Raw genomic sequence first — 144,179 nt, forward strand, 5'->3', positions numbered from 1 at the left:
AGGGAGATATAAAAAGCAGGGTGCTCTTTCAAGGGAAAGAGAGAGTCCCTGCAAGACAGAGACAAAGTGAACTTTTACAGTTAGGAGAGACCAGTCCATGTTTATTAGCCAATGGGAAAGGACAGATAAGGACTGAATAGATCCAAGATATAAGGGAGAGAAGGCTCTTGAAATTATAAATGCATCAAGGCAGAGAGAATGGGAAGTCCGGAGCACAGTAAGGGGAAGAACTTGATCAAGAGGTCAAGTACTTCTTCCTCTGAGGCAGTACTGAGAGCATCCCTGCTTGAGAGTCAAGTCGGATGTTTTAGGGTAGTACTGAACACTTGGACAGGGTGATGAGGGGGTGGAAGAAGAAGCTGTGTAATGGAAGAGGACTACTGACACAGACTGCAGACTCAGCTGAAACTGGGAGCCCTGAAGCAGCAGTGACATTAATCTGCACTGGTTTATGAATTCCTAAAGCAACCTTCCCTATGAAAGCAAGGAAAGCAGGAATTTGGACTATTCCATGTTAAAGGAAATCCCTCTGTATAGGAACTCTGAAACCAGGACATCTTGCAGTTACATAAAGAAACATAGTGAGCTCTCACTATACATTATTAGAGGACATAGGTTCATGGGGTACAAGTGCATAACTGAAAAGGAGATACCGATGTAGTGTTTAGAATGCCTGTACCCTGTGTAAGTCTTCTTAACCAAATTTATGTTTTAAAAAAATGGTAGAGAGAGATACCATGTTCCCAAAACGAACCACTAAATAACTTTAACATAAGGTCTAGCTTTCTTATTTCATTGCACTTGTTAAAGTAAACAGATCACTTTAAGGATGGGTTAGACAGCCAAGGAAGTGGTCAACTGTTGTCTCAATTATTCTGAGGAATTAGGATTTTGGAAAACTGATGATTCATTCTTGGTTTTGTAAATCAGCAAACTTGGGAACCTGGCTGTAGTCTGGGGGCATTAATATGTCTCTGTGTGCATGCATATGCATGTAAAACAGCCAGCAAGCTGAGTTTCTCTGAGGCAGGTCCCTTTTATCAGCTTAAGAGATTTTTCAGGAATCAATAAAACACTGTATGTTTTTCACCAGAGATAAAAACCAGGCAAGTTATACTTTCTAGGTTTGTTTTTTTTAAGAGAGAAGAAGGGAGATAGTAAAACAGACTCCCACAGATGCCACGACCAGAATCTACCGAACAATCCCATTGGGCCGATGCTCAGATCAATCAAGCTATCCTCAGTGCCTGAGGCTGATGCTTGAACCAATCGAGCTACTAACTGTGAGAGGGGAAAAGAGACAGAAAGGGTAGAGGAAGGGAAAGAGAGGCAGATGGTTGTTACTCTTGTGTGCCCTGTTCAGGGATTAAACCTGGACATCTATGTACCTGGCTGATGTTCTATCCACTGAGCCAGCTGGCCAGGGCCTCTAGGTTTCTTTAAGAAAAAAAATCCACAACTAGGAGTCTTTTGCTAGACTTTTCTTTTGAAGTAAACACCCTCTATATTGGGTAGCCAACACGACCCTAGAAAGCCTGAAGAAGTTACTAGAATGAATACTCTCAAGGAATGTAAGGCCAGCTCAAAGGTCAGTGGCAGCTATTATTTTTCTCTTGAGAACCATTTCATATAGAATTCTGAAAATATGGCCTATGACTAGGTTTCTTTAGGTTGTATTAAAGTTTTACATATTTTCTGCTTATTCATAGTTACATACTTTCTCGTTAGATTCTCTCATTGTCTATCTTAAAATCAGAGAACATCACATTCTACAGCATTTAAACTTGAGAAATTAAATAATTTTTATGCTGTTTCAGACTTATAGTCATAAAACTAAGAGTGAAGGGAACTTTGACATCTAATGGTTCTCCATCATAATGACAAGACTCATTTTGAGTCATGACTGAAAAAGCAAGCCAAGAATTCATTAAAAAAAGATAAACATAGTTAAATATAAATAAATTTTAAATGGTGCAAAAGAAACCATAAACACAGTTAAAATACAAACCATAAACTGAGAAAAATATTTTCAACACATATGGTAGAGCACTTATGCCTATAATACACAAAGAACTCTTACAAACAACCTAAAAGTGTGTAAATAATAATGAATACACTTTTTACAAAGAGAAAATTCAAAGGCCAATAAACATATGAAAAGATGTTCAACTTCATTGAAGGTCAGAAAAATGAAAATTAAAATAACTATAAAATATAATTTCTCACCTACCAAACTGTCAAATATAAAGAAAGTGAAAACCCATTCTTTTCTGGAATGTGGAGAAAGCAGTTCATTCATACATTGCTGGTGGATAAGAGAACAATTTTAAAATGCTTGTTAAGAGAAAAAGCACATTCTTTATTTGACCCAATAATCTCAACCTTGGGAATCTTGTCCATAGTAACTAAAGTAGATATTAAAAATATTAGCACAAAGAGATTAACTGCAGCATGCTTGGCAGTGACAGAAACTGCAAGGGAGAGCTCAAAAACAGTAAGTAAATAATTGGGGGGATATTCATATCATTGGACATTTTCAAGACATTAAACTTAATGTTTGAGATTAATACCAGTTGAGTTGGCAGTTTTTCATGCATTAAGTGGGGAAAAAAAGGAAAAAGCCAGGAAGTGTGCATAATACAATCTCATTTTGAAAAATAAAAAGAAAATAATTATTTATACATGCATATACAAATGTATGTGCTTTTGCATATGATTACATGGACATGGAGATAGAATTATAAAAGAGTATATATTAGTTGATAACACCGATTACACTCAGGTGGAATGGAAAGAAGTAAAAAAGAAACCCTACAAATATTAATATTGATAATAGTAAAACCACTTCTTGTAATGATTAGTTTATTTAAAACTATATGTGAGGGACATATGTGTTGGGTTATATTTGAAAAGGAGGACACTGAATGCTGATGGGATGTAAGTGAGGTTGCAGATCATTTTACTTCCTTATAGTTTTAAATATTGTCTATATTTTATTTTATTTTTATAAATACCATGGGAAAAATGAGTATTCCTGGGCCCCACACCAGCCAAATGAGGCAGAGTCTCTGAAGGTGATTCAAACTTTCCAATGGATTCTCACACACTTTAAAATAGTTTAGTAGCCAATGAGCCAACACAAACTCTCAACCACTATAGGAGAATCCCTGAATGGCTCCCCTGCCAGATGTTTTCCAGCCTTCTGCTTGAATGCTTTCATAGGCAAGATACTCACCACTCATAAATGTAGCCTTTCCCCCTCTGGATCTGTTGATAGAACTTTGTTCATGATAATGACCTGGAATCTGTTGGTTATGGTCCTCTGAGGTAATATACAGTTGTCAGGTGTTTTGAACAGATATCATGGGTGTTCTGCATGTCTTCCACTAGTGATAACCTTATCCAGGACATAGGACTTGAGGGTCTAGGGAAAAAAACAATGTGGTCAGGAGAGTGACCATATTACTTCTAACCTAGGCTGGGGTACATCTAAGACTAAAAGAGGGCTCTGGTTGCATGGGACAACAGATATAAAGTGTGACTGACCCAGACAAATTGCATTTGCTCTGTGTGAAATATGCAAGTCTTTGCTGATCATGTGTCTAGCATGTTCCCTGTTCCTAGAAGCTGCATGTGGCTGCATGCAAAAAGCCATCCCACTACAGAGCACAATCAAAGTATAAATTATCCAGTGGCAGACTTTGAATGTTAAGTAAATTCAGTTGCAATAAGTGTCCTACTTGGTGACTTTTACAGTTGTTATTAGTGTCTAAGATACCACTGCTTTGAAAAATATTTCTGTTATTGTCATTTTTTTAATGTTTGTACAACTTTCTATTTAAATGTCAAGGATTATTTTTATCTTCTTTCTAATGACATATGAGAATCAGCCACAACCCCAAGCTTCTATAAGGTAGGCTGCACTGCCAGTATCATAAATACAGAGCAGGGAATGTGGGAAGTAGCCTACAGGTTTAAGGGCTTTAAGCTTTAGAAGTACATTGTTGGCTCTGAAGGATGTCTGTGAGGTGGAATACAGAGTAAGGATTTTTAATGTAAAGACTCCACCAAAGTGTGGGCCCATATAGCACAGTTAAGACTTGAGACACACACATATAAAATATTTAATCTATTCTTCATCAGTGAGGGTGCAAATGCCTTTGAACTCTATCCCGCTTGTTTTTTCAGGAACCAAGTTATCCTCCATTATACACAGAGAGCCAGGTGATAGGTGAAAATAAGTTAGAAAAGATGTTTAGACTTCATGGGGACATTGACATCACTGTTTGATTGTTTCCATTATAAAACTTGGTCAGATTCTGAAAAATAGCCAGTCACCAGCAATAATCAAGCTTTTTGTTATACTTGCAAGAAGGCTCTGAGCAGTGCTGTGCCACTTGCATTCTCTGGCTGTTTGTGTTATGGTATAAATTAATGGTTTTCTTGGTTTTAACTGAGAGTGATAAATTCCTCTTCATAGGGTCACTTTTCCATAGCGAGACAATCATCTTGAACAATCTTCAGTCCTAGGCTGGCAAAGCACATAAAACCTCAGAAGCTTAAAGAAGAATCTCCTTCAGAGCATTGGCCCCTCTATTCATGGTGAGGAGATGTGATCAATATGGCTAGTGTGAAACTAGGTCCACTCTGGTAGACATGATTCTTTGAAAGTAATTCATGCTGGGGTGAGTATGACAGCGTAGGGTTTCAGCTTGTCAGGCGCTCTTTTTCCTTTTCTTGTCTCTGGAGTCTCTTTAGTATGTTTTACTGTGATAACTCATCTCACATTTCATGGAATAATCCTCAAAGTCAGTAACTGAACAGTCACATTCCAAAATGGTGGTCCCTTTCATTTTATTTCAGCTGCATCCACTCGCATCATATCTTCCCAACACTAGCCTCATCCTACTACAACACCTGGCCTTGGAACTCCGGGATCCCTCTCCTTCCAAAATGGCATTTTGAACTGAAACATCCTAGAAGAATTTTACATCAGATACAACCAGTTCTGCTGTATCATGCAAACAGCCACAATGCTGGACCAAATTTCTACTCATTCCCCTTTCTTTGGTCTTTTGTGGTCATCTTCAGGCATCTTTTCCCCATTCATGTGATGGATCTAGAAGGGATCTGAATATGTTTTTTTTTATGCATCAGTCCTCTCTTTCACTCCTACCACATATCACTTCCTTAATTTTAGTTACAACTTTTAAAAGTTATTTTCTCTTATGACTAAGGAATCTAAACTCTGACTTGTTTCAGCTAAAATGTTTGATAACAATTTGCTACAAAGAATTGGGTTATAAAAGAAAAAATACACTGAATTATTTGAACTTACTTGGAATTATTTAACTAAGGACATTAGTTTGGAATCCTACAATATATACAATATATATTTTAAAAGTTATGTCCACTTGAAGCTTGTCTTCTTGACACCCAATATATTTTCAGCAGGTGAGGAATACAGGCTAATTGTAACATATAAGAAAATCAATAGAAAAATCAGTAATGAATTCTAAATCAAAATAAAAGCGATTTTATTAAAATAATAAGTTATCTATTGAAATATTTGCACCATTCATCATTTCTGTTGCTTAAAAACCCAGAATTGACTCTGCTTGGCAATTCTTTAGCCACTCTAATAAATATTTTTACCCTGTTTAACCAGAAACCAAATGAACGGGACTAAACATAAGCAGCTGTAACTCTGGGACATTTAGCATCATGGTTAGTATGTCTAACACGTGTTTAGCCTGGACAGAAATCTTTCTTTGCAAAGTCTGCATTGGAAACCTCTGTCTTAAATTCTTAGAGGTATTTCTTTTTAACCCTCTATTTACCTATTATTTTTAGCAATACTTGGCCAAATTTTCAGTTATCCTAAGTAAAAGATTCTGAGACTTTGTTAAAAAGGAGACAAAATAAAACTATATATCTAGTCATTCATTTTTTTTTCATTCAAGATAAATTTATTGATGAAAAGAAATAAGTTTATTGAGCAGTTATCATGTTTCAGAATGTTAGGTGTCCCAGTCACAGAAATACAAGACATTGTCCTTGCCCTGAAAATGCTCACCATCATTCACAATTTGCTGCATATATTCAAATTCTTTCTTATGAACCCAAACAAGGGAAGTCCCACTTCTTTAGACAGTTCTTTTTTCCTTTTTATTAAGAGGAGACTCTAGCTTTAAATCTTGTCCAAAAAAGTCAGTATGAAAGAATTACAAATATGGTAATAGGCCAAGTTTAAAAGTAAACCTCATCTGCTTTATGAATCTATTGCTTCTTGGACCTCTTCCTCTTTTCCTTTATACACGGGAATTTCAACCTTCTTTACCCTGATAGAGCTCCTTTAATATGTTACCCAAACTAAAACCACCAAGGTCTGCTTCAGACTCCTTCTCTGTTGGTTGGATGGGGCTATCCTTTGTCTTGGGCAAGGCCATTTACTCCCCCTGAATGCTATCAATAACTACTCTTGTGTCTCATACATCCAACTGTCCTTCTCAACTGGATTATTTATATTATCGTAAAACATGATCAAAGTTTTCCTATCCTAATTAGCTAATTAATTAACCCTCCCTTATCTATAATTGTAGGTTACATTTCTTTACATTTCAGTCACTCCACAGCTTATTCTAACCTAGCTTTATCTCCAACACTGGTGAAATGGCTCTTGCTGAGAACACCTATGACTTCCATATTCCTAATTTCAAAAAAGATATAATTGTTTCAGTTCATTTATTTGCATTTTTTCTCAAAGCAGTTCCTGAATCTACTTTAAATGTCAAGTTGTACTATAAAGGACCATCTATTCTTTTAGAATCTGTAAGGCATGGGTTCAATGCTTTCTACTTCGTTTTGTGACCACTGACAAGTCTGATTTTATTTTGATCTCTGTTTTTATCTTCTTCCTTTCTCCCTGTCCCTGGAAGGTTTAATTACTTCTCTTAGTCTCTGTGTTTTGAACTTTCCCAAAGCTCTGAGTGTGGTTTTGTTTTTAAGCCTTATGTTGAGCACATGCTTGTTTTCTAAATTTAGAAATTTATATTTGGTTTCCAAGAATTTTTCTTATATTATTTCTTTGACAATTTTCTTCCTCTTTCTTTCTTTTCTTTCTTTCTTTCTTTCTTTCTTTCTTTCTTTCTTTCTTTCTTTCTTTCTTTCTTCTTTCTTTCTTCTTTCTTTCTTTCTTCTCCTTCCTTCCTTCCTTCCTTCCTTCATCTATGTTACCTCCTTCTCTCCCTCTTTTTCTTTCTTTCTTTTTTCTTTTCTTTCTTTCTTTTTCTTTCTTTCTTTCTTTTCCTTCCTTCCTTCCTTCCTTCCTTCCTTCCTTCCTTCCTTCCTTCCTTCCTTCCTTCCTTCCTTCCTTCCTTCCTTCCTTCTCTATGTTACCTCCTTCTCTCCCTCTCTTTTTCTTTTTTCTTTCTTTTTCTTTCTTTCTTTCTTTCTTTTCCTTCCTTCCTTCCTTCCTTCCTTCCTTCCTTCCTTCCTTCCTTCCTTCCTTCCTTCCTTCCTTCCTTCCTTCCTTCCTTCCTACCATCCTTCCTTCTCTTCCCTCCCTCCCTTTCTTTCTTTTCTTTCATTGTTTATTTTCTTTCTTTCTTTTTTTCTTTCTTTCTTTCTTCCCATTCTTTCTATCTTTTCTTCCTTCCTCCCTCCCTCCCTCCCTCCCTCCCTCCCTCCCTCCCTCCATCCCTCCCTCCCTTCTTTCTTCCCTTCCTCCCTCCTTCTCTTTCTTTCTTTCTTTCTTTCTTTCTTTCTTTCTTTGTTTCTTTTTCTTTCTTTTAGCAAGTGAAGGGCAGATAGAAAGACAGACCCACACATGTGCCCTGACTGAGATCCACCTGGAAACCTCCATCTGGAGCCAGTGCTCCAACTGAGCTATTTTTAGCATGGAGGTAGAGGCTCTACAGAGCCATTTTCAGTTCCTGGGGCATTGTGTTTGAATCAATCAAGCCATAGTTGCAGAAGGGAATGTGAGAGAAAGAGAGATAGAAGAAGGAAGAGGAGGGGAGGAGAAACAGATGGTCTCTTCTGTATGCCCTGACTGGAAATCAAACTTATTCTCTATTTTTTCTAGGTTACCTTCTTTTATTCAGATGATATAACCATGACTTATGTATTAATCCAGAGAAACAGAACAAATAGGACAATAGGATGTATGGACACACACACACACACACACACTTGTGTGCACATGCACAAACACCAACAATAAGGAGTTGGCTTAAGTGATTTCTTTTTTAAAGAAATTGCTTTCAAGCCCTGGAGAGTTGGCTCAGTGGTAGAGCATCAACTTGGCATGTAGAAGTCTCAGGTTCTATTCCCATTCAGGGCTCATAGAAGAAGTGATCATCTGCTTCACCCACTCTCCCTCCCTTTTCTCTTTCTCTTTCTCCATTTCTCTTCCTCTCTTGTAGCTGTGGCTTAAATGCTTTAAGCAAGTTGGCCCCAGGTGCTGAGGATAGCTACATGGCTTCACCTCAGATGCTAAAATAGCTCAGATGCTGAGCAATGAACCAGCAGCCTCAGGTGGGCAGAGCATTGCCTGGTAAGGAGCTTGTTGGGTGAATCACGGTAAGGGGGCCATGTATCTCGGCCTACCTCCCTCTCACTTAATTAAAAAAAAGTTTTTAAAGAAATGGTTCTATGGAAGTACAAATAAGTAAATAAGTTGAAATCTAAAAGAATAATAAAATTTAAATATATGGCAAAGTATATGGAGTATATTTATATGTATGTGGAAATAACTTTCCAGAAAAAAGGAAGGGTATGTAAGAATTTCTTAAGTGGAAAAAAAATCTAAGAAACTGAATTTTTATATATGGCTACAGATCAACAGAGTCATAGACAGAGGTATTAAAATGTTCTGGAGAAGCATTTTAAGGCATTAAAGGGAGAAATACTAAGGATTTGTAACAGGGAAATAAGATGATCATATTTGCACTGACAAATCACTCTGCCTGCAACGTGAAGGGTCAATGGGATAGCCAGCAGTCATAGGGGTCCAGGTGTTAGGAAATGATGGCTTGGAATAGGGTACTGGCAGTGAGGACAGAGAAAAATTATATAAATCTTTATATGATATAAGGAAGCAAATGAGTAGAAAATAATAAACATCATATAAGATATAGGAACTATGAAAGCAACTTCTTTTTAGCCTTTTAAAACATTTTTTAAAACCTCATTCTAGACGATGTTGTGTTTTTTGTACTTATAGGACCATATTCTTTCTCTGAAACATTTATTTTGATATATTGTTCTGAATTCAATAATGTGCTTAATTTTTCCCCAGGATGTATAAGCCTCTTGAAGATAGCAATCATGTTTATTTTAACTGCAATTCTATTCACACACTCAATAAATAAATAGATCCTTCATAGATTCTCTAAGTTGCTTACTCAATATCTATTGTCTCATTTGTTAGTAACAGAAACTTGATTTTGTATGGGTAGGTAATGTGTCAGATAGATGACAACTTCCCAGCATCTATTGTAGGGTGCCAATGTAACACAGGTTTGACTAATAAGATATAAGCTAAACTCTGATACAGGGTCATAGGAAAGTTTCTTTTTTTAAAATTTTTATTTAGATGATTAGATTTAACAGGGTGACATTGGTCAACTAGAGTACATAGATTTGGGGCAAATATCTCCATATCATTTGGGCAGGTCAATTATGTTGTATACCCATCACCCAAAGTCAAATCATCCTCCATCACCTTATATTTGTCCTTTCTTATGTCTTTCCCCTTCCCACCATCCCTCTCCCATTACCTCCCTCCCCCTCCCCCTACTAACTACTACACTCCTATTTATGTCCATGAGTCTCAATTTTGTGTCCCACTGATGAATGGAATCATACAGTTCTTAGCTTTTTCTGATTTACTTATTTCACTCAGTATAAACTTATCTAGGTCCATCCATGTTGTCGTAAATAATACTATGTCATCATTTCTTAAGGCTGAGTAGTATTCCATAGTATATATGTACCACATCTTCTTTATCCAGTCTTCTGTTGAGGGACACTTTGGTTGTTTCCATGTCTCGGCCACAGTGAACAACGCTGCAATGAACATGGGGGTGCATGTGTCTTTATGTACCCATGTTTTTGAGTTTTGGGGATATATACCAGTAGAGAAATTGCTGGGTCATATGGTAGTTCTATTCTTAATATTTTTCGGAACCACCATACTTTCTTCCATAGTGGTTGTACTAATTTACATTTTCACCAACAGTAAATGAGGGTTCCTTTTTCTCCATAGCCTCTCCGACACTTGTTATTACCTATCTTCTTTTTTTTAAATTTTTTAAAATTTAATTTATTGTTTACATAGATTCTAGTGTCTCCCCTAATGCATCCCCTTTCCCCTGTATTCCCCTCAACATGTCCCTTGCCCCTCTCCCAACAGCTCCCTCCCCCCTCCCTTCAGGTTTAATTCTGTTCCTCAGTTCACATTGTTCCTTGGATTCCTCAAATGAATGAGGTCATATGATATTTTTCTTTCTCTGCCTGGCTTATTTCACTTAACATAATAGTTTCCAGGTCCATCCATGTTGTTGTAAAAGGTAATATTTCCTTCTTTTTATGGCCTCATCGCATTCGATTGTATATATGTACCAATGCTTTTTAATCCGCTCGTCCACTGATGGACACTTGGGCTGTTTCCAGATCTTTGCTATTGTGAACAATGCTTCCATAAACATGGGGGTGCATTTTTTCTTTTAAATCAGTGCTATGGTGTTCTTAGGATATATTCCTAAAGTGGGATGGCTGGGTCAAAAGGAAGTTCGCTTTTTAATTTTTTGAGGAATCTCCATAATGTTTTCCACAGTGGCTGCACCAGTCTGCATTCCCACCAGCAGTGCAGGAGGGTTCCCCTTTCTCCACATCCTCGCCAGCACTTATTCTGTGTTGTTTTGTTAATGAGCACCATTCTGACTGGTGTGAGATGGTATCTCATTGTGGTTATAATTTTTATGTTGAACATTTTTTCATCTATCTATTGGCCATCTGTTAATTAAGTGAGAAGAGGGGAGGCAGAGAGACAGACTCCTGCATGTACCATGACCAGGATGCACTCACCAAACCCTCCAGGGAGAGATGCTATGCCAATCTGGGGCCACTGCTTTGTTGCTTCACAAGCTATTTTAGCACCTGAGGTGAGGTCATGGAGTCATCCTCAGTGCCTGGGCCAACTTTGCTTGAACCAATCGAGCCATGGCTGTGAAAAGAGAGAAAGAGAGAGAGAGAGAGAGAGAGAGAGAGAGAGAGAGAGAGAAGAAAAAGGGGTGGAGAAGCAGATGGTTACTTCAAATCCAGGACTTTCACATGCCAGGCTCTACCACTGAGTGAACCAGCCAGGGCAGTTTCTGTTTTCTTAAAAAAGGTAACTCATTCATTTTTTGTTTTTTTCTCATTTTTTATGGAGTTTAGATTTAAAGCTGGATATAAAGTAGTTATGCAGACATGTGACAACACACATAAGGATACACTTACATGCTAAGAATGAGGTAGCAGAGTGACAGAAAAGCTGGAAACCCTGATAACATCACAGAACCGCAGTACTAGCTTTGGAAGACCAGCCCCCAATATGACAGGAAAATAACATTTATTTTGTCAACCCAATCTTATTAAGTTTCTGAGCCACAGAGCTGAGCCCAGGCTCTAGCTGAGAAAATATCAGTTTATTATATGTTATACTAGTATTTAAGTTCATTTGTGTAGCTTCCTCTATATACAGTGGTACCTTGACACACAAGCACTTTAAATCACTAGCAATTTGAGAGATGAGCAGTCACTCATGGGATTTTTTTCTTTAAGTAATGAGAGGACACTTGAATCACTAGCTTCCACCACCCTCCACTAGATAGCCTGTTGAACATTCTGAAAAAGAGGAAGAAACAAACTTTCTTTTTTTTATAAATAAATTTTTATTCATTTTAATGGGGTGACATCAATAAATCAGGGTACATATATTCAAAGAAAACATGTCCAGGTTATCTTGTCATTCAATTATGTTGCATACCCATCACCCAAAGTCAGATTGTCCTCCATCACCTTCTATCTAGTTTTGTTTGTGCTCCTCCCCTCCCCCTTCCCTTGCCCCTCTCCCCCTCCCCCGTAACCACCACACTCTTGTCCATGTCTCTTAGTCTCATTTTAATGTCCCACCTATGTATGGAATCATGCAGTTTTTGGTTTTTTTCTGATTTACTTATTTCACTTCGTATAATGTTATCAAGATCCCACCATTTTGTTGTAAATGATCCGATGTCATCATTTCTTATGGCTGAGTAATATTCCATAGTGTATATGTGCCACATCTTCTTTATCCAGTCTTCTATTGAAGGGCTTTTTGGTTGTTTCCATGTCTTGGACACTGTGAACAATGCTGCAATGAACATGGGGTATATACCTAGTAGAGGGATTGCTGGGTCATAAGATAGTTCTATTTTCAGTTTTTTGAGGAACCACCATACTTTCTTCCATAATGGTAGTACTACTTTACATTCCCACCATCAGTAAATGAGGATTCCTGTTTCTCCACAGCCTCTCCAACATTTGCTATTACCTGTCTTGTCAATAATAGCTAATCTAACAGGTGTGAGGTGGTATCTCATTGCAGTTTTGATTCGCATTTCTCTAATAACTAAAGAAGATGAGCATCTTTTCATATATCTGTTGTCCATATGTACTTCTTCCTGGGAGAAGTGTCTGTTCATGTCCTCTTCCCATTTTTTTATTGGATTGTTTGTTTGTTGTTGAGTTTTATGAGTTCTTTGTATATTTTGGATATTAGGCCCTTATCTGAGCTGTTGTTTGAGAATATCATTTCCCATTTAGTTGGCTTTCTGTTTATTTTGTTATCAGTTTCTCTTACTGAGCAAAAACTTCTTAGTTTGATGTAGTCCCATTATTTATCTTTGCCTTCACTTCTCTTGCCTTTGGAGTCAAATTCATAACATGCTCTTTAAAACCCAGGTCCATGAGTTTAGAACCTATGTCTTCTTTTATGTACTTTATTGTTTCAGGTCTTATATTTAGGTCTTTGATCCATTTTGAATTAATTTTAGTACAGGGGGACAAGCTGTAGTTGAGTTTCATTCTTTTGCATGTGACTTTTCAGTTTTTCCAGCACCATTTGTTGAAGAAGCTTTCTTTGCTCCATTGTGTGTTGTTGGCCCCTTTATCAAAAATTATTTAACCATATATATGTGGTTTTATTTCTGGACTTTCTATTCTGTTCCATTGGTCTGAGTGTCTATTTTTCTGCCAATACCATGCTGTTTTGATTGTCGTGGCCCTATAATATAGTTTGAAGTCAGGTATTGTAATGTCCCCCGCTTCATTCTTTTTCTTTAGGATTGCTTTGGCTATTCGGGGTTTTTTATAATTTCATATAAATCTGAGGACTTTTTCTTCCATTTGTTTAAAAAATGTCATCGGAATTTTGATGGGAATTGCATTAAATTTATAAATTGCTTTAGGTAATATGGCCATTTTGATTATATTTATTCTTCTCATTGTATCTTTTTCGATTTCCCTTAACAATGATTTCTAGTTTTCATTATATACGTTCTTTACATTCTTTGTTATGTTTATTTCTAGGTATTTTATTTTATTTTTTGCTGCAATCATGAAGGGGATTATTTTTTTGAGTTCGTTTTCTAATGTTTCATTGTTGGCATATAGAAAGGCTACGGACTTTTGTATATAATTTTGTATCCTGTGACCTTACTCTATTGGTTTACTGTTTTTAGTATTATTTTTGTGCAGTCTTTGGGATTTTCGATGTATAGGATCATGTCATCTGCAAAAAGTAGTATCTTTACTTCTTCTTTTCCGATATGGATGCCTTTTATTTCTTTCTCTTGTCTGATTGCTCTGGCCAGAACTTCTAGGACCACATTAAATAAGAGTGCAGAGAGTGGACAACCCTGTCTTGTTCCTGACTTAAGGGGCAAAGTCTCAGTTTTATGCCATTTAATATGATGTTGGCTGATGGTTTAATTATATGGCCTTTATCATGTTGAGATATTTTCCTTCTATACCCATTTTGTTGAGTGGCTTAAACATAAAGTTGTGTTATATTTTATTGAATGTCTTTTCTGCATCTATTGATAAGATCATGTAGTTTTTGTTCTTGTGTTGTTGATATGGTGTATTACGTTAACTGTTTTACGTATGTTGAACCATCCTTGAGATTCTGAGATAAATCCCACTTGACCATGATATATATTTTTTAATATGTTGTTGTATTTGATTTGCTAGTATTTTGAAGAAACAAACTTTCATAGAAAGGATTTGTTAAAATGGCCTCAAAGTGAAAGCTAGGAAAGTGTGGAGAAAAAGCCAAAAGTCAGTGAAGAAAATGATGATGATTAAGCAAAGTAAAAAATAGCAATTAAGTTTATTGATAAAGTTACATATCATATGTAGTGCGTAAATTAAATTTTGCTATTAAATGTAGAGAGTAAGTTATGCTAAAGCGATAGCACACAAAATGGAAACCTCCTCCGCTTTCTCCTCCCTCTCAGCCAGCATCTTTACCTGACCTTGAAGGTCAACACACTTCACAAACCAGTTTACTTCTTTACATTCTCTCTAATTTTATATATATATATATATATATATATATATATATATATATATATATATATATATATATATATATATATATAAATTTTAATTGGGTGACATTGATAAATTAGAGTACATATATACAGAGAAAACATCTGCAGGTTATTTTGACACTTCATTATACTGCATTCCCATCACCAAAAGTCCAATTGTATTCTGTCACCTTCTAACTGGTTTTCTTTGTGCCCCTACCCTCCCCCAAAACCTTCCCTCTCCTCCTTCCCCACTCGTAACTCCCACACTCTTGTCCATGTCTCTGAGTCTCATTTTATTGTATAGAATCATAAAGTTCTTAGTTTCTTCTGATTTGCTTATTTCTCTCAGTATAATGTTATTGAGCTCCACCCATGTTGTTGTAAATGATCCAATGTCATCATTTCTTATGGTTGAGTATTATTTCGTAGTATATATGTACCAAAGCTTTTTAATCCTCTCATCCACTGACGGACACTTGGGCTGTTTCCAGATCTTTGCTATAGTGAACAATGCTGCCATAAACATGGGGATACATTTTGTCTTTTGAAACAGTGCTATGGTGTTCTTGGAGTATATTCCTAAAAGTAAGATAGCTGGGTCAAAGGGCAGTTTCATTTCTAATTTTTTTGAGGAATCTCCATAACGTTTTACACAGTGGCTGCACCAGTCTGCATTCCCACCAGCAGTGCAGGAGGGTTACCTTTTCTCCACATCCTCGCCAGCACTTATTCTGTGTTTTGTTGATGAGCACCATTCTGACTGTTGTGAGATATTATCTCATTGTGGTTTTAATTTGCATTTCTCTAATGATTAGTGATGTTGAGCATTTTTTCATATGCCCATTGGCCATCTATATGTCCTCTTTAGAGAAGTGTCTATTTATTTTTTCGCCCATTTTTTTTTTTTTTTTGTATTTTTCTGGAGCTGGAAACTGGGAGGGACAGTCCGACAGACTCCCGCATGCACCCGACCGGGATTCACCCGGCACGCCCACCAGGAGGCGACGCTCTGCCCACCAGGGGGCGATGCTCTGCCCCTCTGGGGTGTCACTCTGTTGCGACCAGAGCCACTCCAGCGCCAGGGGCAGAGGCCAAGGAGCCATCCCTAGCGCCCGGGCCATCTTTGCTCCAATGGAGCCTTGGCTGCGGGAGGGGAACAGAAAGACAGAGAGGAAGGAGAGGGGGAGGGGTGGAGAAGCAGATGGGCGCCTCTCCTGTGTGCCCTGGCCGGGAAGCGAACCCGGGACTTCTGCACGCCAGGCCGACACTCTACCACTGAGCCAACCGGCCAGGGCCAACTTTGGTATTTTAATTATGATGTGTCTTGGTGCACAGTGTGTCTGTACAGTCATGGTGCACATTTGACTTGTCACAGGAAAGCTACAAAAGGCAATAGAAATGTGAAATCTGCACCAAATAAAAGGAAAACTCTCCCAGTTTCATACCTATTCTGTGCAGTTTGATTTCTGCTCATGCACAGATTTTTTAGGGCTCCTTAGGTAGCTATCCCATGTAGCCTCTATAGACTCGTCACTGATTGATGACCTACCAGAATGGGGTTTCTCCACCAAACTGCCAGTTTCCTTCAACTGCTTATCCCACCAAGTAATGTTATTCCTATGTGGTGGCACTTCGTTATAAACGTGCTGATATTCATATTGCACTTTGGTCATGGATTCTAATTTAGTGAGCTACAGAACACATTGAGCTTTCCTCTGTACAATCCACATCTCGACTGGCATGGCCATGGTCTGCTCCACTGTATATACGGTGTTACGTCATCATCTGTGCATGTGCACTTTCTGCCACGTTATCCTACAGAAACTGGGAGGGTTTTCCTTTTATTTGGTGCTGATTTTACATTTCTGTCATCTTTTGTTGCTTTCTTGTGACTAGTCAAAATTGCACCATAACTTTACAGGCACACTGTAGATTTCTTTGGGTTTCTCTTTAATGGAGTTCTCTGTGCTTCTTGAACTTGTGAGATGTTTTCCTGACTTAATGTAGGAAAGTTTTCAGCAATGATATGTTTGAACAAAATCTTTATCCCTTTTTCTTTTTCTTCTTCTTCAGGAACCCCTATAATGCAGATGTTAATTCTCTTCTTGTTGTCACAGAGCTCTCTTAGAGTTTGTTCAGACTTTTTTTTTTTTTTTGTATTTTTCTGAAGCTGGAAATGGGGAGAGACAGTCAGACAGACTCCCGCATGCAATCGACCGGGATCCACCCGGCACACCCACCAGGGGGCAACACTCTGCCCACCAGGGGGCGATGCTCTGCCCCTCTGGGGCATCGCTCTGTCCTGACCAGAGCCACTCTAGCGCCTGGGGCAGAGGCCAAGGAACCATCCCCAGTGCCTGGGTCATCTTTGCTCCAATGGAGCCTCGCTGCGGGAGGGGAAGAGAGAGACAGAGAGGAAGGAGAGGGGGAGGGGTGGAGAAGCAGATGAGCGCCTCTCCTGTGTGCCCTGGCCGGGAATTGAACCCGGGACCCCTTGCATGCCAGGCCGACGCTCTACCACTGAGCTAACTGGCCAGGGCCAGACATTTTGAATCTCTTTTCTTTTTTCTGCTCTGCTTCTGTGCCTTCATTTATCTTGTCCTCTAATTTGCTGATTTGATTCTCAGCTTCATCTATCCTGCTTTTAATTCCTTCCATTGTGTTCTTCATTTCTTATATTGTATTTGTCATTTCTGACTGATTCTTTTTTATTATTTTAATGTCCTTTTTTATACTTGCTATCTCTTTATTTAGGTGTTCATAATGACCATCTATTGTTGTTTTCAGATCTTTAAGCATCCTAACAATCGTTATTTAAACTGTGCATCTGGTAATTTGGTTATATCTGACTTATTCAGGTCCTTTTCTAGGGATTTCTCTTGATTCATTTGTGTTGCATTTCTCTGCCTTCTCATTTTGTTTGTGTATGGGAAGATTTTGGCCACTGGAGTCTACTGGGTGTGGCCTTGTGTTCCCTAAGTGTGGGCTGTCTGTAGGCCGGCCACCCCTTGTGCTGCTGCTGCCTAGGTCATTGTAGTATGGGTGTGCCAGACCCGGCCCACTGGGCTGTTGCTGTGGTTTCCGCTTGGCCTTCAGGGGAGTGGCTGTGATCATGTGCTCAGGTGTGCAAGCCTTGGTGGCCTCAGCCATCACCCTGCCCCCGCAGATGGTGTTATGCTTGGCCCTGAGGGTAGGGGTGAGCACCTTTGCTCAGTTGCGGGTCTCCACCTGATTCTGGACTTTCACCCCACCCTTGTAGGAAGAGCCTGCTTGTGGGACAGCTGCAGGCCTTGGCTCCAAGGGCCTGGCAGGACTGCATGCCCATGCTAAGTCACGGGACTCTGCCTATTCTGGGCTTTTGTTCCACCCCCACGGGAGGAGCTGGCTCCCGCCTCAGGCCACACCCTCAGTTCTGTGGGTAGGGCAAGGCTGGGCTTCTGAGCCCTTCCTAAAAGGTGGGTCTCCACCCCTTCCAGGGCTCCTGCCCTCCTCCCACAGGCTAGATTGCAGGTGGCCTTCAGCTGGGCTTGACCACTTTCTTGCGTCCCTCCTCCCCAGCCGGGCAAGACCGAGCTCGCACCTGGGCCTCAGTTGTGGCCAGCCAGCTTCCACCCTTGCTGACAGAACCGTGGTTCCACGTCCCACTGCCACCCACCCTAGGGCGAGCTTTCAGCCATGTGGATGGGGGTGCTGCGGCTCAGACCCTAAGATTCACTGCTGTAGTCCCAAAAGCTCTTCCTTCTAAGTGACTCTGCTCTGAGTGCCATGGGAGAGCTTGTGTTGCTGGTGTCCTGCTTCCTTTTGCTGGTATTGCTGTTTCCAGGGGAAATATTCACTTCAGATTTGGGGAGTGACTCATCCCAGAGGTTAGGGTGGCTGTCTCTCAAAGAGTTTCTCCCTGTGCCTCCTAGATTACACTCTCTTCTTGCTGCTCCAGTCCTCTCCTCTCTCCTCATCCCCTTGGAGACCCGGGTGAGTGGTTGTGAGAGAGGTTTTCTGCGCGGTCCCTTTAAGAAGAATCCTGGGTCTGAGAAATCAGTCTCTTTCTCACAAACAGTATCCTGACTTGTTTCCAGCTAAATACTGTCCATACGCCTCTTTTAGGCTCTGAGGCTGCAGGCTGGGGCTTTGTTCCTGGGGTTCAAGACCCTCCCCTCTCTGCTAAACTCACTTCCCGCCTTGCAAGTCTCGGCTGCCATTCACTCTGAAAAGCTGGGAAGCCTTCTTCACATTTCTGCTTTTCTTACCAGTCTCAGTGTGTCTTCTTCAGTGTTCCCTGGTTGAAGAGTCCTCTTAGTTTAGTCCAAAGTTGTTTTTTCCAGGTGATGGTTCTTAAAATTAGGTTGTAATATACTTTGGTTCTGGAAGGTGGAAGTTTGTACATCTGCCCACTCCATCGTCATCTTGTCTCTCCGATAAATATTCTTATCTAAAAGCACGTAAAACAAAAATTTCGTGTGGTTTTGGGGGGCTGGAACAGATCGATTTCATTTCCATTAATTTAAAAGAGGAAATTTGATTTGACACATGAGCAAATTGAATCACAAGCTTGGCCATGAAATAAATTAAACTCATGTGTCAAGGTACCGCTGTAAATCACTTTGTACTACTTCGAAAATTATTGGAGAATGAAGACTGAATTGAATAAAGACTATGTGAATGTTAGTGGAAGGGGGTGGCTCAGTTTCAAGGTCATCACTAGTCCTGCTGGTAGATGGCCTTTGTTGATGACAATAGTTGTATCTATTGGTTTGGAGTAATCTTGTTGAGCATTTGAGTCAGTGGTAGTCAACCTGGTCCCTACTGCCCACTAGTGGGCATTCCAGCTTTTATGATTGGTGGTAGTGGAGCATCCAAAGTATAAATGAAAAGATAGATTTAACTATAGTAAATTGTTTTATAAAGATTTATTCTGCCAAACTTAGAAAAAATCCAACTTAAAGTACTTAGTAAGTAATTATTATTATATGCTTTAACTTGCTGTAACTCTGCTTTATAAAGTTTATAGAGTAAAGTTACTTCCCTACTTTATAAATCACCATTACTGTGGAACTGGTGGGTGGTTAGAAAATTTTACTACTAACAGAGATACAAAATTGGTGGTAAGTACAAAAAGGTTGACTACCTGTGATTGAATTTTCATCCCTGTTCATTGGCATCATTAGTTCATCAAAGTCTTTGTTCAGATAATCACCTATACTGCTTCCCTCAGGAATGTTTATTGGGCATTAGCTTTGAGACAGATACCCTGTTAGAGACAATAGTTGTGACAGTGAGGATCATATCTCTGCTCAGATTCTTTGCAGCCATTTTTCATCTTCAATGATAAAATCAGTAATACTTTCATTAAATAAAATCTGGGTGGTTTTTTTTTGCAGAGAATTTTAATAAAAAATATGGTACCCAAAGGTAAGCTAAGTTCCTCATATTAGTCAAAATATAACTGCTTTAATAAATGAACAACTTCAAATATTAACATTTAGCCCAATAAAAGTTTTAGTTTTGCTCACATCATAGTCTAATTGTATGCCCCAAAATAGCCCTTCTTTATGGTCATTCAGTCTGTAGTGGTTTTCATTTCAAGGTTCCATGATCTTAGGGGCACACAGAATCTTCATCTAGGTACTCTGCACTTGACTAGTTAATGGTAAGGAAAATAAGAACATGGATAATCATATGAAAGGTCCTATGATGAGACTTGGAAGTGTTGTGCAGTACTTTTACTAGTTTTCCTTTGACCAAAACTCTGTTTGTTCCACTTCGATATAAGAAGGGCTGAAGAATAAAATCTACCTGTTAGATCAGGAAGAAAGAAAAGAGTTGGCAAACATGTAAAGAAGACCTAGCTATGCAGCTTATTGATCCATAATCAAATTATCAGCATCATTATATTACAAGTATTTATGATGTTTATTGACAGTATAGCTCACTTCAATGTATGTTTTTGAGGATATATTATACATAATACTATGGGTAATACTATGAGGGTATAAAAATGAATAAGTGTTTTTCAAAGTTCTTTCTCACTTTCTACTCTTTCTACTTCTTATTTTTTTAGTCAAAGGCATTTTATTAAGTCTCTGTTATGCCTATAAACTGTGCTAGCTTCTGGGGATATAAAAATAAATGGCATAGCTTGCTCTTAAGGAAATCAGAGTCCTGGTTGGAAGGCAGTGGCTTTATCAATTACTTAAGAAGAGAGTAAGATAAGCTCAAAGACAGAGCACAGAGAAAGGTGTCACAAGAGCAGAAAGGCAATGCTGGGCAGGAGAAGGAGAGGCAATAGGAAAGAACTCTTTGCAAGAAATATTCACTGATCTGTCATGGTTGGGTGGATGGCTTCTCAATTCATCTGCTGGGGTTTGAAGTATAACTTCACAATTTACTAACCATATGATCTTAAGCAAATTAATTAATTTATCTGTATTAAACTTTTTTCAATAAAATCAGAATAATCATAATTGTTTTATTTTTTAAGAATAATAATTTTAACTCACTTCTCTGAAGTGCTATCAAAACACCTGTAATTCATTCTCTTGATATACATGTTTAAAAAAATAAATAAGATATATATATATAAAACACTGATTTCCACTCAGTAAGAATTCATTAAATTTAGTCCTTTTTTTTCTCCTCCTCCTCTTCCTTCTCCTCCCCTTCTTCTTCTTTTTCTTCTTCTTTCTCTTCTTGTTATCATGATCATCATCATCATCATCATTTTTGGTTATTGAATAGAACCTAGGGGAAATAGTAGAAAAAGCCATTCCAGCTTTAATAAAAAGCAGGAACATATGAGAACACTAAAGAAATTGGAAGTGTGAGGATTTGGAATGTGTGATGAGGTTGAGTGAATGGCAAATTAGGACAAGACTGCATGAAAAAAAGGCATTTAGCAGCCTCTGTTGTAGTAAGGGTATGATGTGATCAGATTTCTATTTAGAAAGGTTGTTTTGTTGGAAATATGAGGATGGATTGAGGAGTGAGAGCAAAGGCAGGGAGAACAATTTGGAAGATTGTTGTAAACATATAAATGTCTAGTAATGAGGTATTAATATTAGGAAATGAGGTTAAGTGTTGTTACAGAAATAGAATCAAGAAGTCCTGAGACTCATAGGCTGTGGGAATAAAAAACAGGCTTAGGTCAAAAGGTCATAAGGGTGAAGGTCACCACTGACTGGTGGTAAGAAACATAACTGGGTTTTTGTTTGTGTATAAAGGTTTTCTTCAAATATTGCTTATTTAGGGTATTTGAGTTGAGAAACAATAATGTCAGTTTTGGCTATATTAAATTTTAGTATTCTCATCTAACATTTATTTAAAGATACCATATAGGAAGATGAACCTATAAGGAGAGAGAGAGGGAGAGAAAGAGAAAGAGGGAGACTATAGGAGAGAAAAAGAGAGAGAGAAAGAGAGAGAGATTTAAGTTGAAAAGAATGATTGAAGAGATATGAGTGGTTAGGTAGGAGTAGAAGGGGGTTACTCGCAAGAGGATGGTAAACCAAGGTCACCAGCATCACAACCAACTGTAGCACTTGTTTAAAAACTTGGTCCTAGGCAAATCTCCAAAACTATGTGGGTGTATTTACTGTTTTCAAATATACAATTGATTGCATGTATAATGTTTAGGTCTAGATCTGTCCAATAAGAGTTTAAGGGAGATGTGGGGAATCTGCATGCTTTACAAGTACCCAGGTGATTCTGAAGTGCACACATGATTGAGGTCCCTTAAGAAGGAGATTCAAATCCACAGAGGAGGTCAGGAAAGGGTGTTTAGAAGGAGCAGGGGATGCAACCAAGGCTAAGAATGAGAACCTTTTCTAAGATTCAGCAAGAGAGAGATTTACAGTGACTGGCAATGCAGATTCAGCTTAATAGAGGGGGTTAGGGTGTGAAAGCAGAGAAAGCATTTCAGGTTATGAACATTTCAATATGCATGACTGAAAAAAGGGAAAAAAAACATATGAAAGCAAAAACAGTTAAAGGGAATGGAAGGGTTGTGGAAATAAATTTGTTGTTCTTCAATGAAAGGAGGTGAAAAATAAAGAATTTGAGCAATGTGCCTCCCAGATGTTAAGCTTTAGAATGATGAGCATAGTGATGAAGTACTAAGTTGCATGGAAGAGCAGTTCTTTTATAAAACATGGAAGGTAAAAAAAATTACTGTGTGCAAGATGGTGGGGAGGGGTCAATAAAAGGCTCAATTTCTCTCTAGTCTTTTTCTGAAACTTTTGCAGGAAGGGTTTGCTGTCACAAACTTGAAAGAGTAAAGAAAAAAAACTAGAGTTGTGCAGCAATTATCACTGATTGTTGCTATTTAAAGACAGCTCTTTGTTGCTCAGACATCAGAGCTAGAAGACCTGTATAGTATCTGTGGAGAAAAGAAAAAGGTTGCATTTGAACTGTTTCTACAGTCAGGTCTGTTTTATTGAAAAGTCTCTGTTTTCATTAGTGATTCTGTCATCCTGAGTAAAAAGAGAAATGGCAGAGTATTGTATTAAAAGGCTGCATTGGTGGTAACCACTGGAATGCCATGATACTAGCTAATTTTTTCATTCATTTCTGAACCCTAAAGTGGCTAACAGAGCTTCCAAAAGTGGCCTGCATTTAACTTAGGAATAGCTTTTACTCTAGAAGACTTTGACACAAAACTAAGTTCATGAACCATGTTGATTTTTATACCACTTCAAATGGAGCCTAAATCAGCTGTTAGATATTTGCAGACAATTTTTCCTCACTACACAAAACTCTCTGTAATTATTATACTTGGGCAATGCTTGTATTTATTTGCACATAAGCATGTCAAGGTAGAGGAGAAGTCTCCCTGAGCTGTGCCAGACATATGTCAAGGCATTCCAGTATTACTTAAGGTTGGATGGGATGAAGTATTGGGTTCTTCCCTAGAGCTTGTCATCGCTCTTGCTCAGATTCCTCAGCTTACCATTTCCCTTCACAGACATTGCTTTACATAGCCCATACAGAATTCTGCTTATGCTATTTAAAAACCTTCATGAAGTCTTATGACTTACTGGTGTTGCATTCTTCAAGGGACCCTGGACATTTCTGTGTTCAGGTGATAGAAATGCCAAATTAGACAAACCAAAAAAGACATGTCCAGTGCAAACATAGGTGACCAAAAACACCAAATAGATAACTAAAAGCCATAGAGAGAGAATAGATTCTTTAGTGGGTTGTGTTTGTCCATCATAAGGTCTTGATAGATAAGTTAAATAAAAAGAAAAGATGAAAATGTTTGCAACGGCTCATCTTTTATTTTGTGAATTGTGAAATAGGCTAGAAAAAGAGAGGGTGTGTTTACCAATACATTTTGGTTTGAATTCATGTCTTTCAAGAGCAAAATTAATACATTTGAAGGTAATTTTAGTACAGGATGCAAGAACATTATGTAGTAGGAAAAAATTCCCACTTTAAAGCTAGACAGATAAAGGGTTAAAATTTTGACTTTGCCACACACTAGCTACATGACTTTGAACAAGTTTTTTTAACCTTTAGATCTCAGCCTCTTTGTTATCAGAGTTTAACATACTCAACTCACAGACAATTGTAAGATTATGAGAAAATATAAATATAACAATGAACTAGTACTGTGGTTGGCTTAATAGAGTCACCTCAATAAGTGACATAAGTTACATACATTATAGTGGGTAAGAGTGTAGTCTCTGGGCTCACTCAGCCTGTTTCTAATGACCAGTATGTGCATCTTTCTAATCTTTATAATGGGATAAGCAATAGTGCTCTCATAAGGATTTAATGAGGTGATGCTCAAAAAATTCTTAGTACAGTATCTGACACATGGTTACTGTCTGATAAGTGGAAGCTATTATTATTACTGTAAGGTGCCACCCTTTATTATTTTTCTTTACATCTTGGTTGTCAGCAATTCCTTCCATCTCACTAGCCCTTGGCATATAAGTGCCTACCACACTGAGATTAATGTGTCCTTAATAATATCTTGTTAAATATTGAATTAATAAGTATATAAAGTGCTTTTCACTTAGGAGATAGTAACATAATTGCTTTTTCATTTCTGACATCAGCTTCTCTTTCACTGATTTGAATGGCAGAAAATTTCATCTCAACTTGTCATAGTGTATATTTTTGGAAAAAGAAAAAATGAACTACTTCTATGAACAGCAGAAAAGTTTAGTGAGAGCAAATTTAAAACTAATAATGTGGTCAATTCTGAGTGTATAAATGAAAGTGGACTTAATCCAGGATATTGGCAAGATAACTATCAGACTCTGGCAGTTTAATTTTTTTATTTTTTATAAGGTTGGGGCATACAATTTTAACCCAACACATCAGAAATTTAAGAAAAGAAGCCATGATAACAATAAAGTAATTCTAAATAGTTAACCTTGGATTGGGACTTAAGAAAAAAAACAATCACTGTCGGCTACCCCTAAGCCTTATACTGCTAATAGATGTGAGCGCTTATACAGACTTGGGCCCAGTTTAGATCAGAGTGAGAGTCAATCCCTCCCTGTCAAAAGAGGCTCTCATTAGTAGACCAGACATTAGCGCATATGAGAATTTCAGGTTAACATCTTATTTGTTCGTTTTCAATTGAACTTAAGTTTTCGAGTGACTGAATTTGCTTCTGGAAATACACATGTTCATGTGTTCACTAAAAGAGTAACTCTAGCCTTCTGGTCTATGGAGATCAAAATAAGGATTTTTCAAAGTCCTCTAGAAAAGGGCTCTAAAGATTTTTTGGATATCAAATAGCTCCTTCAAGGCAATACTTTGATAAGTTAAGTGTAAATGAATCAGAAACATATGGATTAAGTTTCCCTTTAAATACCCAGGGGCTTAAAAATCAAAGAAGACACAGAGCCAGGCCCAGGGTCTTGCAGGTTGTGCCAAACCCAACACATTTGAGAAGCAGCTCCAGATATTTGAGGGATCCAAAGATGGGGCTAGCCTGACCCATGCCTGTTTCTACCATATTGAAATAGAGAACATAAGTCATATCATTCATATTGGGTTATTACTAAAAATTCCTCATTCTTTGTGGTTTGAAAATTAAGTAAACCTAGACTTACAAAAGAAAATCCCATAAATGGTGTCTGCAGCACAGAAAACTCTCCAAGGGCTAGAATAGCAAGTTCAAAATGTCCTCAGAAAGTGTAGCTGCTATTGTCTGACAATGTAATGAAAGCTGGACATCAGCATAGCACCAAAGACTTTCAAATAATGATGTAGCTTTAGGTTTACACTTCTGATGTTTTCCACAATATTGCCAAAAAGGATACATTGGAATAAAGATTAATAATTTTTGAAATTAAGTCATACATTAATCAGCATTTCCATTCACTCCTCTTATTTTTTATAGATAGTGAATTTTTTAAAATTCTGAATAATTAATCAGTAAATTGCCAATGTGGGAAACTTACATTTTAATCTCATCATAGGATGCCTGACTGGTAGTAGTAGAGAGAATTAAGCATCGACCTGGAATGCTGAGGTCACAGTTTAAAACCTGAAGTTGCTAGGTCTGAGTGCAGGCTCCTCAGCGGGGGAACTGGCCACATGATCCCACAGCTTGCTGGCTTGAGCCCAAAAATCATTGGCATGCAAAGCTCAAGGTTGCTGACTAGAGCAAGGAGACACTGGCATGGCCATGGTCAAGTCAAAGCATGTATGAGAAGCTCAGTGTACAACTAAAGTGAAAGCAACTATAAATTGATGCTTCTCACTCTCTCAGAAATAAAAAGAAAAAATAATAATAAAAAGAATCTCATCACAGGAGACACATGTTAAACATAAATGTTAAGTCTAATTTTAATTATCTTGTTTTTATCACTTGTGTCAAATAATAAAGTCATAATCTACTTTGAATATTTACTAATCTAATGTTGACCAACCACATAACTAAATCGAAAAGTCAGCAAGGTGTTATAGATTTATAAAACTACTTGGAAAATAGAAACACAATTCTATATAATTTTTAAAAATTATAAGTAAAATGTGTTCAAAGAAATTTTAGAAAATGTAGAGAAGGTAAAATGTTGGAAAATGAATCAGCAGTAATCTTTTCATTAGAAAATAACCTTTAACTTATGATACCTTTATACCTAGGTAAACAAAATATAAATATTCTAAATATAGTGTTGTGTTCCAAGTTCTTCAGTTAATATATTGCAAACACGTTTCCAAGCCATCAAACATATTGCTATTACATCACTAATTATAGCATGCAATTCCATTGTATCAATCTACTCTGATTTATTGATTTGTTTATTTTTGTAATTTTTAAAAAATTTTTCCTCCATATTTTACATTCTAATTTTATTTAGAAAACTGAATTTATTGGATTGCTTGTTTGTTGTTTAGTTTTGTGAGTTCTTTATATATTTTGGATATTAACCCCTTACCAGAGCTGTTGGCTGCAAATAGCATCTCCCATTTAGTTGGATGTCTGTTTTGTTGTCAGTTTCTTTTGCTGTGCAGAAGCTTCTTAGTTTGATATAGTCTCATTCATTTATCTTTGCCATTACTTTTCTTGCCTTTGGGGTCAGATTCATAAAATGTTCTCTACAGCAAAGATCCTTCAGATTAGTACCTGTGTTTTCTTCCATGTAATTTATTGTTTCAGGTCTTATATTTAGGTCTTTGATCCATTTTGAATTAATGTTTGTACAAGGAGAAAAACTGTAGTCTAGTTTCACTCTTTTCCATGTGGCTTTCCAGTTTTCTCAGCACCATTTATTAAAGAGGCTTTCTTTTCTCCATTGTGTGTTTTTTGGTTCCTTTATCAAAGATGATTTGCCCACATATATATGATTTTATTTCAGGGCTCTCTGTTTTGTTCCATTGGTTTGTGTGTCTATTTTTCTGCTAATACTACCCTGTATAGATTATCATGGCTCTGTAGTATAATTTGAAGTCAGGTATTGTAATACCTCCAGCTTCATTTATTTTTCTCAGGATTACTTTGGTTATTTAGGGTTTTTTATGAATCCATACAAATCTGATGATTTTTTGTTTCATTTCTTTTAAAAATGACATTGGAATTTTGATGGGAATTGCATTAAATTTATATTTTGCTTTGAGTAATAAGGTCATTTGACACTTCTCCCAAGAAGAAATACAAATGGCCAATAGATTTATAAAAAGATGCTCTTCTTTGCTAGCTAATAGAAAAATGCAAATCAAAACTACAATGAGATATCACCTCACACCTGTTAGATTAGCTATTATCAACAAGACAAGTAATAACAAGTGTTGGAGAGGCTGTGGAGAAAAAGGAACCCTCATTCACTGTTGGTGGGAATGTAAATTAGTAAAACCACTATGGAAGAAAGTATGGTGGTTCTTAAAAAAATTAAGAATAGAACTACCATATGACCCAGCAATCCCACTACTGGTTATATACCCCCAAACCTAAAAAACACAGGTATATAAAGACACGTGTATCCCCATGTTCATCACAACATTATTCACGGCGGTAAAGACATGAAAACAACCAAAGTACCCTTCAATAGAGGATTGGATAAAGAAGATGTGGTACATATATACAATGAAATACTACTCAGCAATAAGAACCAATGACATAGTATCATTTACAACAATGGGAATGGACCTTGATAACATACTGGGTGAAATAAGTAAATCAGAAAAAACTAAGAACTATATGATTCCATACATAGAAGAGACACAAAAAATGAGACTCATGGACATGGACAAGAGTGTGGTGGTTATGGGGGTTAGGGGAAAGACAGAGGTGGGGGACAGACAGGGGCACAAAGAAAACCAAATAGAAGGTGGCAGAGGACAATTTGACTTTGGGTGATGGGTATACAACAAAATCAAATGTCAAAATGACCTGGAGATGTTTTCTCTAAATCTATGTACCCTAATTAATCAATGTCACCCCATTAAAATTTATTGTCTAAATTTTAAAAATGTAAAAAAATATTTTTAAATTTTTATTTATTGATTTTAGAGAGAGAAAGGAAGGCAGAGAGAGTTAAATAAATTGAGAGAGAGAAACAGAGAGATAGAGACAAAGAAACATTAATTTGTTGTTTCACTTATTTATGAATTTGTTGGTGGACACGTGCTCTGACTGGGGATTGACCTGGTAAACCTGGCATATCAGTGTAACATTCTAAACAACTGAGCTACCCAATCAAGACTTATTTATTAATTCTTTAATATTTCTATGAACTCATAGTTTTTTAAAAAAATTTGTTTAAGGGGTTATATTATTTCTACTACAATTTATTTTAATGCTCAAAGTACACCCTCTCCTAATTTGATGATGGAAATTCTGGCACAGTAAAATGTTCCAGACTTATCTTGTATTTTCCTTTCTCCCATCCTGACTTTAGTCATGTTTCCAAGGAATGGTATTTAGAAACTGAGATCTGAATGTTTGATGTGCTCATTACTGTTGCATATTGCTACTCCCAAATTTTCTTATTGGAGAGACTTAGGAAATAGGTGTACATACACATACATGCACATGTCCACATATTTCTATTCTGTTGTATCAAATGATGACAAAAAGATTTTAATAAAATTTCTTTGATGGGGATGAGGAAAGAGGAAAGCCAAATGGGGATGAGGGAAGAGGAAAGCCAAAACTTTATTTTCTCATAGTATGAAGCATAATTTAGAAAAGAGCTAGGTAGATTTGGAGAAAAAGTTTTCTGGGAAGTTTAAGACTTTATTAAGTGAATCAATTTGTAAACCCCTTGGGGTATCCTTGGAATTGTAAGACATAACCAGTGATTTGGAAGCACAAAGGAAAAGAACAATAACACGGGGGAACAATCCTTTTTTCATTTCTGTTGCATGAGGTTTTTAGAACTGTTTCTATATATTTCTCCATCACTAATTCCAAATCTGAAATCTGTTTTCTGGTGCATGCTTTAGTTTTTAATGCAATTTTAATTTTATTTTGTTACAGTTAATGGTATGCATTGGTTTTTAAATTGGAGTTAAAGGGCAATAACTCTTGGATTGAACATAACCACAAGGCAATTAATGTTTTACAAACATCACTTTTACATAATTGTAGTTGTTTTTAAATGTAAAAAATCATTATCTGATAAAAAAATTATTATCCGATAAAAATACCCTCTTCTTTTGTTTTAAGATCGAATCATGGCTTCTTCAAGTAGGCATAAATGTATGAATAGTCCTGACATTTTCTGTTATATATATGGCTGTTACACACTTCAACATCAAAGGTGCAATATTCCATCATTTTTTTTTTATTTTTCTGAAGTTGGAAATGGGGAGGCAGTCAGATAGACTCACACATGCGCCTGACCGGGATCTACCCAGCATGCCCACCAGGGGGCGATGGTCTGCCCATCTGGAGGGTTGCTTTGTTGCAACCAGAGCCATTCTGGCACCTGAGGCAGAGGCCATGGAGCCATCCTCAGCGCCCAGGCCAACTTTGCTCCAATGGAGCCTCGGCTGTGGGAGGGGAAGAGAGAGACAGAGAGGAAGGAGAGGGGGAGGGGTGGAGAAGCAGATGGGCACTTCTCCTGTGTTCCCTGGCCAGGAATTGAACCCCGGAATCCTGCACGCCAGGCCGACGCTCTACCCCTGAGCCAACTGGCCAGAGCCCATCATTTTTGACACGTGCATATATTGCCTTTTTCAGTGGTTCTAATTGGTTATTCAACTCATCTGTGAGAAGATTATAATGACATAAATATTGTTCTTGACTTTCTGAAGTATGAGGAGTATAACTGGATCATTTGTGTGGATCTTAAAATGGTAAATTTCCTGCTAGAACAACAGAGAGGTTTCACAAAGTATCCTGGCTTTCTGTGTTTGTTTGAGACAGCTGAGCTTGGGAGAAACACTGGACATAGAAGGAGTGGCCAAAACATGAAGCTCTGGAAGTAGGGATGCAAAATATTGTGAACGAACCTGTACTTAATTGAGACAGGATCATTTTTCCTCCACTTTACATCAAAGTTGGCTTAATGAAGCCGTTTGTTCAGGCTTTGAGTAGAGAAAGTGAATGCTTTAAACATATTATTTCTGCTTTTCCTGCCTTGTCTTTCAAGAAGATAAAAGCAGGTGTATCCAATGAACCTCAAATTCAAACCCTCATACATGATGAAGAATTTGCTAGGAAGATGAATAAGGAGGAGAAAGCAGCATAGTAGTCTTTTTTTTTTTTTTTTTTCATTTTTCTGAAGCTGGAAACAGGGAGAGACAGTCAGACAGACTCCCGCATGCACCCGACTGGGATCCACCCGGCACGCCCACCATGGGGCGACACTCTGCCCACCAGGGGGCGATGTTCTGCCCATCCTGGGCATCGCCATGTTGCGGCCAGAGCCACTTTAGCACCTGAGGCAGAGGCCACAGAGCCATCCCCAGCGCCCGGGCCATCTTTGCTCCAATGGAGCCTTGGCTGCGGGAGGGGAAGAGAGAGACAGAGAGGAAAGCGCGGCAGAGGGGTGGAGAAGCAAATAGGCGCTTCTCCTGTGTGCCCTGGCCGGGATTCGAACCCGGGTCCTCCGCATGCTAGGCTGATGCTCTACCGCTGAGCCAACCAGCCAGGGCCTTAGCATGGTAGTCTTTTGTGGCAGTTACAAAGAACTTCCTTGACAACAAAAAAGCAGAAATCCATGAACTTCTGGTTCAAAAGATGCTGTTGGCTTTCTGCAACAATGGATGTAACATGAGCATTAAGATTCACTTCCTGAACAATCACATTGATAAGTTTCCTGAAAATCTTGGAGCTGTAAGTGATGAGCAGACTACTGCTGGAGCATCAAACAAGATTGTCCTCAACAAGTACACAAACGCAAGAGCTAAAAATGCAAATTTTTTCCTGAATAGAATTTAAATAATTTTGCACAAATTTTATGATTAAAATAAGTGTTTTAATATGTTCTATTTCAAAATTGTAGATAAATTCTGATGCAATCATATTTTTAGTGTATTAGTGTTTTTACTGCATTATCTAAATTATTATATTTTCACTAAGATGATGCCCAAGAAGACATTCTACTTCATTATGTTAAACTAAATGTTGAAAAATTTACAATAAGATAAAATCCTAAAATCTTGAATTGCACAAAAACTGTAGCTTACAGAGAAAAACTAATGTCAGATTTGCAATCAGCACACTCAAATTAGGTAAGAACAAATGTTTTTGCCCTGGCCGTTTGCCTCAGTGGTAGAACGTCAGCCTGGCGTGCAGGAGTCCTGGGTTCGATTCCTGGCCAGGGCACACAGGAAAAGCGCCCATCTGCTTCTCCACCCCTCCCCCTCTTCTTCCTCTCTATTTCTCTCTTCTCCTCCCACAGCCAAGGCTCCATTGGAGCAAAGTTGGCCCGGGTGCTGAGGATAGCTCTGTGGCTTCTGCCTCAGGTGCTAGAATGGCTCTGGTTGCAACAGAGCAACACCCCAGATGGGCGGAGCATCACCCCCTGGTGGGCATGCTGGATGGATCTGAGTCGGGCGCATGCGGGAGTCTGTCTGACTGCCTCCCTGTTTCCAACTTCGGAAAAATACAAAAAAAGTTTTGTTCCCCAGTGTAATCAGAGAAAAAATGATTGTTTAAAAATATATACAACTGAGCTAGAATGGGGGTGAAAGGCCATAAGAAATAAAACAAATAATACAGAGGAACGTAAAAACAATTATCTTGTCTTAGGAGAACAACCTAAATTTGGATACTTAAAGAATCTAGTGATTATCACTCAAAGAGTAAACACAGCCCAATACCTAGAAATCTAAGTAAAAATTTCCAACTAATATTAGTACTACTAGCTACATACACATATATGTGTAAATATACAAGTCAGTACTTGATCTTAATATTAGATTTTGGTCATTAAGATAAGAAGTGTTCCAGGGGTCCATAGCCTCCTCTACTGGTTTTTGAAGAGGCACATTGTTTCCTTGGCTTTCTGGCAATATGTTTCATATCAGCCCTATTATCCTTTCAAAATTTAATCCCATCTGTAAAATGTCTAGTAGAAATTTTTAATATTTTCCAGCATTAAAGAGGTGTCCTTAACTAACTTGCAACATTGAGACAAGTTTTATGATGACAGTAATATAGATTTTACTTTTCCCTCACTGGGAATGTTCTTTGGGAAATTATTTGTTTTGTAATTGGGAAGGAAAGGGTTAAATTTTCCTCTCAAAGTTAATATTCCTTAACTTTGCTCAATATTTCCTTTTAAGTCCTCTGATATTATAAAGAAAATATCACAGCCAAGACAACCAACAGTAGATTAATTCTAAGTTGGTTCTTCCTGTGCTTTTTCACACCAGATTGGCACTGATTACTGCCCATTTGTAAAAAATTACTCTATGATGACAAGTGATCACTGACTATTTGGTTTAAGTCTCACCAAAATGAGCCCTGAACAATTACTGGGTCTGCAGATAAAAATCCCTTGTTTTCCTCTGATCCATTTAAAATGAGAGGTTTCAAATATTCCCAAGGTGTCAGTGGCAGTTTCACTTTACATAATGTTCTGTCTTTCTTTTAAAAACTCTGTAAAGTTTTACTTTGTTTTGTTTTAGTGACAGAATTGTAGTTGATAGAACATTGTTAGGAATGAAAATTAGGACTTGATTTTAAGGCAAGAAGCTGAAATGCTAATAGCAAAAATTTACCAGAATACAACATCTCTTAAAGATAGTAATGCATTCTTATGAAAATACCAATTTCAAAAAGGTCCAAAAATATCTGACTTTCAGAAGAGGGAATGTACTCTGAAGAACTTATTTTTTATGCAAAAATATTAAACTGTAATTTAAAAAGAGGTATATGGAAAAAAGTCTTAGACTTTTCAGCTATTACTATAAGATTAACTAGATAAGATTATATGGTTATAAAAAACTTTCTATACGAAAAAGCCAAAATTTAGTTTTGGCCATATATTCATAAATTATCAAGTATGTGAAATTTTACAAAATATATAATATTTTATGCCTGTTTATTTATTTGAGCTCTGAAATTATTTTATCTGTCCTGCTTCACTTCTCACAGCATAGCTTTGAGAATCAGACATCCTAATGTAAATTAAGATTCTTTGTAAATTTTTAAAAAGCACTACATAAATAAATGGTCTTACTTTGCTTCTGTTATTACAGTAGTATTTTCCTAAAGTTTATGCTGTGATTTATAGCAAACATAAATTTGTGGGCCTAGGATTCAATTCTGCAAATTTTTGGAATGACAGTTTACCCCAAAGTATTAGCCTCAATCTCAGAAACAGAAAATTATATTGTAAAGGAACATTCTAAAGTCAATTAGGGGAGACTTCAGACTATTGCTGACCTATCCCTGGGCCTGGTGCTGGTAAAAGACAGCCTTGGTGCACATGCTGGTCCTTCTTGTGTGCACCTGGACCCATCAGAGGCAGACACAAACTGTGGATCACTTGTAGCTCCAAATAGGTTGCTGAGGGCCAGTCACAGGCAGTATCTGACATTGGCTTGCACTAGAGTCCCTCCCAAGAAGTCAAGAACCTGTATACCTAGTAGACAGCTACAGACAACACCAGAGCAGGATCTAGTTAACTTTACAAGCAGCATATCCGAAGGGAGATCTGAACAGGCTCCAAACCCAGCTGAAGTTAATTCCTCTTTCTGTGGTCACTATATGCATAACAGCTTCCATGCTTTGGACAAAGTAGAGCCTCATAGTCAGCCATCCTGAGTGTCGATCCCGTGCACAATGGGCTAATAGCAATCAAGACTCAATTACTTGAGGAGGGTCCACATAACCCACTCAATAAACATTCCTGGAGCACCCAAATTAGGTGCTCAAGAATACTGTTCCACTGGATTCTACAGGACACCTACCAAATAAAGTCACCTCATGAAGACTGGGGGTCATAGCAGATCTATGAAATACATAGGAACAAACACAAAGAAGGCAGCCAAATGGGAGACAAAGAAACAGACCCCAAATGACAGAACAGAAGAAGCAAGCTCCATAAAGAGTTAAATGAAATGGAGGCAAGCAACGTATCAGATATAGAGCTCTAAGTAATGGTTATAAGGGAGCCCAAGGAACTTAGTGAGAGCTACAACAACATGAAAAAGAACATAAAAATCATTAAAAAACCAATCAGAAATGAAGAATACAATATCTGATATCAAAAATACACTGGAGGAAATACAAAGTTTGGATGAAATAGAGGATCAAATAAGTGATTTAAAAGACAAGGTAGAATTTTATGAGGCCAACATATGAAAACTTGGCATGGACAACACAATAAAGAAAACTACAGACCAATATTTCTACTTAATATAGATGCAAAAATCCTCAATAAAACACTAGCAAATGAATATAACAACGCATTAGAAAAATACATCACAACCAAGTGGGAATCACTCCAGGAGCACAAGGATAGTTCAACATACAGAAATTGATAAATGGAATACACCACATCAATAAAACAAAGAACAAAAATTATATGATCCTGTCAATAGATGCAGAAATAGCATCCCTTTGTGTTTAAAACATTCAATAAAATCAGAATAGAAGAGTACCTTAACATAATAAAGGCCATATAAGACAAACCATCAGCTAATATCATACTAAACAATAAAAAAATAAAGGCTCTACCTCTAAAATCAGGAACAAGACAAGGCTGGCCACTTTCTCCACTCTTATTCAAGGTAGAACTGGAAGTTTTAGCCACAAGAATAAGATAAGATGAAGAAATAAAAAAAAAAAAACATCCAAATTAGAAAGGAAAACATAAAACTGCCATTATTTGCAGATGACATGATACTGTATACAGAGAACCCTAAAGATTCCACCCAAAAAAAAAAGTAGAAATGATAAATGAATTCAGTAAATTAGTAGGATGCAAACTATATATCCATAAATCAGTTGCATTTTTATACATCAGTATTGAACTATCAGAAAGGAAAACAAATCCATTTCACAATTGCTTCAAAAAGAATAAAATACTTAGGAACAAATTTAGCCAAGAATGTAAAAGACTGTACTTGCAAAATTATAAGGCACTGAGGAAGAATTTAAGAAAATAAAAATAAGTGGAGGCATATACTGTGTTCATAGATAGGAAGAATTAACATCATACTGTGGCTGGTGATTTAGTGGATAGAGTACCACCTTGGTGCTCTGAGGTTATCTGTTCAAGTCCAGGGCCGCTGGATCAAACCCTGGTCAAGGCTCAGTTTTGAGGGCACCTACTCAATCCTGAGGGTGTCAGTATGACTGTTGAGGTTACAGATTTGAGCCCAGTCAGGGCACATATGAGAAGCAATCAATAATACAACTAATGGGAGCAGCAAGTTGATGCTTCTCTCTCTCTCTCTTTCTCAAAAGAAAAGAAAAGATCAACATCATTAAATTGTCCATACTACCCAAAGGAATGTACAGATTCAATGCAATTCCTATCAAGATATTAATGGTGTATTTCACAGAACTAGAAAAAATTTCAAAAATTTATATGGAACCAAAAAAGTCCACTATAAAATCAGCAATCTTGAGAAAAAAGGAACAAAGTTGGAGGAGTCATGGTACCAGATATCCAACTACAATACAAGGCCATACTAATCAAAACAGCATGATCATGGTATGGAAACAGACATTAAATAAATGCAATGAAATAGAGAACTTGGCCCTGGCCAGTTGGCTCAGCGGTAGAACGTTGGCCTGGTGTGCGGGGGACCTGGGTTCGATTCCCGGCCAGGGCACATAGGAGAAGCGCCCATTTGTTTCTCCACCCCCCCTCCTTCCTCTCTGTCTCTCTCTTCCCCTCCCGCAGCCAAGGTTCCATTGGAGCAAAGATGGCCCAGGCGCTGGGGATGTCTCCTTGGCCTCTGCCCCAGGTGCTAGAGTGGCTCTGGTCACGGCAGAGTGATGCCCCGGAGGGGCAGAGCATCGCCCCTGGTGGGCGTGCCGGGTGGATCCCGGTCGGGCGCATATGGTAGTCTGTCTTACTGTCTCTCCCTGTTTCCAGCTTCAGAAAAATACAAAAAAAAAAAAAAAAAAAGTAGAGAACTTGGAAATCAACCCACATCTCTATGGTTAATTAATATTTGGCAAAGAAGGCAAAAACATGCAATGGGATAAACAGTCTATTCAATAAACGGTGTTGGTAAAATTGGACAGATACATTCAAAAAATAAATAATTAAAACTAGACTACTTTCTTACACCACACACAAGAATAAACTAAAAATGATTTAAATACTTAAGTATTAGACTTGAAACTATAAAAATCCTAGAAGAAAAGATAGGCAGTAAAATCTTGGACATTCCTCATAGCAATGTTTTTTTCTGGTATATCTCCTTGGGCAAGAGAACATAAAAGAAAATTAAACTAGCAGAACAACATTAAACTAAAAAGCTTTTGTACAGCAAAGGAAACCATCAACACATGAAAAGACAACCCACTGAGTGGGAGAATACATTCTCTGATACATCTGATAAGGGCTTAAAATCCAAAATTTGTAAGGAACTTATAAAACTCAACACCAAAAAAAAAAAAAAAAAAAAAAAAAAATCCAGTTAATAAGTGGGCAAAGAGCCTGAATAGACACTTTACCGAAGAGGACATACATATGGCAAAAAGACATATTAAAAGGTGCTCAACCTTACTAATCATCAGAGTAATACAAATTAAAACTACAATGAGATATCACCTCAGAACCACTATCATCATTACAAAAAAATCAAATGTTGGCAAGAGCTTAAAGTAAAGGGGACCCTCTTGCAATATCTGTGGGAAAAAAGATTGGTGCACCCACTGTAGAAAGCTGTGTGGAGTTATTTCAAAAAATAAAAAGTGGAACTCCCTTATGCCCCAGTGATTTTACTTCTGGGAACTTACCCATAGAAACCCAAAACACTAATTCAAAAGAATATATGCACCCCTATTTTCATTGTAACATTATTTACAATAGCTAATATTTGGAAGCAACCCAAGAGTCCATTAGTGGATAAGTGGATAAAAAGATATAATACATTTACATAATGGAATACTACTCGGCCATAAACAGTGAACTCTTACCTTTTGGGACAGCATGGATGGACCAGAGAGCATTATGCTAAGTAAAATAAGCCAGTCAGAAAAAGGCAAGTACCATATAATTTCACTCATATATGGAATGTAATGAACAAAATAAAAAAAAAAACACAAGAAAAAAATAGAGACAGACTTGTAGATAGAGAGCAGGCTGACAGCTGTCAGGAATTGCTGCATGAAAGGGGTGGAGGCATTGAGCAAAAAAATAAAAATGAAGAAAAACTCATGAATATGGACAACAGTGTGGTGATTGCAGTGAAGTTGGGCTTCAGGAAATGTGGAGCAGTGCAAGGGAGGATAAATGGTGATGGAAGGAGACTTGACTTGGGTGGTGAACACACAATACAGTGTCAGATGAGGTGCTTTAGAATTGTACACTTGAAACATGTATAATTTTTTTAACCAGTATCACTCCAATAAATTCAATAAAAAGGAAGAAAAAAGAATGATGATATTAACATTGGTCATGTAACACAATATCAAATAAATCTAATAATTGAATAGATTTGGGAAGTGATTTAGTCCAGTGGTCTAAACATTTGAGCTGTGTGAAAGTTCCTACAAATGAAATTCACTCAGAGGCCGCTGCACAAAAGAGGCTGCATCAGTGGCTCTGATGAAGCAACAGGCCCATAACAGCCCTCCTTGATTTCTTTAACATCTGTGAGAACATTCAGTTTGAAACCACTTATCTTCACAATGCTTTGGTTAACCATGGGATCTTTGTTCAGTATGCCTTCCAAAGGAGCATAATATCAACAATATATAAAGGAGTCATTGCTCTGCAGAAACGGGAGTTCTAAAATACATCTGACCTGTTTGTCCCAGGTTTTAGTAGCTCTGAGTGGAATGGTTCTGTGGAGCACAATATGTAAACTTTTCATCTGGTGTACTCTTTCACTTGTTCTCAGAATTACTTTTATAGCATCTTTGACTATCCATCATTTATTGTCTAATGTTTCCTCTTACTCCTTAAAGAGACAGTATGCTCTGATGTTCAACGGTCTGATTGTTTGAAAATGAATTCCTAGATGGGGCTTAACACTCAGTTCCTATGGTGCAGACCTGCTGTTTTAGTTCTGTCACCAGGAGAACCTCAGATGCAGGCTTCCATCTCTTTCCATGGTTGCTTCCCCCATATGTGGACAGTCACGGCCCCTCTGCACCCTCTCTCGCATGCAAAAATTTCTAGTTTCCACAATTTGTTTTTAACCTCCTCATTATCCCAGCTACCTTTCATAGAATTAACAGTTATTTGTCACTATATTTCTTGAAATTTGGGACTCAGCCCTGAACCCAACATTCCAGATTTGATCTTCTTGGCATTTATTCAGTAGAATTGCTATTCACAAAGTGGATCTTATATATCATTTACTGAGGGAACTTACTATAGTTGAGAGTCAGTTTCTAACTGAAAGTGATTCAATAAACTATGCACTGGGCAATTATTTGTTACTAAGTGTGAGGAACCTAATATTATTTAGAGCATGTTACCAAAGAATGAAGTTATATTATTTCTTACTTGTTCATTTTGCTTTTTTCCCCTCTGGGTTTTATTTATCCTTTTTACTTTTTCTTTTTTAGCTTCTCCTAAACTGTCTATTTCTTCTTCTCATAATTATCAAGGTGGCCTATTTTTCACCTTGGGTAATCCGATTAGGGCATTTTTCATGTTGAGGGATCCTATTGGGACATATTTCACCCTGGTTAATCAGATAAGGACAATATTTTCTCACTAGATTTTTCACTGATCAATGGGGTTTGCCTGAGCCCAAATACTTGTTCATCAAGCTAGCACTGTGGAAAAGCCTAGAAGCTGTTGAAAGACATTTTCTCATTTTCTGAGTTATGAGCTACATGAAAAATAAATTTAAAAATATAAAAATTTAGAATTTTCAAAGTAGGCTCCTTTTTTGCCTTTTAAATTATAACCATTTCATGCATTTTTAGCACCCTAGATGAAAATATTTTGAACTAATCAAACATTGGAATTACATTAATTAGTTTTAAAAATCTATAAGTACAGTATCTGCTGAAAGGGTATTATTGCTTTCTTGAAACAGTCCACATATATAAAAATATTTACATTCATTTTAAGAATTCTTTCTTGAGGCCCTGGCTTACTAACTCAGTCAGTTAAGAATATCATCCCAAACTAACAAGATTGAGGATTTAATCCCCAGTTAGGACACACAAGAAGCAACCAAAACAAAAAAAAATACACAACTGAGTGGAACAACAAATGCTTTCCTTCCTTTTCTCTTCTCTCTCCCTTCCTCTGTTTCTCTAAAGATCAATAAAGATTAAGCGCTGGCCAGATAGCTTGGTAGGTTAGAGCATTGTCCTGCAGGGCACCTCCAGGAGCAGCTTGATGTACTTGCCTCTCTATCTTCCTGACTTTCAAAAGAATAAAGAATTATTTCTTCAATTTCTGTAAAATTTGTGAGCTTTGAGAAACAATGGAAGGAAAAGAGAAGTAAACAGTTTGTACAGCATGTCAAAAGATGACTATTCTGGAACTACTTTCTCTTCTACGGTGACAACTGAAGTCTTTTACTGAGAGCATGTAGCAGCTTGAATAGCATTTAAACCATCTCGTGTTTGCAATTGTCTCTTACTTTCTGGATTGACCATGGGTAATTCTAAAACCTGTGAATGGAAATTGCTGCCATAATTTGAGGTCATTCTGTAATCATTCTAAATCATGAGTAGCACCTTCAGCTTCTGATATTTTCACAATTTTAAATCAACAATCATACATGAGTGGCACACCTAGAAGTGACAACCCCAAATAATAAAATGCAAGAGGAGATGCTTGTTCACAAACTTGGCTAATATCACAGTCTTCTTGTTGTTGATCCAGACATCAATCAGGCATTTCCCTAAATACTCTCAGTCCAGAAACCATCCTATTGAAGCAGAAACTACCTTGTGTCAAAGGGACACAACATTATATCTATAATGAATAGTATAGTGTGAACATTTAGAGTGCATATGCAGTTTTTAGTATATCAAGTCTACAACTTTCGCCATAGGATTCCAATAAAAGAAGAAACAAAATCAGCAAAAAAGAAATTTTAGGGGTAAATTATTGAAAATGTTTCTGAAGATATGTTTAAACATTGTTACTTTGCTGGTTATCAAGAGATGGCTGCAAATATATATTATGTATCTCATTTTAAGGAGGAAGATGGCAGCAGAGTATGCAGATGCACAGACTCCCAGATCACACCCCAAAATGGATTACAAATTAATTTAGGAACAATCAGTGTGAAAAACCAGTTCTGGACTACAAGACCAGCTCTCAAAAACCAAGGAACAAAGAAGAAGCCACACTGAGTCTGGTAAGGAGCGCTGAGGAGTGGTGAGTCTCCCCTGCTTACAGAAACAAAGGGGGTATAAGGCTGAGAGGACAGAGGGCTCTAATTTTAAGAAAAAGAGTAATTAATATTGCTCACAGCCAATTGCCTGGGACCTGGGAATGAGGTGTGTTGAAAAAGCTGGCTTATCTTCCAAAAGGAAAGGAGGAAGAGAGAGACAGATGGTGATTGGCAGAGGAATGCATGGGAGGACCTGAGAACTTGATTCCTCCAGTGCTGGAGGTGGCCATAGCTGGGGGAGGGGTTGATCCTTCCACATAGCACAAGTCTAAAGTGCTTTTGGATCATACATCTCCAAACATCTCTCCAGCTCCAAGTAGTGCAACAATACACAGCTGAAAACAAGAAGTGGAGGAGGAGCAGTAACTCAGGTCTCCATGGAGATCTGAGATACACCTACCCCTATTAAAGCAGAAAAATCATCCCACCCCCAGAGAGAGTAACTGGCAGACCAGGACTTCAGAGACTCAGGTTACACCCACCACATTCCTGGATATAGTTTTAAATAAGCCCCTTGCTAAGATCAATAACAAGACTACAAGTGAGAAGAAAACAAACAAATCAAGACTTCAAAGAAGCCCAAATCCAAAAGTGTATTACAAATAACAGTTGATGCCAATCCAAGAAGACCTAGAAATAACACAACTGAATATTGGAGGCAGACCACATCAAACCTAGACTTAACCAGCCCTACAAACAACACACTCAAACCCACAGACAGATTGAGAAGACAGAGAAGTGAAATCCAAATGAAACCACAAGTGAAATCTCCAGAAAAGGAACTGAGTAATATAGAAATAACCAAACTGCTGAATGCAGAGTTTAGAATAATGATTGTTAGGATGCTTAGGGATCTTGGAACAGCAATGGATGGTCATTACAAACACTTAAATAAAGAAATAGCAAGTATAAAAAAGAACATTGAAATATTAAAAAAAATTAGTCAGAGGTGACAAAAACAATATAAGAAATGAAGACCAGCCTGACCTGTGGTGGTGCAGTGGATAAAGCATTGACCTGGAAATGCTGAGGTCACTGGTTCGAAACCCTGGGCTTGCCTGGTCAAGGCACATATGGGAGTTGATCCTTCCAGCTCCTCCCCCTGTCTCTCTCTCTCTCTCTCTCTCTCTCTCTCTCTCCCTCTCTCTCTCCTCTCTAAAAATGAATAAATAAAATAAAATTAAAATTAAAAAAAAAGAAATGAAGATCACAATGAAAGGAATTAAAAGCAGGATGGATCAAGCTGAGGATCTAATCAGCAAGTTGGAGAACAAGATGAACAAAGGCACAAAAACAGAGCAGAAGAAAGAAAAGAGACTCAAAAAGTCTGAGGGAACTCTGAGAGAGCTCTGTAACAACATGAAGAAAAATAATATCCACATCATAGGGGTTCCTGAAGAAGAAGAGAAAAAACAACGGATAGAAACTTTATTCAATCAAATCATAGCTGAAAACTTCCCTAAATTGATGCAAAGAAGGGTCTCACAAGTTCAAGAAGCACAGAGAACTCCATTAAAGAGAAAACCAAAAAGACCTACACCAAGACACATCATAATTGAAATACCAAAGCTAAGTGATAAAGAGAAAATAGTAAAAGCTGCTAGAGAAAAAAAGGCTATCACCTACAAAGGGGCCCCCATAAGGATGACATCCAACTTCTCAACAGAAACACCTAGGACAAGAAGGGAATGGCAAGAAATATTCAAAGCAATGCAGAGCAAGAGCCTACAACCAAGACTACTTTATCCAGCAACGCTATCATTTAAAATAGAAGGAGAAATAGAAAGCTTCCCAGACAAAAAAAAAAAAAAAGAAAAAACCTCAAGGAATTCATTACAACCAAACCAATGCTGCAGGAAATGTTAAGTGGCCTGTTGTAAACAGATCAAAGTGGAAAAAGAATATACCAAAAGAGGAATACAGCTTTAAAGAATAAAATGGCAATAAACAACTACATAAAATAGTAACCTTAAATGTCAATGGATTAAATTATCTAATCAAAAGACATAGGGTAGCTGCTTGGAAAAGAAAATAGGACCCGTACATATGCTGTCTACAAGAGACACACCTTAAAACAAAAGATGCACATAGACTGAAGGTAAAAGGATGGAAAAAAATATTTCATGAAATGGAAATTTAAAAAAAAGCTGGGGTAGCCATACTTATATAAGACAGAATTGGCTTTAAAACAAAGACTATAGTAAGAGATAAAGAAGGTCACTACATAATGATAAAGGAAGCAATCCAAGAGGAAGATATAACCATCATAAATATATACGCACCTAATATAGGTGCACCTAAATATATAAAGCAGACATTGATGGATTTAAACAGCAATACTATAATAGTAGGGGATTTAAATACCCCACTAACATCACTAGATAAATCCTCAAGAAAAAAAATTAACAAAGAAACAGCAGACTTAAAGAACACACTAGATCAACTTGATTTAATAGATATCTTTAGAATCTTTCACCATAAGGCGGCAGAATATACATTCTTTTCAAGTACTCATGGAACATTCTCTAAGATAGACCACATGTTAGAACACAAAAGTAGTCTCAACAAATTTAAGAAGATTGAAATTATATCAAGCATTTTCTCTGATTATAATGGCATGAAACTAGAAATCAACCACAACAGAAAAACTGAAAAATAGCCAAACAATGGAAACTAAATAGCATGTTATTAAATAACAAATGAGTTAACAATGAAATCAAAAAAGAAATTAAAAAATTCCTAGAAACAAATGATAATGAGCAAACAACAACTCAAAATTTATGGGACACAGCAAAAGCCATCCTGAGAGGGAAGTTCATAGCATTACAGGCATTTCTGAAGAAGCTTGAAAAAGTTCAAATAAACAATCTAACTCTTCATCTAAAAGAACTAGAAAAAGAACAGCAAGTAAGGCCCAAAGGTAGTAGAAGGAAGAAAATAATAAAGATCATAGCGAAAATAAATAACATAGAAGCAAAAGAAACAATACAGAGGATCAATAAAACCAAGAGCTGGTTCTTTGAAAGGGTAAACAAGATAGAGGAACCTTTAACAAGACTTACCAAGAAAAGAAGAGAGAGGATTCAAATAAATAAAATTAGAAATAAGAGTGGAGAAATAACAACCGACACAACAGAAATACAAAATATTGTAAGAAAATACTATGAAGAACAGTATGCCAAAAAATTAAACAACCTAGGTGAAATGGACAAATTCCTTGAAACATATAATCTTCCAAATATCAATTTGGAAGAATCAAAAAACCTAATCAGACAGATTACAACGAAAGATATTGAAACAGTTATCAAAAAGCTCCCAAGAAACAAAACTCCTGGGCCCGATGGCTTCATTGGTGAATTCTACCAAACATTCAAAGAAGAATTAACACCTGTCCTTCTCAAGCAATTTCAAAAAATTCAGGAGGTAGGAATACTTCCAAGTTCCTTTTATGAGGCGAGCATAATTCTGATTCCAAAGCCAGGCAAGACAACACAAAGAAAGAAAATTATAGGCCAATATCCCTGATGAATTTAGATGCTAAAATTCTCAACAAAATATTAGCAAACCGGATCCAGCAATACATGAAAAAAAGCATACATCATGATCAAGTGGGATTTATTCTGGGGAGGCAAGGATGGTACAACATTTGTAAATCAATTAATGTGATTCACCACATAAACAAAAGAAAGGAGAAAAACCACATGATAATTTCAATAGATGCAGGAAAAGTATTAGATAAAATCCAGCACCCATTTATGATAAAAACACTTAGGAAAGTGGGAATACAAGGAACATACCTCAACATGATAAAGGCCATCTATGACAAACCCACAGCCAATATTATAATTAATGGATAAAAATTAAAAGCAATTCCTCTAAAATCAGGAACAAAGCAGGGGTGCCCTCTTTCACCACTCTTATTCAACATAGTTCTGGAAGTCCTTGCTACAGCAATCATACAAGTTGAAAAACTAAAAGGCATCCAAATTGGAAAAGAAGAAGTAAAACTATCATTATTTTCAGATGATATGATACTGTATATAGAAAACCCTAAAATCTCAGTCAAAATACTACTGGAGCCCTGGCCGGTTGGCTCAGTGGTAGAGTGTCAGCCTGGCGTGCGGAAGTCCCGGGTTTGATTCCCGGCCAGGGCACACAGGAGAAGCGCCCATCTGCTTCTCCACCCCTCCCCCTCTCCTTCCTCTCTGTCTCTCTCTTCCCCTCCCACAGCCGAGACTCCATTGGAGCAAAGATGGCCCGGGCGCTGGGGATGGCTCCTTGGCCTCTGCCCCAGGTACTAGAGTGGCTCTGGTCACGACAGAGCGACACCACAGAGGGGCAGAGCATTGCCCCCTGGTGGGCAGAACATTGCCCCTGGTGGGCGTGCCGGGTGGATCCCAGTTGGGTGCATGCGGGAGTCTGTCTGACTGTCTCTCCCCGTTTCCAGCTTCAGAAAAAAAAATACTACTAGACCTAATAAACAAATTCATCAAGGTGGCAGGATATAAAATTAATACTCAGAAATCAGAGGCATTTTTGTATACAAACAATGAACTGTCAGAAAGAGACTTTAAGGAAACAATCCCCTTCACTATAGCAACAAAAAATAATAAAGTACCTAGGAGTAAATTTAACCAAGGAGGTTAAAGACTTGTACTTAGAAAATTATAAAACATTAATAAAAGAAATCAAGGAAGACAAAAACAAGTGGAGGCATATACTGTGCTCATGGTTAGGAAGAATAAACATAATTAAAATGTCTATATTACCCAAAGCAATTTATTAATTCAATGCAATACCAGTTAAAATACCAATGACATACTTCAAAGATATAGAACACATATTCCAAAAATGTATATGGAACCAAAAAAGAACACAAATAGCTTCAGCAATCTTGAAAAAGAAGAATAAAGTGGAGGTATCACACTTTCCAATATCAAGTTATACTACAAGGCCATTGTACTCAAAACAGCTTGGTATTGGCATAAGAACAGACATATAGATCAATGGAACAGAACAGAGAGCCCAGACATAAACCCACATCTTTATGGACAACTGATAACTTTATGGACAACTCCTTTGATAAAGGAGGTAACAGCATACAGTGGAGTAAAGACAGTCTCTTTAACAAATGGTGTTGGAAAAATTGGACAGCTATCTGTAAAAAAATGAAACTAGACCACCAACTTACACCACGCACAAAAAAAACCTCAAAATGAATAAAGGCCTTAAATGTAAATCGTGAAAGCATAAGTATCCTAGAAGAAAACTTAGACATTAAGCTCACTGACATCTATCACAGCAATATATTTGCTGAATTATCTCCACAGGCAAATGAAATAAATGACAGGATAAACAAATGGGACTATATCAAACTAAAAAGTTTTTGCACAGCTAAAGACAATATGAACAGAATAAAAAGACAAACCATACAATGGGAGAACATATTCGACAATACATCTGATAAAGGATTAATACCCAAAATTTATAAAGAATTTGTAAAAACACCAGGAAGACAAACAATCCAATCAAAAAATGGACACAAAAAAATGAATAGACACTTCTCCAAAGAGGACATACAGATGGCCAATAGACAAATGTTCAACATCACTAATCATTAGGGAAATGCAAATTGAAACCACAATGAGATAACACCTCACACCAGTCAGAATGTTGCCTATTGACAAAACAATACATGATAGGTGCTGGAGAGGATGTGGAGAAGGGGGAACCCTCCTGCACTACTGGTGGGAATGCAGACTGGTGTAGCCACTGTAGAAAACAGTATGGAGATTCCTCAAAAAATTAGAAATAAAACTGCCCTTTGACCCAGCCATTCCACTTATAGGAACATATCCCAAGGACACTATATCACTGACTGAAAAAAAGAAATGCGGGGATGACGTCAGAGTAATGGCGGGGTAGGAAGCGATACCGATAAATCTCCCCCAAAACTCAACAAGATCTTCAACCAGAAACAGAAAAACCCATACTTGGAGCTTCCAGATGCTTCACAATACACCCAAAGGTATGATTGAGTGAAAAATTGGCTAAATATATAACCAAACCCCGAAGGAAATAGGAAGTAAGAAATGCTCCGCCTTCCTCACTAACCTAAACAGGGCGGCTTTCTCTGGTAACTGTGAATATAGAAACTGAGGCGGGCAAAGGGGGTGAATACATTCAGGCCGCGACACAAACGGCCGAACCAGGCTGTGGCACGGAGATCCAAGCCGAGGAAAATCTGATCCTGTGGCAACATATAAAGGAAGGCCCATTAGATTATCATCAGATTTCTCAGCAGAAACTCTACAAGCTAGAAGAGAGTGGACCCCAATATTTAAAGTCCTGAAAGAGAGGAACTTTCAGCCACGAATACTATACCCATCAAAGCTATCCTTCAAATATGAAGGAGAAATAAAAACATTCACAGATACAGAAAAGATGAGGGAATTTATCATCAGAAAACCCCCACTCCAGGAATTACTAAAGGGGGTTCTCCAATCAGATACAAAGAACAAAAAAAAACAGAGCCACAAGTAAAAGCTCCAAGAAGAACACAATAAAACCAAATTTAAACTGTGACAACAACAAAAATAAAGAGGGGGAGAAGATGGAGATTAACAGTAGCAAAGGATGATGGAGTGCAAAAGTACTCACAAAATAGTTCGCTACAATGAACAAGGTAGGGACCCTTTTCATTACTCAAAGGTAACCACCATTGAAAAAACCACCACAGAAGCACATGAGATAAAAAAGATAGCAACAGAGGAAAGATGTATGGAATACAACCAAATAAAAACAAAAGATAGAAAAACAAAAGAGAAGGATCAAACAAGACACAAAACTAACAGAAAGCAAGATATAAAATGGCAATAGGGAACTCACAAGTATCAATAATTACACTAAATGTAAACGGATTAAACTCACCAATAAAAAGGCACAGAGTAGCAGAATGGATTAAAAAAGAAAATCCAACTGTATGCTGCCTACAGGAAACTCATCTAAGTAACAAGGATAAAAACAAATTCAAAGTGAAAGGCTGGAAAACAATACTCCAAGCAAATAACATCCAAAAAAAAGCAGGTGTAGCAATACTCATATCGGATAATGCTGACTACAAGGAAAAGTACTCAGAGACAAAAATGGCCATTTCATAATGGCTAAGGGGACACTGAATCAAGAAGACATAACAATTCTTAATATATATGCACCAAACCAAGGAGCACCAAAATATATAAGACAGCTACTTATTGATCTTAAAACAAAAACTGACAAAAATACAATCATACTTGGAGACCTCAATACACCGCTGACGGCTCTAGATCGGTCATCCAAACAGAGAATCAACAAAGACATAGTGGCCTTAAACAAAACACTAGAGCACCTGGATATGATAGACATCTACAGGACATTTCATCCCAAAGTGACTGAGTATACATTTTTCTCCAGTGTACATGGATCATTCTCAAGAATTGACCATATGTTGGGCCACAAAAACAACATCAGCAAATTCAGAAAAATTGAAGTTGTACCAAGCATATTTTCTGATCATAAAGCCTTGAGACTAGAATTCAACTGCAAAAAAGAGGAAAAAAATCCCACAAAAATGTGGAAACTAAACAACATACTTTTAAAAAATGAATGGATCAAAGAAGAAATAAGTGCAGAGATCAAAAGATATATACAGACTAATGAAAATGACAATACAACATATCAGAATCTATGGGATGCAGCAAAAGCAGTGATAAGAGGGAAGTTCATATCACTTCAGGCATATATGAACAAACAAGAGAGAGCCCAAGTGAACCACTTAACTTCCCACCTTAAGGAACTAGAAAAAGAAGAACAAAGACAACCCAAAACCAGCCGAAGAAAGGAGATAATAAAAATCAGAGCAGAAATAAATGAATTAGAGAACAGAAAAACTATAGAAAAAATTAATAGAACAAGGAGCTGGTTCTTTGAAAAGATCAACAAAATTGACAAACCCTTGGCAAGACTTACCAAGGAAAAAAGAGAAAGAACTCATATAAACAAAATCCAAAATGAAAGAGGAGAAATCACCACGGACACCGTAGATATACAAAGAATTATTGTAGAATACTATGAAAAACTTTATGCCACTAAATTCAACAACCTAGAAGAAATGGATAAATTCCTAGAACAATACAACCTTCCTAGACTGAGTCAAGAAGAAGCAGAAAGCCTAAACAGACCTATCAGTAGAGAAGAAATAGAAAAAAACATTAAAAACCTCCCCAAAAATAAAAGTCCAGGCCCTGACGGCTATACCAGCGAATTTTATCAAACATTCAAAGAAGACTTGGTTCCTAATCTACTCAAAGTCTTCCAAAAAATTGAAGAAGAAGCAATACTTCCAAACACATTTTATGAGGCCAACATAACCCTCATACCAAAACCAGGCAAGGATGGCACAAAAAAAGAAAACTACAGACCAATATCTCTAATGAATACAGATGCTAAAATACTAAACAAAATACTAGCAAATCGAATACAACAACATATTAAAAAAATAATACATCATGATCAAGTGGGATTCATCCCAGAATCTCAAGGATGGTTCAACATACGTAAAACGGTATATATCAACAAAACAAAGAACAAAAACCACATGATCTTATCAATAGATGCAGAAAAGGCTTTCGATAAAATACAACACAATTTTATGTTTACGACTCTCAACAAAATGGGTATAGAAGGAAAATATCTCAACATGATAAAGGCCATATATGATAAACCATCAGCTAACATCATATTAAATGGCACTAAACTGAAGGCTTTCCCCCTTAAATCAGGAACAAGACAGGGTTGTCCACTCTCTCCACTGTTATTTAATGTGGTACTAGAGGTTCTAGCCAGAGCAATCAGACAAGACAAAGAAATAAAAGGCATCCATATCGGAAAAGAAGAAGTAAAGGTATCACTTTTTGCAGATGATATGATCCTATACATCGAAAACCCCAAAGAATCCACAAAAAGACTACTAGAAACAATAAGCCAATACAGTAAGGTCGCAGGATACAAAATTAACATACAGAAGTCAATAGCCTTTCTATATGCCAACAATAAAACAACTGAGAAGGAACTCAAAAGAATAATCCCCTTCACGATTGCAACAAAACAAATAAAATACTTAGGAATAAACATAACAAAGAATGTAAAGGACTTATATAATGAAAACTATAAACCATTGTTAAGGGAAATCGAAAAAGATATAATGAGATGGAAGAATATACCTTGTTCTTGGCTAGGAAGAATAAATATAATCAAGATGGCTATATTACCCAAAGCAATATACAAATTTAATGCAATTCCCATCAAACTTCCAATGACATTTTTTAAAGAAATAGAGCAAAAAATCATCAGATTTATATGGAACTATAAAAAACCCCGAATAGCCAAAGCAATCCTAAAGAAAAAGAAGGAAGCTGGGGGCATTTCAATACCTGACTTCAAACTCTATTATAGGGCCACGACAATCAAAACAGCATGGTATTGGCAGAAAAATAGACACTCAGACCAATGGAACAGAATAGAAAGTCCAGAAATAAAACCACATATATATAGTCAAATAATTTTTGATAAAGGGGCCAACAACACACAATGGAGAAAAGAAAGCCTCTTCAATAAATGGTGCTGGGAAAACTGGAAAGCCACATGCAAAAGAATGAAACTGGACTACAGTCTCTCCCCCTGTACAAAAATTAACTCAAAATGGATCAAAGATCTAAACATAAGACCTGAAACAATTAAGTACATAGAAGAAGACATAGGTACTCAACTCAGGGACCTGGGTTTTAAAGAGCATTTTATGAATTTGACTCCAATGGCAAGAGAAGTGAAGGCAAAAATTAATGAATGGGACTACATCAGACTAAGAAGTTTTTGCTCAGCAAGAGAAACTGATAACAAAATAAACAGAAAGCCAACTAAATGGGAAATGATTTTTTCAAACAACAGCTCAGATAAGGGCCTAATATCCAAAATATACAAAGAACTCATAAAACTCAACAACAAACAAACAAACAATCCAATAAAAAAATGGGAAGAGGATATGAATAGACACTTCTCCCAGGAAGAAATACAAATGGCCAACAGATATATGAAAAGATGCTCATCTTCTTTAGCTATTAGAGAAATGCAAATCAAAACGGCAATGAGATACCACCTCACACCTGTTCGATTAGCTGTTATTAGCAAATCAGGTAATAACAAATGTTGGAGAGGCTGTGGAGAAAAAGGAACCCTCATCCACTGTTGGTGGGAATGTAAAGTAGTACAACCATTATGGAAGAAAGTATGGTGGTTCCTCAAAAAACTGAAAATAGAACTACCTTATGACCCAGCAATCCCTCTACTGGGTATATATCCCAAAAACTCAGAAACATTGATACGTAAAGACACATGCAGCCCCATGTTTATTGCAGCATTGTTCACAGTGGCCAGGACATGGAAACAACCAAAAAGCCCATCAATAGATGACTGGATAAAGAAGATGTGGCACATATACACTATGGAATACTACTCAGCCATAAGAAATGATGACATCGGATCATTTACAGCAAAATGGTGGGATCTTGATAACATTATACGAAGTGAAATAAGTAAATCAGAAAAAACCAGGAACTGCATTATTCCATACGTAGGTGGGACATAATAGTGAAACTAAGAGACATTGATATGAGTGTGGTGGTTACGGGGGGGAGGGGGGAGAGGGAGAGGGGGGTGGGGAGGGGCACAAAGAAAACAAGATAGGTGACAGAGGACAATCTGACTTTGGGTGGTGGGTATGCAACATAATTGAATGACAAGATAACCTGGACTTGTTATCTTTGAATATATGTATCCTGATTTATTGATGTCACCCCATTAAAAAAATAAAATTATTAAAAAAAAAAAAAAAAAAAAGAAATGCACCCCCATGTTTATGGCAGCATTGTTCACAATAATGAAGATCTGGAAACAGCCCAAATGTCCGTCAGTAGACTAGTGGATTAAAAAGCTTTGGTACATATATACAATGGAATAGTATGGGGCTATGAAAAAGAAGGAAATATTACCTTTTGTAACAATATGGAGGGACCTGGAAACTATTATGTTGAGTGAAATAAGCCAGGCAGAGAAAGAATAATATCGTATGACCTCACTCATTTGAGGAATCCAGGTAGTAATGAGAACTGAGGAATGGAACTGAGACAGAGGAGGGATCAAAAGGACCAGAGGAAAAAAGAACAGAGGGAAAGGGGATGATAGAATGGGATAAACCTGAAGGGAAGGGGGGAGGGCATTGTAGGGAGGGGGGCAAGGGAGATGTTGAAGGGAATTGCGGGGAGGCATTCGGGGTGACCCTAGAATCTATGTAAACACAATTAATTAAATTAAAAAAAGAGGGATGGCTGCATGTGTTGTGTAACAGTCAAAGCCAAACTGCGCTGGTATAACCTCACTATTTTCCAGGTTGTATTCAGCATAGATTACCCTGATTTCTGCTCTCTGTTTTTGCTTTTCATAAAATCATTTCTTTCATCTCATCCTCAGACTTCTGTCTTTGGGAACTAAAGCAGGTGGAGGGAAAAAAACAATAATGCTTTGGTAAAAAGTCTTTTTAAGTGTTAAGTCTCAGGGACACTTTCCATATGAAACACTTGAACTGCTAAGTGCAAAGGGAGTATAGAGAGGAAGATATCACCTTATCTTCATTGATCCCTGTGGCTCATTTAACCTGACTTTTCCTGAACAATCCTGGAGCAGGGTAGCTCACCACCCTGATTCTAGGAGATATATGAGAACCACATCACTTTCAGAACTCAGTATGAGCTACTAGGTTAAATAAATATGTATAACACTGGCATTGGTTAAATGATGATTGTGTTGTAGGCTCTGGTTTAAGTTGTACATACAATAGCTTTTCTAATGCTCACCACAACTCCATGTAGTTATTACTGAAAGACAGCATGGCATAGTAAATATGCCCACAGTTACAGAGAAGGAATGACACTATCAAGCTGTGTGACCTTGGGGCACTAATTCACCCCTCAATGATACAGATTCCTCCTTTGTGGAAGTGTCAGCTCCCACTTTTTATTGCCAGTTGACAGACAAGGCAACAGAGGTGAAGACCTCACTCACAGTAACATGATAAGGAGGTGCCAAGACTGGGGCCCATGCAACCAGAATCCGCTTACTTGACCTACTCTCTTCTGCCTCTGGCAGCTACATTTATAAAATGTTGTTTTCTCCTTCTTAATTTTCTCTTCATGAAGTGGTATCCATAGTTGTGTATCTACCACGAGGGTATAATTAGATAGTTCAAGCAGAAAGCAGCAGTTTTCTACACATTTAGGTCAGTGTAGATTTTAGACCCCCTCCCAGAATAGATCCCTGACATAGACTCACTGGGTGTGAAATATGTGAAAGGCATATTGATCAGACCTGGGATGTTGTGTTGTCAGCCAATGCAGCATAATAAATGAGCCTAAAAATTAATGATGGAACAATAATAAGTTTTATTACCTTGTATGACATCTGGCCATCAGAAATCTAGGAAGAGTTTAGCTAGGTGGTTCTGGTTCAGGGTTTTTATGAAGTTGTACCCAGGATGTTGGTTGGGACTGTACTCATCTGAAAACTTTGCTGGGGTTAGAGGATTTGTTTCCAAGAGGGCTCACTGATGTGACTATTGACAGGATGCCTCAAATCGCTGCCAAGTGGACTTCTTTATACAGCTATGTGACTGTTTTCAAGACATAGCAGCTGGTTTCTCCCAGAACAAGTGATGAAAAAACAAGAGACAGAGAGAGGGAAAAAAAGCAATTATATCACATACTATTACATCTGCTATATTCTACTGGTCCTACAAACCAATACTGATATAATGAGGTGGTAGAGGAACTGCATCAGGCACTGTATAAGAGCTAGGAATTTCCAGGAGCCATCTTGGGAGCTGACAGCCACAGCCACTATTCTGTTTTTGAGAAACCGATCATTCTACTGCAGGTGACAGAAAATTAGCTTTCACAACTGTGTATTTTCTAAAACTTATTTTGATACTTCAGAGTATGTATTCTTGGTCAGTTTCATACCCATTAGTGACAGTATGTAATGTAGACAGGTATCTTCTCTTCACTCTATCTCATAAACCCCCTTATCAGATTGAAAAGGTCAAGAAAGAAGATAACCTGAACTAAGTCTCAGTAACATTTTTAAAAAGTCAGGCAAAGGAGATGGAGGAGAACATTAAGAAGAGAGATTAGTGCATACAACTTAAGGAGAAAGAAAGAACGACATGCTTGGAGGAGCTCCTTATTACAGAAGATAGTGTATAAGATACAGAATGGGGAAAAAAATAGGAAAAATGTAATCCAGGGCCCAATCATTGAGGATTTTGTATGCCACACTTTAGGATTTTTGTCATGTAGGCAATAAGAGGCTGGAGGATGCCAAGTAAGTTAGTGACACTACAATATTTATGTTGTAAAGATACCCCTCCAGCCATAGTGGAGGATGACTTGAAGAAGGCAAGATCGAAGTCTCAGACCAGTTAGAAGGTCATTGCAACCATGTAGGCAGATACAGAGCTCCTAACACAGGTAGAGCAGCAGTGAGAGAGAGAGCATTAGATAGATTTACAAATTTATTAGGAGAAAGAACCAACAGAATTTGGTAGTTGGATAGGTCAGTAATATAGAAGTGATTATTAAAAGTGATCCTATTTAGACTCAAAAATATTCTTGTTTGGGCAATAAATTATATGATCACTGTATTCATAAGGGCATTTGTCCTATCAGCTTTAAAACCTTAATAAAGAGGTTTCTTTTGCCATAAAACATGAGAAGGTTGAGTAAAAAAGAGAGAAGTAAATATGTATTGTGAAATTTGTGAACAAAATGAGGAAAATGTATATATAAATTTTTAGTTAAAAAATCGTATGTAATGCCTCAGGTAAAATTCTTATCTGTACATGCTTTGGGGTTAATATCATTTCCATTTTTCTAATGAGGAAGTGAATGTTTAGATAAATTAACTTGCTCAAGAACATCTACAGCCAGTTTTACCCTTCTTCTTTAGTGTGCTACTTTTTCCTTTTGTGTCTCTTATTTCTGTTGTCCCTCCAACTCCTGGAGATAATGTTGGAGGTATTCCATTTTTTCCCTTACTTTCTGTAACCTGTGGTACTACATAAATACCACATGTATAATATACACATACATACAGTACTGAGTTCTGTCTGCCTGCAGAGATCTAGAGAAGTTTCTCAGGGAAATCATAGTTGAAAACAAGTTTAATGCCCACTCTGCAGCAGCCACTTTGCTGTGCATAACCAAGGGACATCTATAAAGGGAGTTCTAAAATCAAGACCCACTGTGATCTCAACTACGGTAATATCCAACAGAAGTGGTGAAGGACCTATAATAGGTGAGATACTATGCTGTTTAGTGGGAGAGTAATGTAAGTCATTTTAAATTCCTCATCTGGTAGCCAGGAATAAAAGCTATAATGTACGCATTGTGCCCAACAATGTCTGGAAAATAAGAAGGGTTCATTAAATATGATCATGCCTCTACTTCCACCTGCTTTGAGAAATTTAAGTGAAAAAGAAAGAAATAAGAATTGTGAAGTTCGTGAATCGAGTTAGAAAAACTGTATATATAGTTTTTTAGTTAAAAAAAATTAGCCCTTGGCCTCATGCAGCAAATATGTGCCCCCAAATCAGTAAGTATTTGGTCCGTTCAGTCTTGGAAAGATCATATCTACTCAAGTATGAAGACAGCTTTCTTGTGGAATACAGCAAGGTGGTCCCCTGGATAGTTATTCCAATCAGATAAGGTCTAAGAGCCTAATGCAGTGCAAGTGGGCTATTTTGTTTTCTGTCATAACAGCCAATGACCATGATCTAGGTTAGGCAGGGTAACCTGGTCTTATGGAAACATAATTTCCACTCAACCTATTAAGGAAATGTAGCATGAAGCTAGCCTGCCTAGATCAGGTGAGAAGCCATCTCCTTTTCTCAAGGTTGCACAGAGGCTCAGGAGAAAGTGTGCATTCTCCTGGATTGAATCACCTCATCCAAGAGCCACCAGGAGTGGGCAGTGTAGGTGGTAGAGCAGAAGCAATAACCAGAACCTGAGTAGAAGTCTGCAGCATAAGGCTGGCAACCACAGACAGGTGAAAGGAGGCATTCATCCTTCAATGCCCTCCCCAGTCCCATCAGCTCTCTGGTCAGGTGGTCTCTGCAGTGCCTCCTGGAATTTGCAAACTATAGTGAAACCTTAGAGATGGAGAAAATTCTGTTTGCCAGTATTCCTCTAGGGAGGCCTTATATCCTCCTAAGAGAAAATTCTTTAATGAGAGTTTGTGGTAGAAGTTTGGATTTGGCCTGGCCTGTGGTGGCACAGTGGATAAAATGTCGACCTGGAACACTGAGGTTGCTGGTTCATAACCCCGGGCTTGCCATGTGAAGGTACATATGGGAATTGATGCTTCCTCTTCCTGCTCCTCCCCCTTCTCTCTCTCTCTCTTCTCTAAAATGAGTAAATAACATATTAAAAAGAATTTAAAAAATTAAAAGAAGATTGGATCGCGGGCCTGGATATGTATCTTGTATGTGTTACAGATACTTTTGGGAGTGCCTAAAGTAGTGCTGGGCACCACCGTGCATGCTCTGTAAGGGCTTTCTGTTTATTGTTGCTGTGGTTCTGCGTCCAGTTTTCCAAGTTTCCTCTTCCAGCTTTTCTAATGCTAGTATGGAAATGCTTTCTTCTCCTGTTTTTCTTCTCCTCTGTTTTCTCCTTTTCTTTCTTTCTTTCTTTCTTTCTTTCTTTCTTTCTTTCTTTCTTTCTTTCTTTCTTTCTTTCTTTCTTTCTTTCTTTCTTTCTTCCTTCCTTCCTTCCTTTCTTTCTTTCTTTCTTTCTTTCTCTCTCTCTCTCTCTCTCTCTCTCTCTCTCTCTCTCTCTCTCTCCCTTCCTTCCTTCCTTCCTTCCTGCCTGCCTGCCTTCTTTCTTTTTCTCTTTCTTTCTTTTTCTTTCTTTCTCTTTTCTTTCTTTTCCTTTCTTTCTTTCTTTCTTTCTTTCTTTCTTTCTTTCTTTCTTTCTTTCTTTCTTTCTTTCTTTCTTTCGTCTTTTTTCCTGTTTTATTGAGATATACTTATATAATTCAGATATAACATTGTATAAGTTTAAGGTATATAAATGTGATGATTACTGCAATAAGGTTAATTAATGACCCATCACCTCACACAGTTAATTTTTTTGTGTACATGTGGTAAGAACATTCAAGATGTACTCTCTTGGCAACTTTCAAGTAATAAGACAGTATTGTTCATTATAATTACCATGCTGTGTATTGAATCCCCATAAGTTATTCATCTTATAATTGGAAGTTTGTGCCCTTTGACCAACGTCTCCTCATTTCCTTCACTTCCCAGCTCCCAATACCAGCATTCTACTCTCTGTTTCCATGAGTTTGACTTCTTTAGATTCTATAAGTGAAATTATACAGTCTTTGGCTTTCTTTATATGACTTACTTAATTCATTTAATGTTTTTGTTTAAAATTAATCTAAATTATGCAGAGTTTATGAACAATAATGTATAATTACCCCAGTATTGTATTTTTCCTTACTTTACAGAAACAACCATGATTTTCAACTTGTATATATATGTCCATAAAATATGCTTAGAATACTCCTATGAACTCTCTTATATACATACAATTTTAGGAAATGTGTAGTATATACTTCTATATATTAATGTATTTTTATAAGTTTATTTAAGCTAAACTGAAGACATGCTGGGGAACAAGATTTAAATGCTTCAAAGAATAAGTTTTGCATCCTCTTCTATGGATTTGAATTAAGGAGGGGAGCTAAGAAGACTGGAGAAAGCAAAGTGGGGGTTGGATTACAAGATAGCAAGATTACATGCTCTCTTCAGGGTTAATGCTCCCTTGGAGGTATTACTTCTGGTATTTCAAAGGTGTGTTAAATAAGTTGTATAACTGACAGGGTTGGCTGAACACCTTTCACTAAAGAAGTTACATGACTGGGCATGACTACCCTCTGGCATGAGCAGAGGAAGAAAGGCTGGTTTCGAGAGCTGTGAGTAAGAGCAGTAGTACCCCTAGCCAAGTCCACAGGATGAGTCTTCTTTCACTGGCTGGAATGGCAACAAGTCCCTGAGTGCCCTGGATAGATGAGTAAGGCCACTGGACCAGGAGTGAGGTAGATATGTATAGAAAAGTCCTTGCCTTCCAGATGCCCATAGGGAGAGTGGCAAGCAGAGGACACTCAAAGGGCACCAGGCTTGCTGCATGGGTGAAAGGAGACAGGCCGGAATGGCTTCTGCCAACAGAGTAGCTCAAAATGGGATCCATATAGACATCATTGGAGATCTTAAACAGAAACTTACCACTCCTGGGTTTGTTGGTGACACAGAATGTAAAGTGGATTTTTTTTTATTTCTTATAAAACATTTGTCAGCTAATTTGTGGCTGGCATGCTTCTAGTTGGGAAGCTAGAACAAGCCAACTAGGCTAATAAAAAGAATTTTACCCAGGTTTCTGGTTAGGTAATTGTCTTATAAAAAGCGACTTTTAGAAGTGAGCTGATCAATAGATAATATTCACCACTGTATCTGTGACACAGTGAAGAAAAATTTACTATGTATATTTGCAACTCAGCTTTAATACTATGAGAGTAAAATGTATAAACTACAAAGAGATTAGCCATTTACACTGGTATCCAAAATCCAAAGCAAGAGCTGTCTCCTGCTCACAATTTGACTTGTTCAGTGCCATTATTTCTTGTCACTATAAGTTCCTGAGTGAGAGGGACAAAAGGACAATTAGTGCCAAGTCACTGAGCCCATCTCTTAGCTCTTTTTTTTTGTTGTTGTTAGCTGGGATCATCTCAGACAAGGTCAATTTTCTTTTTCTTTTTCTTACTTTCTTTTTTTTAATTTATTGGGTTGACATGGTTTGCCAAACCATTCAAGTTTCAAATGTATAACTCAACATAACACCATCTACACCCTGCATCATGCTCCTCTTCCCCCAAGCCAAGTCTCTTTTCACCCCCATTTCACTCCCCTTTTGCCCTCCTCCCATACCTTCACCCCCTTTCCCTCTGGCTATTGCAACTCTGTAGCTATGTGTTATTTATATATGCTCTTTTTTAAAAAAACTTTTTTAATTTATGATTTTAATACTTGTTTACATTTACTTGTCCCACTGAATATCTCTCCCCACCCCTTAATTCCCCCTCGGCCTACCCCTTATGCTACCTCCCCCTAATGCCTTCCCACCTTCTCTCCAGGATTTGCTCTCCTGTTCTCTATAATGCTCTGTTATGTATATATAATGTCATTAATCTCTTTTCCTTCTCTGATCCTATCTTCTCTTCCACTTTCCCTCTGATCGCTTTCCCTCTGGTCCTTTTGATTCCGCCTCTGTATCTGTTCCGTTGTGCAGTTCACATTGCTCGTTGGATTCCTCAAATGAGTGAGGTCATATGGTATTTTTCTTTCTCTGCCTGGCTTATTTCACTTAGCATGATAGTTTCCAGGTTCATCCATGTTGTCAAAAAAAGGTAAGATTTTCTTCTTTTTCATGGTCCCATAGTATTCCATTGTATATTCGTACTACTGCTTTTTAATCCATTTGTCCATTGACGGACACTTGGGCTGTTTCCAGACCTTCGCTATTGTGAACAATGCTGCCATAAACATGGGGGTGCATTTCTTCTTTTGAATCAGTGATTTGGTATTCTTAGGATATACTCTTAATATTGGGAAAGCTAGGTCTAAGGGCAGTTCCATTTTTAATTTTTTGAGGAATCTCCATACTGTTTTCCACAGTGATTGCATCTGTCTGCATTCCCACCAGCAATGTAGAAGGGTTCCCTTTTCTCCACACCCTCTCCAACAGTTATTATGTGTTGTTTTGTTAATAAGCACCATTCTGACAGGTCTGAGGTGGAATCTCATTGTGGTTTTAATTTGCATTTCTCTAATGATTAGTGATGTTGAACATTTTTTCATATGCCTATTGGCCATCGGTATGTCCTCTTTGGAAAAGTATCTATTAATTTCTCTTGCCTATTTTTGATTGGATTATCTTCCTGGTGTTGAGTTTTACAAGTTCTTTATAAATTTTGGTTACTAACCCCTTATCAGACGTATTGTCTAATATGTTCTCCCATTGTGGGGTTTGTCTTTTTATTTTGTTAATGGTGTCTTTTGCTGTGTAAAAGCTTTTTAGTTTCTTATAGTCCCATTTGTTCATCCTGTCCTTTATTTCACTTGCTTGTGGAGATAAATCAGCAAAAATATTGTTATGAGAGATATTGGAAACTTTACTGCCTATGTTTTCTTCCAAAATGTTTATGGTTTCACAACTTACATTTAAGTCTTTTATCCATTTTGAGTTTACTCTTGTGAATGGTGTAAATTGCTGATCCAGTTTAATTATTTTTGAAAGTACTTGTCCAATTTTCTTAACATCATTTGTTGAAGAGACTGTCTTTAATCCACTGTATGCTCTTACCTCCTTTGTCAAATATCACTTGTCCATATAGGCGTGGGTTTATTTCTGGGTTCTCTGTTCTGTTCCCTTGATCTATATGCCAGTTCTTATGCCAGTACCAAGCTGTTCTGAGTACAATGGCCTTGTAGCTTGATATAAAGAAGTGTGATACCACCTCCATTTTATTTTTATTTTTCAGGATTGCTGAGGCTATTTGTGTTCTTTTTGGTTCCATATAAATTTTTGGAATATGTGTTCTATATCTTTGAAGTATGTCATTGGTATTTTAATTGGTATTGCACTGAATTTATAAATTGCTTTGGGTAATATAGAAATTTTAATGATGTTTATTCTTTCTATCCATGAACATGGTATATGCTTCCATTTGTTTGTATCTTCCTTGATTTTTTTTAACAATGTTTTATAATTTTCTGAGTACAAGTCTTTAACCTTTTTGGTTAAATTTACTCCTAGATACTTTTTTGTTATTGTTGCAATAGTGAAGGAGATTTTTTTTTCTTTTTTTTTTTTAATAAACAAATTTTTATTTAAATGGGGTGACATCAATAAATCAGGGTACATATATTCAAAGAAAACATTTCCAGCTTATTTTGTCATTTAGTTCTGTTGCATACCCATCACCCAAAGAGAGATTGTCCTCCGTCACCCTCTATCCAGTTTTCTTTGTACCCCTCCCTCTCCCCCCCTCCCTCCTTCCCTCCTCCCATCCCCCGTAACCACCACACTCCTGTCCATGTCTCTTAGTCTCACTTTTATGTCCCACCAATGTATGGAATCCTGCAGTTCTTCTTTTTTTCTGATTCGCTTATTTTGCTCCGCATAATGTTATCAAGATTCCACCAATCTGCTGTAAGTGATCCGATGTCATCATTTCTCCTAGCTGACTAGTATACCATGGTGTATATGTGCCCCATCTTCTTTATCCAGCCTTCTATTTTTTTTAACAGTGATTAAAAGCCTTTAAGCAAACTCTTGGCCAATACAGCAAGAATCCATAAAAGAGTAGTGTCCTTAACATGTTCACCAAGTCCAAGTTGGCCACATCACCATGTCAAATCCCTGAAAAATGCAACCCAACCAGAGTTCAGTCTGTAGGATCTGTCACAGGGAGCAGGAGTCCAGGAAAAGTCCACATCCAGGAAAAGTCCGCATGGCACTGGAATTGTTGTCACCATTCTATACTTTGCAGCTCATGTCCAAGTCCCAGTGACCACTGCTTCTAGCTGGTAATGATTCAGGTAAACTGGAGAAGCCATTTGCAGCATGCGTGGATATGGAGCTTCTGTTCTCCTCTGCCTGGAGAGATACTGTGGCATGGTAAACAGAACCTTGGGATACACTAAGCTGGGTGGCAAAGGTAGATTCATAATAGAAGTTGGCAAAAGGGGGAAAGAGAGCTCTAAATTAGGAGTAGGTCCCAGCCTGAAATATGAGTGGGGCATTGAAATAGGAGGGATAAAGGAAACACTATATATTAAGAAAAGCAGCAGAACATAAGGTTATCAACACCCACAACAGAGATCTTCGAGGGAAGAATAAAAAACCTGACTATTCAGACCAAACATAGTTAAGTGGCCCTTGTGCAAATGAGATCAGTTTACCTGCTTCTTGGAACAAATACCCTGGGCTCGTCCACAGTGTCGTAGATGGGGCCGATAGCCCTGGGCACCTTCAGCCTTCAGTGGCAAACCCCAGCTTTCTGGGCAAGGTTAGGTCATAGGTGGCTGGAGCAGGGCTGGAAGAGACTAAACCCTCCCTTAGAGGAGTGAAGGGGAAGCCTACCTTCCAGTGTCCCTGTTTCCTCACAGCAGAGGCATGTAAGCCTGGCAGGCTTTAGCTCAATGACCTTCCCTTCCACTATTGAAGCAGGACCCAGATGGCATCCTAGGAGACCTCTGTGAGGCATTGGAGCCTTTAAGGGTGTATCCTAAAAGCTGGTAGTTCCCCTGATCTCTATTGGGCTTTTTCTGCCTCTAGGTATCTTAAAAGCCATGCTCAGAAGATCTCGCTGAGGGATTTGAGGATCCCCATCCACCTATATAAATCTTTTCCATATATCTGGAGCTATTTGGAAATAGAAAAAACAGTGTTATTAGATGGATCTAATAAAGAAGGTAGTAGTTTGCAGGCGAAAAAGATTTGGTGTCTCCTGTTCATCAGCCTTCAAAAGAAATGTAAAAAAAAAATTTTTTTTTTAAGTAAAAAGCATGATATGGTAGACCCTTGGAGTTCCAGGATATGACTACCCCATTTTAAAATTTTTTTAATTGACCTTAAAATGTTTTCTGAGTACACTTTAATAATTCCTTAACTTTAAAGATTGTAAGCATGACAAAATACAGTAAATGCTTTTGCTCCATAAGTAGGAGCATTTTCAATTAAGCTAGTTTAGGAAATTGAATAATAGAACAATGCATACAGACCATGAGCTATAGCATGCTTAGCAGCCTCTCCTATTCTGACAGAGGTTACTATAGATCCGGAATATGAAGCCACTGTAATGTGGACATACGACTGTTTGCCAAATGAAGGTATATGAGGAACATCCATCTGCCAAATTTGTCCTGGCCGGGGTCCTTGAGGGTTAACTCCAAATGAGGGGGCAGTATAGGACCCCTTGGACAGGATTTCCCAATCTGCTGTGCTGCTTTCTGAGAAAGTTGAGACTGTTTACACCGGGCTGCAGTGTTCTGGTGATGAATAGTATGAGACTGACTTGCTCAGTCTGTCACAAATGCTCCATATAATTTTCTTTTGGGTAGCTTGATCAACAAGGGCACTCCTAGGCCCTGGCAGGTTGGCTCAGTGGCAGAGCATCGGCCTGGTGTGCAGGATTCCTGCGCCAGAGCACACAGGAGAAGCGCCCATCACCTCTCCAGCCCTCCCCCTCTCCCTCCTCTCTGCCTCTCTCCTCCCCTCCCACAGCCAAGGCTCCACCAGAGCAAAGCCAACCCGGGCACTAAGGATGGCCCCATAGCCTGTGCCTCAGTTGCCCAAATGGCCCTGGTTGCAACAGAGCAACACCCCATATGGGCAGAGCATTCCCCCCCGGTAGGCATGCCAGGTGGATCCCGGTCAGGCGCATGTGGGAGTCTGTCTGACCGCCACCCCATTTCCATCTTCTGAAAAATACAAAAAACAAATAAATAAAAGAGAAAATACAACAAAAAACAAAAAACAAAAAAAAAAAAAAGAAAGAAAAGAGTAAAAAAAAAAAAAAAAAAGGGCATTGCTTTGTGTTAAAGCTCCAGGGAGCATGGAGTGAGCTTGATTATGTCCTATGAAACATGGAGCTCTATGTTGACATATAAGTCTTTGGAGAAGGAGGAACTACTGAAATAATTGATCAGCATTTGTCCGTAAGACAGCAGTCTTTATAGAGGAAACACCATAAGTAAATATTTGCTGTCTATAGATTAAAGGGGAATATGGCAAATGCTGAAAAGCCATGATCTTTGTGCCCCTCCCTTCCCCCAACCCCCCTCCCTCTCCTTCCCCCACCCTGTAACCCCAACCCTGTTGTCCATGTCTCTGAGTCTCATCTTTATGTCCCACCTATGTATGGAATCATTTAGTTTTTAGTTTTTTCTGATTTACTTCTTTCGCTCAGTATAATGTTATCAAGGCCCATCCATGTTGTTGTAAAAGATCCTCTGTCATCATTTCTTATGGCTGAGTAGTATTCCATAGTATATATATACCAAAGCTTTTTAATCCACTCATCCTCTGACGGACACTTGGGCTGTTTCCAGATCTTTGCTATTGTGAACAATGCTGCCATAAACATGGTGGTGCATTTCTTCTTTTCAAACAGTGCTATGGTGTTCTTGGGGTATATTCCTAACAGCGGTATAGCTGGGTCAAAAGGCAGTTCAATTTTTAATTTCTTGAGGAATCTCCATACTGTTTTCCACAGTGGCTGCACCAGTCTGCATTCCCACCAGCAGTGCAGGACGGTTCCCTTTTCTCCACATCCTCTCCAGCACTTATTCTGTGTTGTTTTATTGATGAGCGCCATTCTGAATGGTGTGAGATGGTATCTCATTGTGGTTTTAATTTGCATTTCTCTAATCATTAGTGATGTTGAACATTTTTTCATATGCCGTTTGGCCATCTGTGTGTCCTCGTTGGAGAAGTGTCTATTCATTTCCTTTGCCCATTTTTGGATTGGATTGTTTGTCTTTTTGGTATTAAGTTTTACAAGTTCTTTATAAATTTTGGTTATTAATCCTTTATCAGACGCAATGTCAAATATGTTCTTCCATTGTGTAGTTTGTCTTTTTATTCTGTTCTTATTGTCTTTAGCTGTGCAGAAGCTTTTTAGTTTGATAAAGTCGCATTTGTTTATCCTGTCTTTTATTTCACTTGCCTGTGGTGACAAATCAGCAAATATATTGCTGCAAGAGATGTCAGAGAGCTTACTGCCTATGTTTTCTTCTAAGATACTTATGGTTTCACGGCTTACATTTAAGTCTTTTATCCATTTGGAGTTTATTATTGTGAGTGGTGTAAGTTGGTAGTCTAGTTTCATTTTTTTGCAGGTAGCTGTCCAATTTTTCCAACACCATTTGTTGAAGAGGCTATCTTTACTCCATTGTATTTCCTTACCTCCTTTGTCAAATATCAGTTTTCCATAGAGCTGTGGTTTTATTTCTGGGTTCTCTGTTCTTTTCCATTGATCTATGTGCCTGTTCTTATGCCAGTACCATGCTGTTTTGAGTACAATGACCTTATAATATAACTTGATATCTGGAAGTGTGATACCTCCTGCTTTATTCTTCCTTTTCAAGATTGCTGAGGCTATTCGTGTTCTCTTTTGGTTCCATATAAATTTTTGGAATATGTGTTCTATATCTTTGAAGTAAGTCATTGGTATTTTAATCGGTATTGCATTGAATTTATAAATTGCTTTGGGTAATATAGACATTTTAATGATGTTTATTCTTCCTAACCATGAGCACGGTATATGCCTCCACTTATTCATATCTTCCCTGATTTCTTTTATCAATGTTTTATAATTTTCTGGGTACAAGTCTTTAATCTCACTGGTTAAATTTATTCCTAGGTACTTTATTTTTTTGGTTGCAATGGTAAAAGGGATTGATTCCTTGATTTCTCTTTCTGACAGTTCATTATTAGTGTATAAAAATGCCTCTGATTTCTGAGTATTGATTTTATATCCTGCCACATTGCCGAATTCATTTATCAGGTCTAGTAGTTTTTTGACTGAGACTTTAGGGTTTTCTATGTACAATGTCATATCATCTGCAAATAATGATAGTTTTACTTCTTCTTTTCCAATTTGGATGCTTTTTATTTCTTTTTCTTGCTGGATTGCTGTGGCTAGGACTTCCAGAACTATTTTGGATAAGAGTGGTGAAAGCGGGCACCCCTGCCTTGTTCCTGATCTTAAGGGGATTGCTTTTAATTTTTGCCCATTGAGTATGACATTTTCTGTGGGTTTGTCATAGATGGCCTTTATCATGTTGAGGTATGTTCCCTCTATTCCCACTTTGCTGAGAGTTTTGATCATGAATGGGTGCTGGATTTTATCAAATGCTTTTTCTGCATCTATTGAAATTATCATGTGTTTTTTCTCCTTTCTTTTGTTTATGTGATGAATCACATAGATTGATTTTCGAATATTGTACCAGCCTTGCCTCCCAAGAATAAATCCCACTTGATCATGGTGTATGATTTTTTTCATATATTGCTGGATCCGGTTTGCTAATATTTTGTTGCGGATTTTTGCATCTAAGTTCATCAGGGATATTGGCATATAATTTTCGTTTTTTGTGTTGTCTTTGCCTGGTTTTGGAATCAGAATTATGCTCGCCTCATAAAAGGAGTTTGGAAGTCTTTCTTCCTCTTGAATTTTTTGAAATAGCTTGAGAAGAATAGGAGTTAGTTCTTCTTTGAATATTTGGTAGAATTCACTTGTGAAGCCATCAGGCCCAGGACTTTTCTTTTTGGGGAGTTTTTGGATAGCTGTTTCAATCTCATTTGTTGTAATTGGTCTGTTTAGGTTTTCTGATTCTTCCAGATTGATTTTTGGAAGATTATATGATTCAAGGAATTTGTCCATTTCATCTAGGTTGTCTAGTTTTGGCGTACAGTTCTTCATAGTATTTTCTTACAATATTTTGTATTTCTGTTATGTCAGTTGTTATTTCTCCACTCTCGTTTCTAATTTTATTTATTTGAGTCCTCTCTCTTTTTTTCTTGGTGAGTCTTGTTAAAGGTTCATTGATCTTGTTTACCTTTTCAAAGAACCAGATCCTGGTTTCATTGATCCTTTGTATTGTTTCATTAGCCTCTATGTCATTTATTTCTGCTCTGATCTTTATTATTTCCTTCCTTCTACTAGCTCTGGGCTTTACTTGCTGTTCTTTTTTTAGTTCTTTTAGATGCAGGGTTGAGTTGTTTATTTGAGCTTTTTCTAGCTTCTTGAGGTATGCCTATAATGCTATAAACTTCCTTCTCAGGACTGCTTTTGCTGTGTCCCATAAATTTTGAGTTGGTGTATGCTCATTATTGTTTGTTTCTAGGAATTTTTTAATTTCTTTTTTGATCTCAATGTTAACCCATTCGTTATTTTATAACATGCTATTTAGTTTCCAAGTGTTTGAATGTTTTTCAATTTTTCTATGTGGTTGATTTCTAGTTTAATGCCATTGTGATCAGAGAAAGTGCTCGATATGATTTCAATCTTCTTAAATTTGTTGAGACCGCTTTTGTGCCCTAAGATGTGGTCTATTCTAGAGAATGTACCATGAGCACTTGAAAAGAATGTATATGCTGCTGTTTTAGGGTGAAAGTTTCTGAAGATATCTATTAAATCAAGTTGATCTAATACGTCCTTTAAGTCTGCTGTTTCTTTGTTAATTTTCTTTCTTGAGGATCTATCTCATGATGTTAATGGGGTATTGAAATCCCCTACTATTATAGTATTGCTGTTGATCTCCCCCTTTAAGTCCATCAAAGTCTGCTTTATATATTTAGGTGCTCCTATATTAGGTGCATAGATATTTATAATGGTTATATCTTCCTTTTGGATTGCTCCCTTTATCATTATGTAGTGACCTTCTTTATCTCTAACTATGGTCTTTGTTTTAAAGCCCATTTTGTCTGATATAAGTATTGCTACCCCAGCTTTTTTTTCATTTCCATTTGCATGAAATATTTTTTTTCATCCTTTTATCTTCAGTCTGTGTGCATCTTTTGATTTAAGATGTGTTTCTTGTAGACAGCATATGTATGGTTCCTGTTTTCTTATCCACGCAGCTACCCTATGTCTCTTAATCGGATCATTTAATCCATTATCATTTAAGGTTATTACGGATAATGTAATTGTTTATTACCTTTTTTTTTTTCTTTAAAACTGTTTTCCTCTTTTCTTGTATTCTTTTTTTCCTTTGATCTGTTTACAACAGGTCCCTTATAATTTCTTGCAGCTTTGGTTTGGTTGCAGTGAATTCCTTGAGTTTTTTTTGTCTGTAAAGCTTTTTATTTCTCCTTCAATTTTAAATGATAGCCTTGCTGGATAAAGTAGTCTTGGTTGTAGGTTCTTGTTCTGCATTACTTTGAATATTTCTTGCCATTTTCTTCTGGCCTCAAGTGTTTCTGTTGAGAAGTCAGAAGTCATCCTTATGAGGGCTCCTTTGTAGGTGATAGTCTTTTTTTCTCTAGCAGCTTTTAATATCTTCTCTTTATCACTTAGCTTTGGTTTTTTAATTATAATGTGTCTTGGTGTTGGTTTCTTTGGGTTTCTCCTTAATGGAGTTCTCTGTGCTTCCTGAACATGTGTAATGTTTTCCTGCCTTATTTGGGCGAAGTTTTCTGCCATGATGTGTTTGAACAAAGTCTCTATCCCTTGTTCTTTCTCTTTTTCTCGCGGAACCCCTATGATGCGGATGTTATTTTCTTCATGTTGTCACAGAGCTCTGTTAGAGTTTCCTCAGACTTCTTGAGTCTCTTTTTTTTTTTTCTGCTCTGCATCCGTGCCTTTATTTATCGTGTCCTCTAACTCACTGATTCAATTCTCTGCTTCATCCATCCTGCTTTTAATTCCTTCCATTGTATTCTTTATTTCAGATATTGTATTTGTCATTTCTGACCGATTCTTTTTTATTATTTCAATGTCCTTTTTTATATTTGTTATCTCTTTATTTAGGTTTTCATAATGGCCATCTATGGTTGTTCTAATATCTTTGAGCATCCTAACAATCGTTATTTTAAACTCTGCATGTGTTAATTTGGTTATATCTGATTCACTTAGGTCCTTTTCTGGGGATTTCTCTTGGTTTATTTGTGTTGTATTTCTCTGCCTCTGCATTTTCTCTTCACGAGAGTGGCTGTGATCACGCGTTCGGGTGTACAAACATTGGTGGCCTTGGCCTTTGCCCCACCCCCATGTGTGACGTTATGCTTGGTTATGAGGGCACTGGTGAGCACCTTTGCTCAGCTGTGGGTCTCAGCCTGTTTCTGGGCTTTCGCCCTGCCCTTGCAGGAGGAACCCGGTCGAGGAACGGCTGCTAGCCTTTGCTCTACCACCGGGCAGGAATGCGTGCCCCAGTTCAGCTCAGTAGCGGAACTCCGCCTCTTCTGGGCTTTTGGCTCCACCCCTGTGGGAGGAGCCGGCCACCAAGTCAGACCGCAAGCCTGGGTTGCATGGGCAGGGCATGGCTGTACTCCTTTGCTCTTGCCCTGGGGCTTGTCTCCACCCTTTTTGGGGTTTCCGCCCTTCTCCCGTATGCTGGATTACAGGCTGCCGGCAGCTGAGTTTGACCGCTTTTGCACGCCCCCTTCCCCAAGCCAGGCAAGATTGAGCTCACACCTGAGCCCAGTGGTGGCCAACTGGCTTCCGCCCCTGTCATCAGAACCACGCTTTTGTCTCCTGATGCCGCTGGCCTCCAGTGGGCCCTCAGCTGCGTGGGTGGGGGCGTTGCAGCTCGGACCCTAAGACTCACTGCTGTAGACCCAAAAACTCCCTCCTTCTATACAACTCTGCTCTGACTGCTGCCGGGGAGCTTGTTTGGCTGCTCTCCTGCTTCTCTTTGCTGGTATTGTTGTTTCCGGGGGAAATATTCACTTCAGCTTTGGGGAGTGACTCGTCCTAAGGGTTAGGGTGGCTATCTCCCAATATGTTTCTCTCTGTTCCTCCAAGATTATACTCTCTTCCTGTCACTCTGGTCCTCTCCCCTCTCCCTCCATCCCCAGGAGCCCCGCGTGAGTGTTTGTGAGAGAGATGTTCTGCGCGGTTCCTTTAAGAAGGATCCTGGGTCTGAGAAATCAGACTCTTTCTCACAAACAGTATCCTGACTTATTTCCAGCTAAATACTGTCCTTACGCCTCTTCTGGGCTCTGGGGCTGCAGGCTGGGGCTCTGTTCCTGGGGCTCAGGACCCTTCCCCGTCTGCTAAACTCACTTCCCGCCACGCGAGTCTCTCCCTGCTGCCGTTCACTCCAGGGAGCTGGGAAGCCCTCTCCGCATTTCCGCTTTTCCTACCAGTCTCGGTGTGGCTTCTTCAGTGTTCCTTGGTTGAAGAGTCCTCTTAGTTTAGTCCAATGTTGGTTTTTCCAGATGATAGTTCCAAAAATTAGTTTGTATTCCACTTTGGTTCTGGGAGGTAGATGTTGGTACGTCCGCCTACTCCAGCGCCACCTTGACTAATTTAAGGAGATTGTTTTTTTTTAATTTCTCTTTCAGACAGTTCATTCTTGGTTTATAAAAATGCCACTGATTTCTGAATATTGATTTTATATCCTGCCACCATGCTTAATTAATTTATCAGGTTTATTAGTTTTTTGCCTGAGACTTTAGGTTTTTTATGTACAATACCATATCAGCAAACTATGATAGTTTTACTTATTTTTCAATTTGGATGCCTTTTATCCCTTCTTCTTGTCAGATTACTGTGTCTAGGACTTCCAGAACCATGTTGAATAAGAGTGGTTAAAGGGGGCACCCCTGCCTTGTTCCTGATCTTAAAAAGATTTCTTTTAATTTTTGCCTATTGATTATGTTGGCTTTGGGTTTGTAGTGTTTTTGCCTGGTTTTGGAATCATTATTATGCTCGCCTCATCAAAGGAGTTTAAAGTCTTACCTCATCTTGAATTTTTTGAAATAGCTATAGAAGAATAGGAGTTAATTTTTCTTTGAATATTTGGTAAAATTCACTGGTGAAGCCATGTGGCCTAGGACTTTAGTTTGTTGAGAGTTTTTTTGATAACTTTTTCAACCTTATTTGATGAAATTGGTTTGTTTAGGTTTTGTTTCTTCCATATAGATTTTTGAAAGATTATATGTTTTGAGAAACTTGTCCATTTCACCTAGGTTGTCTAATTTTATGGCATACAGTTCTTCATAATATTTTCTTACAATCCTTTGTATTTCTTCTCTGTGAGTTGTTACTTCTCTCTCATTTCTAAATTTATTTATATGAGTCCTCTCTCTTTTTTTCTTGGTGAATCTGGTTAAAGGTTAATCAATTTTGTTTACCTTTTCAAAGAACCAGCTCTTTGTTTCATTGATCTTCTGTATTCTTTCTTTGGCCTCTATGTCATTTATTTCCACTCTTATTTTATTATTTCCTTCCTTCTACTTCCTCTAGGTTTTACTTGCTGTTCTTTCTCTAGTTCTTTTAGATGCAGGGTAAAATTGTTTATTTGAGCTTTTTCTAGCTTCTTATGGTATGCCTATAGTGCTATAAACTTCCCTCTCAGTACTGTTTATGCTGTGTCCTATAAATTTTGAGGTGTTATATGTTCATTTTCATTTTTTTTAAGAAAAATTTTTATTTCTTCCTTGATTTCATTGTTAACCAATTTGTTATTTAATAACATGCTATTTATTTCCAAATGTTTGAGTGTTTTCCAGTGATTTTATTGTAGTTGCTTTCTATTTTTATGCCATTGTGATCTGAGAAGATGCTTGATATGATTTCAATCTTCATAAATTTGTTAAGATTTGTTTTGGGCCCAAACATGTGGTCTGTCCTAAAGAATGTACCATGAGCACTTGGAAAGAATGTATATTCTGCTGCTTTGAGGTGAAAGGTTCTAAAGATATCTATTTAATCCAGTTGTTCTAGTGTGTCCTTTAAGTCTGCTGTTTCTTTGTTAATTTTCTTTCTTGAGGATATATCCATTGATGTTACTGGGGTATTGAAATCTCCACTATTATAGTATTGTTGTTGATCTCACTCTTTATGCCCATCAAAATCTGCTTTATCTGTCTAGGTTCTCCTACATTATGTGCATAGATATTTATAATGGTCATATCTTCCTGTTGGATTGCTCCTTTTATCATTGACTTTCTTTATCCCTTCCTATAGCCTTAGTTTTAAAGTCTATTTTTTCTGATACTTTCTTTCATAATGGTTGTACTACTTTACATTCCCACCAACAGTGGATGAGAGTTCCTTTTTCTTCACAGCCTTTCCAACACTTGTTATTACCTGTCTTGTTGATAATAGCTAATATAACAGGTGTGAGGTAGTATCTCATTGTAGTTTTGATTTGCATTTCTCTAATAGGTAGTGAAGATGAGCATCTTTTCATGTATCTGTTGGCCATTTGTATTTCTTCATGGTAGAAGTGTCTGTTCATGTCCGCTTTTCATTTTTTTTATTGGATTGTTTGCTTGTTTGTTGTTGAGTTTTATGAGTTCTTTGTATATTTTAGATATTAGCACCTTATCTGAGCTTTTGTTTGAAAATATCAACTCCCATTTAGTTGGTTCTCTATTTGTTTTGTTGTCAGTTTATCTTGCTGTGCAGAAGCTTCTCAGTCTGATGTAGTCTAATTCATTTATCTTTGCCTTTACTTCCCTTGCCTTAGGAGTCAAATTTATAAAGTGCTCTTTATGGCCAAGGTCCATGAATTTAGTACCTCTGTTTCCTTCTATGTAATTTATTGTTTCACATTCTTTATTTAGGTCTTTGATCCATTTTGAATTAATTTTATTAGAAGGGGACAAACCGTAGTCAAATTTTATTCTTTTGCCTCTGGCTTTCCAGTTTTCCCAGCACCATTTATTGAAGAGACTTTTTTTTCTCCATTGTGTGTTGTTGGCCCCTTTATCAAAGATGATTTGACCATATATATGTGGTTTTATTTCTGTGTTCTCTATTCCGTTCCATAGGTCTGAGTGTCTATTTTTCTGCCAATACCATGCTGTTTTGATTATCACTGCTCTATAATATAATTTGAAGTCATGTATTGTAATACCGCAGCTTTGTTCTTTTTCCATAGGATTACTTTGGCTATTGAAAGTTTTTTATAGTTCCATATAAATCTGATGATTTTTTGTTCCATTTCTTTAAAAAATGACATTGGAATTTTGATGGGAATTGCATTATATTTGTATATCGCTTTGGGTAATATAGTCATTTTGACTATATTTTTTCTTCCTATCCAAGAATAAGGAATATTTTTTCCATTTCATTGTATATTTTTTTATTTTCCTTAACAATGCTTTGTAGTTTTTATTATATTGGTCCTTTACATTCTTTGTTATGTTTATTCCTAGATATTTTTTTTTGTTGCAACTATGAAGGGGATTATTATTTTGAGTTTGTTTTCTGATGTTTCATTGTTGGCATATAGGAAGGCAATAGACTTTTATATATTAATTTTGTATCCTGAGACCTTACTGTATTGGTTTATTATTTCTAATAGTATTTTGGATTCTTTGAAGGTTTTGATGTATAGGATCAGATCATCTGCAAAAAGTGAAACCTTTACTTCTTCTTCCCCAATATGAATGCCTTTTATTTCTTTCTGTTGTCTGATAGCTCTGGCTAGAACTTACAGCACCATGTTGAATAAGAGTGGAGAGAGTGGACAATCTTGTCTTGTTCCTGATTTTAGAAGAAAAGTCCTCACTTTCATGCTATTTAATATGATGTTAGCTGATGGTTTATCATAAATGGCCTTTATTATGTTGAGATATTTTCCTTCTATACCCATTTTGTTGAGTGTTTTAAACATAAATTGGTGTTGTATTTTATCGAATGCCTTTTCTGCATCTATTCATAGGACCATATAGATTTTGTTTTTTGTTTTGTTGATATGGTATGTTATGTTAACCATTTTACGTATATTGAACCATCCTTGTGATTCTAGGATGAATCCCACTTGATCATGATAAATTATTTTTTAATGTGTTCTTGTATTCAATTTGCTAGTATTTTGCTTAGTATTTTAGAATCAAATGTTCATTAGAGATTTGGTCTGTAGTTTTCTTTCTTTGTGTTGTCCTTGCCTGGTTTTGTATGAGGGTTATGTTGGCCTCATAAAATGTGTTTGAAAGTACTGCTTCTTCTTCAATTTTTGGAAGACTTTGAGTGGAATAGGATCCAAGTCTTTGAATGTTTGATAGAATTCACTAGTATAGCTGTCTGGCCGTGGACTTTTATTTTTTGGAAGGTTTTTCATAGTTGTTTATATTTCCTCCCTGCCTATGGGTCTGTTTAGTCTTTCTACTTCTTCATGACTCAGTCTAGGAAGATTATATTGTTCTAGGAATTTATACATTCCTTCTAGATTGTTAAATTTGGTGCCATATAATTATTTATAGTATTTGACAATAATTCTTTGTATATCTATGATATCTGTGGTGATTTCTCCTCTTTTTTTTATAAATAAATTTTTATTTTAATGGGGTGACATCAATAAATCAGGGTACATATATTCAAAGTAAACATTTCCAGGTTATCTTGTCATTTAGTTCTGTTGTATACCCATCACCCAAAGAGAGATTGTCCTCCATCACCCTCTATCCAGTTTTCCCTGAACTCCTCCCCCTCCCCCTCCCCCTCCCCCTCCCCCTCCCCCTCTCCCTCTTTCCCTCCCCCCGCACCCCGTAACCACAGCACTCCTGTCCATGTCTCTTAGTCTCGCTTTTATGTCCCACCAATGTATGGAATCCTGCAGTTCTTGTTTTTTTCTGATTCACTTATTTCACTCCGCATAATGTTATCAAGATCCCACCATTCTGCTGTAAGTGATCCAATGTCATCATCTCTTCTAGCTGAATAATATACTATGGTGTATATGTGTCCCATATTTTTATCCAGTCTTCTATTTTTTTTTTCCTGTGATTAAAAGCCTTTAAGCAAACTCTTGGCCAATACAGCAAGAAACCATAAAAGAGCAGTGTCCTTAACATGTTCACCGAGTCCAAGTTGGCCCCATCACCATGCCAAATCCCTGAAAAATAAAACCCAACCACAGTTCAGTCTGTTAGGAGCTGTCACCGTCTGTTAGGAGTCCAGGAAAAGTCCACATCCAGGAAAAGTCCACATGGCACTGGAATTGTTGTCACCATTCTATACTTTTCAGCTCATGTCCAAGTCCCAATGACTGCTGCTTCTAGCTGGGAATGGTTCAAGTAGACTGGAAAATCCATTTGCAGCATGTGAGGATATGGAGCTTCTGTTCTCCTCTGCCTGGAGAGATGAGACCAGGTTGCTTTTCCCTGGAGCTCTGCGACTGTGGCATGGTAAAGAGAACCTTGGGATACACTAAGTTGGGTGGCAAAGGTAGATTCATAAAAAAGTTGGCGAAAGGGGGAAAGAGAGCTCTAAATTAGGAGTAGGTCCCAGCCTGAAATATGAGTGGGGCATTGAAGTAGGAGGGATAAAGGAAACACTATATATTAAGCAAAGCAGCAGCAAATAAAACTATCAACACCCACAACAGAGATCTTTGAGGAAAGAATAAAAAATCTGACTATTCAGGCAAAACATAATTAAGAGGCCCTTGTGCAAATGAGATCAGTTTACCTGCTTCTTGGAAGAAATACCCTAGGCTTGTCCACAGTGTCAAAGATGGGGCCGATGGCCCTGGGCACCTTCAGCCTTCAGTGGCAAACCCCAGCTTTCTGGGCAAGGTTAGGTCATAGGTGGCTAGATCAGGGCTGGAAGAGACTGAGCCCTCCCTTAGAGGAGTGAGGGGGAAGCCTACCTTCCAGTGTCCCTGTTTCTTCACAACAGAGGCATGTAAGCCTGGCAGGCTTTAGTTCAATGACCTTCCTTTCCACTATTGAAGCAGGACCCAGATGGCATCCTATGAGACCCCTTTGGGGGCATTGGAGCCTTTAAGGGTGTATCCTAAAAGCTGGTAGTTCCCCTGATCTCTATTGGGCTTTTTCTGCCTCTAGGTATCTTAAAAGCCATGCTCAGAAGATCTCGCTGAGGGATTTGAGGATCCCCATCCACCTATATAAATCTTTTCCATATATCTGGAGCTATTTGAAAAAAGACAAAACAGTGTTGTTAGCTGGATCTAATAAAGAAGGTAGTAGTTTGCAAGCGAAAAAGATTTGGTGTCTCCTGTTCATCAGCATTCCAAAGAAATGTAAATTTTTTTTAAGTGAAAAACATGATATGGTAAACCCGTAGGAGTTCCAGGATATGACTACCCCCTCTTGATTTTTTTTAACTGACCTTAAAATATTTGCTGAGTACACTTTAATAATACCTTAACTTTAAAGATTGTAAGCATGACAAAATACAGTAAATGCTTTTGCTCCATATGCAGGAGCATTTTCAGTTTAGCCAGTTTAGGAAATCCAATATTAGAACAATGCATACAGACAATGAGCTATAGCATGCTTAGCAGCCTCTCCTGTTCTAACAGAGGTTACTATAGATCTGGAATATGTATCCACTGTAATGTGGACATACAACTGTTTGCCAAATGAAGGTATATGAGTAACATCCATCTGCCAAAGTTGTCCTGGTAGGGGTCCATGAGGGTTAACTCCAAATGAAGGGGCAGTATAGGACCCCTTGGACAGGATTTCCCAATCTGCCGTGCTGCTTCCCGAGATAGTTGAAACTGTTTACACCGGGCTGCAGTGTTCTGGTGATGAATAGTATGAAACTGATTTGCTTGGTCTGTCATGGTTGCTCCATATAATTTTCTTTTGGGTAGCTTGATCAACAAGGGCATTCCTAGGCCCTGGCCGGTTGGCTCAGTGGTAGAGCATTGGCCTGGTGTGCAGGATTCCCGGGTTCAATTCCCAGTCAGAGCCCACCGAAGAAGCGCCCATCTCCTTCTCCACCCCTCCCCCTCTTCTTCCTCTCTGTCTCTCTCTTCCCCTCCCGCAGCCAAGGCTCCACCGGAGCAAAGCCACCCCGGGTACTAAGGATGACCCCATGGCCTCTGCCTCAGGCACTAGAATGGCCCTGGTTTCAACAGAGCAACACCCCAGATGGGCAGAGCATTCCCCCCTGGTAGGCATGCCAGATGGATCCTGGTCAGGCACATGTGGGAGTCTGTCTGACTGCCTCCCCATTTCCATCTTCAGAAAAATACAAAAAATAAGTAAATAAAAAAAAATACAACCAAAAAAACAAAAAAACAAAAAAAGAAAAGAAAGGATAAAAAAAGAAAAAAAAGGGAATTCCCTTGTGCTAAAGCACCAGGGAGCATGGAGTGAGCTTGAGTATGTCCTATAAAACATGGAGCTCTATGTTGACATATAAGTCTTTGAAGAAGGAGGAACTGCTGAAATAGTTCATCAGCATTTGTCCCTAAGACAGCCGTCTTTATAGTGGAAACGCTGTAAGTAAATATTTGCTGTCTGTCTATACATTAAAAGGGAAATATGGCAAATGCTAAAAAGCCATGATCTTTGTGACCCTCCCCTCCCCCAACCCCCTCCCTCTCCTCCCCCCACCCTGTAACCCTAACACTGTTGTCCATGTCTCTGAGTCTCATCTTTATGTCCCACCTATGTATGGAATCATATACTTCTTAGTTTTTTCTGAATTACTTCTTTCGCTCATTATATTATCAAGGCCCATCCATGTTGTTGTAAAAGATCCTATGTCATCATTTCTTATGGCTGAGTAGTATTCCATAGTATATTTATACCAAAGCTTTTTAATCCACTCATCCACTGACGGACATTTGGGCTGTTTCCAGTTCTTTGCTATTGTGAACAATGCTTCCATAAACATGGGGGTGCATTTCTTCTTTTCAAACAGTGCTATGGTGTTCTTGGGGTATATTCCTAACAGCGGTATAGCTGGGTCAAAAGGCAGTTTGATTTTTAATTTCTTGAGGAATCTCCATAGTGTTTTCCACAGTGGCTGCACCAGTCTGCATTCCCACCAGCAGTGCAGGAGGGTTCCCTTTTCTCCACATCCTCTCCAGCACTTACTCTGTGTTGTTTTTTTGATGAGCGCCATTCTGACTGGTGTGAGGTGATATCTCATTGTGGTTTTATTTGCATTTCTCTAATCATTATTGATGTTGAACATTTTTTCATATGCCTATTGGCCATCTGTGTGTCTTCTTCGGAGAAGTTGTCTATTCATTTCTTTTGCCCATTTTTGGATTGGATTGTTTGTCTTCCTGGTATTTAGCTTTACAAGTTCTTTATAAATTTTGGTTATTAACCTTCTATCAGACACAATGTCAAATATATTCTCCCATTGTGTAGTTTGTTTTTTTATTCTGTTCTTATTGCCTTTAGCTGTGCAGAAGCTTTTAGTTTGATAAAGTCCCATTTGTTTTTTGTTTTATTTATTACTTTTTTTTATTTTTCTGAAGCTGGAAACGGGGAGATACAGTCAGACAGACTCCCGCATGCGCATGACCGAGATCCACCCAGCACGCCCACCAGGGGCGACACTCTGCCCACCAGGAGGCAATGCTCTGCCCCTCCAGGGCGTCACTCTGCCGCGACCAGAGTCACTCTAGCGCCTGGGGCAGAGGCTAAGGAGCCATCCCCAGCGCCCGGGCCATCCTTGCTCCAATGGAGCCTTGGCTGCAGGAGGGGAAGGGAGAGACAGAGAAGAAGTGGGGGGGGGGTGGAGAAGCAAATGGGCGCTTCTCCTATGTGCCCTGGCTGGGAATTCAACCCGGGTCCCCCGCACGCCAGGCCGACACTCTACCTCTGAGCCAACAGGCCAGGGCCAACATTTGTTTATCCTGTCTTTTATTTCACTTGCCTGTGGTGACAAATCAGCAAACATATTGCTGCGAGAGATGTCAGAGAGCTTATTGCCTATGTTTTCTTCTAAGATGCTTATGTTTTCCTGGCTTATATTTAAGTCTTTTATCCATTTTAAGTTTATTTTTGTGAGTGGTGTAAGTTGGTGGTCTAGTTTCATTTTTTTGCAGGTAGCTGTCCAGTTTTCCCAACACCATTTGTTGAAGAGGCTGTCTTGCCTCCTTTGTCAAATATCAGTTGTCCATAGATCTGTGGGTTTATTTCTGGGTTCTCTGTTCTGTTCCATTGATCTATGTGCCTGTTCTTATGCCAGTACCATGCTGTTTTGAGTACAATGGCCTTATAATATAACTTGGTATCTGGAAGTGTGATACCTCCCGCTTTATTCTTCCTTTTCAGGATTGCTGAGGCTATTCGTGTTCTTTTTTGGTTCCATATAAATTTTTGGAATATGTGTTCTATGTCTTTGAAGTAAGTCATTGGTATTTTAATCGGTATTGCATTGAATTTATAAATTGCTTTGGGTAATATAGACATTTTAAAGATGTTTATTCTTCCTAACCATGAGCACGGTATATGCCTCATATCTTCCCTGATTTCTTTTATCAATGTTTTATAATTTTCCGAGTACAAGTCTTTAATCTCCTTGGTTAGATTTATTCCTAGGTACTTTATGTTTTTGGTTGCAATGGTAAAGGGGATTGATTTCCTGATTTCTCTTTCTGACAATTCATTATTAGTGTATAAAAATGCCTCTGATTTCTGAGTATTGATTTTATATCCTGCCACCTTGCCGAATTCATTTATCAGGTCTAGTTGTTTTTTGACTGAGACTTTAGGGTTTTCTATATACAATATCTTATCATCTGCAAATAATGATAGTTTTACTTCTTCTTTTCCAATTTGGATAACTTTTATTTCTTTATCTTGTCTGATAGCTGTGGCTAAGAATTCCAGAACTATATTGAATAAGAGTGGTGAAAGGGGGCACCCCTGCCTTGTTCCTGATCTTAAGGGGATTGCTTTTAATTTTTGCCCATTGAGTATGATGTTGGCTGTGGGTTTGTCATAGATGGCCTTTATCATGTTGAGGTATGTTCCCTCTATTCCCACTTTGCTGAGAGTTTTGATCATGAATGGGTGCTGGACTTTATCAAATGCTTTTTCTGCATCTATTGAAATTAACATGTGTTTTTTCTCCTTTCTTTTGTTTATGTGATGAATCACATTGATTGATTTTCGAATATTGTACCAGCCTTGCCTCCCACGAATAAATCCTACTTGATCATGGTGTATGATTTTTTCCATATATTGCTGGATCCGGTTTGCTAATATTTTGTTGAGGATTTTAGCATCTATATTCATCAGGGATATTGGCCTATAATTTTCTTTTTTTGTGTTGTCTTTGCCTGGTTTTGGAATCAGAATTATGTTCGCCTCATAAAAGGAGTTTGGAAGTCTTCTTTCCTCTTGAATTTTTTGAAATAGCTTGAGAAGGATAGGAGTTAGTTCTTCTTTGAATATTTGGTAGAATTCACTTGTGAAGCCATCAGGCCCAGGACTTTTCTTTTTGGGGAGTTTTTTGATAGCTGTTTCAATCTCATTTGTTAGAATTGGTCTGTTTAGGTTTTCTGTTTCTTTCAGATTGATTTTTGGAAGATTATATGATTCAAGGAATTTATCCATTTCTTCTAGGTTGTCTAGTTTTTTGGCGTACAGTTCTTCATAGTATTTTCTTACAATATTTTGTATTTCTGTTGTGTCAGTTGTTATTTCTCCACTCTCGTTTCTAATTTTATTTATTTGAGTCCTCTCTCTTTTTTTCTTGGTGAGTCTTGTTAAAGGTTCATCGATCTTGTTTACATTTTCAAAGAACCAGCTCCTGGTTTCATTGATCCTCTGTATTGTTTCATTAGCCTCTATGTCATTTATTTCTGCTCTGATCTTTTATTATTTCCTTCCTTCTACTGGCTCTGGGCTTTACTTGTTGTTCTTTTTCTAGTTCTTTTAGATGCAGGGTTAAGTTGTTTATTTAAGCTTTTTCTAGCTTCTTGAGGTATGCCTGTAATGCTATAAACTTCCCTCTCAGGACTGCTTTTGCTGTGTCCTATATATTTTGAGTTGATGTATGCTCATTCTCATTTGTTTCTAGGAATTTTTTTTTTAAATAGTTTTTTTTTTTTCTTTTCATTTTTCTGAAGCTGGAAACAGGGAGAGACAGTCAGACAGACTCCCGCATTCGCCCGACCGGGATCCACCCAGCACGCCCACCAGGGCCGACGCTCTGCCCACCAGGGGGCGATGCTCTGCCCATCCTGGGCGTCGCCATGTTGCAACCAGAGCCACTCTAGCGCCTGAGGCAGAGGCTACAGAGCCATCCCCAGTGCCCGGGCCATCTTTGCTCCAATGGAGCCTTGGCTGCGGGAGGGGAAGAGAGAGACAGAGAGGAAAGTGCGGCGGAGGGGTGGAGAAGCAAATGGGCGCTTCTCCTGTGTGCCCTGGCCGGGAATCGAACCCGGTTCCTCCGCACGCTAGGCCGACGCTCTACTGCTGAGCCAACCGGCCAGGGCTGTTTCTAGGATTTTTTTAATTTCTTCTTTGATCTCAGTGTTAACCCATTTGTTATTTAATAACATGCTATTTAGTTTCCAAGTGTTTGAATGTTTTTCAATTTTTCTATTGTGGTTGATTTTAGTTTAATGCCTTTGTGATAAGAGAAAGTGCTCGATATGATTTCAATCTTCTTAAATTTGTTGAGACCGCTTTTGTGCCCTAAGATGTGGTCTATTCTAGAGAATGTACCATAAGTGCTTGAAAAGAATGTATATTCTGCTGTTTTATGGTGAAAGGTTCTGAAGATATGTATTAAATCGAGTTCATCTAATATGTCCTTTAAGTCTGCTGTTTCTTTGTTAATTTTATTTCTTGAGGATCTATCTAATGATGTTAATGGGGTACTGAAATTCCCTATTATTATAGTATTGCTGTTGATCTTGCCCTTTAAGTCCATCAAAGTTTGCTTTATATATTTAGGTGCTCCTATATTAGGTGCGTAGATATTTATAATGGTTATATCTTCCTTTTAGATGGCTCCCTTTATCATTATATAATGACCTTCTTTATCTCTAACTATGATCTTTGTTTTAAAGTCCATTTTGTCTGATATAAGTATTGCTACCCCAGCTTTTTTTTCATTTCCGTTTGCGTGAAATATTTTTTTCCATCCTTTTATCTTCAGTCTGTGTGCATCTTTTAATTTAAGGTGTGTCTCCTGTAGACAGCATATGTATGGTTCCTGTTTTTTTATCCACACAGCTACCCTATGTCTCTTGATTGGATCATTTAATCCATTATCATTTAAGGTTATTACTGATATGTAATTGTTTATTGCCATTTTTTTCTTTAAAACTGTATTCCTCTTTTGCTATATTCTTTTTTTCTTTGATCTGTTTACAACAGGTCCCTTAGCATTTCTTGCAGCCTTGGTTTGGTTGCAGTGAATTCCTTGAGTTTTTTTTTTTGTCTGTAAAGCTTTTTATTTCTCCTTCAATTTTAAATGATAGCCTTGCTGGATAAAGTAGTCTTGGTTGTAGGTTCTTGTTCTGCATTACTTTGAATATTTCTTGCCATTCCCTTCTGGCCTCAAGTGTTTCTGTTGAGAAGTCAGAAGTCATCCTTATGGGGGCTCCTTTGTAGGTGATAGTCTTTTTTTCTCTAGCAGCTTTTTATATTTTCTCTTTATCATTTAGCTTTGGTATTTTAATTATGATGTGTCTTGGTGTTGGTTTCTTTGAGTTTTTCCTTAATGGAATTCTCTGTGCTTCCTGAACATATGAAATGTCTTTCTGCCTTAATTGGGGGAAATTTTCTGACATGATGTGTTTGAACAAAGTCTCTATCCCTTGGTCTTTCTCTTTTTCTCGCGGAACCCCTATGATGCGGATGTTATTTTCTTCATGTTGTCACCGAGCTCTGTTAGAGTTTCCTCAGACTTCTTGAGTCTCTTTTTTTTTTCTGCTCTGCTTCCGTGCCTTTATTTATCGTGTCCTCTAACTCGCTGATTTGATTCTCTGCTTCATCCATCCTGCTTTTAATTCCTTCCATTGTATACTTTATTTCAGATATTGTATTTGTCATTTCTGAATGATTCTTTTTTATTATTTCAATGTCCTTTTTTATATTTGTTATCTCTTTATTTAGGTTTTCATAATGGCCATCTATGGTTGTTCTAATATCTTTGAGCATCCTAACAATTGTTATTTTAAACTCTGCATGTGTTAATTTGGTTATATCTAATTCAGTTAGGCCATTTTCTGGTAATTTCTCTTGGTTTATTTGTGTTGTATTTCTCTGCCTCCACATTTTCTCTTCACAGGAGTGGCTGTGATCACGCGCTCGGGTGCACAAGTGTTGGTGGCCTTGGCCTTTGCCCCACTCCCGTGTATGATTGTATGCTCGGTCCTGAGGGCAGTGGCGAGCACCTTTGCTCAGCTGCGGGTCTCTGCCTGTTTCCGGGCTTTTGCCCTGCCCTTGCAGGAGGAGCCTGCTTGAGGAATGGCTGCTAGCCTTGGTTCTACCACCGGACACGACTGCGTACCGAAGCTCCTTTCGGATTTTGTTTATATGTGTCCTTTCTCATTTTTCTTAGTGAGTCTTGCCAAAGGTTTATCAATTTTGTTGATCTTTTCAAGGAACCAGCTCCTTGTTGTTTTTTTTTCTATAGTTTTTCTGTTCTTTATCTTATTTATTTCATCTCTGATTTTTTTTTCTTCTATTGGTTTTGGTTTGCCTTTGTTCTTCCTTTAATAGTTCCTTAAGACGTGAAGTGATGCCTCACCTGGCGGTGGCACAGTGAATACAACATCAGACTGGGATGTGGAGGACCCAGGTTCATGTCCTCAAGGTCGCCAGCTTGATTAGAGGCTTATTTGGTTTTAACAAGGCTCACCAGCTTGAGCCCAAGGTTGCTGGCTTGAGCAAGGGGTCATTGGTCTTCTGTAGCTCCCCATTGAAGGCACATATGAGAATTCAGTGAATTAACAACTAAGGAACCACAACAAAAAATTGATTTTTTTCATCTCCTTTTTTTTCTTGTCTGTCTGTCCCTATCTGTCCATCTCTCTAACTCTCTCTCTGTCTCTGGAACAAAATAAAAAATAAAAGATGTCAAGTTAAGTTGTTTACTTGGGTTTTCTCTTGTTTCTTCATATAGTCCTGTGGGGATATGAACTTCCCTCTTATTATTGCTTTTGCTGCATTCCAGAAATTTTGATAGGTCGTATTGTCATTTTTGTTTGTCTGTATGTATCTTTTGACCTCTGCTTTTATTTCTTCTTTGACCCATTCATTTTTAAAAAGTATGTTGTTTAATTTACACATTTTTGTGGGTTTGTTTACTTTTTTTGCAGTTGAATTCTAGTTTCAAAGCATAATCAGAGAATATACTTGGTATAATTTCAATCTTTCTGAATTTGTTGATGTAATTTTTTGGCCCAACATATGGTCAATTCTTGAGAATGTTTCATGTACACTGGAGAAAAAACTTATACTCTGACACTTTGGGATGAAATGTCCTGTACCTGTATATCATATCCAATTGTTCTAGTATTTTTTTTAAGGCTGATTTTTTTTTTACTGATTTTCTGTTTGAATGAATAATCTAGAGCCATCAACGGTGTATTGAGGTCTCTAAGTATGATTGTATTTTTTGGGTTTTTTTTTAAGTCAGTCAGTAGTAGCTGTCTTATATATTTTAGTGCTCCTTGGTTTGGTGCAGATATATTAAGAAGTGTTATGTCTTCTTGATTCAGTATCCTTTTTATCATTAATAAATGACCATTTTTGTCTCTGATTACCTTTGCTGTCTTGTAGTCAGCATTGTTAGATATGAGTATGGCTACACCTGCTTTTCTTTGTAGTTATTTGCTTGTAGAATTGTTTTCCAACCTTTCACATTGAATTTGTTTTTATCCTTGTAGCTTAGATGTGTTTCTTGAAGGCAGCATACAGTTGAATTTTATTTTCTAATTTATTCTGCTACTCTGTGTCTTTTAATTGGTGAATTCAATCTATTTACATTTAGTGTAATTATTTACACTTGAGGATTTCCTATTTCCATTTTATATATTGCTTTCTGATTGCTTTGTATCTTGTTTGGTTCTTCTCTTTTGTTTTTCTATCATTAATTTTTTTGTTTGGTTGTATTTCATACTTCTTTTCTCTGTTACTTTTTTTAAGCTATGTGTTTCTGTGGTAAATTTTTCTGGGGTTGTTAGCATTAAGTAATAGAAAGGATACATATCATATTCATTGTAGTACATTATCTCACCAGTGCTTCTGCATTCTATCCTCCTTTGCTACTGCTAATCTTTGTCCTTTCCCCTTTTTTGTTTTTGTTGTCACAGATTAATCCTGTTTTTTTTTTTTAATTTTTTTTATTTACTCATTTTTTAGAGAGGAGAGGGAGAGACAGAGGGAGAGAGAGAGAGAGAGGAGAGACAGAGAGAGAGAAGGGGGAGGAGCTGGAAGCATCAACTCCCATATGTGCCTTGACAGGCAAGCCCAGGGTTTCGAACCGGCGACCTCAGCATTTCCAGGTCGACGCTTTATCCACTGCGCCACCACAGGTCAGGCTAATCCTGTTTTTATTGTGGTCTTGTAGTTGATTTTACTTTATTTTTGTTTTGTTTTTTTCTTTGTATCTAGTCAGATAACCCCCTTTAGTATTTTCTGAAGTAGGGGGTTTCCTGTTGATAAATACCCTCATCTTTTCTGTATTTGTGAATGTTTTTATTTTTTCTTCATATTTGAAGGATAGCTTTGATGGATATAGTATTCATGGTTGGAAGTTTCTCTTTTTCAGATCTTTAAATATTGGGTTCCGCTCTCTTCTGGCTTGTAAAGTTTTTGCTGAGAAATCTGATGATAATCTAATGGACCTTTTTTATATGTTGTATTCTTTTTTCCCCTGGCTGCCTTGAGAATTTTTTCTTTGTCATTGATTTGTAATAATTTCATTATGATATGCCTTGGAGTAAGGTTGTTAGGGTTAAAATAACTTGGTGTTCTGTTTACTTCTTAAATTTGAGGCTTTAATTCTGTCTATAGGCTTGGGAAGTTCTTGTCTCTTATTTGTTTGAATATGTTCTCCATTCCATTTTCTCTCTCTTCTACTTCTGATATGCCCATAATTTTTACATTGCTCTTTCTTATGGAGTCAGACAATTCCTGTAGGGCTTTCTCATTTTTTTTTTAATTTGTGAATCTCTCTCCTCTTCTCTCTGTAGTGTCTCTAGTTGCCTGAGTCCTATGTCACTAATTCCCTCCTCTATCTGGCCTGTTCTATTAGCTAAGCTTGTTACCCCATTTTTTAGTTCATGAATTGAGTTTTTCATTTCCGTTTGATTCATTTTCATAGTTTCAATTTTCTTGATGATGTATTCTTTCTGTTCATTGAATTGCACTTTGAGCTTTCTAAATTGCCTTTCTATGATTTCTTGTGTTTTCTTGAGTACTTTTAGTACTTCAATTTTAAATTCTCTGTCATTTAACTCCAAAGACTCTAAGCAATTGAAATTTTTTCTATAGATTTTTTTCTCATCTATCTGAGCTACATCTCTGTTTTTTGTATTAATGATATTTTATTTCTTTTTCTTAATGGCATTTGAGAGTATAATTGTTAATAACAATAATAAGAGATGATTAAAAAAATTGACAAAATGGCCTTGGCCGGTTGGCTCAGCGGTCGAGCATCGGCCTGGCGTGCAGGGGACCCGGGTTGGATTCCCAGCCAGGGCACATAGGAGAAGCACCCATTTGCTTCTCCACCCCCCTCCTTCCTCTCTGTCTCTCTCTTCCCCTCCCGCAGCCAAGGCTCCATTGGAGCAAAGATGGCCCGGGTGCTGGGGATGGCTCCTTGGCCTCTGCCCCAGGCGCTAGAGTGGCTCTGGTCGCGGCAGAGCGATGCCCCAGAGGGGCAGAGCATCACCCCCTGGTGGGCAGAGCATCGCCCCTGGTGGGCGTGCTGGGTGGATCCCGGTCGGGCACATGTGGGAGTCTGTCTGACTGACTCTCCCCTGTTTCCAGCTTCAGAAAAATAAAAAAAAAATTGACAAAATGCAGTGAAAAAATGAAAATGCTATTGTGCTAAGTGAAACAAAAACTACATAGAACAGAGGGCCTGAGTTGTGAGGAAATGACAAAAAGATAAAAAACAATGTAAAAACCCACAAAATGCCGCAAAGAAAAAATTTATATTAAGAATAAAATAATTTGTAAGTGATGATTGAATGAGAGAAAAACTGAAAGGGAATAGAAGAAAAAAATTGAAAAAATACAGTGAAAAATGAAAATTCTATTGTGTTAAGTGGATCAAAAACTACATAGAATGGAGAGCTGGAGGGGGAGGGAAATGACAAAGAGATAAAAAACAAAGTAAAAAACACAAAATGCCACAATGAAAAAATTTGAATTCAGAATAAAATAATTTTTTTGTGAATGACAATCAAATGAGAGAAAAAGTGAAAAAGAAAAAAAGAAAAGAAAAGAAAAAAAAGAGGTAAGGTTTTTGGAATGTAATACTCATAAAAATAAACAAGAATGGAACGTGTAACACATGTGGATAATAAAGTTCAACATGGAAAGGAAAGAATAAAATTGAAATAGTATAAAATGACCAAGGTAAAAAAAAAGTTGAAAAATACAAGGTAACAATGTGAAATATTATAAAATATGTGTTTTTATTCCTGGTTTTTTTTTATTTTAAATTTTTTTTTTAATTTTATTTATTCATTTTAGAGAGGAGAGAGAAAGGGAGAGAGAGAGACAGAGAGGAGAGAGAGACAGAGAGAGAAGGTGGGGAGGAGCTGGAAGCATCAACTCCCATATGTGCCTTGACCAGGCAAGCCCAGGGTTTCGAACCGGCGACCTCAGCATTTCCAGGTTGACGCTTTATTTACTGCACCACCACAGGTCAGGCTATTCCTGGTTTTGAGAAGTTATCTTCTTCTTTATTGTTTTTTTGGCCAGTTGTGCTGTACCTTAGGTTTTGACCCTGTCGCACTCTTGAGTACAGATTTGCAGTTGATGTGTCGCTATAGTGATGACATAAGCTAGGCCTCAGTCCCATTAGTAGGTGGGGCTTGTTAGCATTTTCAGCCTCTGACAATGGGAGAGTCAATTTTCCTGGTGCCTCTCTCCATGTCTCTCCTTCCTGAGCAAGTAGCCTGGGGACCCAGCTGTGAAGTTTCCCCAGCCATTGCTTGCAGTGCAAGAGGCTTTAAGAGCTGCAAAGTCACCCCTCCAGCCAAGCTCAAAGCACAGTTCTAGGTAAGGCTTGGCCAGCCAGAATGGCCAGTGTACGCAGGCAGGGCTGGTTGCTGAATGCTTTTCAGATGTCTTTCTATAAACCTGTATTGCCTGATGGGAACATGCTCTTGCCTCTGCCTGCAGAGCAAGAGGCCCGGAAAGCTGCCAAGTCCCTCCTCCAGGTCTGCTCAAAGCACAGCTCTGGGTAAGGCTTTGTCAACCAGAGCTGCCAGTGTAAGCAGGCAAGGCAGTGAGCTGACTTCTGGTCAGGCTCCTTTCTAAGGGTCCCCGGTTATGTCTAGTTTGCCTCAATGCTCAGTGGGTCTGACCTCTACAGGCTTCTCCTTTATGCCCTGTTTGGGAAGCTCACAACCCAGCCTGCCCAACTTCTGAAGTGCTCTCTGAGGTCTGCTCCTTTGTGGGAATGTTCTTTGTAACCTGTATCAGCTAGTGGGAAGTTTCCCCAGCCACTGCCTAAAGAGCAAGAGGCCCTAATAACTGATAAGTTGCTCCTCTGGGTCCACTGCAAGCACAGTTCTGGGTAAGGTTTTGTCAACCAGAGCCGACAGAGTAAGCAGGCAGGGCAGGGAGCTGACTTCTGGTCAGGCTCCTTTCTTAGGGATCCTGGGTATGTCTAGTTTGCCTCAGCTTCCATGGATCTGATCTCCACAGGCCTCTCCCTTGTGCCTTGTATGGTAGCCTGCAGCAAGCTGCTTGCACACCCCTCCCAGCACCAAGCCCCCACCAATTCCACAGGTCTGTTCCACAGTAATGTGGTTTGTAACCTGTATCGGCTGGTGGAGGTGCCCTGTCCAAACAGGTCCAGGCCTAGGGAACCATTCCTTGTACACTTTCCACACTGTTGGTCAGGTAGCTGGGATCACACAGAAACTCTAGCTACAGCCCACACAAAAGTCCACTGCTCACAGTTTATGTCCCAGCCCCTCCATCTTTGAATGCATGTGCCCACACCAGAGGCGCCACGTGGAGCCACTCGCACATTATCTGCAATTGCAAACCAGGAGTGAACAAAGCCCAAAGCTCTGATGCTGGTCTCCACAGGCAACTTGCTCACCCAGCTCCATCAGGATCTGTCACTTGTGCTAGCTCTGTGTCTGCAATCTCAGGGTGAGCCACTGGCACACTCTCTCATTGGCTAAAACATCTGCCCTAGCCAGCTTCCCTCTCCCATAGCCCTCCCATCCTCTCATTTTTAAGTGAAAGCAGCCCTTTCTCAGGTCAGTGAGGAAAGTGAAATACTCCATTCTCCGTCGTATTTCTTTCAGAGTGGATTATATATTCAGCCACCTTTTCACTCAATTGTACCTTTGTTTGACGTATGTGTATTTCAGATGCTCCTGAGATTGTTTTTATGTTGCTAATTGTTGAATTTGTTGAAATTTCAGGGGGAGATATCAGGTGCACCCCACATGGTGCCATTTCTCTGAAAAACGTTTCTTGTAGCATTGGTATGGTTGTAGTAAATTCCTTGAGTTTGGTTTTTTTGTCTGGGAAGCTTTTTATTTCTCCTTCAATTTTAAATGATAGCCTTGATGGATAGAGAAGCTTTGGTTGTAGGCCGTTGTTTTGCATTAGTTTGAAAATTTCTTGCCATTCTCTTTTGGCCTCTAACATTTCTGTTGAGAAGTCAGATGCCATCTTTATGGGGGCTCCTCTGTGGGTAATAAACTGCTTTTCTCTTACAGCTTTTAGTATTCTTTCTTTATCTTTTAGTTTTTGTATTTTAATTATGATGTGCCTTGGTGTTGGTTTTTTTAGTTCATCTTTAATGGAACTCTCTGTGCTTCTTGAACTTATGTGACTTTTTCCTTCATCAATTTAGGGAAGTTTTTAGCTATGATTTCTTCAATCAGATTCTCTATCCCTTGTTCTTTCTCTTCTCCTTCAGGAACTCCTATGATGCGGTTATTTCTCTTCATGTTGTCACAGAGCTCTCTTAGTTTCCTCAGATTTTTTTTTTTTTTTCATTTTTCTGAAGCTGGAAACGGGGAGAGACAGTCAGACAGACTCCCGCATGCGCCCGACCGGGATCCACCCGGCACGCCCACCATGGGGCGATGCTCTGCCCACCAGGGGGCGATGCTCTGCCCATCCTGGGCGTCGCCATATTGCGACCAGAGCCACTCTAGCGCCTGGGGCAGAGGCCACAGAGCCATTCCCAGCGCCCGGGCCATCTTTGCTCCCATGGAGCCTTGGCTGCGGGAGGGGAAGAGAGAGACAGAGAGGAAAGTGCGGCGGAGGGGTGGAGAAGCAAATGGGCGCTTCTCCTGTGTGCCCTGGCCGGGAATCGAACCCGGGTCCTCCGCACGCTAGGCCGACGCTCTACCGCTGAGCCAACCGGCCAGGGCCTCCTCAGATGTTTTGAGCCTCTTTTCTTTTTGCTGCTTTGCTTCTGTGCTTTCATTTATCTTGTCCTCTAACTCACTGATTCTATCCTCAGCTTCATCCATCCTGCTTTTAATTCCTTCCAGTGTGGTTTACCTTTCTGATATTGTATTTGTCATTTCTGACTGATTATTTTTATTATTTTAATGTCATTTTTTACTTGCTATCTATTTATTTAGGTGCTCGTTATATTCATCCATTGTTGCTCTAAGATCTTTGAGCAATCATTATATTAAACTCTGCATCTGGTCATTTGGTTATTTATAGCTCCTTCAAGTCTTTTTCTGGGAATTTCTCTTGATTCATTTGGGTTGCATTTCTCTGCCTTCTCATTTTGTTTGTTTATAAGAAGGGTGTGGCCACAGGAGACCGATGGGTATGTCCTCTGTGTTCCCTAGTTGTGGTCAGTCTGCTGGTCTGACATCCCCTCTGCCACCACCTCAGGCATTCAGGCACTGGCATTGCCAGCGCTGGCCCACTGCGGCAGTCATTGTGATTTCTGCCTTTCCTCCATGGGTGGGACCGTGTTTGTGTGACCAAGCTGCAAGCCTTGGCTGGCCCCCTGTTTCTGCCCCACCCCCATGGGTGGGGCTGCACTCCTGTGCTCAGCCACAGGTATCTGCAGTTCCCAGTCTTTTGCCTTGCTCCTGCAGGCAGGACTGCAAGCAGGAATGCTCTTGCTCGTCCAGCCACAGCTGTGGGTTGAGCCACCTTTGTGTGCCCCTACGCCCTCAGACTTTACCCCTGCCAGGCAGGACTGCGCTTGTGCCGGACCTCTGTCATGGCTGGCCACAGCTTCTGCCACTCACAATTGGCCACAGCCACAGCCTTCTCCAAGCTTTCGTCCCTGCCATGAAACCATGCTTCGCATCCCACCTTCACCCACCCTCTGGCAAACACTCAGCAGCTAGACCTCAGCACTAAATACTGTATCCCTGACAGGCTCCATACTTCTAAGTGACTCTTCTTTGACTATAGCAGGAGAGCTACTGTTTGGCTGGTGTCCTGCTTCCCATTGCTGGTATTGCTGATTCCAAGAAAAATATTCACATTAGATTTGGGGAGTGACTCAGCCCAGGTGTTGGAGTGGCTGTCCCTCAAAGTGTTTCTCCCTGTGCCTTCTAGATTACACTCTCTTCCCACTACTCTGGTCCTCTCAGCTCTCCGCATCCCTCGGAGCCCTGGATGAGTGGCTGTGAAAGAGGTTTTCTGCACAATCCCTTTAAAAAGAATCCTGGAAATGATGTCAGAGAAATTGCATCGTGAGGAGCACTACTGATAAATCTCCCCAAAGTTTCAACAAGTTCTTCAACCAGAGACAGAAAAATCTATCCTTGGAGCATCTGGGTGTCCCACACACTAAAAAACAAGGTATGGGCCCTGGCCGGTTGGCTCAGTGGTAGAGCGTCGGCCTAGCGTGCGGAGGACCCGGGTTCGATTCCCGGCCAGGACACACAGGAGAAGCGCCCATTTGCTTCTCCACCCCTCCGCCGTGCCTTCCTCTCTGTCTCTCTCTTCCCCTCCCACAGCCAAGGCTCCGTTGGAGCAAAGATGGCCCGGGCGCTGGGGATGGCTCTGTAGCCTCTGCCTCAGGTGCTAGAGTGGCTCTGGTCGCAACATGGCGACGCCCAGGATGGGCAGAGCATCGCCCCCTGGTGGGCAGAGCATCGCCCCATGGTGGGCGTGCCGGGTGGATCCCGGTCGGGCGCATGCGGGAGTCTGTCTGACTGTCTCTCCCTGTTTCCAGCTTCAGAAAAATGCAAAAAAAAAAAAAAAAAAAAAAAAAAAAGTTAAAAAAACAAGGTATGATCAAGCGAAAAATTGACTAAATACATAATCAACCCTGAAGGAAATAAGACGGAGAAAGGAACACTCCGCCTTCCTCACTAACCTGAGCAAAGGCTGCTTTCACTTGGAACTGAGATACAGTTAGGGCTAAGGGTGTGGAGGAAGCCAGGCTGAAGCACAGATGTCCAAGCTGAGGAAAGAGTGTGCTCGCAATGACTCAGCCAATGCGAGCTAACACTTGCACAGGCCCCCGGCAAAGACAGACGAGGAGCAGCCACATTAGCCCTGATATCCTGGTCGGCGAGCGCAGATAGTGTGTGAGAGGTTCCTCCTAGCACCCTGGGAGTGGGCACCTGTGTTTCCGGATAGAGGGGCAGGATCAGAGACCTCTGTGTGGGCTATGACCATAGTCTCAGAATAATTCTTGCACACTGAACAGCAGTGTGTGGGGAGTGTGCAAAAACAAACTTCCCTACCCCTGAACTTCTCCAGGCGGGTGGGGCGCCTCACCCAGCCATTCAAGCTGACATCCTTGGGAAGAAAAAATATATATAAAAGCATTAGGGGGAGGGATGCGCAAGCAGCTTACAGTCTGTTTCCGGATCAGATCTGTGGATCCAATTGCTGAAATTAGCTTAACCCACAGCCTGCTCACCTCTCAACTGACCTACATGCCTCTAACTGACAAGATTTCTCTCAGTTCAGTGATCTAAGACAAGAGCTGGGATATTTTTTAGTGCCTCTTGCTATACACATAGGGGTGGGGGCAACTTCTGACTGACAGAGCTTTCATACTCAGGGCTATATGTTAAAAAGAGGGACTTGGCAGCTGTTAAGATCTATTCTTCAGGCAGTGACTAGGGCATCTTCTTCCCAGCCAAAACAGGTTACAAAGTACAAAAAGCCTGGGGAGAGTGGTCCCAGAGTGTTAAGCATACTAGACACATCTGGAGGTGCATAGAAAGTCTCCTTTTGAGAGCAACTGTCTTTCAGCCCCACCTGATTACACTGGCGGTTCTGACTGATAGAGCCTTACCCAGAGCCCTGCGCTGAGTGGGGATAGAGTGGATATTTGCCAGCTCTTTGAGCCTCTTACTCTCAAGGCAGAGGCAGCAGCAACCCCATAGCTGGATCATCAGGCTGCTAATTCAGGAAGGAGAGAGGCTCTGGGAAAATGGACTCTCTCATTGTCAGAACCTGCAAATGCTAACAAGCCTCGACTACCAACAAGACTGAAACCTAATATATGACATCGCCATAGAGACTTATCAATTACAAATATCTACCTAAGTGTGACACAGGGGGTACAGAGTCATCGACCAGGAAGAGGGAGAGGAAAGAAAAAGGAAGAAGATAACATCTGAAAATCAAGAAAAATCCACAGTATTTATAAATTTTTCCACTTTGTTTTGTTTATTTCTTTCATCTTGTCTCTATTATTATTACATTTTTTTATTCCACCTTGGTCCTCTTATTCTCTGCCCATTTTATTATTTCCTCTTCTTGAACTACACTACCCATAAGTGTTACATTTCTCATTTTCTTTCTTTTCTTCTTTCTTTCTCTCCATGAGGGTTACACTTCAAAACCTTTAACTCCCTCTCTTTTTGTTCCTTTTTCTCCTTTCTTCCTTTCCCTTTTCCCTTTCTCTTTTTTCTCCCTCTCTATTAGTTTCGTCTTTTCTCCTTTTACTTTTTCTTTCATTCAATCCTCAATTATGAAGAAATTATTTTATTTGGGACTCAAATTTTTTTCTCTGTGGCATTTTGGGTGCTTTTTACTTTGCTTTTTAACTCATTAGCATTCCTCCCAACCTCGGCTCTCCATTCAATCTAGTTTTTGCTCCACTTAATACCATAGTATTTTATTCTCCTTTTTCCTGTTTTCCTCTTATTCCTCTTATTATATCCTAGTTGACCATCACTTACAAGCAAATCATTTCATTCTTGACCCAATTTTTTTCCTTTTTTGCATTTTGTGGGTCCCTACCTCCTTTTTTCCCCCTTTATCATGTCCCCCCAACTCAGGCCCTCTGTTACAGGTAGTTTTTGTTCCATTTAGCACAAATAAGTCACAGTTCATCACGATATTTTCTTAATGAGATGGGGAGAGGAGGGGAAGATAATAAAAAAAGAGGGAGATAATAAATTTTCTTTTTTTACCTTTTATTTTTTATTAATTCTCATTAGTGCTATCAACAAAACCACCCTCAGATACCATTAAGGAAAATGAAATCAAATATCATGGACACAAAAGATAGAGAAGTAGCACAGACAGATGAGAAAAAATCTATGAAGAAAAAATTTAATATATTGGAAATCTTGGAGCTAAATGACAGATAATTTAAAATAGAAATCCTAAAAATACTCAGAGATATACAAGAAAACACAGAAAGGCAATTTACGAAGCTCAGAAAACAACTTAATGAACACAAAGAATATATTACCAAGGAAATTGAAACTATAAAAACAAATCAAACAGAGATGAAAAACTCAATTCATGAACTGAAAAACAAGGTAACAAGCTTAGCTAATAGAACAGGCCAGATAGAAGGTAGGATTAGTGACATAGAGGACAAGCAACTTGAGGTACAACAGAGAGAAGAAGAGAGAGACTCACAAATTTAAAAAAATGAGAAAGCCCTACAGGAATTTTCTGACTCAATCAAAAAGACTAACATATGAATAATAGCTATATCAGAGGGAGAAGAGAGAGAAAATGGGATGGAGAACATACTCAAACAAATAATAGACAAGAACTTCCCAAGCCTGTGGAAAGAACTAAAGCCTCAAATTCAAGAAGCAAACTGAACACCGAGTTTTCTTAACCTCAACAAACCTACTCCAAGGCATATCATAATGAAATTGGCACAAACCAATGACAAAGAAAAAATTCTCAAGGCAGACAGGGAAAAGAAGAATACAACATATAAAGGAAGGCCTATTAGATTATCATTGGACTTCACAGCAGAAACTCTACAAGCTAGAAGAGAGTGGACCCCAATATTTAAAGTCCTGAAAGAGAGGAACTTTCAGCCAAGAATACTATACCCATCAAAGCTATCCTTCAAATACAAAGGAGAAATAAAAACATTCACAGACACAGAAAGGATGAGGGAATTTATCATCAGAAAACCCCCACTCCAGGAAATACTAAAGGGGATTTTTTCAACCAGATACAAAGAACAAAACAAAACAAAACCACAAGTAAAAGCTCCTTCAAGAACACAATAAAACCAAATTTAAACTGTGACAACAAAAACAAAAATAAAAAGGGAGGGGAGACGATGGAGATTAAGAGTAGCAAAGGACAATGGAATGCAGAAGTACTCACAAGATACTGTACTACAATGAAGATAGTAGGTAACCTTTGCATTATTTAATGGTAACGACCTTTGAAAAAACCACCACAGAAGCACATGATTTAAAACAGCTAGCAACAGAGGAAAGAAGTATGGAATACAACCAAACAAAAACAAATGATAGAAAAACAAAAGAGAAGAATCAAACAAGATACAGAACTAACAGAAAGCCATTTATAAAATGACAATAGGGAACCCAAAAGTGTCAGTAGTTACACTAAATGTAAATGGATTAAACTCACCAATAAAAAGACACAGAGTAGCAGAATGGATTAAGAAAGAAAATCCAACTGTATGCTGCCTACAAGAAACACATCTAAGCATCAAGGATAAAACCAAATTCAAAGTGAAAGGCTTGAAAGCAATATTCCAAGGAAATAACATCCAAAAAAAAGCAGGCATAGCAATACTCATATCTGATAATGCTGACTACAAGACAGAAAAAGTACTCAAAGACAAAAATGGTCATTTCATAATGATTAAGGGGACACTGAATCAAGAAGACATAACACTTCTTAATTTATATGCACCAAACCAAGGAGCACCAAAATATATAAGACAGCTACTTATTGACCTAAAAACAAAAACTAGCAAAAATACAATCATACTGGGAGACTTCACTACACTGCTGATAGCTCTAGATCATTCATCCAAACCGAAAATCAATAAAGATATATTGGCGTTAAACGAAAAACTAGAGCACCCGGATATGATAGACATCTACAGGACATTTCATCCCAAAGTGTTAGAGTATACATTTTTTTCCAGTGTACATGGAACTTTCTCAAGAATTGACTATCTGTTGGGCCACAAAAATGACATCAGCAAATTCAGAAAAATCGAAATTGTACCAAGCATATTTTCTGATCATAAAGCCTTGATACTAAAATTCAACTGCAAAAAAGAGGGGAAAAACCCCACAAAAATGCGGAAACTAAACAACATACTTTTAGAAAATGAATGGGTCAAAGAAGAAATAAATGCAGAGATCTAAAGATATATACAGACAAATGAAAATAACAATACGATATATCAGAATCTCTGGGATGCAGCAAAAGCAATAATAAGGGGGAAATTCATATCACTTCAGGCCTATATGCACAAAAAAGAGAGAGCCCAACTAAACCACTTAACTTCACACCTTAAAGAACTAGAAAAAGAAGAACAAAGACAACCCAAAACTAGCCGAAGAAAGGAAATAATAAAAATCAGAGCAGAAATAAATGAAATAAACAGAAAAACTATAGAAAAAATTAATAAAACAAGGAACTAGTTCTTTGAAAAGATCAACAAAATTGACACACCCTTGGCAAGATTTACCAAGGGAAAAACACATGACTCATATAAATAAAATCCAAAATGAAAGAAGAGAAATCACCACGGACATCGTAGATATACAAAGAATTATTGTAGAATACTACGAAAAACTATATGCCACCAAATTAAACAATCTAGAAGAAATAGATAAATTCCTAGAACAATACAACCTTTCTAGATGAGTCAAGAAGAAGCAGAAAGCCTAAACAGACTAATTAGCAGGGAGAAAATAAAAAAAACTATTGAAAACCTCCCCCAAAATAAAAATCCAGGCCCAGACGGTTATAGTAGTGAATTCTATCAAACATTCAAGGAAGACTTGATTTCTATTCTACTGAAAGCCTTCCAAAAAATTGAAGAAGAAGCAATATTTTCATAGACATTTTATGAGGCCAACATAACCCTCATACCGAAACCTGGCAAAAACGGCACAAAAAAAGACAACTACAGACCAATATCTCTAATGAATACAGATGCTAAAATACTAAACAAAATACTAGCAAATCGAATACAACAACATATTAAAAAAATAATACTTCATGATCAAGTGGGATTCATCCCAGAATCTCAAAGATGGTTCAACATACGTAAAACGGTTAACGTAATACACCATATCAACAAAACAAAGAACCAAAACCACATGACTTTATCAATAGATGAAGAAAAGGCATTCGATAAAATACAACACAACTTTATGTTTAAGACACTCAACAAAATGGGTATAGAAGAAAAATATCGCAACATAATAAAGGCCATATATGGTAAACCATCAGCCAATATCATATTAAATGGCATAAAACTGAGACTTTCCTTCTTAAATCAAGAACAAGACAAGGTTTATCCACTCCACTCTTATTTAACATGGTGCTAGAAGTTCTAGCCAGAGCAAGCAGACAAGATAAAGAAATAAAATGCATCCATATCGGAAAAGAAGAAATAAAGGTATCACTTTTTGCAGATGATATGATCTTATGCATCAAAAACCCCAAAGACTCCACAAAAAGATTACTAGAAACAATAAACCAATACAATAAGGTTGCAGGATACAAAATTAATGTACAAAAGTCCATAGCCTTTCTATAAGCCAACAATGAAACATTAGAAAACGAACTCAAAAAAATAATCCCATTCATGATTGCAACAAAAAAATAAAATACCTAGGAATAAACATAACAAAGAATGTAAAGGACCTATATAATAAAAACTACATAGCATTGTTAAGGGAAATCAAAAAAGACAATGAGATGGAAAAATATTCCTTGTTCGTGGATAGGAAGAATAAATATAATCAAAATGACTATATTACCCAAAGCAATATACAAATTTAATGCAATTCCCATCAAAATTCCAATGACATTTTTTAAAGAAATGAAACAAAAAATCATCAGATTTATATGGAACTATAAAAAATCCCGAATAGCCAAAAGCAATCCTAAGGAAAAAGAATAAAGCTTGGGGCATTACAATACCTGACTTCAAACTATATTATAGAGCCATGAAGATCAAAAAAGCATGGTGTTGGCAGAAAAATAGACACTCAGACCAATATAACAGAATTAAAAGTCCAGAAATAAAACCACATTTATATGGTCAAATAATTTTCGATAAAGGGGCCGACAACACACAATGGAGAAAAGAAAGCCTCTTCACCAAATGGTGCTGGGAAAACTGAAAAGCCACATGCAAAAGAATGAATCTCGACTATAGTTTGTCCCCCTGTACTAAAGTTAATTCAAAATGGATCAAAGACCTAAATATAAGACCTGAAACAATAAAGTATATAAAAGGAAACATAGGTACTAAACTCATGGACCTGGGTTTTAAAGAGCATTTTATGAATTTGACTCCTAAGGCAAGAGAAGTGAAGGCAAAGATAAATAAATGGGACTACATCAGACTAAGAAGTTTTTGCTCAGCAAGAGAAACTGACAACAAAATAAACAGACAACCAACTAAATGGGAAATGATATTTTCAAACAACAGCTCAGAGAAGGTCCTAATATCCAAAATATACAAAGAACTCATGAAACTCAACAACAAACAAACAATCCAATAATAAAATGGGAAGAGGAAATAAAAAGACACTTCTCCAACAGATATATGAAAAGATGCTCATCTTCACTACCTATTAGAGAAATGCAAATCAAAATTACAATGAGATACCACCTCACACCTGTTAGATTAGCTATTATCAACAAGACAGGTAATAGCAAATATTGGAGAGGCTGTGGAGGAAAAGGAACCTTCATTCACTGTTGGTGGGAATGTAAAGTAGTACAACCATTATGGAAGAAAGTATGGTGGTTCCTCACAAAACTGAAAATAGAATTACCTTATGACCCAGCAATCCCTCTACTGGGTATATACCCCCCAAAATCAAAAACATTGATATGTTATGACACATGTAGTCCCATGTTTATTGCAGCATTGTTCACAGTGGCCAAAACATTGAAATAACCAAAAAGCCCTTCAGTAAATGACTGGGTATAAAAAAGTGGCACATATACACTATGGAATACTATTCAGTCATAAGAAATGACGACATCAGATCATTTATAACAAAATGGTGGGATCTTGATAACATTATATGGAGTAAAATAAGCAAATCAGAAAAAAACAAGAACTGCATGATTCCATACATAGGTGGGACATAAAAACAAGTCTAAGATACATGGATGAGAGTGTGGTTGTTACGGGGGGGGGGGGGGAGGAAAGGAGGGAGAGGGGAAGGGGGAGGGGGAGAGCCACAAAGAATACTAGATAAAAGGTGACAGAGGACAATCTGACTTTGGGTGATGGCTATGAAACATAATTGAATGACAAGATAACCTGGACATGTTTCCTTTGAACATATGTACCCTGATTTATTGATGTCACTCCATTAAAATTAATAAAAATTTATTAAAAAAAAAGAATCCTGAGTCTGAGAAATATGTCTCTTTCTCACGAACAGTATCCTCACTTGTTTTGCAGCTAAATACAGTCCTTACGCTTCTTCTAGGCTCTGAGACTGCAGGCTGGGACTTTGTTCCTGGGGCCCAGTATGCTCCCCACTTTGCTAAAGTCACTTCCCACCACAAGAGTCCCTCTGGGCTGCCATTTGTTCCTGGGAGCTGGGAAGCCCTCTCTGTGTTTCTGCTTTTCCTACCAGTCTCAGTGTGGCTTCTTTAGTGATCCTTGGTTAAAGAATCCTCTTAGGCCCTGGCCAGTTGGCTCAGCGGTAGAGCGTCGGCCTGGCGTGTGGGAGAGCTGGGTTCGATTCCCGGCCAGGGCACATAGGAGAAGCTCCCATTTGCTTCTCCACCCCCACCCCCTCCTTCCTCTCTGTCTCTCTCTTCCCCTCCCGCAGCCAAGGCTCCATTGGAGCAAAGATGGCCTGGGTGCTGGGGATGGCTCCTTGGCCACTGCCCCAGGCGCTAGAGTGACTCTGGTCGCGGCAGAGCGATGCCCCGGAGGGGCAGAGCACCCCCCCCCGGTGGGCAGAGTGTCGCCCCTGGTGGGCGTGCTGGGTGGATCCCGGTTGGGTGCATGCGGGTGTCTGTCTGACTGTCTCTCCCCGTTTCCAGCTTCAGAAAAATACAAAAAAAAAAAAAAAAAAAAAAAAAAGAATCCTCTTAGTTTAGTTCAAAGGTGGTTTTCCCAGATGATGGTTCTTAAAATTAAGGTGTAATCCACCTGACCTGGTTGCGGCGCAGTGGATAGAGCATCAAACTGGGATTTGGAAGATCCAGGTTCGAGACGCCGAGGTCGCCAGCTTGAGCATGTGCTCATCTGATTTAAGCAAAGCTCACCAGCTTGAACCCAAGATTGCTGGCTCGAGCAAGGGTTTGCTTGGTCTGCTGAAGGCCCAAGCTTAAGGCGCATATGAAAAAGCAATCAATGAACAACTAAGGTGTTGCTTCGGAAAACTAATGGTTGATGCTTTTCATCTCTCTCCGTTCCTGTCTGTCTGTCCCTATCTATCCCTCTGTTTGATTCTCTGTCTCTGTAAAAAAAAAAAAGTTGCAATCCACTTTGATTCTGGGAAGTTAAAGTTGGTACATCCATCTACTTCATAGTCATCTTGCCGTCCAATTATGTATTTTTAATAAACAGTAAATATTAAGCTCTCATTCTGTAACTTGCCTTTTTAAGCAACAGTAAATTTTGGGTGTGTTTCTATATTAAGAAAAATAGATTCACTTTATTCCTTTAAATTGCTGTTGAATTGCCAACGGAATAGATACAATGTAATTTAATTAAATACTCCACTGCTGAAAGAATTTGTCTCACCCCCTACCCATTGCAAGTTACACTGCCAATAGACAAAAATCCTTTCTCATGTGCATGTTTCCTTAGAGAACTTCTGTACAACACAAGACACCTTGAACTAAGTAGAAATATAAATGACCAGTAGGGAGAAAATCTTTGCAACATCTATAACAAGCTGCAATGTATATTAAAATTATGAACTATGGTCACAAATTATATAAAGAAATCTTCCAGATCAGTTTTAAAAAAGACAAAACAATAGGAGAATAAATTGAGAAATGGGCCGAGGATGTAAACAGGCAATTCAGGAAAAATTAAATAAGAGTTATCAATAAACATATAAAAATATTCTTCCTTAACAAAATGGGAAAATACAAAAATAAACAGAAAGAGAATACGTTTTTTCTGTTAATTTGACAGTGGTGAAAACACTTGATAATATCAATTGCATGTATGAAGAAGGAGATTTTCTCAAATCATTCTGGTGGGAACACAGCTGGAAAACTCATTGCATTTTAAAACAGGACACACAGGGGCCCAGCAAGCCCACTGTGGCCACTGTCAAGCTCCCTGGCAAAAGACTTAGGACCCCTTTCAATGTCCCTTTTCAAGTTGGAGTGATGCACTGTGGGGTTGGAGGGCAGGGGTGAACCTGGATCAGCTTGGAAAAAAATACCAAACACCCACTAGACTGACTGTTCTTTTCCCACCCTCTGGCTCTGTGGTGTGTCTGGCCACAGCTAGTACCTTTATTTTCTTCCCCCAAGATATAATTGTTCTCCAGATTAATTCAGGATCCCATTATAATTGAACTTCTGTTTGCCTCTCAAGGATTCCACCTGTTCAAGAGACTTGAAGTCCCACCTTGTGGCCACATTAACTGGTTTGCCTCTGCTTCCTCTATTTACCTACCTTGAAAGTGTTCAGAGTACCCGCCTCACAGGGTGATCACATGACAGACAGTATTAAAGCCTTAGAAGAGAGCCTGGCAAGAGTACGGATGCATCAAGTTATAAATTATCATGAATTACCAGAAGTCTATCTGTGGACAAAGTTTAAATTATTGTACAGGACTCTCTTAATTTTTCTCTTTTCACCAAAGTCTTTCCTCAACCCTCATCCATGGAACACTTTTAACTATTTTTGGTTTGGTGTTATTTAATTCAAATCATTTTTGCTAAAAATAAAACAAAACAAAACAAAAAAATAAACTTAAAAATTTTAAGATATTTCCATTTATCATTTAACAGTAGTGGTATCAAAAAGTGGATCAGAAGGATACCCGACAGTTCCTGGGAGTGAAAAGCAATGATCAGGCTAATAACCAGCTCAGCCCTGTGTTCACTCATGTTTGCCATGTCTAGAGTTCGTTTCAGCCACTGCACCTCTGCAGCTCATGTTATAAGCTCTCAGACTGCATTGGAACACTTCTTTTCTCAGCCTGGAATTGGAGTTGAATTGAGTCTGACTCAAACTGGATTGGATGCATCCTCAGGTAAATGAGTGTGTGTGTGTGTGTGTGTTAAGTGTGTGTGTGTTAAGTGTGTTGTGTGTGTGTGTGTGAGAGAGAGACAGATTGAGAGAGAGAGAGAGAGTTTAAAGAAAGAAAATGGGTTCTTTCAAATACAAACTGTGTGGAACTCTTCAGGGACTCTGACTAACAATATGCATAAAAATTATGGGTCCAGACATTTGTTTTTCTGAACAAGTAGGTTAAAATTATCAAATATAATCTTAAGTTATAGTTGCCACAATAGAAAACTTTTAACCTACACAAACTTACTCATTTATGAGGTAACCTAGAGAAAAAAAAATGTCTCTGTGTAGAACTCAGAAATGTACAGGAAAGATTATTTTTCCATCCCTAGAGTTCCGGGCAACATAGATGAAACCCACTGGGATACCCCGACTCACCCTGATGCCTGCAGATGGGATCCTGGGAAAACTGGCAGAACCCTGTAAAGGGTGAGAATTTTCACCAGAGTCAGCTATCCCATCTCTACCTATAGTGGCCCAATCAAAAGATGAAGCTAAAATTTTAGTTTGTTTCCTTCTTTCTAAATCGAAATCCCTGAGTTTGTTTTGGGGCCATGGTTTTGGTTCTTTTCCTTCAGGGAGAGCTGTTGCTTTCCAGTTTGTCTAGTTTTGTCCTGAGTCTAGCCTTGGGCCTGCAAGTTGTCAGTTCTTCTATGTGCAGGCAGACTCACTGCCATGTCAGGGTCCAGAGACTACGACATAGATGTGGTTGCACCCATTTTCAGCTAGCACCTGCCGACAGTTGGCAAATCTCATGTGAACTAAGTCTCTGTTCCATTGGTTACTGTGGAGTGCTTCTGCCTTGGCAGCACTGCATCTTTTGCACCCTCCCTGGGGATGACTCTTGCATCCATGGTTAAGCTATAAAGGCTAATTGTCTTCAGTTTCCAATAACTTCATAGTACTTTAGTTTAAAAAAAAGAAAAAAAGAGTTTAATATTGCCAGGAATGTTTACTTTTTATCTATACTAACACATGGTAATAAGATATTTGAAAAGATTTTTAAAAAGTGATCAAAGTCAACAAAATTAGAAGTTAATGATTCAGAGCCTGATAGAACTTTTTAAAAGGTCTTTCCCCTAAGATAAAATGGACATAGGAATCTTTTGATTTCCATCTTCATTGGTTATCTTCTACCTGATGTACAGAAGCAAACTGAGGACAATGTAGTGTGATAGGTGGGTCAGCCCCTTGATATCATTCAGGTTGCTACCCAAGTCTTTGGGGAATTAAAAACAACTATCCTTATCTTACAAATCTAGATGATACAAGAATAGAAATGTGGCCCTTGAAGCAATTTAAAGCCTACTTATCTTTTTTATTAATCCCACAACCTCCCCTATTTACTTCAAAATGCTTGCAGATATTGAAAAAGGTCAGGTCATTGAAACAAAACTTTTTTTAGAGAAGACTTGCTTCCTTTCCTTGTGCCTCAGAGATGTGGCTATCCTTCCACTTGCTCCTCTCCAGGAAATCAAAGTGAGTGCTTGGAAATGCAAACTTTAGAGAGATAATTCTCATCAGAAGGAAAAAGAGCTATTTGGAAACTAGGGCAATTAAAAATATTAAAAGTCTTCTCAATAATTATTAGTAAAGAATTTGAGCCATCTGAGCAGGCTAACTTAATTTATTCTTCAGGAACACATTTAGACCCAACTGTTCTTTTATAATCTAGTAAATTTTGTATTCTCATTCCTGTCTCATTAAAATTTTAAAACAAAAGCTGGAAGATCTCTGTTTGTATTTGTCTATATGTTTACATATCTCTATGTATGTATAACATCTGACTCTTCTATATCATATACTATTGCCAAACTCTAGTTTTAAAAGAGCTCTATTTAATTGGCCTAAAGAAAAATACATGTTTATGTAAATTAAGTAGTCTCACAGATATATACAAACTATACCAAAGATTTTCTAAGTTCTTTTGATCTAGAATAATCTTTGGTAAATAAAAGTTAAAGTTTTGCTGGTTTTATAAAAACAGGCATATCTTCAGTTATTAACATTAAGTACAATGCATAAATAAAAATTTTATTCTACTTCAGCTAGTAAGAGTCAAAGAAGCTCATGTTATCTCTGTTACAGAATTTGTTGACAAGAAAAATAACAAGATGATGATTAACTGTTTAATAGTCTGTGAAATGTTTGTGAATTAGCTAAACATAATTGCTAAGAATAAGTAAATTAAATAGATGTAAGTATGGTAAAATTTTATAACTGAACTTTTCAACAATAATTATATTTTATGTTGTGTAATCTTAAAAATATTCCAAAATCACATTGGTAACTGGAATTATGAAAATTACACTAAACTAAATTAAATGATGAATATTTGTTGACTATCTAGATCACTTCCAAACAAGAAAAATACTAAAACATTAATTACTGAATATAGCTTTATCTACTTTTGGCTTCTTAATACCAGGTAACTAAATACATTTGAGGCTATTAGTAAACATGTCTTGTGCTACATTGAAAAAATTGCCGTGAAGAAGATTATACTTCTAGAGATTATGAAATGTACTTATAATCTTGCTAAATTTGCAAATCCACAGAATAATCGTGTAATAGACAGTTCATAATTGTTTACTTCTCAGGTTTTACTAGAAATTAAGGTTTTTAAGTGTTAAGGATTCTACTCAATGTACGTAATTAAAACTACTTAGAATAATAAGGGTGAAAGGAAAGAGTTGTGTACTAAAAATAAATGAGGAAAATATGATATGTTTTCTGAATAAAGAAGGGTATGGCAAATAAGGAATTTTGTCCTAAAATAGAATGACTGGTAGTTTCAGAATGAAGAAGAGAAAAATTAAGAACAAATCGTGAATGGATACCAAAACATTATAGAAGGTTTGTGGGAAATAGAATTTCTGGGAAAGGAATTTTATGTGTGGTCAAGAGGGCTAAGATTGGAATGAATTTAATTTTTTTTTAAGAATAAGCCTTAATATCAAATGTACACTGGGACAAAATTATAATTTGGTTTCCTCTATGTTAGAGGACAAAGTTTTCGTGGTCTATTTATTGGTCTGCTTTTGATAAGAGATTGTGAAAGATTTTTCTTTACCTTTTGGGTAATCTGCTTGTAAAACAAAAATTCTGTGTTTTACCAAATTAATTTCCTGTGTTTTGTGTGGCCTTTATCAGGTCTTTGCTTATTCAGGAGAAATGAATTTTTTTAATATTGAAAATACTCAGTTTTGCTCACAAGTATGTAACTTTTTGCATTTGTCTTTATAATCTTCTGTCACTTTGGTTAAATAGATAACTAAGAATTATTTCATAATAACCTATTGAATCAAATGTTCAAACTTTTTGTCATTTTGACAATTTCCCAAAATCAAATTCAAAATGGAGTCTTTTTTCTCTTAAACTAACTTTGAAATATCCCAGAATGCTCCTAGGAAATCTTAGAGGATATGTCTCTCATATCCTCTAAGATTTTAAATTAATTAGGTTTATTTGGCATTTTAAATCACATGGAATGCATTATCAAGTAAGAAATGATGATAAACCTTTTTAGGTTTAGCTGTATGAATATAGTTATCAATATAGGTATTTCAGAAATCAAAATTTATAAAAACTTGTCAATACACTCAATGCTCAATTATTATCTAAAATTATTATTATTATTATTTATGTGTAACAGAGAGAGAGAGTCAGAGAGAGGGACAGATAGGGACAGACAGACAGGAAGGAAGAGAGATGAGAAGCATCAATTCTTTGTTGTGACACCTTAGTTGTTCATTGATTTGTTTTCTCATATGTGCCCTGACCCGAGGGCTATAGCAGACTAAGTGACCCCTTGCTCGAGCCAGCGACCTTGGGCTCAAGCTGGTGTCCTCGGGGTTTCTAACCCAGGTCCTTCGTGTCCCAGTCTGACGCTCTATTCACTGTGCCACTGCCACCACCTGGTCAGTCTATTATCTAAAATTATTGTATACCTTAGAAATAACTAAATTTTCTTAAATGAATTTTCAACAGACCTTTAATCATGGTTGTTTTTAGGCCTTTATAATAGTGTATACACAGCTATTTTTTTGATGATGAAGTGCTTTATCTTCAGAGAGATTCATTGAAAAAACTCTTACAAGTAACCTAGGTTTCTGACTACTTTATGATCATAACACTAAACTAGGTAAGAAATCCCCAAACTCTCATGTAAAAAAAAGGATTAAAGGAGAATAAGAAATAATAACATGAGATTGAAAAAACTGATAATGATGATTATAATTTTTAATGGCTTTTTGTGTGAAACATTGCTGATTCTTTAATGTTTTTGTTGTCCAGATTTAAAAAAAAACTTTTTTCTTTTAAGCTATTTATGACTTCTAGCAATCTGGTAAAACATTTTGAAGAAACTAAGATTGATATTGTTGAGCCAACAAAACCACCTAGTATCTCACTTAAAGGATTCTGGGACTTACCAGGTAAGTAACAGAGATGACTTCTGGGTGTCCCAGGAACATTAGGAAATATGGGGATTTCAGTGAAACAGAAATTCACCCAAAGCTGTAGATATTTCAGGTAAGGTCTGATGGTATGTTTTTCTTTTGGCTTCTTAATCTTGAAAGTCCTTTTAAAAGTTCAATCTGCAATATCTTATGAAAAGTTCCAGCAAAACTAACTTTAAAAGAGCCTGCAAGATCAATCACCACTCTTGCTGCACTTATGCAAATAATTGGACCAAGGTTAATAAAAACAGACTTATTTTGTAAACAAATTAGTCTTACTTTGATTAACTGTGATAGAAATAAAAGTAACTGTAGAAAAAAAATTTTGTTTCAATGGAAAGCACACCCTTCTGGGTATTAAATTCTAATCCTGTTCATGTCTTTGAGATTTTGTTATTTCTAAACTGGATCAGATCCAGAATTTTTCTAGTTTTCTTAAATATCTAGCTATGACTCTTGAAACTAATATTTCCAATTTTCATCCACTCTTCCAACTTGAAATCACTAAGATCAAAGAATGTCCTTGAACCTCATTGAAAAGGACCAGATGGCAGTCAAACTTCAGGACCTTGAACCTTGGGCTCATCTCCCAGTTAAAAAGGGCTCTTTCAAACTCTTGGAACTGCATACTAGCTGGAGATCTAAAATGAAAATTGTTAGGAAAGTTCCTCCCCAGAAGCAGATAACCCTTTGAGGTGAATAGTTTCCCCAAGATCATGGATCATGATCTTCCTCTCTATATAAAATGTTTATGTTTATTCCTTTTGCCTTTTTGCTACTTCCTTTCTGTCTCTCTGTGAATTTAAGACAATGCTCCTTAACTCTGGCCACTATCATTGAATGAACTGCTAAAGCCATGATTACACAACAAACTCCCTCAACTTTCTTGCTAAAGTGATTTTAGACAATAAAATTGTTTTAGATTATTAATTGGCTAAATAAGAAGGAGTCTGTGCCATGGCACGTACCTCCTGCTATACCTGGATTAACATCTTACATTGTAGCAAATACGAGACATTAGAAAACAGTCCACAAGGCTAAAACAGGATGATGCCCTTCAGCAACATTCTTTGATTTATTTGACACCAATTGGTTCATGGGGGTCCTGCTTCCATCTCTTTGTGTCATCTTCCTGATAGCATCATTGTCGTCCTTCTGTGTGCTATGTTCTCTCAGGGTTTTGAGTACACATTCACAGCCATCAGTGATACACCAGATGACCTCACTGTACTTGGAGGGCCAGAAACAAGAGGAATAGGATGAATAGCAAAAGAGCTTTTTCATAGACCTGACATAAAAACCTATGAGTTTCACAATGAGACAAGAACAGCCTAACTCTGATAGTGTCTGAGAGTGGCACAAACACTCCACTTTTGGTCAGTCTCTCAAGGAGGCTATTAGAATGAGGTGCCTTAGTAGAATGAATGCCTTCGTAACCTACTCAAGCAAACCAAACTCTAAGCTTGAAATGCTTCAAGATTAAGAAATCAAAACAAAAGTACAATTAATCACAAACAACAAACTTAGCTCTCTTAAATTAAGGCAACTGTTTAAGCGGTAGCCTATCAAATTATTTCTTTGCTTTTCTCCAGCCTCTTCTGTATAAAGGTCTTTCAACTAGCTCCTGTCAGTGGAGTGCTCCTAACCACTTCTAGTTTGGTACAGCCTGATTTCAATCTATTTTCACTGAAATAAACTTTATTATTTTATGAGTCGGCTTCTTTTTCAACAAGTCTTATCTCTGATTCTAAATCCCCTGTATGTCCTATCTATTTTCTAAATGCCTCATTTTGAAAATCTTTTCTGAGAATTTTATGTGGATGACTTAGTTAGTAGGATTGCCTGTGAAGCATAAGAATCAAACAAAAATAAGCCAAATCTCTGAAAACATGAGAAAAGCACTTTTGTGCCCTAGTGATTAGTAGATGATTGATTTAGGTTACTTGGAGTCCAAAAACATTTTTAGTATTGACAGAAGAAGAAAGTGGGCAACAGATTAACAAAGAGAAGCAATGGGGGGAAAGGTGCTTTGGGAAAATTTACTAAAAAAATCTACAGAAGAAAGAAGAAATGTAAAAATGCTCCAAATAGTTTCAAGCAAGTTGGAAGAAGACCTTAACAGTGCAAAGAAAATGAACAGTGTGTGGGAAGAAAAGTGATCAGGTGTGTCAGAGGAAAATGAGAACAGGCAGCCATGCATTTGACCTGGAGACAGCTCTAAATACCCACCTGGTGGCCTTACTCTTAATGAATATTGGCCAAAATTTATCTTCATTACTGAGGAGAATTTGGATGCTTTTATAGCCACAACTGCACTGACAGAGGGTGTTATTTTAGTAGATTTATGTCATCATTTTGCAAAAATAATATTATAGTACAGTGCTGAGAAGTGGAGTTTTCCAGAAGACTCCCTTTTTCAGCAGGACAGTATTTCCTGGGACTGTAGCAGTTGAACAATGCAATCTTTGACTGAAATTACCTGTATGTTGAATGGTGGCTACCTTCAAAGGAAAGAGGCTGGCAACAGAAAATATGCTTCTATTTTCTCACTTGAGTAATTATTTCTCCTCCACTTTGACACTACAAAGAGGAGATCACTAATCTCCACTGGAATTGTGAAATTTTCTTAACCTCTAAATTGTTTCACTTTGCTTCTCCCGTTAAAACTCCACATAGTCAATCACCTTCCAAATTCACTTTGCTGAAAATTTTTTGGAGGACAAAACTTCCCAGGACAAGGTTTCATGTTTTATGCAAACATAACCTCATTTCTATTATCTTCCATTTAGCCATGAGCAGTTAAGCTGGTAACACAAATGTGAAGTATATTTGTATTGACTTTGCATGTCCTCTGACATAAGCCACATTCTCTCTGGGATCAGAAGAACCCTAACTGGCATGTACAGATATCTTTCTTGTACTTATCCACACTTGCATGCTTAATTTGTTTGTTAAGTTGATAAAATGAAGTTTGCCAGCATAAGGTCAGTCTCAATTCTAAATTACTCTTCTCATCTAAAAGCAACTCAAATGATATTTGGTAGTTTGAGGAATATCATCTGCTCTTCTTCCTGTCAGATCTTTTTGGGGGTTATTTCCTCACATAAGGGTGAAAAGGGCTTGGAGGGAGGCAAAGACGGCTTTTCCACTTTTAGCCTAAAACTGCCCTGTAGAGAACTGTGACATGAGATTTAGAAGAAGACTAAGGAAGATGTCAAGAGGATGTGAGAAAAAAAATAAAAGAGGAAAAACTGGAAATTCTACAGATAGATTCATTTTTATTGTCAGTACTTAAAGGAATCTAAAAATCTTCTAGTATAATCTGAAATAGCTGGAATTAAACTATTAGAGAAAAGAACATAAGATGGTTTAAAGATTATGTAACAATCTTAAAGACAGAGATCTTGCCTTGTTTTCATCCTCATTAACTTTTTACTTTACTCTTATTAACATGACTAAAAAGAAAACATGTCCATCCTCAGGAGGTGATGAGGGAATTGGCCACCATAGAAAGAATTTCTAGAAAATATATTCAATTCTCATTGGAAGAACAAGTGGAGAAATGGAATAGTAATCAGAGAATCTTAAAGACTCCAAAGCCGTTGGCAAGATCAGGCTTCACATGGGGGTTGATACAGAATATCATAACCAGTGGAGTTCAAGGACTACTGTTCCTTAGGTAAGTCCTGTAAAATAGATTAGCTTGATCATTTCAAACATTCCCTTCAAATTACTCTTCTTTGTTTAGTTCCATGCTCACCCCAAATCTTGCTCTGATTATGCCCTTTCTTTTTGTGTCACTCAGCCTGCAGAGTAACTGCATTGAATACAGACTTCAAGCACAGAAATGCTGGCAGTCATTTGCATTTTAGATTAGTATGTTTGCATTCTCTTCACATTATGTTATACAATAATGTAAATAATACATGTACCAAGTCATATAGATACAAGAACACCTTAATCTGGGACATTCTTGTATATATATATATCAGTCTTGCAAGCTTGTTTAAGGTGACTCTTCCCAGGAGAAGTGGATACATTATCCATGTTTACACAATCAGGTGTTTCAACCTAGAAGATTTGGGCTACACCCAGACCATGGAAACATCCTTGAGAATATAAATGTCCACCTGCTAGATTTCTTAGGAAAGACTCTGATGATATCTGATACTGAAAGCAAAGTTAAATTGTGCCCCCCAAAGGGTTAAAGCATTGCTTTTTCTAACTCACTTAACAGAATAAATTTCCATAAGTGTGTAGGATACCACATAACTGCAGTCCATAGCATGAAAGCATCCCTTACTCTCTAACATTATGACTAATTAGATATGTTGGTAGCTTATAGCTAAAGACATGTGCAAGAAGACAATACACAAAGGTCTTTATGTGTATAATTTCATATATTCTTTATTACACTTATGAGAGAAAGTTTTGGCTTCTCTCATTTCACAAATGAGGGAACCAGGACCCAGATAAGCTGAGAACTTTCTTTAAGTCACATAGTACTGCTGTCAGGAATTGAACACACTAGGGTGCCTTTCTTCAGAGCCCATATGTGTACTGACTCCCTTGTTCTATTGACTCATTTGTTTTCTTTTTTTTTTTTTTTGTGTGTGTGTGTATTTTTCTGAAGCTGGAAACGGGGAGAGACAGACATACTCGCGCATGTGCTGGACCGGGATCCACCCGGCACGCCCACCAGGGGGCGACGCTCTGCTCACCAGGGGGCGATGCTCTGCTCCTCTGGGGCATAGCTCTGTTGCGACCAGAGCCACTCTAGTGCCTGGGGCAGAGGCCAAGGAGCCATCCCCAGCACCTGGGCCATCTTTGCTCCAATGGAGCCTCGCTGCGGGAGGGGAAGAGAGAGACAGAGAGGAAGGAGAGGGGGAGGGGTGGAGAAGCAGATGGGCACTTCTCCTGTGTGCCCTGGCCGGGAATCGAACCCGGGACTTCCGCACGCCAGGCCGACGCTCTACCACTAAGCCAACTGGCCAGGGCCGACTCATTTGTTTTCTTAAAAAATACTTTTTGGTTACAGAATGGTACCATAGAAGCCAGTGGTTTGTGGTCAAACTAGCTGGCTAAACCACTCCATGCCAGAAGGATGCTCTCTTTCTTGATCACTGAATGGAACTGCACTTCAATTCTCCAGTGCCTGCCAGGGCTCAATGGGGCTGAGAGTAAGCTGCCTATAAAACAGGACATTGGCTGCCCAGGTTGATGCACATTTTACATGTGAGCAGAATGCCAAAAGCAATGTTACTCTATATGAGGACCGCAGGTCTGTCATTATACCTCAGTTTTAGCCCATGACTTCATTGCTATCAGGAATCTTACTTCTACATTGAACATAACTATTCTCCTATTGAATTTATGATTTTGATGCTTTTCTCCTGCCACAGAATTTTCTTCCCTTAAAATTTTCCCAAATTCTACTGATCTTATAGACAGTCTGCTCTCATTTTCATATAACTCAAATCTCGGCACATTCGGCCCTGACTGGTTGGTTCAGTTGTAGATGGTAGGCCAGAGTGTGGATGTTCCATGTTCCATTCCCAGTCAGGGCACACAGGAGAAGTGATCATATGCTTCTCCATCTTTCCCCCTCTTTTTCTTTCTTTCTTTCTTTCTTTCTTTCTTTCTTTCTTTCTTTCTTTCTTTCTTTCTTTCTTTCTTTCTTTTTTTCTTCTTTCTCTATTTCTCTCTCTCTTTCTTTCTCTCTTTCTTTCTTTCTTTCTTTCTTTCTTTCTTTCTTTCTTTCTTTCTTTCTTTCTTTCTTTCTTTCTTTCTTTCTTTCTTTCTTTCTCTCTCTCTTCCCCTCCCACAACCATGGCTCAATCGGTTTGAGCATATTAACACTGGGTGTTGAGGATGGCTCTGTGGAGCCTCCATCTCAGGCACTGAACATAGCTTGGTTGTGAGCAGGGCCCCATGTGGGCAGAAAATCAGTCCTCAATGGGGAGTTGATGGGTGGATCCCTGTGGGGGGCACATACAGGGGTCTGTCTTTCTATCTCCCCTCCTCTCACTTGGAAAAAGAAAAAAATCTCAGCCACATTCATTTTTATAGATCAACAATGGCTCAGGCCTCCAATTTTATACTTTAATCTCCAAATACAATTCCAGGACCCAATGTGTTTCATGTACTTTCAAAGGAACAATGGGAAATTGTGTTGCTATGACACAACTCCAAGGCAGACATCAGTCAGACATAAATAACCAAGGCCAGGGAGTCTTTCTCTTCTCAAAGACCGAAATTTTGACAGTAGAGAGGGTCTATTTCATAGCTGAGCACATAGGAAGCACTCAATAAATATACATTACATGAATAAATGAATGAAATAATGGATGATGAATGTACAATTAACTACTGCCTCCATCAACTGCAGGGGTCGGGAACCTTTTTTAGCTGAGAGAGCCATGAATGGCACATATTTTGAAATGTAATTCTGTGAGAGCCATACCATATGTTTAATACTAAATACAAGTAAATGTGTGCATTTTATGGAAGACTAACACCTTTAAAGTACAATAAGTCTCTGAATTCTTTTTAATAACATTATTATGCTGTTGCTAACCAATGATGAATAAAGTACTTCTTATCATTAATGTGACTTCTAGAGCTGCATGGTTTTGCTGATGGCTTTGTAGTCTGGTTGATACGTGGTGAGGTTAAGCTTCATGCAGGCGTTGAGACTTTCATCCATTAAACGTGATCCTAGGCTGGTCTTAACATTCTTTAGATGTGAGAAAGATTATTTGCATGCATACGTAGAGCCAAACATTGTCAGTACAGCAATATTTACATGCTGCAGTGTGTTGTATGTGATGGGAAGCGCATTCCAAGTTTTGACAATCAGCTGTTCCATGGGTTGAAGTTTTTTTATTTCTCCCCACGTGTGTTTGCTCACCAACTTTGCTTGCTGTCTTTCCAAATCTTCATTCAGTGACTTGAACTTATTCACCCACATGTCTGAGGCCTTCAGGTCAGCAGCTTATAGCTCAAAATCTCTGACAGAGATAAAAGGGATGTAACTCAGGTTGGTGCTGTCCACTGCACACTCGTGTGGATGGGTGATGAACTTAAAAAGACAAGTGCGCCCATGAAATTCTCCAAAGCGGGCTTTGAATGACTTCAGGAGATTAGATGTGAAGCCCGCTCGCTGCTGGAGATCAAGATGTTGAGCAGGGCCACTTGCTGTGCATGCATCTTTAAACTCTCCCAGTTTTTCAAAGTGTAGTAAATGACCTGTTTCAATGTCAGCAATGAAGAATTCCAGCTTGTTTTCAAATGCAAACACTGCTTGTTGAAGGGATAAGACTGTATTTCCAAAACCTTGCATTTTCACATTGAGTTGATTCAGATGTTCAGTAGTGTCCATGAGATAGTAGAACTTCAGGAGCCACTCAGTGTTAGCTAACTCAGGATGCTCGATGTTTTTCATTTCAAGAAAATCTAGATTTTGCACAGACAAGCCTCAAAATGGCTGAGCACCTTCCCTCTTGACAACCAATGCACATTGCTGTGCAGAAGCAGACCAGGATAATTATTCCCAACTTCATCCAGGAGTGTTTTAAACTGGCGATCATTTAAAGCTTGGGCAACAATAAAGTTGACCACCCAAATGACCAGCAACATCACCTCACCAAGCTGCTCGCCACACATCTGAGCACAAAGAGCCTTCTGATGTAGGATGCAGTGAAAACTTAGGATGGGTCTGTTTTCATGTTCATGAAAAAGTACTACAAATCCTCTGTTTTTCCCCACCATGCACGGAGCACCATCAGTACACACCAAAATAAGTTTATCCATTTGTAGATATTTTTCTTTAGTGAACTTAGTGAAAGACTTGAATAAATCCTCTCCTCTTGTCTCTTTTGTAGGCAAAACAGCAAGACTTTCCTCATGTAGTGTGTCACCAACAGCATACCTTGCAATCACGCTGAACTGGGATAAATAGCTTACGTCTGTTGACTCATCTAAAGTGAGAGAAAAAAATGGTGCTGCATTTATGTCCTTCACTTGTGTTTTCTCAATTTGATTTGTCATCATGATGGTACGATCGTGAACAGTTCTTGCTGACAGAGGCATGTCTTTTATTCATTTGATTATCTTGTCTTTATCCAAAAAGTCATCAAAAAATTCATTGGCAACATCAGGCACGAATGTTTTTGCATACTCCCCATCTGTAAATGGCTTTCCGTTTCTCACAATTGCTAAAGCACCAACAAACTTAGTCGAATTCCAGTCACCTTGTTGGGTCCAAACATGGAGTTGCTGTTGACTAGCTTGCACTCTGCACAGTAGCTCTTGATGTGCTTTCTTCCTGCTGTCCCCTGCTGGATATTTCGATGGAAATATAGTATGGCATTTGTTGAAGTGCCACTTTATATTTGACCATTTCATCAATGCAATTTTATCATTGCATATTAGACACACTGAAGAACCTGCTCTCTCCACAAAGGCAAATTCCTCTGTCCATTCTTGCTGAAAAGTACGATGCCCCTCATCTTTTTTTCTTTTACCCATCTTCTTTGTCAAAAGGGTTTCTGCAATTAGCTAGCTGATTACTTGATTAAAAGGAAGGGAGTTTACTTCTTGACCTCACAACAACTTGTATACATTACGCATTAGCCAATAAAAATTTGGTGTTGTCCTGGAGGACAGCTGTGATTGGCTCCAGCCACCCACAACTATGACTATGAGTGATAGGAAATTAATGAATTGTAATACATGAGAATGTTTTATATTTTAACGTTATTATTTTTTTAATAAAGATTTGTCTGTGAGCCAGATGCAGCCATCAAAAAAGCCACATCTGGCTCACAAGCCATAGGTTTCTGACCCTTGATCTACTGCATACTAAAATGTAAACCAGGCAACAACTCTTCTCGCTCACAATGGTTTCTTATTATTCTTGGTATAAAATGGAATTCCTTTTCCATGACCTACCTTTGTGATCCTTGCCTTACCTTCAGACCCAACCTCCTATCTTACCTTCCTTAATCATCTACTTCAACTCTACTGACCATGCCGTTTCTCAAGAGGCCACGTACATTTCCATTTTAATATCTTTGTGGGTGTAGTTCTTCTGCCTGGAATAATTTTTACTCAGAGCTTCATGAGACCCATTATTTTACTTCATCGAATCTTTGCTCACCAGCACACCTTCACAGATATCATGTTTATCTCACTACTCCACCTGAATCAAAGACTCACAATGTGGCCATGCACAGCCATATCTCTACAACCTGACCAGTGCCCAGTACACAAAATATATGACTGCTCAGTGATATGTGTTGAATAAATTAATAAAATCACATTGCCTCCACAATAAAATGATATGATCTTCTAAGACAGATATATCAATTTATAAATAAGTATAAAGCATTAGTACAAAACAATGTGAGTCCACCAGATGTTAAATACAAAAATATGGCCTCCTTATCAGATTTCTGATGACATATCACTTCTATTTGAAGCCAATACAAGATTTAAATCTTGGAAATGTATATTTCTACAACCTTGTTTATTGTGGTGTTTGAGACATGCATTACATTTCCACCTAAATGCCTTTCTAAAAAAATTGTGCTAAGGACATCTAAAATGAAATCTACTTTCTAAACAAATTTTGAGATGTACAATGCACTATTATTTACAATAGGTGTTATATTGTATACAGAGCTCTAGAACTTATTCATATTGTATAACTGAAATTTTATACCAGTTGAGAGCAATTTTCCATCTCTTCCTCTCCACATCCCCTGAAAAACAACCATTCTGCTCAGTGTTTCTGTGATTTTGACTTTAGATACCTTGTATAAGTGGAATCATGTAGTACTTAAATATCTGTAACTGGTTTCCCCTTAACATAATGTCCTCTGGGTTCATTCATGTTGTTGTATATGTCAAGATTTTTTTTAAAGATTGAATAACATTCTAGTGTGTGTGTGCATATGTATTACATTCTTTTTACCCATTCACCCATCAGTAGACACTTATGTTATTTCCATGTCTTGGCTATTGGGAATAATGCTGCAATGAACATGGGGGTACAGATATCTTTTCGAGATAGAGATTTTGTTTTCTGCAGACATACACTCTGAAGTAGGATTCCTGGATTATATGTTAGTTCTACTTTTAATATTTTGAGAAATATCTATACTATTTTTATAGTAGCTACACCAATTTACATTCCCACCAACAATGATCATGAGTTTCCTTTTCTCCACATCCTCATCAAAGCTTGTTATTTTTTATCTTTTTGATAATTGTCGCTTGAAGAGGTGTGAAGTAATATCTCATTTTGGTTATTTGCATTTCCCTACTGATTAGTGAGTAGGGCATCTTTTCTTGTATACATTGGTCATTTTTCTCCAACAGAAACTTATTTTCCATTGGCTATAAAGAAAAAAATTAATCACATTTTCTTAAAGTCACTTCTAGATGGCCTTGGCCCTGGTAAATTTGGGAACATTTGTTTAAAATAAATCTACTTAATTGGTGTTTATTTAAATATTAGCACAAAGCCTGCTCCTCCATCCCTCAAGGGTGATGGTGAGGAAGGCCCAACTCCTGCCCTCCAGGAGGACCCACGTGCCAGAAAGACAAGGCTGGGAGAGACATGGAATATAAGTAGGCACAAGGAATTTTCTCTTGTTGTCCTAAGCTTCTTGTTTCATCAATCACATTTTCTGAGGACTGACTAAAAGGACAACGTTTTTCAGAAAAGAACCCTGGCTGGAGCCAAGAAGAGAACAAGTCTGTGACATTCTCCTCAAGACCATAATTTAATCCCTACTTATTTAAAGCACTTTTTGCATCACTCATCTCTCGGATTAAGGAAGGCCAACTATCCTCTAAGAAACCACAAACTGCTCTGGCCACCTCTGGCCAGGCCAGGCCCCCTTGCTGAATGGGGCTCCTCCTAACAGTGCTGAGCAGCTGTGGGTTCTGAGTGTCTACCCATCCTTGCCATGTCCTGAGGGTGCCTGAAGCTGCAACTGATTACTCCTTGGCCTGGAGCCATGACCTACTCTGAGTATAGCCAGTGCCCTCCCTGAAGTCATGGAGATGATCCCAGCTTGGTTTTTCTTCTTCTATGCCTTTGCAGAAGAAAAACCTTGAGCTTACTTAAGCTTTCTAGGGAAAAAGTTGTTTCCTGATTCCCTAGGTTGCACCTCATGAGACAATGGAATGGGTAGCCCTCCAGTGTGAAGAAACTCCAAGAAACTGCTTCTCAGTGCCATCCCAGTAAACAAGTGTGAGTAGTGTGCTCGAGGGAGCAGCTCTTGCTCTACTTAATGCAGGACCCAGCTTACTAACCTGGCTCTGCTTTTTCTAGCTGCTTGACTTTGGGCACATCACTCTCTGCAATGAAAAGTTGAAACAAAGTCACAGTCATGCCTGTGCAGTGCCGAATACAGCTGCCCTCTGTAATGATTAATATTTATATTATATGGTTTCTGGTATTCTTGTGGTTTCCAGAAACAAAACTCATTGGTTCACAAACCAACATATCATTTTCTTATCATTTTCATTGCAAAAAGAAATCCTGAATTATTTCTTTTTTAGAGAAAAATAAAAGAGACTGGCTTTAACTCAAGATGTTTCTCCTACTCCTGTTTAGATATAGGTGTCATCCAGAGACTGACATATGATCATTTGTTTATTGAGTTCCTTCCTTACTGGTATATTACTCTAAAGTGAAATTGGCAATGAGGGGTTAAACAAACAAACAAAAACACTTGAATATTTGTAATCTTGCCCTATATTGGGCAATTATATTAAATATTTTTAAATACTCATTTTTTCTTTATTTCTTTCTTTCTAAAATATTTTTTATTGTGTTAGAGAGAGGATAGAGAAAGAGAAAGGCAGGAGTAGGAGAGGAAAGCATCAACTTGTAGTAGTTGTTTGTCGTATGTGCCTTGACCAGGCAAGGATGTGGTTTTGAATCAGCAACCTCAGCATTCCAAATAGAGGCTTTATCAACTATGCTACCACAAGTTAGGTTAAGCTTTGAAATTCTTATACTCATTTATTGAGGAGAGAGAGACAGAGAGAGGGAGGGAGAGAGAGAGAGAGAGAGAGAGAAAGAAAGAGAGAGAGAAAAGATATTCTTTTATATCTGTTTTTACATGTGAATTTTTTTGATCCATCTTTTTATGATGTTATAATTCTCATTTGCTTTGTAACTTCATTGCAGAGTTTATCTACAGGTATTTATTTCACCTTGGTGGCTTTAATTGTGTTTCTACCTTAACCTTTTATGGTATGTGGTTCTAAACTTAATCCTAGACTCTCCTGCCAAAAGGATGAAAAAACTTAGACCTCTTATTATGCATGGTCGCAAATCTGCTTCTATTCCTGGGTGTGGGAACTCTTCCAGTCCTTATTCATGAGAGGCATCTTGGTCCCAGCTTCCAGCTTCATGCAGACTTTGTGCCACATAGAGTTGGATGGTCAGCCCCTGCCCCCACCATTTTGTAAGACCCTTCTGCCAAGGTCAATAACCAGGTTTAAGTTCCTTCTGATCTTTAACCCTACTTCCTGATGTTGACTTGCTCTCAGGTCCTAGTCCACAGTGTGCCCTTTATTTTATTTTTTTTAATTTTTAAAAATATGTATTTATTGATTAAGAGAGGAAGGGAGAGACAGAGGGAGAAGAGAGAAACATGGATTTGTTAGAGAGAGATTTAATATTCCACAATTTATACATGAATTGGTTAATTCTTGTATGTGCCCTGACCTGTGAGATTAAACCTGCAACCTTGGCATATTGGGATGAAACTCTAACCAGCAGGGTTCATAATGTGTCTTTTTAAAAATTTAACCAATTATTTGTGTTTCTTTGTATTGGAAGCTTTAGGTTCCAATGAGTATTTTATCTACTATTTTCAGCCTTGTTTTCAATATATCCCCAGTTCCCTCTTTTAGAAGAAAAATGTTTTAGATGTTCTTGTGCTTTTGTCCTGGGTTTGTACAAATAGAAACCTCAAATACACCTTCTGGTGGTGCAAGGGGATCATGCATGTACCCATTCATCTCAGCCAAGGATGCTCTTTGATCTACTGTTTACCTCATGATAAAGAAAATAATTCCTTGTAGCCATGTCTTTAGCAAAAATCAATAAAGTGAAAGAAAAACAGCCTCAAGAATACATTTCAAAAAAAAAAAGTAAGAGTGCATAGAATGAAGGATGTGTGTGTGTGTTCCACAGGCAGAGTTGAGTTTGACTGGGTCAATAGATTCCTGTCCCCTGCTGTGTTCACTGATGTTGCTGCCTTTCTTCACAGGCTTCCATGTTTTCAATCCCTGTGGTAAACTTTATTTTAGATGCAAAAAGTTGCCCATCAATCTGCAGAAACTCTGCTCCTGATGGAAGAGTTTCTTGAAAATTTAGAATGTTAGTTTTATTTCTTTTTAATAATAACCTGAAAATGGGCTTTTAGGTGAACATATTTGTAAATACTGATAGACCTTTTCACTAATTAACAGTCTTTGATACACATTGCAATTAAGAATGTGATTACTTCATTATTTGTATCTTCTTTTCATTAATATCATAATTTTTTTCCAATCAAGTCTAGTTGGGTCTGAGACAAGTACAGTGTGTCCATAAAGTCATGGTGCATTTTTGACCTGTTACAGGAAAGCAACAAAAGATAATAGAAATGTGAAATCTGCTCCAAATAAAAGGAAAACTCTCCCAGTTTCATACCTATTCAGTGCAGTTTGATGTGGGCTCATGCACAGATTTTTTAGGGCTCCTTAGGTAGCTATCCTGTATAGCCTCTACAGACTTGTCACTGACTGATGGCCTACCAGAACGGGGTTTCTCCACCAAACTGCCGGTTTCCTTCAACTGCTTATTCCACCGAGTAATGTTATTCCTATGTGGTGGTGCTTCGTTATAAATGTGCTGATATTCACATTGCACTTTGGTCACGGATTCAAATTTAGTGAGCCATAGAACACACTGAACTTTTCTCTGTACCGTTCACATCTCGACTGGCATGGCCATGGGCTGCTCCGCTGTATACATGTTATGTCATCATCTGCACATGCGCACATGCTACCACACCATCCTACAGAAACTGGGAGGGTTTTTCTTTTATTTGGTGCAGATTTCACATTTCTATCATCTTTTGTTGCTTTCCTGTGACCAGTCAAAAGTGCATCATGACTTTACGGACACACTGTATATGGTAAGTATATACAAATCACTACTAAACAGGGAGAGTAAGAAACAAAAATGACCAGGTGAAGAAATATCCAAAGTAAATGAGTTTATTTATTCCATCCACACACCTTCAGAGGCCCTTTTCAAAGGGTTATTGACTGATAAACACAGGTACCTAATTGGAATTTTCTCTTGAAAATGTAGGAAGAATTTTGCTGGTGAGTTGGATAAACTGAGGTTACATGTTGGCTCTGACTCCTCACAAACATGTGGAGAGTCACAGATGAAACTTGTGCTTTCCTGTGCAAAACAAAAACACTAATCAGCTCTGTAGCATCTGCTGTCATGGAGATTCTCATTGGCACAGTGTTACCAACATGGTCAGTTCAACTTGCCCAATTTAGCAGTAAAATAGCTGTTTAGTATGAACAACAATATATACTGCTCACAAAAATTAGGGGATATTTCAAAATGAATATGAAGTGATTAAAAAAAGCATTTTATTTTTTTTATTGAATACAAACATTGGAAAAGCAAACGGCAAGTCAAAGAAAGTTGTTCAGTTATGCAAATAAGATGCAAAATCAACTTTTATTTCATTGGTGAAAATGCACTATAAAAAAGGCTGAAAGTGTTAGAGTATCTGCGCATTGCCTGATCCCCTAATTTCTGTGAACAGGGTAAATGAATATAATTTAAAATATACAAACAATGTATTTTCCATGGAATGTTTATGAACCCTTTTCCACCTGCACAAAACAGATAAAAAAATTAGCCTGTGTGTGATGAAGGTTGTTACCTAAACTTACTGTGTTATCATTTACACTTACACTGTATATAAAATTATTACTTTCTATACTCTAAATGTATACAGTGTTATATGTCAATAACAGCTCAATAAAATAAAAAAAATACATATACACATATACTGTGACAATAAGGAAAGAAATTTTAAAAACTAAGGCATTAATAATGTGATGAGTTACTAAGAAAGGTGGTGGATTTTTCTCTCCTAAAATCTTTAGAAAGTTTCCAAGATTACATGAACACACTAGGGCTTAGGAAGGCTCCTTGAATTCATTTTAATCTAATTTCTTATCTGTTCAACTTTATTACTATTTTCAGAACCTAACTCCTTCCTATATTAAAGCTGCCTCTTTATTAATTTTATTCTAATTTTTGGTCTTTGCCTGCATTTTTCATCTGCTTTCTCTCTTTCTTTTCCTTTCAACATTAACAATAACAATGGTAATAATAAAAACAACAACACTACTACTGATATTACTACTAATAAAAACAATCAAATGACTAACATGACTGTTTACTGTATACTTAACCTATATTATTTCTAGCAGTTATGAAGGGTGGGTATGATTCTATCACGTTTAGAGATGTTGAAACTGAAATTCAGTTAGGCTAGGTAACTTGCTGCTGTCATGGAGTGGTTGGTATTAGAGTTAGGATTTGAACATAAATTGATTGTTTTGACTCATCTGTGTCCTGTGCTTAAACCAGGCATTAAACTAGTGCCTCTTATAAAATAAAATAATAACACCTATTTATTAATGTGCTACACATATTCTTATGTTCTTCTGGTTATGAAATGGGTATTTCATCATGCTGCAGATAAGAAAACTCAGACCATTTAAGTAATTTAATCAAGATCATAGAACTAGCAACTGGCAGAGTTAAGACTGAATCCCAGCTCTGCCTTAATTATAATTCTGTATATTTTTCACCATATTGACACTTAACTGTCTTTGGAGGTCTAATGTTTTCCAAGAAGTCATCCCTATATTAAAATTCTTTTTCAGAAATTTCATAGTGTATTTTATTTATACATTTTAGCAGTTGAAAATAAACTTTATAATTTTCTACAATATTTTTTGATGTTTCATAATTTCCAGATTTATAAAAAATCTTTATTGAGACTAGAAACAACCCAAAGCATACACAGAGTTTGTTTTTCTTTTGTAATACATAGGAGGGGAAACACTGAACAGAGGGCTAGGAGCTCAGTTTATTTATTTTTTTACAAATCAATTGGTTCATTAATTCAGTATTTCTAAATTCCAGCAAGTTTGCTAATGCACTCCTCCTAGGGGATTTGGCTAAAACATATTTCTAGATTAATTCAACTTAGATGCAACAATGATTTCTGGATAAATAGACTTTATATATAATAAGTATTTATCTCACTAAGATGAGGAGAAGAAGGAGGCTGCTTATACAGCTGAACTCAAGGGACTATTGCAAGGGTCCTCATTCCTGGAAAGTTGCAGGTCCATGAAGTACAGTTGATGTCTAGGTTCAGCACATACTGACTGCCCATTCACACATGTCAAGGCAGGCATTTTTAGAGCACCTCAAAATGTGTGCAATACTGGCCAGAGTCCTCATAACAATCACCTCTTTTATTTCCCACATCAAATCTTTTATAGACTGGCAACTAAAGTTTTAAGAGGTCAGGGACTTACTCCAAGTCACAAACCTATTAAATAGCCAAGCCAGAATTTGGCTTTCTACTTGTCTAACTCAAAAGCCAAATCACTACTGTATTTGTCTTACATTTGGAAAAGGTGGCAGTAGACAGGGGTACACTGATATTTTACCTGGACTGCATTGCCAGAGAAGCAAAGAGAGGAGTGTGTGTAAGGATCAGTTGAGATGGAGGAACAAGTTTATGCCCACTTGCAGGAAGAGATGTGAAAGACATTCAATAAGATACAACATCCCTTTATATTTAAAATAATAAAACAGGAATAGAAGAAAAGAACCTCATCATAATAAAGGCCATATATGACAAGTCATCATCTAATATCATACTAAATGGTAAAAAATTAAGGTTTTTTCCCTAAAATCAGGAAGAAAAGGCTGCCTAATTTCTCTACTCTTATTCAACATAGTTCTGGAAGTTTTAGCCAAAGCTATCAGGCAAGAGAAAGAAATAAAAGGCATTCATATTGGGAAAGAAGTAAAGGTATCACATTTCTGCAGATGACATGATCCTGTATATAGAAAACCTTAAAGACTCCATCAAAAAACTATTAGAAATAATAAACCAATACAGTAAGTCATAGGATATAAAATCAATACACAAAAGTCTACTGCTTTTTTATATGCCAAAAAGGAAACTTAGGGAAACAAACTCAAAAATACAATTTCTTTTACAACTGAAATAACAACAACAAAAAATAAGGTACCTAGGATTAAACAACAAAAGATGTGAAGAACCTATATACCGAAAACTACAAAACATTATTGAAAGAAATTGAAAAAGACAAAATAAAATGGAAAAATATTCCATGTTCATGGATTAGAAGAATCAACATAGCCTTACCTGTAGTGGTGCAGTGGATAAAGTGTCGACCTGGAACACTGAGGTCGCCAGTTCAAAACCCTGCACTTGCCCGGTCAAGGCACACATGGGAGTTGATACTTCCTGCTACTCCCCCTTCTCTCTCTCTCTCTTTCTCTCTCTTTCCTCTCTAAAAAATGAATAAAGACTTAAAAAGAATAAAAAAAAGAATCAACATAATTAAAATGATCATTTTGCCTAAAGCAATATATAAATTTAACGCAATCCTCATCAAAATCTCAATTTTTTTTAAAGAAGTAGAACAAAAAATTATCAGTTTCTATGGAACCATAAAAGAAACCCAAATAGCCAAAGCAATCCTGAGGAAAAAGAATGAAGCCAGAGGCATCACACTACCTGACTTCAAATTATACTATAGATCCACAATAATCAAAACAACATTGTACTGGCAGAAAAACAGACATACCGACCAAAGGAACAGAATTGAAAGCCCAGAAATAAAACCACATATATATGAACAAATCATCTTTGACAAAGCAGCCAAAAACACACAATGGAAACAAGAAAGCCTCACTATAAATGGTGCTGGAAAATTGAAAAAAATCACATGCAAAAGAGTGAAACTTGACTACAGTTTGTTCCTCTGCACAAAAATTAATTTGAAATGAATCAAAAACCTAAATATAAGATCTGAAACAATAAGTTACATAGAAGAAAATGTAGGTACTTGTCATGGACCTTGTCTGCAGAGAACAATTTATGAATTTGACCCCAAAGGCAAGGAAAGTAAAGGCAAAAATAAATGAATGGGACTATATCAAACTAAAAAGCTTCTGCACAGCAAAAGAAACTGACAACAAAACAAATAAGCCAACTAAATGAAAGATATTTACAAACAACAGCTCAGATAAGAAGTTCATATCCAAAATATATAAAGAACTCACAAAGCTCAGTGAGAAACAAGCAAACAATCCATTAAAAAATAGGTAGAAGACCTGAACAGACACTTCTCCCAAGAGTACATACAAATGGTCAACAGGTATATGAAAAGATAGATGCTCATTTTCACTAGCTATTTGAGAAATGCAAATCAAAACTACAATAAGATACCACCTCACACCAGTTAGATTGGCTATTATCAATAACACAATTGGAGAGGCTGTGGAGAAAAAGGAACCCTCATTCACTGCTGTTGGGAATGAAAATTAGAGCAACCATTATAGAAGAAAGTATAGTGGTACCTCAAAAAATTAAAAATAAAATTACCATATGACACAGCAATTCCTCTACTGGATATCTATCCCAAAATCTCAAAATTGTTGGTATGTAAAGACATATGCACCCTCATGTTCATCACAGCATTATTCACAGTGGCCAAGATGTGGAAACAACCAAAGTGTCCCTCAACAGAGGATTGAATAAAGAAAATGTGGTATGTATATACAATGGAATACTACTCAGCCATAAGAAATGATGACATAATGACATTTATGACAACATGGATGGACCTTGCGAACATTATACTGAGTGAAACAAGTAAATCAGAATAAGCTAAGAACTGTATGATTTCACGCATGGATGGGATATAAAGCTGAGACTTATGGACATAAATAAAAGTAAAATGGTTACCAGGGGAAAGGGAATGTTGGGGAGGGGGAAGGGGACTTGAGTTAATGGGGAGGGGGTTAGAGGTAGGGGAAAAGGTGTAAAGAGAGACAAATATAAGGTGATGGAAAATTATATGACTTTGAGGGATGGGTATACAACATAATCAACAGTTCAAATAATATAGAAATATTTACCTGAAACCTAGGTACTCTTATTTATCAATGTTACCCTGCTAAAATTAATTTTCTAAATAAAACTTTTAAAAAATTAGCAGTAAAAAAAAATAGATGTCAAAGTTTCAGGCTCTAAATTCTGGGGTCAAAAGAGGATGATGAGCTCTACAGCACAGAAACCACAGCCTGTGCATGTGGATAAGGCCAGTGTTGTTTCCTTTTCTCATTTACATTCCAGCTACACTAAAACATAGTACTGTATTTCTTTTGCCTGAAACCCTTTTTTTTTTTTTGTATTTTTCTGAAGCTGGAAACGGGGAGAGACAGTCAGACAGACTCCCGCATGCGCCCGACCGGGATCCACCCAGCACGCCCACCAGGGGTGATGCTCTGCCCACCAGGGGGCGATGCTCTGCCCCTCCGGGGCGTCGCTCTGCCGCGACCAGAGCCACTCTAGTGCCTGGGGCAGAGGCCAAGGAGCCATCCCCAGCGCCCGGGCCATCTTTTGCTCCAATGGAGCCTTGGCTGCGGGAGGGGAAGAGAGAGACAGAGAGGACGGAGGGGAGGGGGTGGAGAAGCACCCATTTGCCCTGGCCAGGAATCCAACCCGGGTCCTCCGCACGCCAGGCCAACGCTGTACCACTGAGCCAACCGGCCAGGGCTGAAACCCTTTTTATAACACTACCATCACATGAACACACACACAGCCCTTCTGCTGGATAGCTCTTTCTTATCTCATACTCTAGATTAGGATCACATCTTCAGTGAAACCTCCCTTCATTATTACCTATCTATCCCTCACCCTGTCCAGTAGAGGTCATTCCCATCTGCTCCCTGCACTTCCAGGAATGAGTTCTTTACCTCAGAGTTCATTAAATTTGCAATTGAACAGTCATCACTGTGATTATTAAATGAACATTTCTCTTTTACATACTTGAATACAAGCCCCTTGAGAAGAAGCCACTAACTTTTTTAGTCTTTATCCTGGGTCTACCACATGGCAGTAAAAATGGTTGATACTCAGTAACTATTTGTTCAGTGAATGAATACATAAATTAATGAAAGTCCTTCTAAAGTTCCAAACAATTCTTCTGTAGAATAGAGATGGTATTCTTAGTTCATAGTATTGTGATATGAGTAAAATGAGATGACCAATGACGTGCCAGGAAGGACACTGTTCAGTCCCTGAGAGTCCCTCTCCTTCAGAGTCAGTGATCAGACCATGCAATCCAGTGCCAGCCCAGGAGGAGTCCCTTGCTGGGCATGCAGTGGGTGATATTATGGGAGGTAACAATAGCACACAGACCTAGTTTAAACTTCAATTTCTGTATTCTCTACATATAAGAGTATGGACTTACAAGCTGTTCTTTGAGCTTTACTTCCTACTTTTAAATATGGAATTAATACTCCATATTAAACTGTCAATAGTGCCTGGCAGATAAGCATGCCCTGTAGACATTCTTAAAATTGTTGTTTTATTTACTTCTTCAGGTATACACTTCCTGATATACATGGCTTTTTTTTTCTATACCTGTTTCTTTATATTATCTTCCTTAACAATCTTTCATTTTGGCCCACTGATCTTTTCCTTACTTTCAGTAGGGTAGGACATGAACTTTCAGGCCAAAACACTGTGAGACTACCCCAAGGTTACAGAAAACTGGGTGAAAACTTTTTTTTATTTTATTTATTCATTTTAGAAAGGGGGGAGAACCTGCGACCTCAGCATTTCAGGTTGACGCTTTACCCACTGTGCTACCAAAGGTCAGGCAGGATGAAATTTTGAGCTCTGTAATTTGTTAGCCAAAATATCCAGACCTATATACAGCAATCATTATCAAGGCCAATATTTTGCCTGTTCCAGACCCCAGAGGCTTTTGAGACTTATTTTAAGACTACTTTTATATTTGAAATAGGAGGAAAAACTATAGAGAAGCCTCATTTGAAATGGCACCTGTGTATTCTTTCTCAGACTTTACAGTTAAATTCAGAGATTCTAGCTGGGCTGCTGAGATAACAACATACTAAGTGCCTAGTCTATTTGTTGCACCTTCCTTATCCTCATCACTGCCTCCAGCACTTGGCTGTGTGCATACACACACACACACACACACACACACATACACACACATCCTTTGTGACTCTATCTATGAATATTTGACAGTTCTCTCTCAGTTCTAATCTTCAAGGTCAAGAAGTGTCATCATCAGCTTTCAACCTGCTCCCTACACCTACCATCTCAATTGAAGACCTCAGGCTCAGGGATAACATGTTTTAACCTAACAAGACTGTTATGGAATGTGGGCAAGGGTATAAAAGGTTATGGGAGGAGTAATCTGAATAAATGCTGATTTAATTTTGGTATATTTCAGGTTTATACACAAATCTTTGAGTCATGGAATTTTAAGTTGGAAAATAGAAAAGAAAAGCACAATTTTTAAATTTCCTAGCATTATAAATTATGATTACTTTCCTAACATTTGTATTTTGGTCACTTTATTATTGTTGTTTTTTATTTTCTAACATGATGCATTGTTCATGACATCCTGCTTTAAAAACTTTTTTAATATAATAGCTCTCTTTTACACATTCTTGTGTATTATATTCTTGTTAAGGTCCCCTTAAAGTGGTTCCTGATACATAGAGTTGAGAGAGTGCTAAGGGATTGTAACAAGACCATGATTACCATAGTGGAATTTTAAATTTGTCTAGTTAGGGTTTAATATTAAAATTTAAAAATCCACTTTATAAACTCTGTTTATTTCTTCATTCTTGCATGCTTATTTTTAAAGAAAAAAAAAAGTAATAGTTATTGTTTGCTTTAGTTTCATTTATCATGGCTATGCTTGAAGATCCACAGGCAATGTATTTTCTCTTCAGACCAAACATTTCTGAAATAGTACCACTATCAGGTAGATCAGATTGTTGGCAAAAACTTTGGCACCAAAGAGACTCAACAAATACATTTCATCACACTGACCCTGTAGTAACAGCAACTTGAAATGGATAACCTCATACAAATGGAAGTTGGGAAAGAGCTATTTCAAGGCTGTCAATGCCTTAATCTCTCCTCTGTTCAAAATGCAAATGTGCTGCTTTTTATGCTCACAGTAGTAAAACAAATCTAGGATACTTTATATTTGTCAGCATTGAAAGGTAGAGAGAAAGGTGATCAAGAAAAATCTCACAAAACTTAACAACAGTCACAATAGAGAAAAAAAAAGGAACAAGTAGCTTTTTTTCCAAAAAAAGGAAAAATATATAATTATATATTGAAAATGCACTCAACCTCAATTATAAGAGAGCAAAAAAAAAAAAAAAAAAAAAACCTATTATTTACAGCACCAAAATTCACTTTTTTGTTAAGAAAAACTAGAGCAACACCCTGCAGACTTGAAGACTCCTGAGTTATGAGGGAACTATTTCTGGGAATATGCTCACCCGTTCCATGCAGCCTGCTTAATAAAGGCAGACTGAGCAGTGCAAACACATTCTGTAAAATAGATGAGTATTCCATGCTTTGCTCTGACAACTAGGTACTGATGTAATGGAAATTTCAGGATATGTCTGATTAGCTCTGCCCAGATAGAGCTGGATAGCTTTTGGGGTGTGTGTGGGGGTGCTGACCAGTCTTCCAAAGCAGAGTGCTCTCTCAGCTCTCAAGGCTTCTGTGAGCTAACCTGCTGGAATGACTCCTACTGCATCTGATAGCAGAATAAGGACATTACAGTAAGATAAGGAGGTAGACTGGAGCTACAAGGACAGTAAGACTGAGACTTGCTTATCTTGACACTGGTTCTCCATAGTAGCAATAGAATGAGTTTTGTGGCCTTGGTCTCCTGGCTACCTGCTGCACATCTATATTTATGACCCTGGTATCTTTCTGTCTCTTCTCATTCATCCTCCTAATTGTTAGGAGGGATCAGAAGAAAATGGGACTCCAAGTGGTTTTTAGATCATTAGGAAGGAGACCCTTAGTCCCCAATCTGTTAGTCATTACCAAATGGTTCTTAACGGGTGACTTAAACAGTATGGTAGCTTCGTTATGACTATATAGAGTGAATCCAAATCTATTGAACACTTTTTATTGTGATTTATTTGTGTCCCTTAATTGAAACAAAATGGTACAGCATTTTATAATAATGGTACTAAGCTCTACAGCATATAATAATGTGCAATGTTACTTTTCTTTTCTTTTATGAAATCTGGCTATTTGCAAATGTTGGAGAGGCTGTGGAGAAAAAGGAACCCTCATTCACTGTTGGTGGGACTGTAAAGTAGTACAACCATTATGGAGGAAAGTATGGTGGTTCCTCAAAAAACTGCAAATAGAACTACCTTATGACCCAGCAATCCCTCTACTGGGTATATACCCCAAAACCTCAGAAACATTGATACGTGAAGACACATGTAGCCCCATGTTCATTGCAGCACTGTTCACAGTGGCCAAGACATGGAAACAACCAAAAAGCCCTTCAATAGAAGACTGGATAAAGAAGATGTGGCACATATACACTATGGAATACTACTCAGCCATAAGAAACGATGACATCAGATCATTTACAGCAAAATGGTGGGATCTTGATAACATTATAAGGAGTGAAATAAGTAAATCAGAAAAAAACAAGAACTACATGATTCCATACATTGGTGGAACATAAAAATGAGACTAAGAGACATGGACAAGAGTGTGGTGGTTACCAGGGGTGGGGGGAGGGAGGACAGGGGGAGAGTTAGGGGGAGGGGGAGGGGCACAGAGAACTAGATAGAGGGTGGCGAAGGACAATCTGACTTTGGGAGAGGGGTATGCAACATAATTTAATGACAAAATAACCTAGACATGTTTTCTTTGAATATATGTACCCTGATTTATTAATGTCATCCCATTACCATTAATAAAAATTTATTAAAAAAAAAAAATCTGGCTATTTAAGTTTGTCCTAACTATACTATATTGTATGTTGGAGTGTGACATTCTAGATTGGATGAAACCTAGAGAGCCTTGCGATGTTCATTTCTAAATCCAATCCTCACAGCCTTGTTATCTTTGTCAGAACAACTAAGTAACTGCTTTTTCAATGTTTTAATTTAAATTTCTGAGATACATGAGGAATCTATAGATGTTATCCTCCCCCCACCCCACCTTAAAAATGTGGCAGTGCCTCACTGTTTCCAGGACAAGCTAAAAAGAAACAGGTCAGGCAGCAGGGAAGCCCTGAAATGTTATTATAAGTAGTTTTCAGATTTTAGCCCTTCTGTACAGTAGTTGGGCCTCATTCAAGGATACACTGCTCAAGAAAACAGTCATGCCATGGCAAAAGAATTATGATGATATTCTTATAATGATAAACAGAAGGCAGCTAATTGTTTCAATTGTTCCAATTCTGTAGTTTGGAGGAGGGGTTATAAATGAAAAAGAAACATGAGAACAATTCCTATTTCTTTTACTATAAATCTCAAATACAAAAAAATTTTTAGAGCCCTTACACAAGACATCTTTTCATAATTTTCTTTTGGAAAGTCTATTGCTGTACATATTTAGGTTAAAGAATTGTTTGGGTGGGATTGAAAAAGGAGCCCAAGTCATCTCATGAGTGGAAGCTTAAAGATTTCTGGATGAAAAATTACTAGTTTTTGCTTGCCCAGATTTCTAGGGCAAAAGGTCATTGTAGCAATTTCATCTGTCCATGCTTGGACAGTAAAACACCTTTGCATTCTTACCCCTATTTTGTTCTTGAGAAAGTCAGGTGTCCATGCTTAGTGTATCTAAACCCTAAGCCAGATATCCAATCCAAATTCAAGAAAGACAAAGAACTATTGTGATAAGATAAATACTCCCTTCTCAGGTGGCATTTGCAGTTTCACTCTCTTTGTTTCTCTGTTCACTACTTTGGTGAGGTCTTTAACAGCTGACAAACAAAACCTAAAATTTAAGACAGTCTTGAAAGGTCAAGTCTGCTTTCCATGCACATTTTGTGAAAGAAGAGCCCAGGCATCTTGCCTTGGAAAAGTAACAAAAACAAAACAAAAGAGGCTTAAACATTTATCTAATGGAATTCTTTTGCATCTTCAACAACTTAGTTGTATTGGTGCTTTAGTCACATTAGTAAGCTCTGCTGCCCATAGAATCTTCCACAAGGGTTTTTGGATTCTGAAAACCCGAGATATGATAAAGTAGTGTGTTTTAAATAAAAATAATAATAAAAAAAGAAAAGAAAGGACAAAAAGACAAAAGAAATAAGAGGAAGAAGAAAAGGAAAGGAAGAGGAAGAAGGAGAAGGAGAAGAAAAGCAGCAGAAATCCAAACAGGGAGAGATCAAAGAGAGTGGGGCAACAAAAAGAAAAACATACTTGCTTACTAAGCCAATTTCTAAAGTGCAGATCACACCAAGTTAATTTCAAAAGCTAATTGCAAACATAGGGATTGTGATCTTTGCAGAAAAATCCAATAAAACTGTCAAAGGGCTCCAGTATTACGTGCTTTGTATTGGAGGAGATAACAATTTATTTGCTTTTGGATAAGTTTATGCTTTCAGTCACTTAGGTGCCCTTTTTTGTTGTGACAAATTAGCTTGTTGAAGCAAAGGATATAGTTAAGAGTTTCTACACATTTCAGCCGATAGGATAAACAGGGAAGAGAATACCTATTACCTTGCTTTAGCTCTCATCAGTCTGTACTATATCCTTTGAAGTAACTCCCCCAAAGTATTTTAGACTGGGAATACAGCAATCAGTATTTTTTTTTTTTTTGTATTTTGAGATCAATAAGTACTTCATATTTATGTATTTATTTATTTAATTGTATTTATTAGGGCGATACTAGTTAACATAATTATACTGGTTTCAGGTGCCCAATTCTACAATACATTTTTGTACATCATGTTGTGTGTTCACACCCCCTCTCCCAACTCTAGTCTTTGTCCATTACCATTTATGACCCCATATCCTCCTCTACCTTCCACCATCCTGGCAATCAATACACTATTGTCACTGTTTAAGAGATTCTTTTTGTCCTTTTTTGCTCTATTCTTCTACCTCCCTCACCCAAGCCCTTACTCTCCTATAGCTATCAGTCTGTCTCTATTTTGCCTGTTTAGTCCATTTTGTTCATTAAATTCCATTTATGGAGGAAATCATATGGTACTTACTTTTCTTTGACTGGTTTATTTCACTAAACATAATGATTTTCTGGTCTATACATGGTGTTGCAAAAGATAAGATTTCCTTCTTTTTATTACCAAGCAATATTCCATTCTGTAAATATACCACAGCTTTTTTATCTACTTATATACTAATGGGCACTTGGGCTGTTAACAGATCTTAACTGTTGTAAATAATGCTGCAATGAATATACGGGTACATATTGTCTTTGGAATTAGTGTTTCAGGCTTCTTAGAATACATTCCCAGGAGTGGGTTTGCTAGGTCAAAAGGCATTTTGGGTGATGGACACACACAGTAATCAACTGTTCACATGTTATAGAGAGGTTTACCTGAAACCTATGTATTCCTATTGACCAATGTCATCTGTTAAATTTAATTTCTAAATAAAATAAAATAAAGTTGTTTCTTTTTATTTTTAAAAATAACTTCATATTGCTTTCCACAGTGGTGATACCAATATGCATTCCCTCCAAGAATACACAATGGTTCCCTTTTCTCCACAGTCTTGCCAACACTTTTTTGTTGATTTACTGATGAGCGCCATTCTGGCAGGTATGAGGTATTATCTCATTGTTGTTCTAATTTGTATTTCTCTGATAATAAGTGATGTTGAGCATTTTTTCATATGTCTCTTGGCCATCTGTATGTCCTCTTTAGAAAAGTGTCTTTTGGGCTCTTTCCCCATTATTTAATTGGATTGTTGATTTTTCTTGGCATTTAGTTGTTTAAGTTCTTTATAAATTTTGGATATCAATTCTTATCTATGTGTCAGTGAACATGTTCTCCCATTCTGTGGGTTGTCTTTTCATTTTGTTGATGGTTTTACTTTGTTGTACAAAAGTTTTTTAGTTTGATGTAGTCCCACTTGTTTATCTTTTTTCTCATTTCCTTTGCCCAAGGAAATATAAAAGAAAAAATATTGTTATGAGAAATGTTTGAGATTTTTACTGCCTATATTTTCTTCTAGAATTTTTGTAGTTTCATGTCTAATATTTAAGTCTTTAATCCATTCTGAGTTTATTCTTGTGTATGGTATAAGAAGGTGGCCTAATTTGCCCTTTTTGCACATATCTGTCCAGTTTTCCAAGTATCATTTATTGAATAGACTGTCTTTACTCCACTGTATGTTCTTCCCTCCTTTGTCAAATATTAATATTCCTATGGGTGTGGGTATATTTCTGAGCCCTCTGGTCTGTTCTGTTAATTTATATGTCTGTTTTTATACCTATACAATGCTGCTTTTGTTCCTATGGCCTTGTAGTATATAGTATGATATCAAGTAGGAAGAGCCCTTTAACCATTTTTTTCCCCTCAGGATTGATGTGACTATTTGGGGTCTTTTATTGTTCCACATAAATTTTTGGAAAGTTGTTTCAGTTTTGTGAGATACCCCATTAGTGTCTTGATAGGAATTGTGTTGAACCTATAGATTTCTTTGGGTAATATGGACATTTTAATGATGTTCTTCCTATCCATGAACATGGTATATGCTTTCACTTGTTTGTATTTTCTTCAGTTTTTTTCTTAAGTGTTTTATGAGTTTCAGAGTTAAATTTATTCCTAGGTATTTTATTATTTTTGAAGTATGGTGAATGGTATTGTTTTCTTGTTTTTTCTTTGTGATAGATCAGCATTGCTGTATAAAAATGCAACTGATTTATGGGTATTTATCTTGTATCCTGCTACTTTACTGAATTCATTTATCAGTTTTAATAGTTTTTTTGGTAAAATCTTTAGAGTTCTCTATATACATTATCATGTCATTTGCAAGTAATGACAGATTTACTTCTTCCTTTCCAATTTGAATGCCTTTTATTTTTCTTCTCATCTCGCTAGGATATCTAGAACTATATTGTTTAACAGAGGTGAAGTGGATATCCTTGTTTTTTTCTTTATCTTAAGGGAACCACTTGAAGTTTCTTCCCACTTTCTATAATGTTGGCTGTGGGTTTGTCATATATGGCTTTTGTTAATATATCTGGTGGGGGTATATACCCTGAATCCCCACTTTGCTGAGGATTTTTAACAAGAATGGCTGCTGAATTTTATCAAATGCCTTTTCTTCACCAATTGATATGATCATGTGGTAGCCTCAATTTTGTTTATGTGGTGTATTATTTTTATTGACTTGCAGGTCAACATGCATCCCTAGAATAAGCCCCTCTTGATCATAGTTTATAACCTTTTAAATCTATTGTTGTGTTCGGTTTGCTAGTATTTTGTTGAAGATTTTAGCATCTATGTTTATCAAGGATATTGGCCTATATTTTCTTTTTACTTTATCTGGTTTTGGAATTAGGATAATGCTGGTTTTATAAAAAGAGCTTGGGAGTCTTTTTTTCTCTCGAGTATTTTGAAATAGTTTGAAAATATCAGTGTTAATTCTTATTTGAAGTTTTGGTAAAATTTATCTGTGAAGCCATCTGGTCCAGGACTATTGTTTGTTGGGAGTTTTTTGATTACTGCTTCCATTTCACTATCTGTAATCTGTCTATTCATATTGTCTGGTTCTTACTGATTTTGTTTTGGAAGATTGTATTTTTCTAGGAATTTATCCATTTCATCCAGATTTCCAATATGTATTTCTGTGGTGTCAGTTGTTACTTCTTTCTCATCTCTGATTTCATTTACTGAGTCCTCTCTCTCTTTTTCTTGAATGGTCTGGTTTAATGTTTGTCAATCTTGTTTAGCTTTTCAAAGAACCAGCTCTTGATTTCACTGATCTTTTGTAATTTTTTAAGTTTCTATTTGATTTATTTATGCTTTGATTTTTATTCTTTACTTCTTCTTACTCACTTAGGGCTTTGTTTTGTTCTTTTTCAAGTTCCTTTAAGTGCCAGTTAGATTGTTTATTCGAGATTTTTCTTGTTTCTTGAGGTAGGCTTGTAATGCTATAAATTTCTTTGTTAGGACTGCTTTCACTGTATCTTCCAAATTTTGGGTTGCTGTGTTCTCATTTTCATTTGTTTCAAGGTGTCTTTTGACTTCTACCTTGAGTTCATTGTTAATCCTTTCATTGTTTAGTAACATTTTATTTAGCCTCCATGTCTTTATTTATTTTTCATGTTTTTCTTATGATTTTTTTATTTTGATCAATTATGGCTGGAGAAAATGCTTGATATGATTTCAAACTTCTTAAATTTATCAAGACTTGTTTTGTGCCATAACTTTTGGTCTATCCTAGAAAATGTTCTATGTACACTTGAAAAGAATATATAGTCTGTTGTTTTGGAGTAAAGTGCTCTGAAGATTACAATTAAATGCAGCTGATCTAATGTGTCATTTAAGCCCACCTTTTTTTGTTAATTTTCTGTCTGGAAGATCTATCTATTGATGTCAAAGGGCTGTTTAACTTCCCTACAACTGTACTGTTGTCAATACAGTATCTTTCTTTATGTCCATGAAGATTTGTTTTACATAATTAGACACTCTGACATTAGGTGTGTAAATATTAAGCAGTGCTATCTCTTGTTGGATTGCTCCCTCTATCATTATGTAGTGATCTTTGTCTCTTTTTATAGCCTTTATTTTAAAGCCTATTTTGTCAGATATAAGTCTTGCTACCCTAGCTATTTTGTTATTTCCATTTGCATGAAATATCTTTTTCTCTCCATTTACTTTTAGTCTATGTGTATCTTTCATTCTGAGGTAGGTCTCTTGTAGATAGCATATATATGGGTCTTTTTTTTTTTTTTTATCCATTCAGCTACCCTATGTCTTTTGATTGGAGTGTTTAATCTATTTACATTTTTGAGAGTGAGAGAGGGAGAGATCAGGAGAGACAGGAAGGGAGAGAGATGAGAAGCATCAATTTATAGTTCTGTCACTATAGTTGTTCATTGATTGCTTCTCAAATATGGCTTAACCAAGGGGCTCAAACCAAGCCAGTAACCCCTTGATCAAGCCAGAAATCTTGGATTCAAAACAGACTTTGCTTTCAGGTCAGAAACATTTTAGCTCAAGCCAGAAACTATAGGATTATGTTGAGTTTTCATGTTCAGGCTGGCAAACCTGCACTCAAGATGGTGAGCCTGTGCTCAAGCTGGGGACCTCAGAGTTTCAAATCTGGGACCACAATGTCCCAAGTCAATGCTCAATCTAGTGCATCACCTCCAAACAGGTTAAGCCATTTACATTTAAAGTGATTATTGATACTTTTATTGCATTTTTTTCTCTTAACTGTGTTTGTTCTCCCTCCACTTTCTTCTTCTCATAGCTGATTCTTTAACATTTTTTGTAATACTTGTTTTCAATTATCAAACTCTTTTAGCTTTTTATTGTCTTGGAAACTTCTCATTTCTTTTTCAATATTAAATAATAGCCTTGCTAGGTAAAGTAGCCTTTGTGTAGATCCTTACTTTTTTTTTGCTTTGAATATTTTATGCCAATCCCTTCTGGCCTGAAATGTTTCTGCTGAGAAATCAGTTGTCTAATGAGCTCCCTTGTAAGTAACTAGCTGCTTTTCTCTTGCTGCTTTTAAGATTTTTTTCTCTCTCTCTTTAAACTTTGCCATTTTAATTGTGATGTTTCTTGTTGTGTGCCTCTTCTGCTCACCTTGTTTGGGACTCTCTGTGCTTCCTAGATTTGAGTGTCTTTCATCTTAGCCAGGTTAGGAAAGTTTTTGGTTATTATTACTTCAAATAGGTTCTCAATCCCTTACTCTCTTTGTTTACCTTCTGATACCACTATGGTATGGATGTTGTTGTGTTTCATGTTGTCCAAAGTTCCCTAAACTATTCTCATTGTTTATAACTTTTGTTGTTGTTCTGATTGAGTTTTATTTTCTACTGTTTTTGAAATCACTGATTCTATCTTCTGCTTCATCCAAGCTAGTGTTTATTCCTTCCAGTGTATTCATGATGTCGGATATTTTATTCTTCATTTCTGACTGTTTTTTTTTGTTTCCATAATTTTTTTTTATGCTTGCTAGCTTTTTGTTTAAGCTCTCACTTTGTTCCTTGAACATCTGTATTTATACCTGGTAAATTGTTTATCTCCATTTTATTTAGCTCTTTTTCTGGAGTTTTTTTTTTTTTTTCTCTTTTCAGGAGATTTCTCCTGTTCTGTCATTTCTGGCCTGTTTCTTTCTCTTCCTACTTCAGCTTCTTTAGTGTGTCTATTTTTATGTGTTATATAGAACTACTATGATTCTCAGTCTTCATGGAGTGGCCTTATATAATAGGTGATTGACTGGGTTTAGTGGTGCAGTCTCCTAGATCACCTGAGCTAGGTGCTCCAGTAATATTCCTTGTATGGCTTATGTTGCAAGTGAGTCTTGACTTCTGTAGCCATTGTGCATGGGATGAACCTTCAGGCTGGCTGGCTATAATGCTCTACCTTGAGCAAAGCATGCAAGCTGCTGTGCAGGTGCTAATCATAAGAAGCAGAAGGCTCCTCAACTGGGTTTGGTGCCTGATGAATTCTCCTTATGGATATACTGATTGTAAAGCTAATTGGATCCTACCATGATGTTGTCTAAATTTGACCTCTGGATGTATCATTTCCAGGCCTCAGGAGAAGGCTCCTGGAAGATACTGCTGATGACTGGTGGCCCTCAGCCACCTGTTTGGAGCTACAAGCTCTCCACAGTTTGCAGCAGTGTCTTCCTGGGTTAGGTTTATATAGGAAGGACCAAGCTGCGCACAAAGGCCAGATTTTACCAGTACCTGGTCTAGAGGCAGGTCAGCAAAAGTTCCAGTCCTCCTCAGGCTGCCTCTGCCTGCTGGCTCTCTGTTAGGCTCATTCACTGAAAAAGTGTCTAATGGAGTTGAAATGATGGGGGTATTGGATCACTCCTAAAGAGGAGGTGCACTATCTTCAGGGAAGTTAGTGGGTATGGCCAGTACCCCAGAGCCACAAGTCTTGATCTGTTCTAGATGTTTTTCTGACCTCAGCAAGGTGAAGACACTAAGCGTCAGGTGGGCCAGGCCTTTGTCATGCTAGTGGTCAAGGCCAGGCAGGTTCACAATGAATTTGGGCAGATAGCAGAGGAACTGCAGAGCCAGAATGTATCAGGCCATTCTCCTTTATTGAAGGCTCACAGAAATGGGCAAGCAAATAAGCAAAGAAAAACTTCTTTTTGCAGTGGCGAGCAAGGGATCAGGAAAACTGCCCCTCACAGTGGCAGCTGAGAGAATCAGAGAACCACCACCAGTGGTGGCAGGAGAGTGATCTGGGAGAATCACCACCAAGGGAAAGCACCCATAGCTTTTTATAGAGTATACACACATGTGGATTTAAGCCACATGCTCATGAACTAATCATGCAAAGTACTAACAGCCAAAAAAACAAGTGAGTAAGCCAAACCACAGCTGTTTTTCCTACACTCAACCCCTTTAGAGTTGTTGGCCTCACAATCCACTTGAGAATTATCTTCCATGATGGTCCCTGTGCAAGAAGTGAGGTACATTACATATATATTTTACAGAAATAGTAGTAACTATAGCAACAGAATTACAAAATCAAAAGATATACTGAAAATGACAATAAAGATGATGCACCAGAGTGCTGCCAAACATGCCCACTATTTCTGAAGGGGGTCCCAGCTTGGCACTTCATACCCTGGGCTTCTTCCTCAGGGCATGCAAGGCCTGGCTCACAATGTACAGCAAGCTATGGTCAGTGCTACCTAGAGAGGCAGATCTTTCCCTTCTGGTAGAACACAGACCAGAGTTTTGACCACAGACAGCACAGTAGCAGGTACTAAAGGCCGCCCCGGGCAGACATACAAAACTTTATTGACCTGTACACTAGGATCTTCTGGTTCTATGTGCAGCAAAATGGGAGATATCATTATAGGCCATAGGGAAATTAAAAAGGTGCCCTTCACAATGATGTCTCCCTGAGCTCTCAAGGGATAATACATTTCTATCTTAAGCAGCCAGGTGCCAGTTTCCCAGGGAGTTAACTGGAGGTGTGTGCACCTCTAGTCCCCTATTTCAACTGCCAACAAAGACAACCAGTATGGGTGGGGAGCTTGTATAGCCCAGGGCTATGTCCATTGAAGCCATTGGATTTAAGGGAGGGCTGTTGAGGCAAGCAAGAGAACATTGCCTAGCTACCCAAAGCCTGGCTTAGGTAAAGTGTCCTTGATGCATATTTGCAACTAGATGGTAGCAGCTGCCCAGTGTAGGAGGACCTCCACAGATGCCACCCCCACCCCCACTGGGGTTCCTCGTTCAAAATTTTTAATACTGTCTACAAATCGTGTGTCCATCCAGGAACGGAGTTGGTGTCCCAGTCTTGGCACAATTCCTGCTTTAAGAGTCTATTATACTGTTCAGTGATACCAGTGGCCTGTGAATAGAAGGGAACATAGTACTTTCAGTCCACCCCCTTGTCTTGAGCCCATTGCTATACCATAGAACCAGTGAAATGGATACCATTCTCACTTTCAAGAACCAGCTGCCACCTGTACACAGCACTCAGGTGGTCAAGAGCTTGTATGGCTGCCCTCTGGTCTGGATTATGGGTGGAGTTATCAGCAAGCAGTCTGGTGGCAGTATCTGCATGGGTAACTGCACACTGGTATTCATCCAACTTTGGTGAGGGTCCAATGTCATCTACCTGCCATTGCATCAGTGAAACATGACCTTTCTGGATCTTGCCAGTGATGCCAGTTGCCTCCAAAAGGTGATCCTTGGCACACATTACACATTGATCACAAGTTGCAAGTACCTCTGCACAGGACACAGGCAAGTTCCACACTTTAGTTGTAGCCCAAATTGTTTTGTCCCCACATGGAGTAGGCGCTGGTGGAGCTGTAGTGCCACATTACTTGCAGCACAGTCTCCAACCACTGCGCCCTTGCTGAGGTGTCTGCCTCATCATTCCCAGGATTGGTTAGAGGGGCATGCCTTATGACATAATATACTGTCACATACTTCTGGTGTCCTATTTCCCATAAGTCCTGCCACATGGCCTGACCCTATAGTAGATGGTGCATTATCATTCACTGGTTAATGTGCCAAGTAGCAATCCAAAGCATCAGTCCACAATAGACAGCCCAGCTGTTGGTGCAAATCACCAAAGGTGAAGATTTATTATGGACAACTAGCCATAGGGCTCTTAATTCTGTCCATTGGCTACTATGACCCCAATCTGTGTCCATTCAAATAATCTCAGTGGCCAGATGGAAGGTTATAGCCACCATCCACCTGGCATGTTGGCCCCTGCTAGAACCATCAGCATGCCAGGCATCCTCAAGGATGAGTATCTTCCCCTCCTGGTGAGGACTGATATCAGATTCTGCCACTTGATCTTCAGTTTCAGCTTCACCTGACTCTAGGATCACATAGGTGGCTGGATCCAAGATTTCCTGCAGGTTTTCCCTCAATGGGCTGGTGCTTAGAGCACAGTGTTGTTGCAAGTATGCACTCCAATTAGCCAGGGTGAAGGTTTGCACCACAGCATTGCATGGTTTTGTTGCCCAGTCTCTCATCCACCCTGCAATAGGGTATGTTGTCTTGACTGTAACTGAAGTAATACTCATAATACTCTCAGTGGCTAGGAGGGTGGCATACACAGCTACCAATTGTTTCTCCACTAATGAGTAACAGACTTCAGAACCTTTGCACAGTTGGGACCAAAACCCAATAGGTTGCCATAAGTGCTCTGTCTGCTGCCACAGGCCCATAAAAACCCCTCAAAGTTTACATGGATGTCAAGCTCACAGGACTTGGCAGAATCAAGCCTGTGATTCTGACATTCAAGATGTGCGCTGCCTTGACAACTCTTTTAGCTACTGCAAAAGCACCTTAGCCTGCTCAGTTCAATCCTAATGAATCCCCTTCTGAATAAGGTTATATAGGAGGCACAGTAACTGAGCCAAATGAGGTATGAAAGCTCACCAGTACTCCAACAGGCATAGGGGAATTCCTGTGTTTTACTGTAGTGGACACGGGGAACACATGGATCTTATCTATAACCATGTCGGGGATAATTTTGTATTATCCAACCAGACAACCTTCAAGAACTTGACTAATAATCTAGGTCCTCATAATTTCCCCTTACTGGTCACCCAGATACATGTTTTCAAATGGGACAAATAGGGTAGGGACAGCCTGCTCCAGCTATGCAACAGAGTCACTGGTAAGCATGATATTACTAATGCAGTGGTACATGCAAAATGACTCTGGATGACTCCATTCACACAGGTCAGCAGACACCAGCTCATGACACAAGGTGGGGCTATGCAAATAGCCCTGTGGAAATACTGTAAAGGCCCATTGCTGCCCTTCCCAAGTGAAGGCAAATTGGGCTTAACTCTCTGCAGCTATATCAATAGAGAAAAAAGTGTTAGCCAAATCTGCCACAAGTGAGTATGTTCCCAACTCATGACTTAGCTAACCCACCAGGTTTGCTATAGAGGAAACAGCAATATGAAAAGGGGGAACATATTAAGTTCTATATAATCTACTGTCATTCACCGATTCCATCTGGCTTGCACACAGGCCACACTAGAGAGTTGTAAGGACTGTGTGCTGGCTGGATGATCTCCACGTTTTCTAGTTCAAGGATTGTCCCTGTGATTTCTTCATGACTTCCTGTCAGGCAGTACTGCTTTGTGCTAGTCATGTGCCAGGGAATATGTACTTGCAATGGGTGATGTGCTGTGTGGCCCACAACACTGCCTTCATGACCTGGACCTGCAGGCAGAACACCCCAGCTGTGGTTTTCAACCACAGTCCTTGTAAGACATTGACCCCCAAAATATATTCAGGGATAGGGGATACATATACCTTGTATGGCTTAGGAAGGAGTCTTTCTACCCCTATTGTAATAGTTACTGGCTTCACTTAAACAGTTTGGCCCCATAACTGTCAGTGGTCACTGGAGTCCCAGGGAACCATTCTGGGTTCCCATAGAAGAAGGGATATTCTGAACCTGTATCCACCAAAGCCAATACTCATTGTACCTTAGAAGAGGACAGTGCATTTCCAATTCCACATGGGGTCTTCAGTTCCCACCTGTCCCTCTTTGATGGGTCCCTTGGTGTTTCTCCTGTTCAAACTGGAAAATGGGTCTTAGGAATCCTCCTCCATCTCAAGCTGACTTCATCATATAATCTTGCAGCAGTGAAACCCAAGCATGAACCATTTTATTGGTAGCTGCTGGGGCTGTTTGTTCTGCTCCAGCTGCTGTCAAAGCTCCAAAAGAGTTTATTAGATTTGCCATCTAATTTCTTCTTTTCTATCTTGGCCATAATCAAATCTACCCACATCTGTGTTCAGGTAACCTTCATAGGCCTGTTTCTCTTGTTAGTTGAAGGGGCAAACTGTGCAGCAGACCACACAGACTTATTGTGCCATGCTGCTTCTACCTCCTCCAAATCTGTCACCATCTGAATAACAATGTTGATGGGCTGTCCCGTATAAGACTTCAAGATAGCCACTAGTGAACAAAAAAGGGCTAATGGGGTGCTATGACAATAAGGTCCTTCATCCCTCTGCCCTAAATACTTCTTCATCTGGTACACGGGACCTCAGGTTGGTTGAAAGTAGCATTCCTCATACCTAGTTCCTGCAGGATTTGCTGTAGCTTAGTATATGACTGTCACTGACTCACTGCCTCCAGCAAGGTTCCAGCATTCCGCCAGACCATATGAATGGCAGCCATCACTCATTCTAATAGGGTATAATATCCTGGGTTGTCATGCAGTTCTGGAAATTCTGCCTAAATGAGGAGTGTGTGATAATGGTGGATAATTTCTCCATCTTTGTTCCAGAGAGCATGATGC

This window comes from Saccopteryx leptura, chromosome 6, assembly GCF_036850995.1.
Source record: "Saccopteryx leptura isolate mSacLep1 chromosome 6, mSacLep1_pri_phased_curated, whole genome shotgun sequence".
Classification (NCBI taxonomy): domain Eukaryota; kingdom Metazoa; phylum Chordata; class Mammalia; order Chiroptera; family Emballonuridae; genus Saccopteryx; species Saccopteryx leptura.